At 39.4% G+C, this 144,179-nt stretch overlaps 1 protein-coding gene, 1 non-coding gene and 1 pseudogene across 4 annotated transcripts; 1 reads left to right on the top strand and 2 right to left on the bottom strand.

Annotated features, from left to right (window-relative positions):
* Window positions 1–34,334: 34,334 nt before the first annotated feature.
* LOC131273236 (RNA-binding protein with multiple splicing pseudogene) lies at window positions 34,335–35,143 on the top strand (annotated as a pseudogene).
* A 3,554-nt stretch (window positions 35,144–38,697) lies between these two features.
* Window positions 38,698–38,828, bottom strand: LOC111760059 (small nucleolar RNA SNORA31). The gene has a single exon (XR_002793857.1). It is a non-coding gene; the product is annotated as a small nucleolar RNA SNORA31 (small nucleolar RNA).
* Window positions 38,829–74,673: 35,845 nt separating this feature from the next.
* On the bottom strand, window positions 74,674–128,745 carry LOC101416136 (zinc finger protein 596-like). Of its 3 annotated transcripts, none has more exons than XM_004476693.3 (6): window positions 128,415–128,745; window positions 81,615–81,691; window positions 79,697–79,823; window positions 78,856–78,951; window positions 78,328–78,410; window positions 74,674–77,869 (listed from the first exon to the last, which is right to left on the bottom strand). In XM_004476693.3, exons 2-6 carry the CDS (start codon window positions 81,615–81,617, stop codon window positions 77,009–77,011), a joined length of 1,170 nt encoding a protein of 389 aa, XP_004476750.2. In that variant the 5' UTR covers window positions 81,618–81,691; window positions 128,415–128,745; the 3' UTR covers window positions 74,674–77,008. The 3 variants fall into 3 exon arrangements, with proteins under 3 accessions (XP_004476750.2, XP_023439899.2, XP_071063909.1); XM_023584131.2 differs by lacking the exon at window positions 128,415–128,745 and adding an exon at window positions 100,414–100,496; XM_071207808.1 differs by lacking the exon at window positions 128,415–128,745 and adding an exon at window positions 84,529–84,800.
* Between the last annotated feature and the right edge of the window lie 15,434 nt (window positions 128,746–144,179).

Here is a 144,179-nt window from a genome sequence, read left to right as displayed (position 1 = left end):
GCGTCTGCATTTCCATTCTGGCAGTCTGCATCTTTTAATTGGGGAGTTTAATCCATTAACATTCAATGTTATTACTGTAAAGGCAGTTCTTATTTCATCCATTTTGATCTTCGTGTTTTGTCTGTCATTTTATATTTGACACTTTTATTTACTGTTATTAATACAGTTGTCATTTCTAGACTCTCTTCCAGGTCTCTCTCTCCTGTCTTTTCTTTTCAGGCTGTAACACTCCCTTTAGTATTTCTTGCAAAGCTGGTCTTTTTGTTATAAATTTTTAGTTTCTGTTTATCTGTAAATATTCTAATCTCACCCTCATTTTTAAAAGATAATCTTGCAGGGTATAAAATCCTTGGCTGGCAGTTTTTCTCTTGCATATATCTCTTTTCTCTTAAATATATCATACCACTTCTTTGTTGCCTCCATGGTTTCTGATAAGAAATCAGCACTTAATCTTATTGGATATCCCTTATATGTTATGCATTCTTTTCTCTTTCTCTCCTCAGAATTCTTTCTTTGTCTCTGGCATTTGATATTTTGATGAGTATGTGTCTTGGAGTTGATCTATTCAGATTTTTTTCATATGGGAGTACATTTTGCTTCTTGGACATGGATATCTATGTCCTTCAATAGGGTTGGGAAATTTTCCACCATTAATTCTTCAAAAATTCTTTCTGCCCCTTTTCCATTCTATTCTTCTGGGACACCCGTGACATGTGTGTTTGCAAATCTCTTGCTGTCATTTAGTTCCCTGAGATCTGGTTCAATTTTTTTCCATTCTTTTCTTCATCAGTTCTTTTCTTTGTACACTTTTGGAGGCCATGTCTTTGAGCTAGCTGATCCTTTCTTCTGCTTCCTCAAATCTGCTGTTAAATGCCTCCAGTGTATTTTTAATGTCATTTATTTCACCTTTCATTCCCATAAAGTCTATTTTTCTATGTATGCTTTCAAATTCTTCTTTGTGCTCCATGCAATGTCTTCTCTTTTCTTTTTAGTCACAAATACTATTTATTGGAAGGCTATATATATGTGTGTGTGTGTGTATAATGTATATTTAAAGATTTATTTTATTTATTTCTCTCCCCTTCTCCCTCATTGTCTGTTCTCTGTGTCCATTTGCTGTGTGTTCTTCTGCATCTGCTTGCATTATCTGGTGGCACTGGGAAACTGCATCTCTTTTTTTGTTGTTGCATCATCTTGCTGTGTCAGCTCTCCATGTGCATGGCACCACTCCTGGGTGGGCTGAGCTTTTTTCACATGAGGCGGCTCTCCTTGTGGGGCACACACCTTGCACATGGGGCACCCCTACACATGGGCACCCCTGCTGGCATGGCACTCCTTGCATGTGGCAGCATTGCACATGGGCCAGCTCACCACACAGGCCAGTAGGCCCTGGGGATCAAATCCTGGACCCTCCATATGGTAGATGGATGCTCTATCAGTTGAACCATGTCTGCTTCCCCCAATGTCTTCTTAATATCCGTAATATCTTTAGCCATCTCATTGAATTTATTAAGGAGATTTGTTTGAGCATCTAAGATTAGTTGTCTCAACTCCTTTATGTCATCTGCAGGCTTATCTTGTTCCTTTAATTGAGCCATCTCTTCCTGTCTCTTGGTATGGATTGTAATTTTTTGTTAGTGTTTCTGCATTTGGCTTGCTAGATGTATTTATTTTGGGTGCAGTTTCTCCCTTTAATTTAGGGATTTCTTATCTTTCCTCTCTTACTGGTTGTGTAGTAGGAGCCAAGGATGTACTTGGTGCTGTAAGCTATGGAGCCTGAAGCTGCCCATATTGCTCCAGGAAGAGATGAAGCTTCTCTCACCTTTCTCCTCTGTCAGGAGTAGGGACAGAGCTGCAGCAGTCTATAATAATCCAAGTTGGGAACAAACAGGCTGTCTGTATCACCCAGACCACACTGATGAAGTTTCACACCTCTTCCTCCCCTACCTTAGGCAGGGATGGAGCTATAGTTTTGGTAAACAATCTATGCTTTGTGGGTCCAAAATGACCACAGTTGCTCAGGTAAACTGATGTAGCACCAGACCTTCTCCCTACCAGGGGTGGGAATGGACCCTCTGGAGTGCACAACAATCTAATCTCTGTGGGCCAAATATGCCTGCAGTTGCCCTGAGAGGCTGAGGGAGTACTGTCCCTTTTGTGCTTCAGAGGGTGGGAACAGAACCACAAATGCTCAATACTTCTGTCTTATAGGCTGAAAGTACCCACCATTGCCCAGAGAGGCTGAGGAAGCACCAGCCCCTTCCTATCCTATTGAGTGGTAGGGATGGGTTTTTTTTTTAAAGATTTATTTATTTTTCATTTATTTCTCTCCCTCCCCCCATAGCGGTGGTTCTATGGGCACTCAACAGTTCAGTCCCCTTAGGCCAAGAATACCTGCCATTGCCTGGAGAGGATGAGGAATCACCACCCCCCTTTTATCCTCTTTAGACATGGGATTGGATCTGCAGGCACCTGGCAGTTCAGTCCCTATTGGCCAAAGTACCTACTGTTGTCCAGAGAGGCTGTGGAGATACCAGACCCCTCCTATCCTATTGGGAGTGGGGGTGGATTCATATGCATCTAATAGTCCAGTCCATTCAGGCCAATGGTCTGCCATTGCCCAAAAAGGCTGTCAAAAGACAGTCCCCTTCTTTCCTATTGGGGCATGAGGGTGGGTCCACAAGTACCCACCAGACCAGGCTGTGTGGGACAAAAGCACCTGCAGTTACCCAGAAAGGCTGGGCAAACACAGTCCATCTCTTGTCCTATTGGGGATGGAGGTGCTCAACAGTCAGACATGTGCAACCCTAAACTGTCTGAATTTGTCCTGAGAGACTGAGGTAAAACCATCCCCCTGTGAGGGGACAGAGGTGGAGATGGGCTCAAAGACACTCAACAAATTTGTTTTGTGTGGGCTGAAAACTCCTGCCATTGCCCAGAGAGGCTGAGGCAGCTCCTCTCCTATTCTCTTTGGGTGTGGGGATGCAGCCCCAGGTGTCTGACTATTCATCCTATGCCAATGGAGAGCACTTGCAGTTGCCTGAGAACCTGGTGCAGGCCCCACCAACTACCTCTCTGTTGGAGGTGAGGCTGGAGCCTAGGCTAGGACTCCAGTCCAATCTTGGTGGAAAGAAGCCTGTCCCTAACTTTGCTTGTTTTCAGTCAGCCAGACCTCCTCTCATGCTGGGGGGCAGAGTCAAAATGGTGGCTACCAGCCTCTTTCCTGTTTGGACATGTTCAGACTCTAGCTGTCTCTGAGATTATACTTTAGCCAGCAGATTCCACTAATCAGTAGCTGAGGTCAGTGGACATCTGTCTTTTCTTTCCACTGTTTATGGGCAATGGAGCTTCCAACTCCAGCCACAGAATAGCTCCTGAGGTGGCTTGCACTTCTAAAGTAGGATGGGCACCAGCCTCTGCAGTGTGGCTTGCAACTTCTCAGAGAGGTGGCCCAGGTCCCCCCAGCTTCCTCCCTGCTGGAGGTGGGACTGGGGTTTAGGCTAGACCTACAATCCAGCCTGGGTGGAAAGAAGCCAGTCCTTACAAGCACTATGATTTTCAGTCAGCACCATTTCCCCTCATGCCTGGGGTAGAGTCAAAATGGTGGCCACTGACTTCCTTCTGACCTGGACAAGCTCAAAGTTTAGTTGTTCCAAGGATTCTACTTCAGCCTGCCAAATCCACTAACCAGTAGCTGAAGTCAGTGCCATACTGTGTTTTCCTCCTTTTTATTGGGGGAGGTGAGCTTCCAACTCCAACCACGGAATAGCTCCTGAGACAGTTTGCACACCATGGACACCAACCTCTGTGGTGTGGAGTGCTCTATTCATGATTCCTCTGTGCAGATGGGTAGTTTCCTCCTTCCACATTCTCAAGGATGTTGCAGGATACTCCTTTGGATTCCTGGGTCCTCCAAACATGTCCTTTATGTAACTCTGGGTGACCACCAAACATCCTGTTTCATGAGCCGACTCCAGGAACTCCTTACTCTGTTGCCATCTTCCACAGTCTAGGCTTCATTTGTGAGGAATTTTTGGGCCACAGAGGGGTTCAACTATGGCAGGGGAGGAACACTGGTGTGGGGTGTTATTGATAGGGGACACATGGTTGGGAGGGAGTTCGCCAGGGCATGTATATAGGGTATATAAAAATGTTCAAATATTCATTGGGTATTTTTATAGTAGTTACAGTTACAAACAACTGAGGGAATGCTGAGTTCCAAACCAGGGGAACTCTGTCACATTCCCCAATGGAACAGCAACAATCCCCCAAGTACAAGGGCAATGATCAGTGAAGAAGGATGGTCCAATGATGAGCCCTTGATACTGATAACTGCTTATTAGCCTGTGTGCCTGAAATTTCAACTAGGCCTAGAGCTCAGGGTGTCTAAGAGTTACCTCCTGAGGGCCTCCATGTTGCTCAAATGTGATCTCTCTCTAAGTCAAACTCAGAATGTAAATGCATTACCTTTCCCCCTGCATGGGACATGACTCCTAGGAATGAGCCTGCCTGGCACCAAGGGATTACTACCGGTCACTAACTGGTGATGCAACTAGAAAAAGACCTTGAATAAAAGGGGGAAATGTAAAGAAAAATGAGTTTATAAGGCTAAGAGTCTTCAAAAAAGAGTTGGGAGGTAATCAGAAGGGTAATGCTTCTGCACACCTCAGCAGGATCCCAGAGACAGCAAAAGTAGATATAACCCCAAGTACTGGTACTCCTTGTGGAGACACACAAGTTCTATGGTCATGGCAGATGGCTCTGGAGTTCAGTGCCTTGTCAGTGGGCCCTACTTTGGAATTTGTGTTCCTGAATGTGATGGAGTTGAACTCAGATGTGACATTTCTACACATACCTGTTCTGTTACTTTTACTGAACTTTGGTTGGCACTGGGGTTGGTGCATATTCAGGGGACTTGAATATCTGGACTGTCCATGTGCCAGCTGGACCCTGAGCCTCAGCAGAGTTGCAACTCCTACTCTCTGCTTTGTTGTTCTTACCCAGACCAGCTAACAGGGAGGTGAAGATGGTCAACCACCACACCAGGGAACTGAGAGTGCCTCCAACTACAAGCAGGAGAATCACATCCATCAACCATGTGGGATCTAAGCCCTCTCTCAGTATAGAGGTGGGGTGGGCATCACCATCCCAGGGTCCACAGGATAGAGGAATAAAATACGGTATTCTACTATAGAATTACTGTTACTAGTATTGGAAGAAATTGTAGTATTGATGTGGAGAAAGTGGCCATGGTAGTTGCTGAGGACAGGGAGAGGGAAGAAGAGATGTGATGTGGGGGCATTTTTGGGACTTGGAGTTGTCCTAAGTGATATTGCATGGACGGATGATGGACATTATATATCCTGCCATAACCCACTGAACGTACTGGGGAAGAGTGTAAACTACATTGTAAACTATTTTCCATGCAGTGCAGCAGTGCTCCGAAATGTATTCACTAAATGCAATGAATGTGCCACAATGATGAAAGATGTTGTTGATGTGGGAGGAGTGGGGTGCGGTGGGGTATGGGATATATGGGAGCCTCTTAAATATATTTTAATGTAACATTTTTTGTGATCTATATATCTCCAAAAAATACAACTAAAATAAATTTTTAAAATATATATTGTACAATAGTATCGTACTACTTCTCAACAAAACAAAAGTGGTGACTTTAGTCTTTGGTGTCTTTAGGACGGATGAGTGCTCCACTAGGGTCTCCATTCTGATCTCCCAAAGAGCCACCAGAAAGCTGGTATTCTACATCCTCATTGTTGCTGTATTATATAAAAGCATTATTGCTGTGCAGAAGCAGACTTGTCACTGCCCAGTTCTTCCTGGTCTGTGTGGACATATCTGCTTAGTGCTGTGGTTAAATATTAGATACCTCTTTGTTTCCACACACCAAAATCATATCCCCAACATCTCTGTCAAATAAATATTTGGTATCTGATATCCATTCACCTGCCATTTGTCTTTCTTTTATTCAGTAAAGCAGTGGTTTTAAGATATGCTATTTTGTGGGTCCTCTCAAATTCAAGCACCAGTAATGGGCTAGGCACTAGTCCAGGTATTGCAGACATAAATGGATGGTTGAACAATAAGAAATATTCTTGCCTGTTTGTCTCTTACATTCTAGCAATACACATAATGAAAAGCAAAGAATCATAGAAAACAAAATAGCTTCAATATGAACAAAGTATTAACTCAAACTATAAATCTTAAGCCTGCCCTCTCATATTGGATATTGCATATATATGTGTATTAGTCAGCCAAAGAGGTGTTGATGTAAAATAACAGAAATTGGTTGGTTTTTATAAAGGGTATTTATTTGGAATAGAAGCATAAGTTACTTTCTTCACCAAAATCTTTTGCCATATGTTGGAGCAAGATGGCTGCTGACATTGCCAGGGTTCAGGCTTCCTGGGTTCCTGTCTTCCCAGGGCTTGCTTTTCTCTAGGCTTGTGGTTCCTGTCTTCCCAGGACTTGTTTCTCTTTGAGCTCAGGGTTCCTCTCTTCCCAGGGCTTGCTTCTCTCCAGACTCAGCTCCTGTACTTACTCTACAATGCCAAATGTAGACTATCAGGCAAATGGCTCTGTTTCTCTCCCCAGGGCTTCTGCCATGTGTAAGGAAACCATCTATATTCCTCTGTGTTCTTCTCCTCGGCCCCCCTCCTAACTCCAGTGTCAAAAAACTCCAACTCTGTCCTTTGCCATGCCTTTTATCTGGCACACCCTACCGATGTGGCCCAATCAAAGCCCTAATCATGCCCAGGAAAAGACTAGTTTACAAACATAATCCAATAACTATCTTTGCAATTCATATCTATATCAAACTGTTACAATATGGAATTTTAAAAAGTGGACTTTTGTGTCTGGCTTCTTAGTATGGTTCTGATTTGTCCATTGTTTCAGGAAACACCATTACTTAATTCCTACTTCTCAATGAATCGTATTCCATTGTATGGATACAACACACTTTCATTATCCCGTCTCTTCTACTTTTTTGAAAACTTGAGAAATATTGGTACTAATGCTCCTTTAAGTATTTTAAATCTTTCAATAGTGAAGCCATCTTGTCTTGACATTTTATTATAAGGTTTTTAAATTTGTTTCAAACTCTTTGCTTATTATAGTTATTTTAAAATAATCTATTTCTTTTTGTTCCAGCTTTTGTAATTTGTGTATTTCTAGGAATTTATCTCATCTATGTTATTCAATTTATTGGTTTACAATTGATCATGATATCCTCTTGCACTCCTTTTTATTTCTCTAAAGTCCTTAGTAATATCCTTACTTTATCTTATTTTAGTTATTGGTCTTTTCTCTTTTTTCTTTATATCAGTCTAGCTAAAGGTTTGGCAATTTTATTGATATTTTCAAATAACCAAGTTTTGGTTTTGTTGACTTTTGTCAATTGTTTTTCTCTTCTATACTCTGCCTTTGCCCACTCTCTTGATTAATTAATTAATTTTTAAAAGATTTATTTTATTTATTTTTCCCCTTAACCACCCCCCCCAGGTGTCTGTTTGCTGCATGTTCTTTGTTCACTTCTGTTGCTGTCAGTGGCACAGGAATCTATGTTTCTTTTTGTTGCATCATCTTGTGTCAGCTCTCTCTGTGTGCGGTGCCACTCCTGGGCAGGCTGCACTTTCTTTAGCACTGGGCGGCTCTCCTTACTGGGCACACTCCTTGCGCATTGGGCTCCCCTATGCAGGGACACCCCTGCGTGGCAGGGCACTCCTTGCATGCATCAGCACTGCACATGGGCCAGCTCCACAGGGTCAAGAAGGCCCGGGGTTTGAATCGCAGACCTCCCATGTGGTAAGAGGATGCCCTATCCACTGGGCCAAGTCCGCTTCCCTATCTTTAATTAATTGTTTCTCATTAATTTTTTATTGGGTTTGCTCTTCTTTTTATAGTTCTGTAAGATGTTATATTAGGTTTCAGACTTATGATTATTCTTTGTTATGTTAGGTGTTTAAAAGTATAAATTTGCTTGAACAATGCTGTCCTTTCAGCTCACAAATTTTGATATATTGTATTATAATTTTCATTCATCTCAAAGTATTTTCTAATTTCCTTTGTGTTTCATTTTTTGACCCACTTGTTGTTTAAGTGGGTGTTGTTTAATTTACACGTTTGTGAATTTTCTAGTTTTCCTTATATTACTGAATTTTTGCTTTCATCAATTATGGTTGGAGAAGAATCTTTTTGTGATTTTAACAAAATACAGACTTGTTTGTGATGAAACATATGGTCTACCCTTGATAATAAAAATTACATGAGGCTGTTCCATGTGCACTTTGCTTTTGTGTGAGAAGTGTTCTATATGTAGCTGCTAGGGCGAGGTAGTTGATAACATTAAGTCCTCTATTTACTTACTGAACATCTGCCTAGCTGTTCTATCCATAATTGGAAATGATGTGTTGAAATGTCCAATTATCATATAAATATGCATTTCAGCCTTCATTTTTGCTTCATATATTTTGAAGCTTTGTTAGGATGCGTACACTTGTAATTTTTGTTTTTTTTAAATGAATTATTTTTTATCAATATATAATATCCTTAGTCTAATAATTCTTTTACTTAATGTCTACTTTATCTGATGTTAGTCTCTAACCAGCTTTCTTTTGGTTAGTTTGCAAGGATTATCATATTCCATCCTTTTGATTTAAACCTGTTTTTTTTCCTTTGTTTTTTTACTGGATTGAAAGTGCGTCTCCTGTAGAGACTGGGTCATTTAAAAAAACTCATTCTGCCAATCTCTGCTTTTTGATTAAGCCCTTAATACTTTTGCATGTAAAATAATTACTAATAAGGGAGGGGATATTTCTGTCGTATCTCTTTGTTTTATATAAATATATCTAATATATCTCTTTTGTTTCTCTTTTGTAGCAGTTTGATATTGTTTATGAATTCTAAAAAATAGATGTTAGATTATGTTTGTAAACTAATTTATTCTTCTGGGCATATTAGATTATACTGGATTCAGAGGTTTCACTTTTACTTGATTAAATAATCATTGGGGGTTGATTAGTCCATGTCAGTAGGATGTTGAGTCCCTGCCCACAAAGGGGAAGGGACTCACAGAGAAACTGCACCTTCGAGAAGGGAGGTTGGAGTTTTGAGCTGGAACCCAGGAAGTAAATACACAGGAGAACACAGAGGATTAGGGACAGCTCCACAGTCATGGGAGAGGCCCTGGGAATAGAGAAAACTCATTAGTCTGACAGTTTAGAGCTGGCCTTGTGGAGAGAGTAGAGCAGCTGAGTCTGGAGAGGAATGAGTCCCAGGAGAGATATGAGATTTATCCCAGACTACACCTGATATTGTAAAAGCCTGGACCATAGAGCTTTAAGGGAAAGAGGAAGCCTGAACCCTTGCAGACATTGGCAGCCATCTTGCTCCAACACATGACAGCAGACTTTGGTGAGGGAAGTAACTTACACTTTATGGCCTGGTAACTGTAAGCTTCTACCCCAAATAAATACCCTTTTACAAAAACCAACAGATTTCTGGTATTTTGCATCAGCACCTGTAGGGGGAGATAGAACCAATAGTTAAATGGCCAAAGCATCCTAGATACTTCTTGGCCATATCTGAGAAACAATGCCACAGAATAACTGCACTCAGCTTCCAGGGGATGGGCTTGATCCTGAATGACACATATGCCAGCTAATCTGTATATGTAATTTAATAGGTATGCCACTGTAAGAACCAGTCATATATTCTGATAATAGTGACATATAACTAGCTCCCATGTAAACACAAGAGCAGAGCAGGAGCAGGAAAGAGCAGAGATAACAAAGAAAGCTTAAACGAGCATGGAATAAACTCAATATGCATAAGCTCCCCATGGCTCCATGTGCCCTTTTCTTTGCCAATGGCTCTGACTACCCTACTCTGACTGAGGAGATCGGACCTGACATTTGGCATAGTCTGCAGGATCCTCCAAGCATGGTAAATGCATCTTCAGCTGCAGTGGATGCTACAGTGCATGATGGGGGTGGGATGTGGTCCTTTTGGAGTCTTTGGTATCTGGTGGCAGTGATTCTCCTGTAATGGGCCCCTCTGGAGAGCTGGGATATAGTTCATCCCACTACAGAGTTTATTGCAAAGGCACTGAAATCTTTGGGAGCTGCATTACCCCCTTTCCCAGAAGGAATGGGCTGGGAAAGTGCCCCTGGTTGTTTCTGACTGTGCTTCGGAAACAGTACAAGGAAATTGTAGATGCACAAACCTGTGTTCAAAGACTTACAGGGTGGCAGGAGGGATTGGAGGCCTGCCTGAGTGTGTTGGAGGAAGAGATGGCTCTCAGGGAGACCAATGGTACTGTGAGTACCCACGATGAGCCCCAGTCTGGGTCTCCACACCATCCCCAGGACTCTGTGTCAGGTGATATGGCACAATGCTGGGGAGCTCTGATAGACTGTTAGTAAATGGGCCACTTATATGAATCTGGCTCAGATTGTGTGTGAGATGAGAATGGGCAAATGATGTTCTAGGCAAATTATATTGGCCTGGACAATGAACTCTTTTCCACCTGTATGAAGGACATGATTCTGGCTACAGCTCCACCAGGTAATTTTGGTTCCTTAGCAGCCTTCTTAGCCCCATACATGGAAAAAGCAGGACCATGGAGTCCAAAAGCTCCCTCCCCCTTCCAGAGCAGCATGAGGAAAGGACTGCACAGGGGGCAAAGGACAAGTCCAAGGAAGGCCCATGGGAGCAAGTCCCTGAGGCCACTGAAAGTGTCTCAACCTCAAATGTGGATAGACTTCATTGCTGCCAGTGTGAATCTGGATACGATAAATCAGCAACCTAATGAAGCACTACTAGTTCTCTGGAAGGAGCTGATGTCAGAACAGCAGTACATAAAGTTGCAGGAAAAAGGCCCACTAATGGGACATCCTGTCCATTTACAAGATGTTTTATGGGCAGAACCAGAGAACAACGTCCATGATAGTTGACAAATGGGCCGAGGAACCCAATTAGGGAGGTCAGAGGACTGCAGGCCATACATAGCACTTTCAGATTCCTTCTGTGGCCTGTCCAGAAGCCTGACAGAATGTGGTGCATGACCGTAGATTAAGAAGAACTGAATAAAGTGGCTCCATCTTTACAAGCAGCAGTCCCCTCAGTGACTGAGATCGTGGATCAGCTATCATATGTGTTAGGACAATATCATTATGTGGCTGATTTGGCTAATGCTTTTTTATCTGTAGATATTGCAGCAGAGAGTCAAGAACAATTTGCCTTTATGTGGGAAGGATGCCAATGGACCTTGTTGGCGCCTCCTCAAGGATATATTCGTAGCCTAAACATCTGTCATGGTTTGATTGCACAGGATCTCTCTATTTGGATGGATAAACCTTCTGTTCATCTATTCCATTATATTGATGATGTTATGCTAACCTCTGATTCTCTTTCAGATTTAGAAGAAGCAGCCAATGACCTACAAGATAGACCGACAACATGGGGTTGGGCAGCCAACAAAGCAAAGGTCCAAGGAACTAGAGTATCTGTCACTTTCCTGGGAGTTGTTTGGTTGGGGGCATTCAACCACAAACGTATCCATGCTGCCACAGGGAGGTAGGTTCCTACAGGACTCATTATGGTCCTATAAGCACTTCACATGCCTGAAGGGCAGCATATACTCCTGCTAACTAGTGTTCAGTGAGAGAATAGTGGAGTTCTGCCCATTTCCATGGTTGGGACCAGAATCCTATGGGCACTCTGCATTTCCCATGTGTTTGCCAGAGGCCCCAGCCATACACTGCATCATGACAAGTGGCATCAAGTTGGAAAGGCAGGGAATGATCAATAACTTGCAAGGCCTGAGCCTGACCAATCACCTGCTTGGCAGCTTGAAAAGATGTTTGTGGGTATCAGTCCAATCCCAAACATTTCCCTTCTTCTGGAGGACATACAAGGGGCAGAGTATCTGTGCAAAATGAGGTATAAACACCCTCCAATATCCTAAAAGGCCAGTAAATGTCTGTAGCTGTTTTACAGTAGTAGGTCAAGGGTACACTTGTACCTTATCTATTACTGCCTCATTCATGGTTGAATGCCCCCAGGCCTGGGGAGGTTCAGATGCCCACATTGGTCAAATGGGGCATGTATCTGGAACAGTGGGCAATGTTGAGTACTAGCCCCTTGTCTGCACAGTTGCAGGAAGTGTTAGTACCAGTAGAGTTTCAAGTTGATCCCTGGCCAGAGAGCTTCCTGATCCCCAGGCTTTAGAGTCAAGCCCACACAAGGATGGAACAGGCACTATAACAGCTGATGCCTGGTATATAGATGGGTCCAGCTTAGGCATAGTGATGTCTCAGACCACTGTAGGTATCCAAGTGGATACAGAAGATATTTGGTTTGTAACTGGATTTGCTCAAAGCAGCCAGTGGGCTGAACTGAGAGCTGTTTGGCTAGTTATAATGCATGAACCTGGCCCCTTTACCATGTGTACAGATAGTTGGGCCGTGTGCAAGTGAATAACTTTATGGCTGCTCCAGTGGAAGCAGCAAGAATGGATAATTAATAAAAGACTTCTCTGGGGACAAAAATTGTGGAAGGACTTGTGGTCCAAAGGACAAGAAGGCAGCATAACTGTTTATCCTGTTGCAGAACATCAACCTCTCATAAGCCTAGGAGATGACACTACACAGTCTAGCACAAGTAAGAGCTTTATACCATGTGACAGACAGATGTGCCACCTGATTGAATAGGCACATAGCACATGGGGCCTTGAACTCTCCTAAAGATAGCCAGGTGATATCGCATCCCATTAACAACTGCAGATGCAAAGAACACAGAACAGCCTGTGAGCTATGTGCTAAACAACACCTATGTAGATGTAGGGTGCCCATGAAAAAGGGGTTGTAAAGCAAGGAGATAGACACCCACAGGTATGGTAGGTAGATTATAGTGAACTCCTGCCCTCTGATAAGAGATATAAGTTTATATTCACAGCAGTGGATACTTACAGGTTTAGTTTTTGCCCTTTCATTCCAAATAGCCACCCAAGAGAGTACCATTGTGGCACTGAATATTTTAAGTGCCCAGTATGGGCATCCCCTTGAAGTGTGGAGTTACAGAGGCACCCATTCACAGGTTCCAAAATGCAAACCTGGACAAAAAATGAAGACATTGATTGGCATTTACATGTTCCATGTCGACCAGTCTGCATGCATGATTGAATGGTATAATGGTTTATTAAAGGACAAATTATGCATGATGTCTCCAAAGAAGCCAACCTTGCAGGGGTGGCCTACCCCCCTGCTGATGGCAATATTCCTTCTAAATGAGCAGTCATGTCAAATGGGGCAATCGCCCTTAGACTTAGTTGTATGAGACATGCTTTACTCTTACATATAATAATGAATACCTCAGACTCTCTTGCATTTCCTAAAGTTTTAGATGTAACTTTGGTATTTCCTTCCCTCACTGTCTTGCGGTCAGGACAAACAGAAGCATGGACATGACCATGGACTGTTATAACTGAAGTCCCCACTTGAAGAACTGTCCTGTTACCATATGGAGATGGCGTGAAGAGGGGATTGACCACGACATCATGGGTTTGTAAATGACCGTCTGAGGTATGAGTTGCACTCTCTGAAAACTCAGGGGGGACCTATCTGAAGGGAACGTTTGTCTTACAAATGTGGCCCATACCATTGCTCCCAGTGGAGCTATACCCTTTGCAGTTGACTTTAGTGCAGGGAGACATAGTATGGTATTCCAGATGAGGGCAGCCACCAGTGCCTGCCACCATTCTGTCCCAAGATGAACAGGTCACATGTGTATTGCCCGAGGGATGTGATGTATGTTTCATGATATCTTTATCCCTACTTTCTTTCTGCTTAGGTTGATAGCAGCCAGTACTGTACAGTCATGGCTAATACCTATGTCCCTGTTCACAACATAGTCCAGTGCTGGGTATGCACTGACCTGCCAGCAGAGGGGGCAGAAGGCCTTCTGTGGACCATTGCCCTGGTGACCAAGGCTAATTGGACATGGCTTCAGACAACCATCCAGTCCACGCCAGAATAGGAAACAATATTAAGACAAGTAGAAGCACTACCCCACATAGATATGGACAATATTCACCCCTCAGTGGGTTATGCTTCTATATTGGGTAGGAGTAGCTTCCAGCTGAACATGTAACATTAAGAGAAATAGTACCCCAGTGTATTGAACAACATGCCAATGATTCCTGGAGAATAGCAGGATGGACAACCCCCCCTCCCGGCCCAGTTTCTTTGTAATTGTACTGTAGTCAATAGTCGAATTGGGTATTGGTGAATTGGTGTCAAATAGATGGGAACCAAACCTATGAATTGGTTTCCCTATGGATATTTATGGCTTGTGTTAATTGGCATTGGTTTCATAACTTTCTTAGTTATGTTTTGTTGTGCCTTATATTGTTGTTGTGGCCTTTGGGTTCAGGGTGTGGGCCTTTGACAGCGAGCCCTTAAGATGTTGGCTACTTAAGGGATGGAATGTAGGGGGAGCTAGAGCCCAAAAGTTAAATGGCTGAAGCATCCTGAATACTTCTTGGCCATATCTGAGAAACAATGACACAGCATAACTGCACTCAGCTTCTGGGGGATGGGCTTGATCCTGACCGACACATATGCCAGCTAAACATGATAAGTATACCACTGTAAGATCCAATTATATATTCTGATAGTAGTGACATAAAAGCAGCTCCCATGTAAACAGAGGAGTGGAGCAGTAGCGAGCAGAGAGAACAAAGGAAGCTTAAAAGGGTATAGAAAAAACTCAATGTGCATAAACTCCCCATGGCTCCACATGCCCTTTTCTTTGCCAATGGCCCTAACTCCCCAACTTTGGCTGAGTAGCTTGGATCCAGCAATACCCCTTTTGCTGACTAATATACATATCCTCCATTACTCTTTTGCTGTTAAATTGATTTTTTGTAGTATGCAACTTTTTTTCATTTCATTTTCTGGGATATTTTTATTTTCTTAGTGATTACCCTAGAAATTACATTTAACTTAACAACATTGTTAAAATCTTAATTGACCTATTGGTAACAAAGGAGAATAGTATAAATAATGTCTACCTTATACAGCACTATCAATCTCTTATTTTGTTTATATGTATTAAAATGAGAGATAATTTTACTCTAGTCAGGCTTTTGGTTTGTCTATTATTTACTTCACCTGTCATCGTTTCCCCAGGCATCAATGCTTGCTCATTTGTATTTCAAAGTTTTCAAGGATCATCCTCCTCTTTACCACTCTTTTGCCCTGAGATAGTTCCAACTTAGTAAATGAAAGGCAAGCACCTTGCACCAGTATTTGAGGGACTTTCCAGAGAGGTCAAAAGATACAAGCCCAGTTCCTTGAGATAAAGATCTGTTCTGCTCCATGTGGAATCAGGGCACACCTGTGAACATGGGTTCTAGCCTTCAAGACTATCACACTTGAGAGATGGGGGTGTAGGGCTAAGTTAAAATGTTTCAAAGCTCTTCTTAATTTAAGTCACCTTTTTCTTGATTCAGCCTTTGCATCATTCCTGTAATTCTTTGACCATATCCCAGCATTATGACAAATATGCTTTAGACAGTTTTTACTCTTCTATGCTTTGTTTCTGAGGAGGGATGAACTATAGGAGCTTCTTACACCAATGTTTTTGCTGATACCATCATATGAACATCCTTAAAGGTAAGAATCTTCCATATTGCATCACAACCTCAAAGTCAATGGATTTTCTACACTTCAAAATTATCTCTCATTTTAATACATATATATAGGAAGATTCATCAAGAGATTCTGATTTAATTTTTCTTGCTTGTTATCTTGATATGCAGAATTTAAAAGATCCCAAGATAACTGAATACACATCAGAGTTTGAAAAACACTTTTGTAAAGAAGCAGAGACACAAAATAGGGCCTTGCTACTGGTAGTGTGAGGTACATGTAACCCTGGTATCAGCATGTCCCAAGAGCTTGGTAGAAATGCAGAATAAAGGGACCTACCTTGGAACTACTGAAATAGATTGTGAATTTCACAAGATCACAGATATTCATATGGATGTTAAAAAATGAACAGCATTAGTTCTCAACTGTCTTCAATTTCCCACACCACTGTGCTTAAATTCTATGCAGAAAAAGGAGGATACTGCCACTGAATCACTCTTTTCAAACCCAAAAGCATCTCTGCTTAAAAGAGAAAATACAGTTGACTGCCAATAAAAGTTATCACTGTTAGTAAACTTTTGCTGCCCCAACTGTTTCCCGTATCTTGGGTATTGTATCAAAACGAAACATTCTTAGATTAAGATACTGAATAATAGAGTAGGGATCCAGATCACAGACAATTCATCAGGGAGACAGACAGATTGTGATTGGGCAGGAAGGTGGCAGAAAGAGTCAAACTTTGGGGAGCATTTTCAATCCAGAAACCACCCATGAGCCCATACAGTTACTGAGTCTGGGTCACACGTGTTTTCCTCCTAGGTAAGTTTTCAGTGAGGGTGATCTTGAGTTCTCCCTTTACCTGGAATGGTGGTCTGTAGAGGCAAGCCTCAGGAATGGTGATATTGGCGGGCATACTTTTTCCTCAGGTAATTTTTATGCATGTGCTTTCAGCAGAAGCTGAGGCATGAATATTGTCACTTTTTCTGTGGGTGGGCATAGGTTATACTGCATTAGTGACATGTTCATGCAACTACCTATTCCTGGAACACCTTACAACAACATCCAGCATGGCTTTCTTTTAGATACTGGCCTAGGAATCAACAATTTACAAATTCAAGTCCAACACTGGTATATATCCAGAGCTCTCCAAAATTTCTGTGTTCCTATCAAAGTATTTATGACTAATAATACATATTTTGGACTGTTTCCTCCCCAAGACAACTCCAGAAGGGTAGGTATTAGGTCTATTTGCCTCAGTTTTGTTTACCGTATTGTGGCTTATGGAAAGTCTCAGAAACTGTATTGACAAAACGACTGGCACTCTGACTGGGGACTCGTTCTTAAAGCCCAGGTTCTGGGAGCAGTGTTAAATTAAAGGAAATCACCAGTAACGGTGTGAAGCTAGACGGCCCCAGAAAATAATGCTCTTAAAGTTAATCCATTCCTGTGGGTGGGACCTTTTGAATAGATGATTTCAGGTAAGGGCTTTGTGATTAGGGTTCCTCAGTAGGGCATAATCAGGGTGGGTCTTAATTCTCTTACTGGAGTCCTTTATAAATGGGATGAATATGGAGAGACAGACAGAAAAAGCCACAGAGGGAGAAAGAGGGAGCCAGCATTTAAAAACAGCTAGACATGGAAGAGAAGGGAGAGACCAGCAATGTCACCATGTGCCTTGTGTGAGAGAGGAGTCCAGGATGGTTGACAGCCAGTCTTTAGGGAGAAAGCATTGCCTTATAATGCCTTGATTTTGACATTTTTCTCAGTCTTGAAACTGTAAGCTTGCAACCTAATATAACCCCACTGTAAAAAGCCAACCTATTTCCACTATATTGCATTCTGTAGCCTAGCAGACTAGAACACTACCTGGGAAGTAAGTATTTGGAGTGCTCTGAAAAGGACAGTGAGCAGTGAAGAAATTCTGGGGAATATTTGGGCAATGTATGGGAGCTTCCTGAGGCAGTTTCAAGGGTGAAATAAAAGCCATCAATATTCACTCACTCAGACACTTTCAGTGAACACCTGAATTGGGACTGCTAAGGATGAGACAAAAAAAGGGAGACAGGTTTGATCTCAGCAGTTTAATTTTTTTAGGACTTTGATTCTCTAGTTTCAGGTTTAAAAAACTTATAAAAAATAATTTAAACCATAGTAATGGTAGTGAATTTTCATAAATAGACAAAAATACAAAGCATATTTTCATCCCATGCTCTTTGGGGGCCCATTGCATGATTTCAAAGATTTCCCTTTTCCATTTTATTAAAATTATTTCCATGTTTCATATCTAATTAATGAAGAATATGTGTTGTTTTACTTAGTTTCAATTATGACATCTATTACTGTATCCTTTTTAGCTATTTTAATAATCAACTCAGATTTTCTGATATTATAAATGGAAATTTATCAGTGTAGTATTGCCATTTTCTCACTTCATCCTGTGAGGATTTGGATTCTGTTAGAATTGATCCTTCCAGGAATAAGTTCGATTTAGAGATAATTGACTCTTTTTAGAAAATTTGAAAAATTGTGAACAATTTTCTCCTTCCTCTTTAAGGATTAATTTATTGTCTATGATCAGGAATTTCACATTTCCTATAAATCTGTTCAATCTGAAAACAATTATATCTAATTTGATATAATATTTTAGATTCACTCTTCATACTTCTCATAGGGAGAGGATGAATAGTTACTTCCTAGGCTTATAAAAGGCATCTGGGCACAACAAAATAATAATATATTGCTAATATTACAAAAATGCATTGTAATTGAACACTCTTGGTTAAACTTATTTAAAAGCACTCATCATGTAATAATTTATTTTATCAAGAATGAAAAGTTAGTTAATACACCACCCACATTTTATGGATGAAGAAATTAAGACAGAGAATGGGAGAGGTGGCAAGATGGTGTTAGTTTAAGAGGGCACTCACCATCTATCTTGCAAAAATGGCTGAGAGGGGGCAAGATCCTGCCTGAGTGAGCTGTTTTGGGAAACCACAGAGCAGGAGGCTTCAAGGTATCAATATGGAGAGCTGGACAAAGAGATAAATTGCTCAAGGCAAAGCACTGAGTTTCTTGACCCTGAGGCTGGAAACTGGGGGATGGCCCCAGCCTCAAGGCAAAAAGCTGCTCTGAGCCCCTATTCCCACTGGCCTCCCAGAGGGAGGGAGCATTCTCCAAGAGTGGGAGGGTTCTGGAAAAGGGTGGAGAGTGATTTCCTTTCTGTGGATTTGGTTGCCTGGACCTCCTTTGAGCATTGAGAAGCATACCAGCTGGCTCAAGGTGGCACCAGGAAGAGAGGAGATGGGCATCTGCCGAAGCAGCCTGATTTACCTAACTGTGTTGGGATAGAGAAACTTGGCTGGGAGAGGGTGTAGTCAGGCAATTGACTAGTCAGTCCCATGATGAAAATATTCAAAATTTCAACTCCCCTAAGGGAGGTGGACAGTAGAAAGTGCTTAATAAGCTTCCAAGAGCCTATTTAGAGTCCCCTGGGAGTAGAGAGTGGTCTGGAAGGGAGTTGAGTGTCATTTTTCTGTGATGAGTTCAGTCACCAGGGTCTCATTTAAATTTCAAAAGGGAACTCAACCTGACTTGGAGAGGTGAGGGGAGATCCCCTCACATAGGCTGTTGCATCCTGCTGCCCTGGGAAACAAAGCAATAAGAATAGAAAGGGGGTGGGGATAGACTCCTAAGCAGAAGGAATTGATCCAAATGCAAAGAGTCAAATCTGCCTGAGGGAAAGTGACTGGGTAGTTTTCTGAAGAGCTGACTGACCCAAGGAGAAAGTTTAGCTCAGTGGAGGAGTTTCTACCTTGAATACAAGAGGTCCCTAGTTTCATTCCTGACTCCTCTTAGGGTAGTGATCCACCAGGATACCAAACATTCAGCTGATACTTTAGGACAGGGAAATCATAGACATTATTTTTGTATTAGCTTCTCTTGGGTCTCTTATTTTTCAAAAAAAAAAAAAAAAGGTTACTATTTTTAAAAATTCAACTTAGTTTCCTGGCTAAAATCTGCTTCAAAACCTGCAGAGGGAAGGCTTCAGGGTAATTGCTTGATGAACACGAGCAGCCTGAGAAGCGCCAGAGGGGCCTAAGAGGGGAGGCTGTTCTTCCTCAGTTGTTTTTTTTTTAAGATTTATTTTTATTTATTTCTCTCCCCTTACCCCCCCCCCCCAGTTGTCTGCTCTCTGTGTCCATTTGCTGTGTGTTCCTCTGTGACTGCTTCTATCCTCATCAGCGGCACTGGAATCTGTGTCTCTTTTTGTTGTGTCATCTTGTTGTGACAGCTCTCCGTGTGTGCAGCGCCATTCCTGGGCAGGCTGCACTTTCTTTTTTTTTTTTTTTTGTTATTTATTTATTTATTTATTTTTATTGACTTTGTAATAATATTACATTAAAAATATATATGTGAGGTCCCATTCAACCCCACCCCCCCACCCCCCCTCTCCCCCCCCAACAACACTCGTTCCCATCATCATGACACATCCATTGGATTTGGTAAGTACATCTTTGGGCACCTCTGCACCTCATATACAATGGTCCACATCATGGCCCATACTCTCCTCCATTCCATCCAGTGGGCCCTGTGAGGATCCACGATGTCCGGTGATTACCCCCGAGGCGCCATCCAGGGCAGCTCCACGTCCCAAATACGCCCCCACCTCTCATCTCTTCCTGCCCTTCCCCATACCCATCGTCCACCATGTCCACTTTTCCCAATCCAATGCCACCTCTTCTATGTGGACATTGGATTGGTTGTGTCCATTGCACCTCTATGTCAAGAGGAGGCTCAGATTCCACATGGATGCTGGCTGCCATCCTCCCATTTTCAGTTGTAATCACTCTAGGCTCCATGGTGTGGTGATTGTCCTTCTTCAACTCCATCTTAGCTGAGTGTGGTAAGTCCAATGAATCAGATTGTAGGTGCTGGAGTCTGTTGAGGCTCAGGACCTGGCTATCACATTATCAGTCCAGAGATTCAAATCCCCTAACTATATCTTAAACCCCAACGTTAACTGCACCTCCAGCAGATTAGTATGAAAGTCTTATGAAGGGAGATCCCATCTGAGTCCAGATTCATCACACATAAACACCATTTCCAGAGAGGGGCCATCTGCCCTGGTAGTAAACCCCATCGGCCATGACCATAACTCTCATGGGTCTCTTTAGCCTTCATAGGAACCAATATCTGGGGGTTGTATCTGCTTTATCTGTCTCTCTGACTCTGCTCAGTTGGGCTGCACTTTCTTTTGTGCTGGGCGGCTCTCCTTACGGGGTGCACTTCTTGTGCGTGGGGTTCCCCAACGTGGGGGACACCCCTGTGTGGCACAGCACTCCTTGTGCACATCAGCACTGTGCATGGGCCAGCTGCACACGGGTCAAGGAAGCCCAGGGTTTGAACTGTGGACCTCCCATGTGGTAGACAGATGCCCTGACCACTGGGCCAAGTCCACTTCCCTGCATCATCATCTTGCTGCATGACTCACTTGCATGGGCACTGGCTCACTGTGTGGGCACTTGGTTCACTGTGCAGGCACTCAGCTCACCACACAGGCACTCAGCTCACCACTCAGGCACTGGCTCACCATATGGGTACTTGTGCAGGCATCTGGCTCACCACACAGGCACTCATGTGGGCACTTGGCACACTGCATGGGCACTGGCCCGCCATGCAGACACACTTTTTTTAAATCAGGAGGCCCCAGGGTTCAGACTGGGTCCCCCCCCTTATGGTAGGTGGAAGCCCAATCACTTGAGCCACATCTGCTTTCTCTTCATTTTCTTAATGCTTTCTTCCATGGAGTAGAAAATGTTGATGTTATTGAAGTATTTCATCATTTTTTCCCATGGATCATGGATAAGAAGTCACCAAATATAAGACCACATATATTATCTATGTTTTCTTCAATACTTTTTAATAGCTTGCATTGTATATTTAAATCTGTGAGCTCTTTTGAGTGAATTTTCATGTCAGCTATAAAGTTTGTGTCTATGCTTATTTTGTTTCCAATGTTCCTTCATTTGTTGGAAATACAATTCTATTTCCATCAAAATTCCCTTTGCTCATTTGACAAAGACCAGTTAACATTTACAATGTCTATTGTTTAAGTTATTTATTCTGTTCTATTTATTCATGTGTCAATACTGTCACCAATATCATGCTGTCTTGAGTAATTCCGCTTTATTACAAGTCTCTGAATCACAAGTGTTTATTCTTCAATTTGCTTTTCTTCAGTCATGTATAGGGTATTTGAGGTTAGAAAGAACTTGTCCATATCTTCAAAATTTTTTGCTTATATTTATGTTGAAATTTAATTTAGTCCATTGGTCAAGACACTATTGAGGGAAACGGACTTGGCACAATGGTTAGGGCGTCCATCTACCACGTGGGAGGTCCGCGGTTCAAACCCCGGGCCTCCTTGACTGGTGTGGAGCTGGCCCATACGCAGTGCTGATGCGCGCAAGGAGTGCCGTGCCACGCAGGGGTGTCCCCCGCGTAGGGGAGCCCCACGCACAAGGAGTGTGCCCCATAAGGAGAGCCATCCAGGGTGAAAGAAAGTGCAGCCTGCCCAGGAATGGCGCCGCTCACACTTCCCGTGCCGCTGACGACAACAGAAGCGGACAAAGAAACAAGGAGCAGCAAAAAGACACATAACAGACAACCGGGGGAGGGGGGGGAATTAAATAAATAAATCTTTAAAAAAAAAAAAGACACTATTGAGACTTGCAATCATGAACAAAGAACAAAGGTAAATACTTGATGGGTATTTTCAAGTGTTTCATAGCCTTTTACTTACATATATGCACATATTTTATTTTATTTTCATCTAAGGAGTTTCATATTTGGCTTCTACTGTACATAATATTTTTTTAACTTTTTAAGATTAAAATATTTCTTTGTTGACACAAGAAATTTACTTTTGTATATTGATCTTGTACTTTGCTTCTTATTTTGTCTGTTCAACCCAATCAAGGCATGAGTTAGAGTACTCTATTTGTTTTTGAATTCTCAATATAATGGCATTGAATTACCTGAACACTGAATCATATGATTATGCTGAATGATTGGGAGGTGACTAAGGGGTAGGGCTTTTTGTGTATGGGTTTTTTTTTTTTATTAATGAAAATATTCTAATATTGATTGAAGTAATGAATGCACAACTCAGTGATAACACCAAATACCAGTGATTGCACACTTTAGGTGAATTGTATGGTTCATGAATATGTTTCAATAAAATTTTTAAAAAATCAGTTGGCCTTTGCAGCAAGATGTATTTCTGAACCTTCAATTTTAGTCCATTGGGCAATGTATTTATCCTTATATATGCACAGGGTTCTATCACTGCTGTCTACAGTTAGAAGTGACAGCAATCTGGGCCACTTCCTCTGAGTAATCCCTAAGCTGTGTGGGACCAAGGAAGGCACAGGGCATGGGTTGCTGGTCTCAGATGGGAGTTACCTACCTGATATTTTATATTTTCCTTTTTCTTAAATTCAGAATTTGAGGAGTCTTTCTCTAGTCTCAACTATCCTCCTCGATTCTAAGCAAGTGGAATTTCTTTTATTTGGTGAGTCTCTGGGGAGGGCTTTTCAGGGGATGACTTACATCACCATGCTGGTGATGTCACTCTTCATTGGTTTTTGTCCTTTTGTGTATATGTGTTCTCGTTCCAGTTGATCACTAAGGGCCCAGCATGAATGCTATTCTTTGGCCATTTTCAGAGCAGCAACTTCTGGCTTTGCACCAGCAACCACAGAGAACTAAGGGACAGTGAATTTTTTCTGTTGGCTTTCTTTATTTTGTGGATGAGTTAGAGTACTCTATTTAGAGTTCCTTGTTCTGGTAGATTTCTGAGGGTCTAGCACAGATGCTAGCCTAATTGCAACAATATTGACAGCATTGAAAAATGAATTCATACCAGCATCTACCAGGATGCATATAAGGACCCAGTGCACATTTTATTTATTTTTTCTTTTCTATCATTTTTAGTTTTGTTGTTGTTGTTTTTTGGTCTGGCAGGTCCTTGCCAGAGCAGTGTAGATACTGATCTACTTTTCAGTCTTGACAGCAACAGATTTGTGTCTTAACACATCTACAGAGAGACTTAGGCATTGCACCTTTCCCCCTCCTTTTTAAACTTTTTTTGAATTATGTACTTCATCTGTTGGCAAGTATTTTCTTTCTTTTTTTTTTCCTCTCTATTTTCTTTTATTCTTTCTTTTCCATTTTCTCTCTCTTAGTTTCTTTTTCTTGGTGTTGTGAACTGAGGTTTAGGGGGAAAAGATTTTCAGAGTAACTACAACATTAAGACTGTGAAAGTCCAGTTTCCACCAAAGCAAAATAAAAACAAAGGGACAAGAAAATACAATCAGTTACAAGAAAAAAGGAATTAAATAGAAACTATTCTGGAGAAGCTCAGTCTCTGGAACTACTAATCGAAGATCTTAGATGAACTCTCTTAAATAGGAACAATGACCTAAAGGAAAACATGGACAAAGAACTAAATGAAATCAGGAAAAGAATATATGAACAAAACAGGAATTTCACTAATGAGATAGAAATAATAAAGAACCAAATGGGAATTCTGGAGCTGAAAATGTCAGTAACTGAAATGAAAAATCCAAAAGAGAGTTCAAAAGCAGATTGAAGGAGGAAGGGTAGAGGATTAACAAAATTGAAGATAATTGAAAATTTTCAGTTTGAGGGGTAGAAAAGTAAAAAAAAAAAAAAAAAGGAATAGTGTCTGAGGAACCTGTAGGCACCATCAAGCACACCAATATATACATCATAGGAGTTCCAAAGGAAGAGAGAGAGAGAGAAAGAGAATAAAGGGGCAGAAAAAATTTTGAAAAACATCCCAAGTCTGATGAAAGATACAAAGAATGAACCCAAAGAGCCTTTACACTGAGATATATTATAATAATACTATTGAATGCTGAAGATAAAGACAGAATTTTTAAAACAAGAGAGAAGTGATGCTTTACATGAGACATTTAATAAGATTAACACCCAATTTCTCTCATACCAGAGTTCAGAAGCAGTGGGAAGACACATTTAAATTGTTGAAACAAAATGTAAACATTGCTATCCAAGAATAAAACACTTGGCAAAGAGATCCTTCAAATGGGAGAGTAATTAAGACATTTCCAGACAGACAAAAGCTGAGGGAGTTCATTATCATTAGACCTGCCTTAAAGGAAATGCTAAAAGGAGTCCTTCATATTGAAATGAAAGGACACTAGATAGTAACTCAAAGTTGCACGAACACTCTCAATGTAGATAATTATATGTGAGCATTATTTAATTTTTCATCTGTAATGCTGTTTTTACTTTTTATATGGCTTAAAATTCAAATGTACAAAAACCATGCATAAACCTTTATTACTAGGCACACAATAGATAAAGATGCAATTTGTGACAAGAACAACATAAAATGGAGGGATGGAAGGATATAGGAAGAAAATATGTGTAGGCTATTCAAGTCAAATTGGTATCAACACAAAGTAAATTGTAATAGATTTAGGGTGTTAAATTTAATCCTCTTTGTATCCATAAAGAAAATACCTGAAAAAGCTACCCCAAAGCAAATAAGTAGTGATTCATAATGGACTTTTATAAAAGATTATCTCAACAAAAAGTAATTCTTGCCTTATTAGTAATTATCTGAAATGTTGATAGATTAACCTCTCCAATAAAAAGACAGACATTTGCAGACTAGACAAAAATATGACCCAAAAAAGTGATTTTTTTTTTCTGAGAGACCTATTTAGAATCAAAGATACAAACAGGTTGAAAGTGAAAGGGTGGGAAAATATTTCATGCCAAGGGTAACCAAAAAATGTGGGATGCTATGTTAATATAAAAAATAGACTTTAACTCAAAAACTGTTACAAGATACAAAGAAGGATATTACATATTGACAAAAGGGTCAATTTAACAAGATTTTTAAATTGTAAACATACATGCACTTAAGTAAAGTGCCCCAAAATATTTGAAGCAAACCTTGACAGAATTGAAGGGAGAAATAGGTCTACAATAATAGTTGGAAATTTCAATACATCATTTTCAAAACCAGATAGAATAGCCAAACAGAAGATCAACTAGGAAATAGAAGGCCTGAGCAACATATTAAACCAATTAGACCTAACAAATATAGAGCACTTCACCCCAAAACAGAATATACATGCTTTTCAGTCACAAGCAGATCATACTCCAGGAGAGAACATATATTAAGTCACAATAAACATTTCAATGCATTTTAAAATATTGAAATCATATAATGTAACTTCTTTGACTCACAAAGAAATGAAGGTAGAAAACAAGTAACAGAAGGAAAATTGGAAAATTTGCAATAGGTGGAAAACAAACAACAGATGCTTAAATAACCAATGAAATTGCAAGTGGAATTAAAAAAATATTTAGGGGAATGGATGTAGCTCAGGCAGTTGAATGCCTGCGTCCCACATGGAAGGTCCTAGGTTTGGTTTCCAGTGCCTCCTCCAAAACAAACAAACAAAAACCAAACAACAAGCAAACAAATGAAGAAAAAAAGGGGACCTGATGTGGCTCAGTGGTTGAGCATTGGCTTCCCACATATAAGGTCCCGGGTTCAATCCTGAGCCCTGCTACCTCAAAAACCTAACAAAAATCCAAACAAACAAACTTAGAGATGAAGGAAAAGGGGATACAACATACCAAAACTTATGTGATGCAATGAGGACAGTGCTCAAAGGGAAATTTATAACTATGAATGCCTATATTTTAAAAAGAAGAAATATCTCAAGTTAATAACTTCACATCTTGAAAAAGAAAAAGAAGAGCAAAGTAAACCCAAAATTAGCAGGAGAAATAAATAATTAATATTAACATGGAGATATATGAAGTAGACAACAGGAAACAATTCAGAGAATCAACAAAGCAAAAAGTTGTTTCTTTGGGAAAAAAATCAATAAAATTAACAGAACTTTAATCAGATTAACAAAGAAAAAAGATGTAAATAAAATGAAATATCACCATTGGCTTCACAGAAATACAAAGGATTATAAGGAAACACTATGAATGATTTTACACAAAAAATTAGTCTAGATGAAAATGAAAAATCCCTAGAAACACACAATTTGCCTAAACTGACTAAAGAGAAATTGAAAAAAATCTCAACAAACCTATAACAAGTACAGAGATTGCATAAATAGTAAAAAATATTCCACCAAAGAAAATTCCAGGACCATATGGTTTCACTGGTGAATTCTACCAAATATATAAAAAGACTTAACACCAGTACTTTTCAAACTCTTCCATATAATTCAAAATAAGGGCACACTTCCTAATTGACTCTATGAAGCCAGCATTACCCTGATACTAATGCCTGGTAAAGACATCACAAGAAAAGAAAATTACAGACTAATTTCCCCTATGAATATTCATGAAAAAAAATCCTTGACATAATACTGGCAAACTAAAACCAAAAGCATATAAAAATGATTATCCATCATGACTAAGTGGGAATTCTCTAAGTAATGCAAAAGTGGTTCAACATACACATATCAATTAATGTAAGAGATTACATAAATAGAATGAAGGGGGGAAACTACATGATTATCTAAATAGATTCAAGAGAGGAGGCCCTGGAAAGTCCATATTGCCCTGTCCTTGCATGGGCCATCCTAGACCATCAGAAAGGCAAATGGACTACTAAGCAGTCCCTCATGAAGCAAGACTCCAGAGTCCCTGTCTCCTATGTAAAATGGTTCCACTCCAAGCTTGACACAGTGACAATTCACACCAATATACCCCTACATTTTCTAAGGAAGCCTCAGGTTTTAACCCCTCACACCATGTCTCTGTTTATGTCAGTGACATCCAGAAGTCTGAGCCTCAAGCATTCATTATCACACAAACTCAATGCCACCTAATCTGACCCAACTCCCATCCCACCTGCCTCCTGAACCTTCCACTCAGCCTTCTTGAGTTCTCTACAAGCCATTACTGAGGCCTTTCTGTCTTATAGACATGATGAATATTGTCATTTTCCTTTTGGGTGTTAGCAAATCTATATAATTCAGGGATTAAAAAAAAAGTTTAGGAAAGCTTAGGAATAAAGAGCAAGAGGGAGAAGACTTTCCAGACCTAAAAGTCCTGGGGTAGGTTTTCCCTTTTATTTATTTATTTATTTTTAAAGATTTATATTATTTATTCCCCCCTTGTTGTTTGCACTTGCTATCTGCTGTCTATGTCCATTCACTGTCTGCTCTCTGTGTCTGCTTGTCTTCTCTTTAGGAAGCACCAGGAACTGAACCTGGGACCTCCCATGTGGAAGACAGGTGTTCAATTGTTTGAGTCAATTCAGCTCCCTGGTTGTATCTCTTGTTGTCTTTCTCTTTGTGTATCTTTGTTGCATCATTTTATTGCATTATCTCACCACACCTCCTGTCACACCAGCTTGCCTTTTCCAGGAGGCCCCAGGAACCAAACCCAGGACCCCCCAAATGGTAAGTAGGTGCTCAATTGCTTGAGCCACATCTGCTTTCCAGTTTTCCCTTTTAAAAGGAAAAGCCTTATAAGCAAGCAGGAAAGGGGATCATGAGTTTGGAATTGGAGGAGTGTGAGGTCCTGACAAAGGCATCTTCATCAGATGCCTCACTGACTCCACTTCTTTCTGAACATACTTCTGTTCCCAAACCCTGACACCATGTCCTTGCCCCTCTATGTGTCTTTTAAGATGTTGTCTAAAAATCAGAAATTTCAGCAAAATGTGTGATCAGAAGTGCAGTGGTGGATATTCAGGCTAGTACAGAACCTGTTTTCAAAGACAAGGCCCAGCTGAAGTGAAGATCAGCGTCTGCCTATTAAGTTTGCTGAAGAAGACCTAAACACAGTTGTCTTATTTGGGCCACTTTCCCTGCATTTAACCAACTGTAATGGGAGATAATGAAAGCCTCCTCAACCCCAACTGCAGGGACAGTTGGAAGTGATGTTACCTAATATACAATAGAATAATGAAAGTGGAATTTTGCAACATGATCCTAAAGCTGGGAAAATAGAATTATGTATCTGTACAGCCATATTTTCTCCCCACATCTGCCCAAGATGGACATAACCATTTGTGCCAGACTTTTAGGAGAGCACTTTTGTGAACAAAGATTCTATATCATCATGTTTTGTAGTTTAAATCCCCTATCAGCATCAGTGGTATCTCAGAGCATTCTGGTCATTATGACTAGAAGCACTTCATGGAGATTTCCTAAAAATGAAATATTTCTATTTCTCTCTGATGATAGGTAGCTTTCCTGATTATATTCTTCTCCAGTCACAGCATTGCGGTCACCCCTCGGGCTGAACTGTGGTTTGCTGGCCTGGCGGGGGAGCAGCCGCGGCAGGCCAAGCCGCTGCCCCCATAATAGGGTGGCTGGTCGGACTCACCGCCACCTCTGAAGGAAGCTCGGCATGGGCGCAGAGTGCCCTCGGGTCTCCTCTTCTCGGCAGCCATGCTTCCGCGGCCGCCCCTCCTCCCGGATAGCGCCACACGATGCCTTGTAGGGCGGCACCCTTCTTCTTTCTCCCTGCGCAGGCGCCGGGCGGAAGATTCCAGTCTGCCCTTTTCCCTTCCCCCGACAGCAGCAACAGCCAGGCGTGGGCGGAAAAATCCAGTCTGCCCTTTTCCCCTCCCCCCACAGCAGCAACAGCCAGGCGTGGGCGGGAAACTCAAGTCTGCCCTCCACCCCAGCAACAGCCGCCACCAATCCCTAAACCCTGCCCCTTCCCCCAGCAACAGCGACAGCCAATCCCTAACCACCACCCCTCCCCCGTCCAGTACCGCCCACTGACCTTTTGCCAGCAACCAATCAGAACAGGGCGTGGCTTCGACCAATCAGCCTTCCCCAGCCCCTATAAAACTGTTGCCTCTCCCTCAGTAAAGTGGACTTGCGTGTTTACCTTGTCTCCGCGGTAGTTCTTCTGCCCTGCGCCCTCCAGTCCTGAGAGCCCCCGACAAGGGCCTGGCCTCCCTTGTCCCCAGTTCGTCGCCTGCTTCTCCGGGCGACCCCTTCGTCGCCGGCTTTGCCGGGCGACCCCGTCAGCCGAACCGCGCAACCCCTTGTGAGACCGATCCCTCGTCTGCTGCCGGACTGACCCCTCGTCCCAAGCGGGACTGACCCCTCGTCCAGAGCTGGACCGACCCCTCGTCCGCAGCCAGACCCCACCTCTACTGACCGAGCAAGCCGCCGCACAGCATGTTATCTTAGTTTTATTTGTCTCATTATATATTTATTATTATTATTATTTTTTAAAGATTTATTTATTTAATTAATTCCCCCCCCCCCCCCGTTGTCTGTTCTCTGTGTCCATTTGCTGTGTCTTGTTTCTTTGTCCGCTTCTGTTGTCGTCAGCGGCACGGGAAGTGTGGGCGGCGCCATTCCTGGGCAGGCTGCACTTTCTTTCACGCTGGGCAGCTCTCCTTACGGGGCGCACTCCTTGCACGTGGGGCTCCCCTACGCGGGGACACCCCTGTGTGGCACGGCACTCCTTGCGCGCATCAGCACTGCGCATGGGCCAGCTCCACACGGGTCAAGGAGGCTCAGGGTTTGAACCGCGGACCTCCCATGTGGTAGACGGATGCCCTAACCACTGGGCCAAGTCCGTTTCCCAATAATTATTGAGCCATATTTTGTTCCTTAGCTTGTAAGTAGGTATAGGAATCATATTTAACTTGGCTATGATAGTCATATTATATATTTATATTTTCCCATCTATTTTTAATATTTTTCAGTTCATGAAGCAAACTGAATACTGTAATAACTAAATGGAAATTTATAAATGTTCTGTTCATTTTTATTGAGGAATATTTATAGAAGTATTTTTACTTAGCATGGATTATTTACAGCATGAAAGAATAGTTGTTCCTGGCCTTTGGGGAGGAAAGAGCATTCTCCAGGGAGAAGAGGGAGCAGATGGGAGTGGGGAGGGCAAAACGAAGTGGAAGGGTCATTCAGGAAAGAATGCAGAGCATCTACTTTCCCAAGGCTAGAGTTTATTTTTCTAAGGAGTCCCTTTAACTCCAAAGATATGATATTGCCATTGTTATATACTTTTCTAACTTAGCTTGATCTCTGATGCACAGGTGGATCAGAATGGTTTCACTCTTCAAGTCACTATTACTAATTATAATAAATTATATTCACAATTTTTAAAATTTCATTTTGTCTCCATTCATGGTAGCAAATTTAACAAAAGATAGCTATCTCTTTTTTATATATAGTAATTTATTTATTTTTAATTTCTCTCCCCTTCCCCCCTCTCCACCCCAGTTGTCTGTTCTCTGTGTCCATTTTGCTGCATGTTGTTCTTTTTGTTTGTTTCTGTTGTTGTCAGCAGCACGGGAATCTGTGTTTCTTTTTGTTGCATCATCTTGCTGCATCAGCTCTCTGTGTGTGTGGCACCATTCCTGGGCAGGCTGCATTTTCTTTCACACTGGGTGGCTCTCCTTACTAGTCACACTCCTTGCACATGGGGCTCCCCTACGCGGGGACACCTCTCCGTGGCACAGCACTCCCTTGTGCACATCAGCATTGTGCATGGGCCAGCTCCACATGGGTCAAGGAGGCCCAGGGTTTGAACCGTGGACCTCCCATGTGGTAGAAAGATGCTCTAACCACTGGGCCAAGTCCGCTTCCCAGCTATCTCTTAGTTAAATTTCCTTTTTCTATATATTTCTCTTTCATAAAATATATTATATAGTATTTTATCTTTTATTTTTTGAAATATCCTGTTTCAAAAATAATAGTTGAAATTAAACAAATGAAATTTTAAAATTGCTATTCAATACATAAATCCGATAAGGGCAGAGGCTCTGAATGGAGGCAGGAATAAGCACTGGATTCACAGTAGCCATGGCTGCCCCTAAGTCATTTACCCTCTGGAGACTAATCTTTGATGCCCACTAGGATCAGGGGTTCTTAACCTGTTTTGTTCCATGGAACCCTTTGCCAGTCAGGTGAAAACTACAGACCCCTTCTCAGAATGTAGCGGCAGATAGTTTTATGACACTGAACATTGGCATGTTTTTAAATTAAATTTTAGAACTATTTAAAATTAATTCAAGCTCTTGGACCCCCTGAAATCTTTCCATGGACCCCCGGTTTAGAACCCATGTACTAGATTTTCTCTCTGAGACCATGTTTTGCCATTTTTCAAACCATGAATTTATGTAGGCACAGTAATTATAAATAAAGCACATAAAAAACCACATTTATTCCTCCTATTTTACTTAAAATCATCCTACCTTGATCTAATATTAGTAGATGCATGCTTAATAAATCAGGCAAAAAAACAAACAAACAAACAAACCTGTCTAGCTTGGTTTTTGGAAATTTTCTCTTTAAAAAAAATTTTATTCTACCTGGTGCTCTTAATTCTAGCTTCTTGTCATTAAATGTTTAGGTAACTGAGATACATTTACACTAGGCCTAAATGGTGTATTCTAGCCTTCTGGATAATAAAATGTCCATTTTCAAGAATTCATGTATCCTGTCTTGTCCCTAAAGGTCACTCCATATTTAGAATGGTATTTTAAAATAAAACAATACATTTTAAAACTACACTTTTCTGTCGTGGTCCCTCGGGGAGCAGCGGCACTCCCCCAGGTGCAACGGTAAGGACAGGAAGGAATGAGGGTCCAACAGTGAGCCCCTGATACTAATGACTATGCTTGTGAGCCTATATGCCTGAAATAAGAACAAGGCCTAGAGCAGCACTGTGCCTAAGAGTTCCCTCCTGACAGCCTCCATGTTACTCAAATGTGGCCAGTCTCGAAGCCAAACTCAGCATGTAAATGCACTGCCTTCCCCCCAGCGTGGGACATGACACCCAGGGATGAGCCTCCCTGGCACCGAGGGATCACTACCAAGTACCAGCTGATGACGTAACTAGAAAATGACCTTAAATTAAAGGTTCAACGTGGACCAGCAGAATATCCCTCTCTACATATAATAACAGGAGTTTAAAATGCTGTTTGACCTAAAGTAAGGGGGAAATGGAAAAGACAAATGAGTTCATATGGCTATGAGTTTCTAAAAAAGAGTCTGGAGGTTGTCAGAAGGATTGCCCTTATTCACACCTGAGCAGAGTCTCAGAGACAGATAAAGTAGATACAACCCCAGATATTGGTTCTTTTGAGGGCTAAAGAGACCCACAGGTTCTATGGTCATGGCAGATGGGGTTCACTGCCATGCCGGTTGGCCCTTCTTTGGAGCTGGTGTTTCTGCATGATGGAGCTGGACTCAAATGGGATCTCTTTTCACAAGACTTTCATGCTACTTTACTGGAATTGTAGTTGGTGCTGGGGCTCAAGATATATCTAGGGGATTTGAATCTCTGGACTGACAATATGATAGCCAGGCCCTAAGCCTCAACAGACTTCAGCTCCTACACTCTGATTTATTGGACTTACTCCACTCAGCTAACATGGAGTTGAATAATGTCAACCACCACACCATGGAGCCTAGAGTGCCTACAACTGAAAGCAGGAGGATTGCATCCAATATCCACGTGGAATCTAAACCCCCTCTTGACATAGATGTGGAATGGACACAACCAAGCCAAGGTCCACAGGAAGGAGGAATACAGTAAGGATCAGAGTGGACTTAATGATATTCTATTCATGAACTACTGTGGTTAATAATCGGGAAAATGTGGCATTGATGTGGAAAAAGTGGCCATGGTGTCTGCTGGGTGTGGGGAATGGGAAGAAGAGAAGAGATGTGGAGGCATTCTCGGGACTTGGAGTTGTCCTGGGTGGTGCCCCAGGGACAATTGCCGGATGTAGTATGTTCTCCCATGGCCCACTGGATGGAACGTGGGAAAGTGTGGGCTATGGTGTGGAACACGGGACATGGGGTGCAGCGATGCTCGGAGATGTACTCACCAGACGCAATGGATGTGACATGATGATGGGGGAGAGTGTTACTGTGGGGGGAGTGGTGGGGTGGGGGCGGTGGGGGCGAATGGGGACCTCATATTTTTTTAATGTAATATCTTTTTAAAAAATGAATAAATTGAATAGAATTTGGAAAAAATAAAAATAAAAGTAAAAAAAATAAAACTATGCTTTGATTTTGAACATTCCATTTTATTCAAAGTAGTAACAGAAATGTTTTTGTTTCTGTAAGGTCCTCATAAATTGGAAGAGAACCCGCGTCGCGTCCCTCCGGGCCGAGGCTGCAGCCCACGTCCAGGGAGGGCGGAGGGAGGAGGAGGGCGGAGGGGAGGAGGAGGAGGAAGGCCGGAGAGAGGCAGCGCCGGGCGCCGGTCCGCCCAGAGCCGGCCCGCCGCGCGCCCTCCGCGCCCTCCCGCTCCCGCGCCCCGCACCGCCTCGGCCCCGCGCGCCCCGCCGCCCCGCCCGGGCCGCGGGGCGCCCCTGCCCCTGCCCCGATCGGCGCGCTGCGCCCGGGCCGCGCGCTCGCCCCAGCCTGCCTTCCTGCCGCCGTCCCCCGCGCCCGGGCCGCCCGCGTCGCCGTCCCCCTCCTCGGCGTGCGGCGCCCGCGCCCTGCCCGCGCCGCCCGCGCCCCAGCCCCGCCGCCCGCGGCGCCCCGCGCCTGGGAGCCCCCGGCGCCCGCGGACAGCCCGAGCGGGCGAGCGCGCCCTCGCCGGCCCGCGCCCCAGCCCTGTCCCGCGCGCCACCACCGCCACCATGAACAACGGCGCCAAAGCCGAGAAGGACAGCGCGGCGAGCGAGGCCAGCCTGCAGGAGGAAGAGGTCCGGACCCTGTTTGTCAGTGGTCTCCCTCTGGATATCAAACCTCGGGAGCTCTATCTGCTTTTCAGACCATTTAAGGGCTATGAGGGTTCTCTCATAAAGCTCACATCTAAGCAGCCCGTAGGTTTTGTCAGTTTTGACAGTCGCTCAGAAGCAGAAGCTGCAAAGAATGCTTTGAATGGCATCCGCTTCGATCCTGAAATTCCGCAAACACTACGACTAGAGTTTGCTAAGGCAAACACGAAGATGGCCAAGAACAAACTAGTAGGGACTCCAAACCCCAGTACTCCTCTGCCCAACACTGTACCTCAGTTCATTGCCAGAGAGCCATATGAGCTCACAGTGCCTGCACTTTACCCCAGTAGCCCTGAAGTGTGGGCCCCGTACCCTCTGTACCCGGCGGAGTTAGCGCCTGCTCTACCTCCTCCTGCTTTCACCTACCCCGCTTCACTGCATGCCCAGTGTTTCTCTCCTGAGGCAAAGCCCACCACACCTGTCTTTTGTCCACTTCTCCAGCAAATTAGATTTGTCTCTGGGAATGTGTTTGTAACGTACCAACCTCCTGCCGACCAGCAGAGGGAGCTCCCATGTTGAATTTGCTTTTTAGCTCTTTTTCTCCCCCTTTGGCGAAAACTATTTCTTGGCAACCTTTGAGAGATTTCAATAAAAATTTTAATCAGAGTTAAAATGAAAAAAAAAATAAAATAAAATAAATTGGAAGAGAAAGGAAGAAGTGCATTGAAGTTAAAAATTAGATATTTATATAAATTTTTAATAGATTTTTCCATTTTAATAATTTTCTTCACATAGGATTTTAAAACATGCTAACAATATTTGATAATTCATAGTAATCATGGATTATCAAATTAAAATCCAGCGATATGCAAGCAAATAAATTTAAAAATTATTTTCACTCTTTCTTGTTATGTATATGGGTGCCACCAGTTTCTATTTGTTTAATCCTTGCAGGCAATCACTTAGTCCCAAAATGTCTCACCAATAAAGTGGACAGTAAGATAATTTGACTGACTCATATAAGGAATTGTTATGTAGAGATTTGCAGAGACCTTACAGTCTTAGGGAAGAATTTCTTGGTTAAAGAGATGATGTGGAAGAGTAAGAGATCAGAGAACTAAAAAAAAGTGTGGAATGTAGAAATCTAGGAGTGGGGAGGCCACATGAACCCATCCATAGAGTGTGTCTGGGACTTCAGATTCTTCGAGTCTATAATTTAACAGAGAACTTACTAGAAGGGTTCAGTAATATTTTTTAATTCAAGGTCAAATGGGCATAAAACAAGGAAGACATAATAAACAACAATAAAAAGTGTAACAAAATAAAAATATTATAGTAATTAGTGAAGTGGTTTAATAATGAATTTTGGCACACATTATATCACTTCTCTTAACTCTACTTTCCAAAGGAGTGGAATTTTATTCAATAAGAACTACCACTTCAAAATGAAAGCAGCCAGAAAAGAACTTGGAATTCCTCCAGAGTCCAATGTTGGGGGGGAAAAATCATGGGTGAATTTTCTTCAGTGCTTGCATTTTTGTGGCCTACTCAATTTGCTCCACTAGATGTGAATACCATTGAGATGCTGTGGCCTGTTGTGTGGGCTTCTTGGTGATGAGACAGTGTTGTTGTCATCACAGTGCACAGTAGAGTGACTTTGGTTTATAGTCAGCGACACTGTCTTCAATCACCTTTCACTACTGAATTTTTTTAAGGTAATACATACATACATATATATATATATATATATATATATATATATATATATATATATATATATATAAAACTCCCACTTTAACCATTTTAAAATGCATTACTACAATGCAGAGGTATTGATTACATTTGCAATATTGTGCTACCATCACCACCATACATTACCAAAATTTTTCATTGCCCCAAACAGAAATTCTACACTCAATTAGCAATAAAATCTCCATTTCCTCCTCCACCCAACTCCTGATAACTTCCAATCCATTTCTACCTTGATGAACTTTCTTATACTAGATATTTCATATAAGGGGAACCATACAATATGTGTCCTTTTGCATCTGGCTTATTTCATTCAGTGTGATGTTTTCAGGGTTCATCCATGTAGCAGAAATTCCTTCCTTTTTATTGTTGAATGATATTCCATTTTATGGATATACCACTTTTTGTTTATCCATTCATCTATTGATGGACATTTGGGTTGCTTCCACTTCTTGTTTGCCATGGAGAATGGTGCTTTGGGTATTCATGTAAAATATCTGTTTGAGTTCCTGCTTTCAAATTTTGAGATATACATAGAAGTGGAATTGCTGGTAATATGGTAATTCTGTGTTTAACTTTTTGAGGAACCACCAAACTGTTTTCTAAAATGGCTATATTTTATATTCTTACTTAAAACATATAAGGCTTCCAATTTATCCTATTTTTTTTTTTTAATGATAGCCATACTAGCAGATGCCAAGTGGTATTTCATTGTGGTTTTGATTTACATATCCCTTATGACTACTGATGTTGAACATCTTTTCATGGGCTTATTGGCCATTTGTGTATCTTCTTTGGAGCAATGTCTATTCAAATGCTTTGCACATATTTTTTTGCATTGTTTTTGCCCTTGAGGTAAAGGGGTTCTTTATATATTTTGGAAAGGGTCAACTCGGACCAGCAGAATATCTCAGTCTACATATAATACCAGGAGTTAAAAATGCTTTTTGACCTGAATAAAAGGGGGAAATGGAAAGGACAAATGAGTTTATATGGCTATGAGTCTCCAAAAAGAGCCGGGAGGTTATCAGAGGGGTTGCCCTTATGCACACCTCAGCAGAGTCCCAGAGACAGATAAAGTAGATACAACCTCAGGTATTGGTTCTTCTGAGGGCTACAGAGACCCACAGGGTCTATGATCATGGCAGATGGAGTTCATTGCCATGTCAGTTGGCCCCACTTTGGAGTTTGTGTTTCTGTGTGATGGAGCTGGACTCAGATGTGATCTTTGTCCACAAGTCTCTCCTGTTACTTTTACCTGAACTGTAGCTGGTGCTGGGGTTAATGTATACTCAGGGGACCTGAATCTCTGGACAGACCATGTGATAGCCAGGCCCTAAGCCTCAACAGACTTGCAACTCCTACACTCTGGTTTATTGGACTTACCCCACACAGCTAACATGGAGGTGAAGAATGTCAACCACCATAACAGGGAGCCAAGACTGCCTACAACTGAAAGCAGGAGAATTGCATCCAGCACCCCTGGGGAATCTAAGCCCCCACTTGATATAGATGTAGAGTGGACACAACCATTCTAAGGTCCACAGGATGGAGGAATAGAGTATGGATTAGAGTGGACTTACTGATATTCTATTCATGAACTATTGTGATTAGTAATCGAAGAAAATGTGGCATTGGTGTGGAGAAAGTGGCCATGGTGGCTGCTGGGGGTAGGGAGTGGGAGGAAGAGATGTGATGTCGGGGCGTTTTCGGGACTTGGAGTTGTCCTGGGTGGTACTGCAGGGACAGTTAACAGACATTGTATGTCCTCCCATGGCCCACTGGGTGGACTGTGGGAGAGTGTGGGCTATGATGTGGACTATTGACCATGAGGTGCAATGGTGCTCAGAGATGTATTCACCAAATGCAATCAAAGTCTCATGATGATGGAGGAGGTTGTTATGGGGGGAGGAGTGGGGTGAGGGAGGTGGGGAGTATATGGGGACCTCATATATTTTTAATATAACATTAAAAAAATAAATAAAGACAAAAAAATAAAACTGTTCTCAGAAGTATGATTTCAAAATATTTTCTCCCATTCTGGAAGTTGCGCCCTTAGATGCAGCCAAGTCTTTAATTTTGATGGTGTCCAATTTTTTGTTTTATTGTTCATACTCCTGTCATTATATCCAAGAATCCATCATCAAATCCTAGGTTATGCAGATTTTTTCCTATATTATCTTCCATGAGTTTTACAGTTTTAGCTCATACATTCAGGTCCTTAATCCATTTCAAGTTATATATATGTGTGTATATATACATATATATGTATATATATGCATATATGTTGAGGTAGGGGGTCCACCTTCATTTTTTGCACGTGGACTCTCAAATTATATCCCATCAATTTTTATGTCCATCCTTATGCAACTACTACAGTTTTGATTACGATTTCTTCATAGGTTTTTAATTAAAAAAATTTTTTTTTGGAGTAAAAAGGCTATTTGCTGTTTTTAAGTTCATTTGAGCTGCAAAGATTATTTCCCCTTCCCTGTTTTTAGGATTTTCTGTATTCCCCCATTCAATCTTGGCTGCCAAACCAGACAGACAGAAAGCGCGAGGACTTCTTTTTCTTGCATCTGTAGTGGAAACCTTAGCAGCAGACAGGAACTGCTCCAGGGCTGTCAGAGGTGCATTAAAAAAGAATTTTTTTGAGGTACCGGGGCTGGGGATTGAACTCGGGACCTCATATGTGGGAAGCTGGTGCTCAACCACTGAGCCACATCAGCTCCCCTGAGTTGGTTTCTTCATTCATTTGCTTGTGGTTTTTTAAGGAGACACTGGGAACCAAACCCAGGACCTCCCATATGGGAAGAAGGTGCTCAAGTGCTTGAGCCACATCCACTCCTCCATAGGAGTAAGTTTTGAAATTGGGAAATGTGGGACCTCCAATTTGTACTTTTTCAGTATCATTTTGGTTATTCAGGGACCCTTGTGATTCCATATGAATTTGAGGATTGGCTTTTCTATTTCTGCAAAAACGGCTACTGGAAGTTTTGATAAGGGTTGTGTTGAGTCTGTAAATTTTTTTGAGTAGTATTAACATCTTAACAATTATTCAAATCTCTCCATTTATTCAGGCCTCATTTCATTTCTTTCAGAAGTGTTTTGTAATTTTTTGTGTACATCTCCTTTATATCATTCATTAATATCACTTTATGACATTTCTGGATATATTATTCTATTTACTGCTATTATAAATGGAGTTTTCTTGATTTACATTTTGGATTGCTCATTGTAGGTGTATAAGAACACAATTTTGGGATGTTAATCTTGTACCCTGTAACTTTGCTGAAATCATTTATTAGCTCTAATAGTTTTCTTGTGGATTTTTTCAGGTTTCTCTAGAGAAGATCACATAATATGTGAATAGACATAGTTTTACTTCTTTCTTTCTAATTTTGATGCTTTTATTCTTTTTTCTTATTTAACTGCTCTGACTAGAACTTCCAGTACAATGTTGAATATCAGTGGTGAAAGCAGGCATCCTTGTCCCATTCCTGATTTTAGGGGGAAATCTTTCAGTCTTTCACCACTGAGTATGATGTTTTCAAAATGTCCTTAATCATTTTGAGAAAGTTCCCTTCTATTTTACTGTTTTTACCATGAAAACATGTTGAATTTTGTCAAATTACTTTTTCTGCATCAAGATGACCATGTTTTTTTTTTCCTTTATTAATGTTGTATATTACAATGATTGATTTCCTTATGTTGCACCACCTTGAGATAAATCCAAATGATGGTCATAGGTACAATCCTCTTAATATATGATTGGAGCCCATGTGCTATTTTGATTAGGATTTTTGACGGGGGTTTTTAAAAGTATCTGAAAATGTGTTCCCTTTTTTTCAAAAATTTGTATTGAAATGAAATACAGAAACATTCGATAAATTTCACCAACTGAAACCATTGCAACTGGCACCCTGATTAGGAAACAGGCATTATGAGCACCTCCCAAGTCATCCTTGTGCTCCCTTTCAGATATATCACCCCAAAGACAACTATTCTCAAACTTTTGACAGCATAGATTAAATAATTTAAATTTTGAATATGCAGAGTACATGTCATTTTGTTTCTGGTTTCTTTTACTTCACATTATGTCTGTGAAATTCATTCCACTTATTTGTGGATTTGTAGCTCATTCACAATTCTGTTTAATACTCCAATATGTGACCCATTCTTTTGTTTGGGGCATAGGTATATATTACAGGTTTTAATTGTTATAAATGCTGCTACTATGAGTGTACATGCTTTCTGGAGAATATATGGATAAATTTCTGTGGGATGTGACCCAGGAGTGTGAACGCTATAAACTGCTAAAATATTTAAACAGCCATTTTCCCAATGCACACATACCCAGTAGCATACAAGAGTTTCAATACTAAAGTCAAACCCTGAGTTACAGAATTTAAAGGTTTTCTGTTCCTCATATTAACAGCATATAGAATACATCCCTCATGGTTATTAACCATGGAGAAGATGGTTATAAACTATAATCTTAGTTCTGTTATGTCAGATCTACTATAATGGGGCATCTGACCATAGCCATGTTTCTCAGTGTGCTAATTCTCCTTTGTCCTACACAGTCAATAGGTATCCTCAATTCATTTATGCCCTCAACTTGTAGACTGCACTTTTCTTTCTAGAACCATTTTTGGTCATACCTCATTGATGGTCATCATCATGTGAAAAGTTAAATCCAGTCTTTTTGTATCAAGAGTAAAAATAATGAGTAGTTTTAAAGGAGAGCAGCTTCTCAGAGTTGCTATATCACCTTAAATAATTTATAAAAGCACTTGCTCACAAAATAGCAATAGGACAAAAAGACTCTCAGTGCCTATCACTCTGAACCTTTATGAGATACCGTTGTTCAAGGTTTAACGGCATGTTACTGTAGAAACCTCTGATTGTAATTTTCCACATGGCAAGGGGAATCCACCCTTACTGGTGTTGCTGTACATCATCCCAATCTAAAACATCACTACAGAATGTGGTTAATTGGACAACAAAAGGGCCAATCAGATTGAATAGGATCAGGATTGCCCCTGAGGTCCCCAATTGAGAGATACTTATCTCCTCTTTCCAGTACCAAACTCTGTCTTCCCTTAGCATCACAGTGAATAGGTTAATTTATTAAGAACCAAATGACAATATTATTTTTAAATCAGAGATACTGTACATGTGATGCCTGATTAGGTAGACTATTCATTTTATATAACTCTTAATTGTTAGAATATTTAGGAAACTTTAGGTTTCAAAATGACAAACTTCGCCTTTGTGAGAAAAATAACAGAAGAATAGTGATTATAAAGTTATTTTAGTATTCTATAAAAATCTATTGTAGTTTAAATATTTGATTTAAGGAAATATTTACCTTCCCATTTAAAATGTAACTCAGACTTTCTTAAATCAAGGCTGCATTAAATTGAAGACACTGCTCTGCACATCCTGCCACCTGCTGGCAGAATCCATTACCCTCGAACACCTTTGGGAGAAGGATTAAAAAATAAATACTTTAAATATTCATCCTTTATTGTGTTTTATTCATTAAGTTTTAATAAACTTTCATAATTTCATTTAATTTACTTTCCATAACTTTTTTTTTATGTTAGTATTATTGGTAAAGTATATCTTCTCTGTCTATCTCTATCTATATTATCTTCTAGTATACTATGCCCTATGGTATATGAAGTAAGAACTACATCAGATTATTTCTCAGAATTGGATGTTAATTCTGAGGTAGAGGTGACCGATATGGTGGATGCCAGAGAGTAGAGGAAAGAGGATATCTGAGAATCATTATGTTGGCACTGGCTAAGTATGTTAAGTTTTCTAGGTTTTTAACCAAAAGTAATATTCACCTGAGGCTTCATAAAGTCCCCAGTTCCTTAGTACATCATGCATGATGGTTTAATAGGACTGTTGATAGATCTTACTAGAGATTCATAAACACATGCATACAGAAGTTAAGAAAGCAACCCCTAGATCGAATATGAAGAAATATACACATGTACCATATTCCATTGTATTTAATTAAGTGCATATTACTAGAGATTTTGTTTTTTAACTTCCTTTAATTAAAATTATAGAAACAAAGTATAACAGAGGTGGAAACCAAGTTAGTTTTCATCCTACACCACCTAGCTAGCAATAGCCCTCAGCCTCAGAGTTTAAAAAAGCAGGATTCAGTAATAGGACAATTTTGATCATTTCTTGACCTTAAAAGAAAAAGCAACAAGAAGTTCTTGATAGACATGAACAATGCTAAAGCATCTAATATTAAAATAAAAAGGTAATTTTAATGATAATATGATTACAATACAAATGATAGAATAATTTATGAAACATTAACTGAATTATAACGGAATAGTCTAATGGTAAACTATAACTTTCAATTTTATTAAACATTATATCATACTAGCTTGTATCACTGATACTAAGCCATAAAATATTTATTAAAATAGAATATTATTACTTTATTAACAAATTTTAAGATGAACATATTGATGAATAAAAATTTAAGTTTGAAAAAGGCAATTTTTTCCTACATTGGAGTTAATATTAAATTTAAATTACCATTCAATGGAATATTTTCTAAGTTTCTTAATAATATTTACAAAGAAATTGAGTGAAGCATCCTTTGGTCAACAAAGTGTTGTTATTTTCTGATTAAGCGGATATCTGCAGGAGAATGGATTATTTCAAGTTATGTTTAATGTCCTTTAATTTTCTACATAATAAAATCATTTATCACTACATTTAGGAATAACTCCCCACATTGGTTAATATCTCATTTGAAATTTTAAATAAGTCCCACAATGACATAGTATTTGCTTATAAAGAGTACTGTATTTGAACAAATTATTAACAAATAGAATATTTTAATATAAACCTGTGGACTGTGGTATCTTTAAAAAAAATTTAAAAATGAAAGAAATCTGTCAAGTGTTACAAACTACTGATTTTAAATTGCATAATTGGTTACATTTCAATGGACACATTTCATTGTATATAAATTTGCAATTTTAATAGTATTGGAAAAATTTAGTTCTGTGATATGTGAATGGGCACCGCAAGAAATATCATTGGATCACAGTTCCTGAGATGGAGTGTACAGTTTATATGATTTTAAGTTTATATTCTTGGGATGTGGGAATCCATGAATTATCACATGAATCAACAATCTACACTATAAATAATTTAAGAAATTTTCTAATTTCCTGGTTCTCTACAAAACAGGCTGTACTGGATTTCTAAAATCACCCTTTCATATAACATTTAGGACAATATATTTTGGATATAACAGCCATAATAACTAAAGAGCACCATGCCCAATACTATGCTACAGAGACCATCCACTAGCATTTAGTAATTATCTTTTCTTGTTATTCTTCTCCTTATTCAAATTAAAGACCTAGAGAAGAAAACCTGTGAAATAGTAGATACATCCTCCTGGAGAAAAAAATGTCCTCAGTTCCCAGAAAGTAGGAGCAAAAGTTGTTTGATGAAAATAAACTGGAAACCACTGAGATGGTTTTTCTCATGGAGCATCACCAATCCCTGCACTCAGGTGAGAGATTCACACAGTCATCCTGGCACCCACATTGTGTGAAATGACTGTGCCCACATATACACTCACACACACATTCTCCTGTGAGATCCAGGGTGCAGACTACCATCCTACTGTTACATCACACATGCTTTAAACACTTATTTGTAGAGTAAAACCCACGTTGTTTTTATTTCAACTACTTTTTCAGTGCCTTGAATGTTTTCCTGGTAGAAATTTACATTTCATATCAGGTTCACTTCCTCTTGTAATGCTCTCATTCCACAGGCAGACATGGTGGCCCATGAATGTGGGGTCGCTGCTCAGTCCTTCCTTATTTCTTGCCCTCTCCAAGTTGGTACCTAGTAGTGAGGGAGGCTTAAGACTATCCAGCTCTAAGTGCTGGGGGCTGACATTTAAGCAGTTTCTGGGACTGAGTTGTTTGGTGTGGGAATGGGAGTGGTTGGCAGTGGGTAAATGAGACGAGAGGGGAAGGAAGTAACATCAGTTCCTGAGACAGGGGTGGGTCAGGGTCAGATATCAGGAGGGACTAGGAAGTGGGCAGCCTTGATGGCTCAGGACCCTTGGATGCCTTCTGGATGCCACTAGTCCAGACTCCTCTCCTCTTCCAGTCAAGCTCGCTATGGCTCCATTATTTTATTTCTGACAGGTTTTCATTTCCCTTATTATTTTTAAACAAATAAATTTTATTGATACATATTAATAAAGTATACAGTTCATCCAAAGTATATAATCAATGATAGTTGGCATAATCACAGTTGTGCATTCATCACTTCAATCATTATTAGAGCACTTTCATTATTTCAATAAGCAAAAGCCAAACAAACAAGAAAATTCCTCATCCCTCAATCTCTGTAGGCTTCCCCCACTGTACATAGTTGGTATTTCTGCCTATTCGACCCAAAATGTATAATCAATGGCTTTTAATATAACTACAATATTGTACATTCATCATCTTAAAAATTTTACAATTTCATTACTCCAAAAGGAAAGACTTCATACCCCCTACCATTCCTTCTTCAGTTCTGCAAAACCACTAATCTCATTTCATCTTTATAAATTGATTTATATTAACATTTCATATATTTGGAATCATACAATATGTAGTACTCTGTGCCTGGTCTCCTTCACTTAGTATAATGTTTGTTTTTTTTTTTGGTCTGATATTAACATTTTGTAGTATTAACTTACATTTGTACGGCTTCAAAGAAAAACAATTTTATATATGCAATTCTGCCTATATTCATATTTGACATAATATATTTATATTTTCATATAATATATTTAGTTCATAAGAGGGCGATCATACAGTATTTGCCCTTTTGTGTCTGGCTTGCTTCACTCAAAATAATGTCCTCCAGATTCACCCATGTTGTCTTATGTTTCACGACTTCATTTCTTACCACTGCATAATATTCCATCGTGTGTATACCCCACAATTTGTTTATCTGTTCATCAGCTGATGGACATCTGGGTTATTTCCAACTTTTGGCTATCAGGCATAACACTGCTATAAATGTCAGTGTGCAGATATCCATTTGTGTCACTGATCCCAGTTCTTCTGGGTAAATATCTAGCAATGGTGTTGCTGGGTCCCATGCAAGTGTATATTCAACTCCCTTAGGAACTGCCAAAGAGTCCTCCACAGTGGCAGCGCAATTCTACATTCCCACCAACAGTGAATAAGCTTTCCTTTCTCTCCACGTCCTCTTCAACATTCACAATTTTCCAGCTTTTTAATAGCTCCCAATCTATTAGGTGTGAAATGATGCCTCATTGTAGTTTTGATTTGCATTTCCCTAATCGCTAGTGATGTTGAGCATTTTTTCATGTGTTTTTTCAACTATTTGTATTTCTTCTTTGGATAGCTGTCCTTTCAAGTCTTTTGCCCATTTTTTAAATTGGGTACTTTGTCTTTTTATTGTTGAGTTGTATTATCTTCTTATATATCATGGATAATAAACCCTTATCAGATATGTGATTGCCAAATATTTTCTGCTATTGAGTTGGCTGCCTTTTAACCCTTTTGACGAAGTCCTTTGAAACTGCTCAGTTTTGAGGAGGTCCCAATTATCTATTTTTTCTTTTGTTGCTTTTGCTCGGGGTGTAAGGTTTAAGAAACTACTGCCTACACCAAGATCTTGAAGATGTTTCCCTACATTTTCTTCAAGGAGTTTTATGGTTGTTGTTTTTATATTTAAGTCCTTGATCCATTTTGAGTTAATTTTTATATAAGGTGTAAGATAGGGGTTGTTCTTCCTTTTGGATATGGCTATCCAATTCCCCAGCACCACTTGTTGAATAGATTGTTCTGGCCCAGCTATGTGGGCTTAACAACCTTGTCAAAAATCACTTGACTGTAGATACGAGGGTCAATTTTTGAGTTCTCAATTCAGTTCCATTAGTCAATATGTTGGTTTTTATGGCAGTACCATGCTGTTTTTACCACTCTAGCTAAGTAATATCCTTTTTAAAAAAATCATTCTTGAAAAGTTTATTTTTTTAAAGGAAATTTTAAATTACATAAATGTTACATTAAAAATACAGGGGATTCTCATATGCCCCACTCCTCTCCCACAAGCAATGTCCCCCAAATACCCTCACATTATACCTATTTTTCCCTCTGCCTCCCCTCAGAACCTCAGGTGGCCAATACCTCCATATCAATGACAAAAGCTTTGTGAAACTCTCTTATGTAATGAAGAAATTAAATTCAACTAATCAATGTAACTTTCCATTTAGAAATCCCTAATCATGACTGTAAGCCATTATATTCCACTCACCATTTTTTAAGACTTATTCTGACATATCCTGGTTTGAGATTTCCCTTCTGGAGTAGTTTTCTTTCAATAAAACTGTGGCCTTGATAATACTGACTTTGCTTCTTTTGATACTTTTGGCACTACATGTTGGAATCTGAGAAGAGCACAGATCATTCCTGTGGCTGGGAATGACAAGTGTGGCATTGTGTTTGCTGCTCTAACACCTGCAGTGGAAAGCATGGGGCCAAGTTTCTTCTGTATCCAGATCTGAGCTCTTCTCTTTTGCATTTTGTGTTTGTAGAATTGCTGTACAATGAGTCATGGGAACACCAGCTCAGGCATGAGAGAGATTCTCATTAAATAACCACCTTATTACTTACAAAGCACAAAGCATTTAAAAGATCTGGGAAGAGGTCCCCAACTGAATGGATCCCCATGGAGGCCAACTGTTCAGGTTAAGTGTGTGGGAGGTGACACCATACATCCTGCTTTGCATCTTAGATGGGGGACACTGTGCTTCTCCAGGATGGGGGTAGTTATACATACCAGGGTGAAGGGGGCCTGGCGCAGAGACAAAATGCATTCATCAAACAAACTTTGTGCAGAGTGTGAAGCAAGTGGGGCTGTTTAGAGTCATCCAACTTTGCTCTTCTTTTTTAAGACTTTTTTTTTTTGGTTATTCAGGTCCTTTACCCTACCAAATAAATTTGATTATTGATTTTTCAATATCTGCAAAAAAGGGTGTTGGGATTTTTATTGGATTGCATTGAATCTGTAAATCAATTTGGGTAGAACTGACATCTTAACAATATTTAGTCTTCTAATCCATGGACATGGAATGTCCTTCCATTTATTTAAGTCTTCCTTGGTTTCTTTTAGCAATGCTTTGTAGTTTTCTGAATACAGGACATTTATGTCCTTGGTTAAGTTTATCCCTAAATACCTGACTGTTTTAGTGGCTATTATAAATGGAATTTTTTTTCAATTTCCTCCTCATATTGCAGATCAATATATACAAATGCTGTATACAAATGCTATTAATTTTTGCATGTTAACCTTGTATCTCACCACTTTGCTGAGCTCATCTATTAATTCTAGTAGCTTTGTTGTTGACTTTTCAGGACTTTCTAGATAAAGGATCGTGTCATCAGTGAATAGTGAAACTTTTGCTTTTTCCTTTCCTATTTTGGGTGCCTTTTATTTCTTTGTTTAACCTAATTGCTCTAGTTAGAACTTCTTTCTAGTACAACATGATGACAGTGGGCATACTTGTGTTGTTCCTGATCTCAGCAGGAAAGCTTTCAGAGTTTCACCATTGAGTACAGTGCTGACTGTATGTTTTTCATATATGCACTTTACCATATTGAGGAAGCTTCCATCTATTTCTATCGTTTGGAGTGTTTTTATCAAGAAAAGGTGCTGTATTTTGTTAAATGCCTTTTCTGCATCAATTGAGAGGATCATGTGCTTTTTCTTCTTCAGTTTATCAATGTGGTTTATTATATAACTGATTTTCTTTTGGTGAACCACCCTTGCATACCTGGGACAAAACCCACTTGATTGTGGTATATAATTCTTTTAATGTGCTTTTGGATTCTGTTTGCAAGAATTTTGTTGAGAATTTTTGCATCTATATTCATTAGAGATATAAAAATAAAAACTATATTTTTATAGTATCTTTCCCTGGTTTTGGTATTAGGGTGATATTGACTTCATAGAATGAGTTTGGTAGCATTCTTTCCTGTTCAATTTTTTGGAAGAGTTTGAGCCAGATCAGTATTAGTTCATCTTTGAATGATTTGTAGAATTCACCTGTGAAGCCATCTGTTTCTGAGCTTTTCAATGTTGGGAAATTTTTGATGACTGTTTCAATCTTTTCACTTGTGATAGGTTTGTCGAGGTCTTCTATTTCTTCTGAAGTCAGTGTAGGGGGTTCATGTGTTTCCAGGAATTTGTCTGTTTCATCTACATTTTCTAGTTTTTTGTCATACAGTTGTTCATAGTATCATCTTATGATTTCCTTATTTCTGTAGGGTCAGTGGTAATATCACCCCTCTCATTTTGATTTTATTTGTGTCTTCTCTTTCTTTTTGTTAGGTTAGCTAAGTGTTTGTTGATCTTCTCAAAGAACAAAATTTTGGTTTTGTTGATTCTATTGTTTTTTTTCATTGATTTCTATTCTAATTTTTACTATTTCTTTACTTTAGCTTGGCTTAGAATTAGTTTGCTGTTCTTTTTCTAGTTCTTCCAGGTGTGTAGTTAGAGCATCACTTTTAGCTCTTTCTTCTTTTTTAATATAAGCATCAAGGGCTACAAATTTCCCTCTCAGCAGTGTCCCATAGGTTTTGATATGTTGTGTTCTCATTTTCATTCGTCTCAAGGTATTTGCTCAATTCTCTTGCAATTTCTTCTTTGACCCACTGATTGTTTAAGAGTGTATTGTTTAATCTCCACATATATATGAATTTTCCCTTGTTCCATCCATTATTATTTCCAGCATTTTCCCATCAAGATCAGAGAAAGCATTTTATATAATTTAAATCTTTTTAAATTTATTGAGACTTATCTTGTGACCCAACATATGGTCTATCTTGGAGAAGGATCCATGAGCACTTGAAAAGAATGTGTATCCTGCTACTTTGAGGTAAAATGGTCTATAGATGTCTGTTGGGTCTTGTCATTTATACTATTCCAGCCATTTCTTTATCCTTTTTCCAGATGTTCTATCCAATACTAGAGTGGTGTATTGAAGTCTCCAACTATTATTGTAGAGACATCTATTTCTCCCTTCAGCTTTGCCAATGTGTGCCACATGTATCTTTGGGCATTGAGATAAGTGCATAAATATTTAGAATAGTTATTTCTTCTTGGTGAATTGTCCCTTTTATTAATGTATAATGACCTTCTTCATCCCTTATAATAGTTTCGTATTTAAAATCTATTGTGTCCAATATTAGTATCACTATTCTAGCTCTTTTTTGGTTACTGTTTGTGCAGAATATCTTTTTCCAACCTTTCACCTTTAACCTGGTTGTGTCCTTACATCTGAGGTGAGTCTCTTGTAGACAAAATATACATAACTTATTTTTTTAATCCATTCTATCAGTCTCTGTCTTTTGATTGGGAATTCAAGCCATTAACAGTCAATGTTATAACTGTAAAGGCATTACTTACTTCATGTCATCCATTTTGACCTTTGGTTTTCTGTTGTCATATCATACTACAGTCTATCTTTTTTACCTTTCTAATAATCTTCATTTCTACACTCTTCTTCAAATCTCTCACCCTTACTTTTTCCTTTCAGGTTGTAGCACTCCCTTTAGTATCTCTTGTGGTTGTGGTCTTTTGTTAACATATTCCATCAGTTTTTGTTTATTTTTGAAGACTTTTGAACTCACCCACCCCCCCTTTTTCAGGCAGGACTTATATTTATTATGTCTGCAGACAGGAACCAAGATCAGTTTAAAGTGACTCAGATTTGATTTCACATGTTGTGGTTTTATTTTTAAGTACTTGTTATTATTTAGCATTTGCTTTGATTATGCATTAGCTTTTTAAAATTAAAGTTATTTATTTTTTTAATTTATTTTAAAAATTCTTTTATTTTTAATTTATCCCCTATCCCTCTCCCAGATAGTTCTCTTCTCTGCTCATTGTTTGCTTGCCAGGAAGCACCAAGAACCAAACATGGGACCTTCCACATGGGAGGCAAATGCCTAACAGCCTGAGCCACATCTGATGCCCATGGGTTGCAGCATCTGCTGGCTTTGTGGCATCTGTGTGTATAGGTGTCTGCTTATTGTAGCAGAGTGTGGGTGTCTAACATTGTGGTGAGGTACAGGCATCTAGCTTTCATTGTGGCAGGGTGCAGTCATCTCTTATTGTGGTGAGGGCAGCATCTGCCTGTCCTCCCCAGGAGGCACTGGGATGTGAACCTGGGACCTCTCATGTGGTAGGTGGGAGTTCAATTGCTTGAGCCATATCTGCTTACTGCATTAGCTTTTATGCACATGACTAAACATACATAGCTATATAATTGTATAATGAGTATGTTCAGGAAATCATGCTTGTACGTACATTGCATAATCAAAAAAGGGGTGAAGAATGCCACTTCTGGGTGGGAATTTTACTATGTTAATTAAGCAAGGTGAAGGGCAGACATCAAAGGAGTTTTTCTACAGAGTTCTAGCCAAACAGTTGAAGCTAGTTTTCATACATCATTGCTTCAACATGATGTTCTTGACCATCAAAAGCAGAATTTTGCACCAAGAGGGTTGTATCTTATTATCTTCTAAATTTGCATATAATCCATTCCTTTTTATCTCATTTTTTTTCCTGTGTCTCCTACTAGGATGGCAATTCCTTCAGGGCAGGGGCTGGATCTGAGCTAGAATTCTAGGGCCTTGAGTGCCACATACTGCATACTGACGAATATATGGTTCTGACTCACTCCTTCTCTAGCAGTTACCTGTCATTCCTGCCCTGGCATCATCCCTTGGAGAAACCAATGTCTTCTCTAATCAAGTCAGAGCACAAAAGTCACTTTGGATCAGCATGTCCTGGACTTGGGCATGTGGAGAGGAAGAGCAGATGAGTATAGTGAACTGTGGCCAAGATGCCAGAGCAGCAGCATGGCGTGGGGGTGGGCAGCAGAGATGCCTGGCACCAGGCACTGCCAAGCACCAAAGCGGCCTCCCCTTCATTTTTGAAAGGCAGAATTGTTGGCTACAGAATTCTTGGCTGGCAGTTTTTCTCTTTCAATAACTTAAATACATACCACTTTCTTCTCTCCTCCATAGTTTCTGATTAGGGGTAAGCAATTTTCTGATGAGAAGTCTGCACTTACTCTTATCAAGTTTCCCTTGTATGTAATGCTTTGCTTTTCTCTTGGTGCTTTCAAAATCTCCTTATCTCTGATATTTGTCATTCTGAATAGTAGGTGCCTCAGGGTATGTCTCATTGTGTTTATTCTGTTTCATGTGTGCTGTACATCTTGGATATTGATATTTATGTCTTTCATTAAGGGTAGGGAAGTTTTCAATCATTATTTCCTCAAATATTCTTTCTGCCCCTTTTCCATTTTCTTCTCCTTCTGGGAAACCAATAATGTGTATGTTTTCATGTTTCACGTTGTCATTCAATTCAGAGACCCTGTTCCATTTTTTCCATTCTCTTCTGTCTTTTCCAGTTCAGATGTTCTGTCTTCAAAATCACTAATTCTTTTATAGAGCAATTCAAATCTACTCTTACGTGCCTCTAATGTATTTTAAATGTCATCCATTGTGATTTTTGTTCCCATAAGGTCTGTTACTTTTCTTTTTTTTTTTTTTTTTTTAAATTTTTTTTTTTAATTTTTTTTTTTTTTTTTTATTTAATTCCCCCCACCCCCACCCCGGTTGTCTGTTCTCTGTGTCTGTTTGCTGCGTCTTGTTTCTTTGTCCGCTTCTGTTGTCGTCAGCGGCACGGGAAGTGTGGGCGGCGCCATTCCTGGGCAGGCTGCACTGTCTTTTCGCGCTGGGCAGCTCTCCTTATGGGTGCACTCCTTGCGCGTGGGGCTCCCCTACGCGGGGGACACCCCTGCGTGGCATGGCACTTCTTGCGCGCATCAGCACTGTGCATGGGCCAGCTCCACACGGGTCAAGGAGGCCCGGGGTTTGAACCGTGGACCTCCCATGTGGTAGACGGATGCCCTAACCTCTGGGCCAAGTCCGTTTCCCCTGTTACTTTTCTTTGTAGACTTTCAAATTGTTCTTTATGCTCACCCAGTGTCTTCTTTTTTTTAAAAAAGATTTATTTTTTATTTATTTCTCTTCCCTCCAGCCCTCCCCCCCCCCAAGTTGTCTGCTCTCTGTGTCCATTTGCTGTGTGTTCTTCTGTGTCCGCTTCTATCCTTATCAGCGGCACCGGGAATGTGTTCCTTTTTGTTGCGTCATCTTGTTGTGTCAGCAATTCGTGTGTGCGGCACCATTCTTGGGCAGGCTGCACATTCTTTCACGCTGGGTGGTTCTTACCAGGCACATGCCTTCTGCATGGGTTCCCTATGTGGGGGACACCCCTGCCTGGCACGGCACTCCTTGCATGCATCAGCGCTGCACATGGGCCAGCTCCACACTGCTCAAGGAGGCCTGGAGTTTGAACCATGAACCTCCCATGTGGTAGGCAGATGCCCTATCCATTGGGCTAAGTCCGCTTCCCCCCGTGTCTTCTTAATATCCTATTATCTCTTTAGTCATATTTTAATTCTTTAAATTGATTTAGGAGAGTTGTGTCATTATCTTGATTGTTTTAAATCCTGACTTTCTTCTGGATATTTGTTTTGTTCCTTCGGTTGGGCATCTCATCCTGTTTCCTAGTATGGCTTGTAATTTTTTGCTGATTTCTAGGCATCTGATATGTTGGTGAGTTTACTCTGATGGCCAATTTCTCTCTCTTGCCCATTGTTATTTTTTCACAGCTCTTCCTTGATATTTGGTTCAACTTGGCAAGTCTTTAACTTGCCCAGCTTATCAAAATTGTGCCAGGGACTCACTAATGGAGCAAAAACTTTCTCCTGTGAGTGGGGTAAAGAGAGCTATAAAAGTAGTTTTGTCCATGTAATTTTAAGACTGGCCAGAAGATGGCACTCATTGGCACACCTTTCAACAGAGGTGTAACTCTCTCAGTTTTCCTTTTTGGTCTGGCCAGAGCGGAGATTCAAAGTAGGTTCTGTTGGCCAAATGGACTGAAGAAAAGTCCCACAACTCCCCCTCCCTTTGCCTTTGTAACAACTGGCAGGGAGGAAGACATCTACTCTCCTTTCAGTCAGATGGAATGAGCCAGGAGTTTTACTTGCCCCCTCCCCCACTCAGGGGTGGGGGAGGGAGCCCTTCCTGGCAGCTGGGAGGTTTCGTGACACACTGTGTTGTTTTGGCTTCTTCATCTCTGTTGCTCATTCTCCTGGGAGTTGTGAAGCAATGTCCTGCTCTGCTGAACCCCAAAGCTGGTCTCTCAGGCAGCTTTTGGCTCTTTCTCCACTGTTTTTGTAAGTGATCTGCTTAATCTGGTGCCATCTTCCCACCTCCCTTATTATTTTTTCTTCCTTATTATTTTAATTTAGACCAAGTGTCCAGAGCAGACATCATGAAAACTGCAGCAGACTTCAATTATCCACCTAACCTTACACTGCCTCCACTTCTCATGAACTGGGATGAAGAAAAACAGCCCTTCTCATCAAGGAGTGATCTGGTACCCTCACCAGCGTCATGGTTTTCTCTTGGTGAAAATGAAAAATTTTAGAGAATATTGACATCATACAAGGACACTAAATGACAATGAAGGGCCAAGATATAAACAAGTCCACCCCATAATCAGGTTTTAACACAAACAAAAACATTATTCAAACCACCAAATACTAACCATAACCCTCTCCCAGCATATTAAACAGACTGTTGCTGCTTTACCAGGCACAGGTGTTGTACTGCTCTGGTCTGACCTCCCTAGAAATAATATTTAGTAAGCTTCCAGCCATAGACCATTTCCACTTTCTGAGAGCACTCCATCTTGAGCAAACCAATGATTCTTTCACCCACCTCTAAAGAAAAAAATGATGGATTTTTATAATTGTACTACTAAAGTAAATGGTTTAACCTTACAGTTAGTTCACACTTTGTGTGGTGTAGTTCCATAGATTAAAAAAAAAAAAAATTTATTGTTACCATGTATACAACTTAACATTTCCCCTTTTAATCATATACAGGTATATATATTAATATTTCCATACTATTAACTGTATCCACAAAATTGTACTACCACCACAACCATCCATTGCCAAAATATCTTCATCAGTCCAAAGTGGAACCATGTACATAGCAAGCATTAATTTTCAATTTCCTATTCACATCCCATCCATGGTATTAATCTATATTCTAGATTCTGACACTAGGAGTTTGCTTGTTTCAAAACAAGAGTTGAAACAATTTGTCCTTTTGTGTCTGACTTATTTCAATCAACATAATGAATTTAAGGTACATCCATGTTGTCGAATTCCTCTTTATGGTTGAATAATATTCCATTGCTACATATATCACATTTTATTTATCCATTCCTCACTTGATTAACAAGTGAGTCTATCTTTCAGCAGTGTGAATAATGCTACATCGATGTGCAAATATCTGTTTGAGTCCCTCCTTTCAATTCTGTTGGGTATATACCTAGTAATGGAATTCTGGATCTAAAGGTAGTTCTATACTTAGCTTTCTGAAGAAGTGCCAAGCTGTCTTCCACAATGGCTGTACCATTTTACATTCCCAATAGCAATGAATGAGCACTCATGTTTCTCCAAATCCCATCCAACACTTGTTATTTTCTGTTTTATTTTTTGTTTTGTTTTTTTAAATAACAACCATTCTAATGGGTGTGAAATGGTATCCCACTATGGTTTTGATTTGAATTTCCCTAAAAGGTAATGATGTTGACCATCTTTTCTTGTGCTGTCTGGCCATTTGTATATCTTCTTAGGACAGATGCCTATTCAAGCCTTTTGCCCATTTTTAAGTTGGGTCATTTGTCTTTGTGTTGTTTTGTTGAAGGATTTCATTTTATATACTGGATATTAATCTTCTATTAGATATGCGGTTTTGGACTATTTTTTCCTATTGTGTAGGTTGTCTTTTTACTTTAAAAATAAAGTCATTTGAGGAATAAAATTTTTATTTTGATAAGGTATGATTTATCTATTTTTCTTTTGTTGCTCATGCTTTTTGTGTAAAGTCTAAGAAACCACTGCCTAACACAAAGTTCTGAATATGCTTCCCTACATTTGTTTTAGGAGTTTGGTAATTCTATCTCTTAGATGTATGCCTTTGCTCCATTTTGAGTTGGTTTTTGTATATGGTGTGAGGTAGGGGTCCGCTGTTTGTTTTTTGCTAATGGAGATCCAGTTTTCCCACCAACATTTGTTGAAGAGACTATTTTTTCCCAACTGAGTGATCTTTGCCACCTTGTCAAAAATCAGTTGGCCATAAGTGTGGGGTTTGATTTCTGAGCTCTCAATTTGATTCCATTGGTCTATATGTCTGTCCTTGTGCCAGTAACATGCTGTTTTAATGATGGTGGCTTTGTAATAAGTTTTAAGATCAGGAAGTATGAGTCTCCAACTTTACTCTCCTTTTTCAAGATGGCTTTAGCTATTCAGGGCCCCTTACCCTTCCAAATAAATTTGATGATTGAGTTTTCCATTTTTGCAAGGGAGGTTGTTACAATTTTGACTGGGGTTGCACTGATTTCACAAATTGTTTTGGGTAGTATAGACATCTTAATGATATTTAGTCTTCCAATCCATGAACATGGAATATCTTTCCATTTTTTAGGTCTTTAATTCTTTTAGCAATGTTTTGTATTTTCTTTGCACAAGTCCCTTACATTCTTGGTTAGATTTTTTCCTACAGATTTGGTTCTCTTAGTAGCTAATGTAAATGGAATTTTTTTAAAAATTTCTTCTTCCTATTGTTCATTGCTGTGTACACAAACACTACTGATTTCTAGAGTTGATTGTGGACCCTGCCACTTTGCTCAATTCATTTGTTAGCTTGAGGAGTTGTTGTGGGCTTTTCAGGAGTCCTTGATTATACAGCCATATCATCTGCAAATAGGGAATATTTTGCTTCTTCCTTTCCAATTTGGATGTCTTTTATTTTAATTGCTTAATTGCTCTGGTAACAACTTCCAGTATGATGATGAATAACAATAGTGATGGTAGACATCCTTGTCTTGTTCCTGATCTTAGAGGAAAGCTTTCAATTTTTCACCATTAAGTAGGATGTTAACTGTGGGATTTTCACAGATGTCCTTTATCATGTTGAGGATGTTTCCTTCTGCTCCTAGTATTTTAAGTGTTTTTATCAAGAAAGAGTGCTGTAATTGTCAAATGCCTTTTCTGCATCAATTGAGATAATCATTTGGATTTTCTTCTTCTTTATTGATATGGTGTATTACACTAATTGAATTTCTTATGCTGACCTAACCATTCATACCAGGCATAATTTCCATTTAATAATGGTGTATATCATTCTTTTCATTTGTTGTTGGATTCAATTTGCTAGTATTTTGTTGAGCAATTTTGCATCTGTATTTTTAAGAGTTATTGATCTGTAGATTTCTAGTCTTTGATATCTGGGTGATGCTAGCCTTGCAAAATGAGTTATGGAATGTTTGCTCCTATTCAATTGTTTAGAAGTGTTTGAGCAGAATTGCATCTTCTTGGAATTTTTGGTAGAATTCTGCTCTAAAGTCATCTGGTGCTGGACTTTCCATTGTTGGAAGGTTTATGATGACTGCTTCAATCTCTTTACTAGTAATTTGTTTACTGAGATCTTCTATTTCTTCCTGATTCAATGTAGGTAGTGTGTGTGTTTCTAAAAATTGTCCATTTCATCTAGGTTATCTAATTTACTGGCATACGTTGTTCATAGTATCCACTTAAACTCCTTTTTATTTTGGCAGAGTTGGTAGAAATGTTCCCATTTTGCTTTCTGATTTTTGTTATTTGTATTCTCTCTTTATTGTGCCTGTCTAGCTAAAGGTGTAATGATTTTGTTGAGCTTTTCAAAGAAATAACTTTTGACTGCTGATTCTCTATTTTTTCTTTGTGTGTTTTTAATTTCATTTATCTCTGTTGTAATCTTTATTTTCTTCATTATGCTTCCTTTTGGTTTAGTTTGCTCTTCATTTTCTATTTCTTCCAGCTTTGAAGTTAGGTCTCTGATTAGAAGTCTTTCTTCTTTTTTAATGAAAACATTTACAGCTATAAATTTCCCTCCCAGCACTGACTTCATTGCATTCCCTAAGTTTTGGTATGTTGTATTTTCATTCTCATTCAGCTCAAGGTATTTCCTAATTTCTCTTCTGATTTTGTATTTAACACATTAGTTGTTTAAAGTATGTAGTTTAATTTCCACATATTTGAGTATTTTCCATTTCTCCCTTTGTTATTTTTAGCTTCATTCCATTCTGGCTGGAAAATATACATTGTATGGATTCAATATTTTAAAATTTATTAGACTCTTTTGTGACCTAATATATGATCTATCACAGAGAATTATCCACGTGCACTCAAGAAGAATGTGTATTCTGTTTTCATTGACTGCAGTGTTTTATATATGTCTGTTAGGTCTAGTTGGTTTCATGTATCATTAATGTCCTGTACTTCCTTATAGATCTTCTGACTAGACATTCTGTTCATTATTGAGAGTGGTACATTAAAAGTCTCCTACTATGAATGCAGAACTGCCAATTTCTCCCTTCAAATCTGTCAGTATTTTGTCTATATATTTTGTGGCTCTGCTCTTAGATGCAATTATTACATATTCCTGTTGTATTGCTCCCTGTATGTAATGATGATCTTTGTCCCTCATAACTGTTTTTGTCCTAAAGTCAACTTAATCCAAGATTAGAATAGCCACCTCAGTTCTCCTTTAGTTACTACCTGCATGGTGTATTTATTTTCATCCTTTCAACATCAACCTACTTGTATCTTTGACTTTAAGGTGAGTCTCTTATGGACATCATATAGTTGGGTTGTGGTAGTTTGGAGGCTTTATGGAACCAAGAAAATTATTTTCTAAACTTAATCTATTACAGTGGATGAGAATGTATTGGAGGTGTAACTTTTTGATTAGGTTACTCCAATTGGAGTGTGGCTTAGGGTGGTCTTAATCATCTTAGTGGAGTCCTTAAGAAATGGGATGAATATGGAAAGAGAAAGCCACAGTGACAGAGAGAAAAAACATAGAATCTGAGAGAGAAAACCATGGAATATTGGTATATTGTGATGGAATGAGGAAGTTGAAGACAATGAAACTTGGAAGAGAATGGAGGGGTAGTAGATGCCATCATATGCCTGGCAATGAGACAGAGCAGTCTAGGATTGCTGGCATTCAGTCTTTGGGAGAAAGTATTGCCTGATGATACCTTGATTTGGACATTTTCTCAGTCTCAGAACTGTAAGTGTGCAAGTTAATAATTTCCCATTGCAAAACCAAATGCATTTCTGGTATATTACTTATCTCAGGCTAACAAACTAAAACCAATTTTGTTATCAGGAGTAGGGTGCTGCTATTGCAAATACCAAAAAATGTGGAAATGGCTTATTAATGGAATATACATGAAGAATTGTGAGGTGCTCAACAGAAAGGTCTAGATTGCTTTAAAGACATTGTTGGTAAAAATATGGCTGCTAAAGGTACTTCTGATGAGGCCTTAGACAGATATGATGAATATATCACTGCAAACTAGAAGGCTACCCTTGTTTTAAAAGTGGCAAAGAATTTGGTAAAATTATCTTCTGATGTCAGACAGAAGGCAGAATTTGAAAGCGGTGTGCTTGTATATAAAACCAAGATTTCTAAACTAAATGGGGAACACACAGGATTCACCTTACAGCTTATAGTAAAATGCAAAAGAACAGGGAAAAGCTGAGCAGTGAACTCATGGATACAAAGAAACCAGAAATTAATGGTTTGGAAAATTCTGATGAACTTTCAGAAAATAAGAAGCCAGAGGATAGCATTCCACATGAGGTTTTAACCAAACTTGGAACCAGTCAGCCATTTTAGTGCAAGTAAATTATCCAGAAAGGTTTATGGAAGGTCCTACTGGCTGCTTTCTGGGATCCCTGTACATTGCATGCAAAATCAACAAGTTTTATTTTTGGGGGGTGAGATCTGTATGAAAAAAACCCACTGCGAACCTAGACTAAATCAGAATGAAAAGCAAGAGTGACAGAAAAATTACTTCAAAGGCAGAGTCATGGTATCTGAGGTCCAGACTGTAGACATCTTCTCAGGTCAAGAAAGCAAGCCCACCCATGTATGTGGAAAGGGTGAGTACAACCCAAAGCTTGAAGAGGGCAGGACTTCAGCCCCCTTGTGCAGGAAGAGTTCCCACCCCAGTCTTCAGAGAGAGTGAAGCACATTCCCTGGGAATTGGGAAGTCAGTCCCACACTCCAGTGTTCTCCCAGGGTGGAGCTTAAAGTTCAGCTATCAAACAGATGCTTGACAAGAGTGGAGCCAAAAAGGTTGGAGTTGCCACACTATTAGGCTCCAAGGAAAAAATATTGTTCTATAGATACTCTATAGATGGCTCTCAGGCCTTGAAATCTAATGGAGTATGCCCTGCAGGCTTTCACAACAGTTTGGGACCAATGACCTGTTTTCCTTCAAGATCCTCAATATGTCAATGGGAATATGTATCCTATGAATGGCCCTCCTTTGTGTATTGGAAGCAAATAATTTGTCCTAAGTTACACAAGCCCACAGCTGGAAGGGAATTTTACCCCAGGACATGCTTAATTTATAACTGAATTTGATGAGATTTTGTACTTAATGTTACTAAAATTATTTAAGCCTTTTGGTATATTGTGATGGAATGAATATACATTGCATATGGAAAGAACATGTCTTTTGGGATCCAGAGGGTGGAGTGTGGTAGTTGGAGGCTTTATGGACCCTGGAAAATTACGTTCTAAAAGTTAGACCTTTCCTATGGGTGTGAACCTGTAGAAGGTGTGACATTTTGATTAAACATTTGATTAAGATAATTCTCTTATTGGAGTCCTTTATAAATGAATGAATATGGAGGGAGAAAGCTACAGAGACAGAGAGAAAAAGACAAAAGCTGAGAGAACACCACAGAACTAGGAAGCTGAAAGCAACAAAACTCAAGGGAAGGGAGAGATCAGCACATGCGATCTGTGCCTTGCCATGAGATAGAGGAGTCCAGGATTGCCAGCTGCTCATATTCAGGGAGAAGGTATTACCTGATGATACCCTGATTTGGACATTTTCACAGTCTCAGAACTGTAAGCTTGTGAGGTAATAAATCTAAAAATGTAAAAGATAATGCATTTCAGGTATATTTATTCTGGCAGCCTAACAAACCAAAATATGTGTCATGGCTACGTTATCCATTCTACCAGTCTCTGCCTTTTGACAGAGTTTAAACCATTTACATTTAAAGTCATTATTGATAACACAGATCTTTTTTCTGCCATTTTGCAATCTAGCCTTTTTATCTCAGACTTTTTTGTCCTTCACTTTCTTTGAAATCTACCTTTATATTTCATTGCTTTCCTGTGTTATACCATATTGAATTCCTTCTCATTTCTATATGTATATATATATTTCATCTGCTATTTTTGTGGTTACCATAGGGTTAAAGTTTAACACCCCAAATACATAAAAAGTATATTTGGTTTGATACCAACATAACTTCAATAGCATGCACATATACATTTCCAATACTCTTCCATCCCTTCACAAATTTTTTGTACTTGTTACCAGTGACATCTTTGTCTACATTATGCCCATAAAACCTAAATTTATCCTTCCCTTTCATGCATTTGCCTTTTAGCACCTGTAGGAAGTAAGAAGTGGAGTTACATACCCAAAAAATGCAATACAAAAATACTGACATTTAGAATTACCCAAATGGTTACCTAGACTGTGGTCTTTATTTCTTTATGCTGCTTTGAAACACTGTCTAGTGTCCTTTCCTTTTAGACTGAAGATTTCTCTTTAGCATTGCTTGTAGGACAGGTCTAGCATTGGTATATTCCCTCAGCTCATTTATCTGAGCATGGTCTAATCTCTCCCTCATTTTTCAAAGAGTCTCACCAGATGTAAAATTCTTACTTGGTAGCTATTTTCCTTCTGCACTTGAGGTATTTCAACCCACTGCTTTCTTGCCTCTATTGTTAATGATGTGAAATCAGCACTCAGTCTAATTGAGGCTCCCTTGTATGTAACAGATTTCTCTTGCAGCTTTCAGAACTCTCTCCTTGACCTTGCATTTGATAGTATTATCTATATATGATAGGGTCTATTATTTTTCATATTTACCCTGTTTGGTGTTCTCTGAGCTTCTTGGAAATGCACATTCCTGTCTTCTGCTATATTTGGGAAGTTCTCTGTCATTATTTCTTTGACTATTCTTTCTGCCCCTTTTTCTGTCTATTCTCCTATTGAGATGCCCATAACATGTATATTGGTGCTCTTGATGGTGTCCCATAGCTATCTCAGGCTATTTTCACTTTTAATATTGTTTCTTTCTGCTCTTCAGCCTGACTTTTCAAGCAGCTTGTCTTCTTTAGTTCATTGGTTCTTTCTTTGGCCAGCTCCAATCTGCTCTTGAAAACCCTTCTGCACATTTTTCCATTTCAGTTACATGGTTTTCAACTCCAGTAGTTCTGTTTGCTTCCTTTTAAAAATAACCCTCTACATTGAGTTTTATACCATTGTCTTCCTGATATCCTGTAGTTCTTTCTCTGAACTTTCTTTAATCTACTTAAGCATTTTTAAGATCATTTTAAAAAGGCTTTATTCAGTATGTCCATATTCTTGCCTTCTTCATTGGTGTTTTCTGTATTTTTATCCTCTTTCTTTAATGGACCATCATTTCCTATTTTGTTTTGCACTCTTTTGCCGCACAGTGTACATTTTAATATGTGGTAACTCTGGGATTTATTCCCCAAGATATTGGTTTCTTGGTGATAAGACAGCAATTTTGAGCTTCAGTCTTTCTATCAGGAAGGTCTGCCCCAGGGTAATGTACTATGCAGGGTTTTCCCAGTCTTACCGGGTCTCTGCCATGTCTTGTGCTTTTGCTTGTTGTTTTGGAATTTCCTTGTTTATGGAATTTGGTTGTCCCCTATGTTTTCCAGGGAACAAGCCTCCCTCTCCTGGGTAACTGAAGCTGGCAGGCCTTTGTCCCAGATGTCTACCTCTATGATTCTTTTACTCTCCTTTCTTTGTCTCAATCTGCTTTTGTCTGGAGGGTAAATTAGGGGGGAGGCTCACCCTAGGTAGGACTTTCCCAATGTGGTCTTTCCCAGCCAAAACAAGGTCAGGACCCCATGAACAGGTGCAGATTGGCTCCAAATTCACCTGTGTAGTGAGTCAAAAACTTCTGACAGCTCCACAAAGCAAAGCTTTTCTGGCCTGCCCAGAAAATGCAACCCTTCAGCTAACTGTCCCCCACAGCACTGAGGAAGTCCTCTGTCTTTAATTTCTACAGCCTCTGCCCCTGTTCAGGGAGGGCTGAAACAATGGCTACTGTAACCTTTGTCCAGGGTGGGGATGGAACAATAATTTCCCTCAGAGTGGGAACTGAGTGATCCAAATGCATTAATCAAAAGTTGTGATCAGGGGTCAGCTGTGCCTACCTATTCTTGGGAAAGAGGATTTCCATGTCCCTTTTTGTCACAAGTGAGCTAGCCAGGCACCAGGTCCCAAGATGGCCTACCATGAAAATGGGAGATGAGCACTGGTAGCTGTTCTCTCCCATAATTTATCAGTCACTTTCTTCTGCTCTTCCCTGAAAGCTGTACAATCTTTTGGCCTGTGGTGATCAAGATAGCTTTTTCAGACATTTTCTGCCTGTTTAGTAAGTTGTTTTGGAGGTAGAACTAAGAGTCCTTGAGCTCCTCACTTTGCCATCTTCCCTGGAAGTTCTTGTACCTTAATCCCATGTTTGACTTATTTTTTTTGGAAATGTTTTTAATTTTTAAAGAAGCATTAGATTATATAAATGCTGCATCAAAAATACAGGTTATTCCCACATACCCCCACATACCTTCCCACATTAACAACATCTTTCGTTAGTGTGGTACATTTGTCAAAACTGATGAACACATATTAAATCACTGTCCTAACCAAGGACTGTAATTTACATTATACTTTACGCTTTGCATTGTACAATTTTATATGTTTTGACAAAATGTATAATGGCCTGTATCCATCATTGCACTGTCATGTAGGACAATTCCAATATCCCTAAAATGTCCCCATGTTGCACCTATTCTTCCCTCTCCCTTCCCTCAGAATTCTGGTGGCTACTGCCTTTATATCAATAATACAAATTCATGTTTGACTTTTTGATGGGCCTACCAAATGACTTTTCCCAGCTAGCTGCAGAATTTACATTCCTACCAACAGTGTAATAGGATTCCAATTTCTTCGTATCATTCACTCTTGCTAATATACATCTTTGTAATTATGTGTGAACCAATGTCACAATGAGGTTTTGAATTGCATTTCCTTATGATCTGGAACACTTTTTTAAGTCCTTACAATCCATTTTTAATTTTTTTTGAGAAATGTCCTTCAAAATTTTCCCATTATATAACTGGGATGCTTGTCTTTTTTTTTTTCTTGAATTTTAAATGCTCTTTATATATTCTGAATACTAGAATATTATAAGATAAATGCATTGTAATTATTTTCTCATAGTGTTGATTTTTAAGTTTTTGATAGAATCCACTGAAACATTTTTCTTTTTTTTTATTATTCATTTTTAAAAAACATTACCTTCAAAAAATATAAAGTCCCGTTCAACCCCACCCCCCACTCTCTCCCCAGCAACACTCTCTCCCATCATCATGACACATCCATTGCATTTGGTAAGTACATCTCTGGGCATTGTTGCACCTCATGGTCAATGGTCTACATCATAGCCCATACTCTCCCACGGTCCATCCAGTGGGCCCTGGGGGGATCTACAATGTCCCGTAATTGTCCATGAAGCACCACCCAGGACAACTCCAAGTCCCGAAAACGCCTCCACATCTCATCTCTTCTTCCCATTCCCCGCACCTAGCAGCCACCATGGCCACTTTTCCCATACCCGTGCTACATTTTCTCTGTGGACCTTGGATTGGTTGTGTCCATTGCACATCTATGTCAAAAGGGGGCTTAGATTCCACATGGATACTGGATGCAATCCTCCTGCTTTCAGTTGTAGGCACTCTAGGCTCCATGGTGTGGTAGTTGACATTCTTCAAATCCATGTTAGCTGAGTGGGGTAAGTCCAATAAATCAGAGTGCAGGAGCTGAAGTCTGTTGAGGCTCAGGGTGTGGCTATCATATTGTCAGTCCAGAGATTCAAATCCCCTAGATATATCCTAAACCCCAGCACCAACTACAATTCCAGTAAAGTAGCATGAAAGTCTTGTGAAAAGAGATCCCATCTGAGTCCAGTTCCATCACGCAGAAACACCAGCTCCAAAAAAGGGACAACTTACATGACAGTGAACCCCATCTGCCATGACCATAGAACCCATGGGTCTCTTTAGCCCTCAAAAGAACCAATACCTGGGGTTGTATCTACTTTATCTGTCTCTGAGACTGCTCAGGTGTGCATAAGGGCAATCCTTCTGACAACCTCCAGACTCTTTTTTAGAGACTCATAGCCATATAAACTCATTTGTCCTTTCCATTTCTCCCTTATATTAGGTCAAACAGCATTTTAAACTCCTGTTATTATATGTAGACAGGGATATTCTGCTGGTCCGCATTGAACCTTTAATTCAAGGTCATTTTCTAGTTGCATCATCAGCTGGTATTTGGTAGTGATCCCTCGGTGCCAGGGAGGCTCATCCCCGGGTGTCATGTCCCACGTTGGGGGGATGCATTGCATTTACATGCTGAGTTTGGCTTCGAGACTGGCCACATTTGAGTAACATGAAGGCTGTCAGGAGGAAACTCCCAGGCACAGTGCTGCTCTAGGCCTTTGAAACATTTTTCATTTCGGTAAAATCCACTTTGTGTGTTTTCTCAGTTGCTGTTGTTGTTGGGTATGCTTCTGTTGCCATGCCTAGGAAACCATTACCTAATCCAGGGACATGAAGATTTATATCTGTTTGGTTTTTTTCCCCCCATAAAATTAGCTCTTATAAATGTCTTAAGTGCATTTCAGTTCATTTTTGTATATGATGTGTTAGAGTTCCAAATTCATTCTTTGTCATGTGGCTATCAAGTTAACTCAACATTTGTTGAAAAAAAACTATTTCCCCATTTAATCATCTTGGCACTCTTGTCAAAAATTAAGTGACCATAAATATAAGGATTTATTCATGAACTCTCTACTCTGTTATCTTTTATGTCTGTTCTTATAACAGTATTATACAGTCTTTATTACTATAGCTTTGTATTAATAATTGAAGTCTGGAAGAAGTCTTCCAACACTATTTTTCTACTCAAGTTTGTTTATTCTAGGTCCCTGCATTTCTATATGAATATTAGGAACATTTGGCCAATCTCTGCAAAATGCCTGCCAGCATTCTGATAAGAATTGCATTGAATCTGAGTAATAATTTGATAGTATTGCCATCTTAATAAGTTTTCCAGTACATAAATATGGGATGTGTTTCTATTTATTTTGGTCTTATTTAATCTTCTTCAACTTTATATTTTGGTGCCAAATGTCCCAACCTTTACACCTCTTTTATAAATATATATTTCTAAGTAGTTTATTGTTTTTGTTGCTATTATCAATACGACTATTTCTAATTCTCCAGGATCAAATGAAGGATCATTCATTGCTTTTAGTTATATTCCTCAAGTCAGCCATTACAGAACCTGGAGCCTGATTTTTTCAGCTTGGAGAGGATTCTACTGGTCAAATCAGAGAAAGTTTGAGCACCAAAACAATGTGAAGAGATAATAATACTTTAAATAAAATAAAGTTTCATGAATGATCCATATTGATGTAATAAACAGGGGAGTAAAACAAGTCCTTCCTTACGGTAGAAAGCTGAAAAAAACAAATATAGGAACAATCATGGAAATGGCACAATTTGGTAACCAGAAAAGGGCCTGAGGTGGTCACAGGTTGGAATTTTGCCCTCTCCTTGCTCAGCAGCAATGATCAAGGACCTGTCCATGTGACCAATGTTTCAGGCTACTCCCCAACGACACTGCTTATGGGCCCTGCCTCTCCCACAGACAAGTGCATGACAACTCCATTAGACTACCGCCTAGAGTGTCAAAATGAGTTGGGTAAGATTTGGTTTTCTGGGGGAGACACTACTGTCCTTGGGGAACTGGGATTGGTGAAAGGGAGATGGAAGGAGCTGTTTTGAGCTGGAAGGGATGGTGTGAGAATGATTCAAGGGTCAAGGGTCAGTGTTCCAGGGAGCTACAATGCTCCCAGCACATGGGTCTATGCAGTACAGTGTGAGAATGAACTCTACCTGATCAAGCAGAGTGACTTGGAGACAGGGTCTCAAGTGGGCAGAGTGGAGGATGATGGCCATGAAAGAAGGTAGTGCTGTGCAAAGTGGAGATCAGCTGGCTGGCTGGAACAGAGGGTGGGTAAACCAGGAGGCCTGTGAAGGTTAGGAGGGGCAGTGGGACCAGGTGTGGAGTGCTACCAGCTCTGGGAGAAGGGATGGTCAGGTAAACAGAGGTGAGGTATGAGAATCTGGAGAGGGAAACACTGTGAATACCTATGACTAAGGATGGGGGCTAAGATCACCATGACAAAAGAAAGGGGGCAGAGAGAAGAGGAAAGTGCATGCTAGTGTAGGATAACCATGCTGTGGAGAGAAAATAGGGCAGGAGGGTGGAGGACAGTGAAGGGAGCAGCGCTGGATAGAACAGAGAGCAGTAGAAAGAAGAGAGATGAGATCCCCCAAGCTGGGAGCAACAGAAGAGAGGTCTAAGACAGGCTAATCTGGATTAAGGTAGGGAATGAAAGGAGAGCATGCACACAGAGGAGGGAACTTTGGGGTGAGTACCAGGAACTGAGTGAATGGAAAGGGCAATGACATATGTGGGGAGTGGGAAGGTGCTGAGGAGGCATGGGAACACTCTCATAGACTATGGGGAAAACACAAGGATGGGGGTACACAAGACACAACATGATGGAGTCCTGAGGTGAGGCCTGGGTAGCATAAATGGGAAGGCAGAGGAAGAAGAGAGTCAGGGCTAAATATGCCAGCAAGCAAGCCAGGGTGTAGCATCTAGGTTAGGGGACCTCAGTGGAGGGGCCCATCCTTAGTGAGGTGAACTTGTAAGTGGGGTGACCTGGGGTGACTTGGGGCTAATTTTGGGGAGGTGAAAAAGGCAGGAGATGTGAGCCTAGATAGGTTAAGGGAATCTCTGTTTTGCCAGGGTGGGGCAGAGGAACAGAGGCCCACAGTGGTGCAAAGGAGGGCAGGGGCTTAAAGGGCAGTGAGAGCAGAATGGGGAGAGAGGTCTGTGAGGACAAGGCAACAATGGGGCAATGCTGGAATGGTTTCATAAATGGGTAAGGGGTATATTTTAGAAGAATTATAAAATGCTTGATGGAAGAGGACTAGATCACTTTGACGAGACTGTTGATAGCAATATGGATGCTAAAAAGACTTTCTATGATGCCTTAGAAATAAATGATGAAACTATTACTGGAAGCTGAAGGAAAGGTGATCTGTATTTTAAAGTTTCTCAGAGAACTGATCAAAATTAACTCCTGGTGTTTTATGGAAGGCAGAATTTGAAAATGGCAAGCCTGGGCATTTAGCTGAAGAAATTTCCAAAGTAAATCCAGAGAATAAGGCTTGGCTTCTGCTTGAAGCTTACAGCAAAATGCTAGATGAGAGAGTTATGCTGAGAACTGAACTGTAGGGCACAAAGAGAACAGAAGGTGGTTTTGGAAATTCCAAGCCTCTGGAAATCCAGCTTCCAGATGAAAATGCCCCACTAGAGGACTTAACTAAACTTGGAACTTGTAAAACAAGTTTGAAGATGCAGTTATGTTGGAAAGACTTGTGGAAACTCTTACTGTCAGATGGCTTGGACCCCTGCTTCTTGCACACTAAACCAACAAGGTTTTTGAAAAGAGGTGTATGGAACCACTGCCAGCTTGGAATAAAAGGGACATGGAAAAGAGAGATTGAAGTAGAAACAGTTTAAGAGGAAAACCCTGGAAACTGAGATGTGGAATTAAGATATCACTTTGGGCCAAGAGAGGAACCCCACCCATTTGTAAAGAGAGGGTGAGTTTGCCCCAGCAGTAGAATAGGGTGGATGTTCCTCTCCGATTTTCTGGAAAAGTTTTGCTGCCCCAGGTGACAGAGAGGGTGGAGCAATTCCCCCAGGATTAGGGCAGTTAAGGTCAGCACCCCACAGGTCTGAGAGGGGTGAACATGTTCTTGAAAGGTTAGGGAAGGCCGGATGGTCAACTCTGCTCTGAGAGGGTTGAGCCTGTATGCCAAATGTTAGGGAAGGCCAGGTGGTTAACTCATTGCTCTGAGAGGGTTGAGCCTGTATGCCAAAGTTTAGGGGGAATGTCGTCTTCACATCAGTGCACTAGGGGGGGTGTTAAGACTCTAACCCAAAGATTGGGTGAGGTGTGGCAGTCACCCCAACACTCTTGGAAGAAGAAGTCTAGAGCTTGATTGACACCCAGATGCTTGAGAGTGGCACCAAGAAAATGGCCATTGGGCAAGACTACGGAAAGGATAGGTCCCCATATGGCCCTAAGGAGAAGAAACCGTCATCTTAAGAATGACCCTCAGATTGAAATCGAATGGAGGATGCCCTGCAGGTTTACTGAACTATAGAGGACCCATGACTCATGTTTCCCTCCCAATTTCACCTTATTGTAATGAAAATGTTTATCCTATGTCTGTCTACTTGTATTGGAAGCAGATGAATTGTTCTGTAAGTTTCAGAGACAGGGCTTTGCCCCAAGACAAACTGTATTTCTTTAAATTGATTATGATATGATTTAGTACTTGCATTGTGAGTGATTTAAGACTTTTTTGAATATTGGAATGACTTTTTGGAATTCAGAGAGTGGAGTGTAGCAGTTTGACATAATTGATGAATTCCAAAAAGACATATTGGGTTTTGTTTGTAATCTGATCTGTACCTGGGCATGATTGAGTTATAATTAGGGCATTGCATCCCCCTCCTCTTAGAGGGTGGGGACTCACAGATAAAAGGCATAGTGAAGAACAGAGTTGGGGATTTCTGATGTTAGAGTTTGATGCTGAAGACCCAGGAAATCAGCACCCAGAGGAAAGAGAAGCCAGCCCCAGGAAGGAAGGAATGAACCTTGAACCCAGAGGAAAGCAAGCCCCAGGAACGTAGGAACCCAGGAAGCCTGAAACCTTGCAGATGCCAGCAGCCATCTTGCTCCAAAGATACCTTGGTGAGGGAAGTAACTTATGATTTATGGCCTCTGAAACAAAACAATGAAAAAAATTTAAAACAAGAGAGATACATATCACCTCACATTTCTTGGGATTGTTGTCTAGATATGGCTTTGGTCCTTCCTATGTGCAGAACGGAGTAGCCCAAGTCACTGCTGTCCTGGAAGCCACCCCCTTCTTGTTTTATTTCTTCTTGACACTTATCTATGCTTGTCACACATTGGGTAATTTACATGGAGATCTATCCCTCTGGGATATGGGCTCTGAGCTCCTTCCAGCAAGGAGCATATACTTAGTTCCTGGGGAGTCCCAGCATGACAGCAGGCCCCACTTCCAGGAGGTGCCTGACCTGCCTCTCACCTTCAGAGACTGTAGGCCTGAGGGGATAGTTACTGGGGCATCTCTAAGTCAACTGCAGGCTGGTGGTTATAGTCAAAATCAATGAAACAAGAGGGGAAATTACATACTATCTTATTAAACTACTAATAAATGTTGTAGGCTGAAAGCATTTCACATAGATCATGAAATGTTTCGATGTACAAAGAGTGTTGTAACCCAACTCTCAAAGCACTTCACAAAATATTACAGATCTTTACTTCCAAACACTCTTGAAATACCTGCTACCTACCAAAGCCTGACATATGCCATCAAGGTCATTAATACTCATACAGATTCTAAAATAATGGTACTAACTGTATGTCTACTTCAGAACTGAGGATACTGAGGCACAGAAAGGTCCAGTAACAAAGTCACATATGGAATAAGTGGGGATTAGAACTCACTGGGTCTGTCACCAGAGTCTGGCCCCTAATCATTGGCTTGTTCTCGTTATCCACTGTTGACACCATATGAACCCCTGCCTGGTTATAGTCCCTGCCTCTCCCTTAAGGGTATGAAGATGATAAATTCATTTTTCATGATCCTCACACATGACTTGCCATCCTTCCACCCTGACTTCAGGAATTCTCTCTGGACATTCTTAAAAACAATATCTCAGCCCCATCCAGAAATGTGTTCATTTAATTGGCATGTGGTAGTCCTGTGGCTTTAGGATTCTGTCAGTTTGGGGAGTGCACAAGTCAACCCAGTTGATCTGGGAACATTTTCCCTTGAGGTTTAGTTTCAGTGGATGAACATTAGGAAGTAGGAGACAGGAGTCTGGTGAAGACCAATACTTTGTCCAATCCCAGAGAAAAAACAGAGGATGTTCCTTTTGTGGGAACTTTCTTTTGGTTTCGGAACACTGCACAAAATAAATAATTAGAATGGTTTATCTGATGATGGAAAAGTTAGGGGGCTTTATCTTGATGGACATTTGTCTTGTGAGCTGCTGTGCTGGGAGCCCTGCCTGGTGAGACTGGTGGGTGCCTAAGTCAGGACTGGCCTGGAGTAGACTGGGAAGTGGTCTCAGGATGAACTGCTGCCCTCTCCTGGCCTATTTCAGAAGATTTGGGAAAACAGTCAAGTAACATTATATAGCTATGAGGACATAGCTGCCTGTCTCTGGCCCCAGGTGTCTGCCCAGGGAGAGAGCCAAGGCCTGGGATCCACCCAAAGGCTCAGGCTGTATGTTTGGATGCTGTCCCCTATGAACCTGCTATACCAGGGATCTAGTCCTCTGACAAACCTGGTAGGTAGGGCTGAAGTTATTTGTAGTATCACCTCCAGGGCATGGAAGGAGACAGCTAGTATTGGTGAGATGAAATGAAGGGAGCTCAGCTATATGGAAGAAGACTGAAATCTGTAGAGAAGAGATGGAGAATGGGGTGACTCTGCCTACAAGCTAGGACAATAGAGTCTGAGGAGAGTAGCTACTATAGGGCTGGGTACAACTACAGGGCTGGCAAAAGGGAGGCAGGCCCCCGGGACAGGGAACTGGGGCCTGGTGGCGGGAGACCAAAGAGGGTGGAGGTCAAGAAGGTCAGAGTGAGCTGTGGTGCAGAGACGGGCAGGTAGCAACACATGGATAGGAAGTGGGGAGCTGAGCTGACCTGACCTGAGCAAGGAAACTGAGGAGGGTAAGGAAAGTACATGGAGGAAGGGAGATGTAGGAGAAGGAAAAAAGGAGATGGAAGGAAGGAGGCAGGAGGGAAAGGGAGGAGAAATGTGACCTGAGAGGAGAAAACAGAGGAGGAGAAGGAAGGAAGAAGGAAAGTAATCAGAGAGGGAGATTAGAAAGAAAAACTGAAAGATCAGATGAGAGCAGTGGAAGGAAAACAGGTAAAAATAGGGAAGAAGGGAACTGAGGGAAGAAAAGGCCATGGCTCACTCTTCTTAGTCTTCCTGTTCATCTTGAGTTAGATTCCTTCTTCACAGGGGGAATTATAAAAATTTTTATTTAGCACATCCTAAAACTGAAAACTACCCATTTTGAAAATTGGACACTCCCCACATGCTCAATATGTCCTTGCTTGTTGTGATCTCTATATTGACAATAGTCCCTTTGCAACAAAGTTCTAGTATATGGATGATACACTGATATATTATAGATGCCGGGATATTTTGACATCAAGGAACCCATAATTTTCCAGGGCTGACAAATTTTCTGTTCTTTTACTTTTATTTTTTCATTTTTAATTCCTCTCTAATTTTGAAGGCTATATTAAATGGCATTTTTAGAGAATTTATGAACCATCAGGTTATACTTCTAAAGTGCTTATTTATCAATGTTTGTATTCATCCTTGCCATGCACTTGTATATTATAAGACAAAGATAATAGTTAAGACACAAGTTTCTATTGTAAATGTTTTGAGTTTACATCCAAATTTATTTTCTGACTCATCCAAATATTTGTGTCCAGAGCCACATAAATGAATATTGGGAAAGCTGGTAGAATAGGAAGCTCCAAGACTCAGACTTTCCACCAGAACAAATAGTTAAAGGAAGAAACTGCCTGTAAGACCCTCCAGAAGCCAGAAGTACACCACACAGCATCCAGGGAAAAGCAGGAAGAAAAAGCTGATGAATTATGCTAAAGAACAGTAAATTGCTCTCTCCATGCAGTGGCTACCTACTGCCCATTGTTCACTCATGAGACAGGGCACCATGGGGTCTAGCCCCTGGCTAGCTCACTGGTGACAGAAAGGGACATAAAAATCCTCTTCCCCAAGATCACCGGTGAACATGGCTTTTGAATAGCAACCTCAGATCTGTAGGGACCCAGCTCTGAGAAGCTATAGTTTCAACCTGTCCCAGAAAAAGGCAGTGGTGAGGGATATTTAAATATACAAGGCTTCCTTAGGACTGTGGGAACAGTTGGTTGAAGGGCTGAATTTGCAGGGCAGGCCAAGAAAGCTAAGTCTGTGGAGCCGTGGAAGAAGGTCTTCGTGCTTTTCTTGATATACTTCCCAGGGCACTTTGGAGCCAGTCTGTACCTCCTTCATTGGTCTCTGGCCCTGTTTTGCCTGGCAAAGTTCTTTCCAGCATGCCCCTCTTACTAGAATTTGCCCTCCAGGTCAAAACAGCTTGAGACAAGAGGAGTAAAAGAAACTATAAAGGCAGACAATCTGGGGCAAAATCTTGCTGGCTTCAAACACCTATGAGAGAGAAGCCTGTATCCTGGGAAAGAGGGGACAACCAAATTCTTGTAAACAGGAGACCTCCACAACAAGTAACAAGCAAAATCCCAAAACAACATACAGGCTCAGAAAGACAGGGAAATCCCTCCACAAAGCACTGGGCAGACCTTCCTAATAAGAAAGCCGAAGCTCAAGAAATTCTCTGTCTTATCATCAGCTGGTTATAAAATCAACAGACACCTCAGGGAATAAATCAGAGTTAAATTTTAAAACATTAAAATGTACAGTGTCGGCGGTGGACTTGGCCCAGTGGTTAGGACGTCCGTCTACCACATGGGAGGTCTGCGGTTCAAACCCCAGGCCTCCTTGACCCGTGTACAGCTGGCCCATGCGCAGTGCTGATGTGCGCAAGGAGTGTCCCCCGTGTAGGGGAGCCCCACGCACAAGGAGTATGCCCCATAAGGAGAGCCGCCCAGCGTGAAAGAAAGTGTAGCCTGCGCAGGAATGGTGCCCCATACACGGAGAGCTGACACAACAAGATGACGCAACAAAAAGAGACACAGATTCCTGTGCCGCTGACAACAACAGAAGCCGACAAAGATGAAGATACAGCAAACAGACACAGAACAGACAACCGGGGTGGGGGGAAGGGGAGAGAAATAAGTAAATCTTAAAAAAAAAAAAAAAAAGAGGTTTTATATTAAAAAAAAAAAAAAGTACAGTGTGTAACAAGGGTACAAGACAAAGGAATTCCTTCCCAAAGGAAGAAGCTAAAATTCCAGAAAATACCAATGAAGATCAGAATGAGGACAAACAAAACCTTTAAAAGTATGATCTTAAAAACACTCAAGGAGATGAAAGAAAATACATAGAAAGAACTAAAGGATATTAAGAAAACAATAAATACGAGAATTTTTAGAAATTTTAAAAATTAACCAAACAGAACTTCTGGAGTTAAAGATCACAATAACTGAAATGAAAATTCCCAGGAGGATTTCAGTAGAAGATTGGAGGTGGCAAAAAAAAAAAAAAAAAAAAAAAAAATCGGTGAACTCAAAGACAAGACACTTGAAATGAGTGAGGCTGAGGAACTGAAAGAACAAAGAATTATGAAAAGAATAGCTAAGACATCTCTGGGACACCAGCAATCACACCAGAAGAAAGAGAGAAAAGGGCAGAAGGAATATTCAAAGAAATAATGACAGAGAACTTCCCAAACTTAGGAAAGGACCTGAATATGCATATCTAAGTAGCTCAGAGAATATCAAACAAGATAAATGTGAAGGAAAATTCACCCTGTCATATACTGATTATAAAGAACAAGGAGAGAGTTCTGAAAGCTGCAAGAGAAAAGAAATATATTATATACAAAGGAGTCCCATTTAGATTGGGTGCAGATTTCTCACCAGAAACCATGGAGGCAAGAAGGCAGTGGGCTGAAATACTTAATACTTAAAATGCTGAAAGAAACAACTGCCAACCAAGAATTTTATATCCAGTGAGACTTTCTTTCAAAATGAGGGAAAGATTAGACATTCCCAGATCAACAAAAGCTGAGAAAGTTCATCACCACTAGACCTGTCCAAAAAGCAATGCTAAATGGAGTTCTTCAGACTGAAAAGAAAGAACACTAGACAGTGGCTAAAAGTGGAATAAAGAAATAAAGACCAGCAGTAAAGGATTTTTCTTTTGACATTTTTATTAGGGATCTCCAGGAAAGTAGACCCAACAGGATAAATATTATCAGATTTATTATGCAAATTGACTCATGCAACCATAGGGATTGGCAAATCTGAATTCCTTATGGAAGGTTCCAAGCTGGGAACTCCAATGAAGGTTTCAATGAATTCCCCAGAAATTCTTCTTTCCCACAGCTGAAGTCATCAGCTCTCCTTTTCAGGTCTTCAAATGATTGGGGAAGATTTCTGTCATTGCTGAAGGCAATTATCTTTGTTGATTGTAGAGATGTAATCAGCTATAGGTACTATCATCTGTATAATGATTTAAGACTACAACACACCCTCACAGAAATAATCAGCCAGTACTTGACAACATAACTGGAAACCACAACCTAGCCAAGTTAACACGTGAACTAAACCATCACATCATTGTATTTGGACATTAATTGCCAAGCACACTTTCATGGAGGTTTTCTCCTATGTTCCAGATACATTAAATTTTGCATTTAGGTCTTTGATGTTCTTTGAAAATATTAAGGGCTGATGCCAATGTTCAACTTTAAAAAAAATGCATATGGACAACCAAAGTTCTCAGCACTATTTGTTAAAAAGAGAGTAATTTTTTGTACCATTGTAAAATCTAACTTGACAATATTGATTTGGATCTGTTTAAAATGTTCCTAGGATTTCTATTCTATTCTTCTCATATAATTTTATATCTTTTACCAATATGACACTGCTCAGTCAGAGGTATTATCATTAGCCTTAACTTGTTTAATGTAAATCCACTTTTTTTTCCCCCAAAATGATTTGGGCTCTTCTAGTCCCATTGCCTTTACACCTAAATTTTATAATCACCTTACTGATCATACAGAAGAGTTTGTAGGATATGCACCAAGAAATTTTATAAATCTATAGATCTAATTTGGGAGATTTCGCATCTTAACTAATCCATGAGCACAGAACATATATTCATTTATGTAAATATTTTTACCTCTTTCATTAGGGTTTTGTAGTTTTCAGCAGATAGTTCCCGCACACGTTAGATTTAGAGGTCCCATTCATTTTTATTGTGCTATTGTAAATATCACTTATACTGTATTTGAAATACAACTTTGCTATGATATATGAATATGTTTGAATTTTGTGCCTTAACTCTATCTTGTAACCTTATTAAATTCACTTATAAACTTTCATGCTTTTTTCTTTTTGTAAATTCTTTGAAATTTTCTGTCTAGGCAATCACGTCAGCTGCAAATAGTTTTATTTTTTCCTTACAAAGAAAAAAAGATTATGGCCAACAGATTGTTGCTCATTAGCAAATTTTGTTGCCTACATATATGCAAGTACAAATCAAGTTGAATCTCATATTTTTTTCTTACAAAACTCTTCATTCAGCATTTGCAAGCTGCTTCACAATATTAGGCTAATATCTCACATATTTTCATTAGCAAGTTGTATTCAAAATTCTGGATTCTATGCTGAATTATGGGCTCAAGGGTTCTTGTAAAATATTTTCTAGTCTGAGTTTTCTGGTGTGAAATCCACATGATTTCCCATTTTGAGTTTAGGGTTGTTCTCTTCTCAGAGAATATTAATTTTTATTAAGGAATAAGTGATCAGTGAAGACCTTCCTTCATTCACTACCCTAAGGGTGTTTAACACAGTGTGAATCTTCACATGCCCTATAATTACTGATGTATGAACACATTTCTCATGATTTTCATTGAATAACATCTCTTGCATAAATTATGTGGTACTTTTTCAAGGAGTTTCTTCCTACTGGGTAAAGGTTTTTCTCTCCAATTTTCTGTTTTAGTGGTTATTGGTACAATGAATTTTCTTTTGCACACCAAGACTGGTGCTTGACTAAATGATATTGTATAGTGATTATGGACTATTTCTTTCTCTCTCATGGAGTTCACTAATTATATTTAAAGGATATATTACAAATTAGGCATTACCACATTGATTACAAACAGAATTTCTCTCACATATGATTTCTCTGGTTTATGAGTTAAGAGAGGTGGATGAAGATGCTTCCACTTTCATCACATTTATATTGTGAATTCTCTCAGGCCTTATATCAGACTTTGCTAGATAGACGACATTCACACATTTATCTTTCAGTATGAATTCACTTAGACTAAAGTAGTCAAAACTTCATACTCACTGATTATAAATAGTGTTTCTTTAGTGTGAGATCACTTGTGTGTTAAAGGTTAATTCTATGGCTGAAATTTCTTCTACATTCAAAACATTTAAAGTGTGAGTTTTCTCAAATCATTATGTTGTCTAAGAACAGTGACTGAAGGCTTGTCAACATCTATGACATTGTTAAGAAACAGTGTGAGTTCTTTCATGCCTTCTAAGGGCAGAATGATAAGTAAAGGCTTTCCCACATTGATGACATAGATATGGTTTCCCTTCATTGTGAATTCTCTCATGTTGTCTAAGGGTAGAACAATGAGAGAAGCCTTTCCCACATACATGGCATTTATAGAGTTTCTCTCCAGTGTGAGTCCTCTCATGTTTCCGAAGTCCAGAACTATGAGTGAAAGCTTTCCCACATCGATGACATTCATAGGGTTTTTCTCCAGTGTGAGTTATCTCATGTCGCCTAAGGGAAGAACGATGAGTGAAGGCTTTCCCACATCGATTACAATCATAGGGTCTCTCCCCAGTGTGAGTCCTCTCGTGTTTTCTAAGGTGAGAATTACAAGTGAAAGCTTTCCCACATTGATGACATTCATAGGGTTTCTCTCCAGTGTGAGTTCTCTCATGTGTTTGAAGGACAGAAAAAGAACTGAAGGCTTTCTCACACTGATGACATTTATAGGGTTTCTCTCCAGTGTGAATGAACTCATGTTGCCTAAGGGAATAACGACGAGTGAAGGTTTTCCCACATCGATGACATTCATAGGGTTTCTCTCCAATATCAGTTCCACTGTATTCTCTGAGGTCAGAGGTTTGACAAAAGTTTTTACGACTTAGATGATAGTCAGATGATCTACTTCTAGCGTGAAATTGCTTATGGTGAATAAAAGATGACTGGTTACTGAGGGCTTTTCCAAATAGTCTTTTGAAATAGGGTTTCCTTTTCATGTGAATTAGTACATCTTGAGTGACAGTGGATCTTTGAGTGACATCTTTTCGCAAATCATTATATTTAAAGAGATTCTTTCGAATGTGATATCTCTGCATGTGGGAATTAAATAAGAGATTTAAAATATTTGCCCATATACATTCATTTATGCATTTCTCTACATATGAATCCTAATCATTTAGTGAGTAGCCAATTAAAATCTTCCTCGTGTTAGTTGTATGCACATTATTCTGCATGTGCAGAGAATTTCTCTATTGTTCCTAACCCTACTACAGAGCTTTCTGTTCAATTTAAAGACTTCATGATGATTCAAAGATTAGGTATATAAGCTTTGTGTATGCAATTGTCATTTTATAAAAACTAAGAATATGGTTTTGGGGTTAAGTAAAAAAATATTTTTTCCTGGATTAGCACTTAAACCAATGAAGTACTAAACCAGAAAAACTTTCAGTAAGTTTTACTCACAGTTAGGAGATTGTACTGAATTCTTAATTTATTCTATTCCTAGGTATCTATCTGGGAGACAAGGGTTCATACCCAGTAAGCTTACCAAACACATATTGGTAGATGTGTCTTTCCTGTAGATACGTTGCATGGATGCCATTTCTTGTTTTCTACAACTACTGTCCCTGCCTGAAATAAATAAAAAAGAAAATGCTCAGGTAACATTAGAGAAATGAAATGTTGAAAAAACCCAAATACTACTCTGTCTATGTTTTAAATATTGATCCTTAGCTGGGAAAGCACATCAAATTAGGGAATACTCTAGGTCACCAACAATTACAAAAATATTTGCAATTGAAATATGAGAAAAATAAAAGAATACAGGATATTAGAGAGGAAAAATTTAACTCCAACTGAATATGAATATCCCATTTCCTAAAGCCAAAGACAGCTGAATAGAGATCAATAAGTGAATGGAATAATGCCCACAATTGAGGAAAATTTCCCCAATATGCTCCCCTACATTTCTGAAAATATAACTCACTTAAGGCAATTTGAAGGTGATAGTTCCAAGAACCTTATGCTCACTGACTATCCTCCTCCTTGTATAGAAGCACAAGTACCTAGTGCTCACCTGAAGTCTGACTTTGGAGAAATATTATTCCTTCTTCCCAAAGTTCCTCTCTTTGCTCCAAGTGAGAAAATACATCCGATTTGCAGACCTCATATCCTGTTTGTGAGAAAAAGATAAATGGACTTTTAGTTCTGTGCAGGTAAGTACATTTTCATCAAGTTCAGGGTAGGCTACTAAAGAAGAGTAAGGTAAACTTATAGGTCAACCAAGGGAATAGCACCTCATTGAACACAGATCACTGACAATTCTTTACCATCAAAGGGATTAGTCTTTACCTTGTGCCCAAATACAGTGAAGAGCTCTGGTTGATGATGCCCAGAAAGACTGAAAATTCTCTTTATTTTCTATCAGGGAGAAATTCCGTGTATGAACAGCAGTTGAATATTATTTTCTAAAATAATCCAATAAACATACACTCCACCAGAACAATCTATGCTCTTTTTGAAAAAGAATATGCTTTTTTTTTTTTTTTTTTTTTACTGTATTCTGAAGCACAGTCCTCAGAATAGTATAATTATTTAGGAAATATTTAATCCATTTCTTTAGCCTTATAGAAAATAGCCATAGAGTTCCTTGCACTGTTCTGAGTGCTAGAGATTGAGTAGGAAGAAAGACACAAAAGTGTGCTTAAAAAGATGACATTCTAATTGGGAGAAAAACTAGATATATATAATAATTAAAGAAACAAATTTCTTTTAGGTAACTGTTCATGTTATAAAATATCATAAAATACATTAAGTATAAAAATATAAAAAGGAATATAAAATAGAGAAAAACTGTTCTAGATTTTTACTGAATAAATAAGAGATTAGATGATAGATAAAAATTTTGAGACACTCACCCACTTGGACGAGATGATTGATATTCTCCAGCATCACATCTCTGAACAGCCTTCTCTGAGATGTATCCAGGAGAGCCCACTCTTCTTGAGAAAAGTCTATAGCAACATCTTTGAAGGTCACTGATGCCTAAAACATGGACATTTGGGTTCAGAGTGGGCCATAACTATTAACAATGTCCAAAGTAGGATGACTGAGATGACAGCACCTAACAGGGATTGTGTAGAGAAATCTCAAACTGTCTTTGGGATTGCAATCTGATCATTCATAGTGATTAACTCCATCTAAATTTCATGTACACTTAGACACATATGCAAAATGAACACTTAAAACTTCTTTATAAAGGAATAGGAATATCACATGACATGGTGTGATATGAGCTGGAAATTCCCCAATAAACTGGAAATAATGACCTACAGATACTGACTATACAATTTGCCCTTGAGCATTCATAACTAAGACACTCTTCTCTACCAATTTCATATAAATTTACAGACTCATCATCAGGAAAGAAAAATTAATGATAAGCCTGTTGTAAACCATGAATACAATTATTCTCCAAGATGACTTCAAATTCCCCTCATCTATAAAGTCACTTAACAAATTGTTAGTAGTTTTGAGCAATCAAATGAGTAGTGTGTAAAGTACTTCCTATCTAAACACAAGTTATTTGTATATTATTCATTAAAATGGCAAAGAATCTTGCAGCAAAGGTAAGCATGCTGCAGAACTAAACAGATTTCATTTAAAAACTTGAGATTGGTGGGTGCTACCTCATGCAACTCTACATAATTCAGGTGCTCATCATAATATATACATACAATGGGTCACCAGCACACACAATTGATCCCTAGATTGCTATACCAAAGGGTGGTCCTAGCCTGCCCATTCTAGTGGTATAAGATCTCCCATTCTCAACTTTCCCTGGGACTCAAAACACAAGTTTTCATAGTCTCTCTTATATTTTTATCATATGTTCAAGAGTCAAAGAAGACTCAATCACTTCTGGTCTCTCATATTCTTAAAAGGTCTACAGGGTCATAAATTTCCCCCTACCCACTATACTACTCCTCCTGAATGAACAGCTAAAATTAAAGAAACTAAACCCCCAATTCATTGCTTCCATTTATAAAATTTGAATAAAGGTTATTGACAAAAATGGAAATTGGGCAATTAGGGACAAGTGTGAAGAGAAGAATTTTGGTTATCATTTTTAAAGCTTTCAAAATGTGCTACTACATTCTGTCAAAGCATTTACATTTTTAATATTGGAAAAAATTAATTAATCTTCATTTCCTTCAATTAACTAGTTCTCTCTTTTATTCATCTCAACAATGAACAGCCCTCCCACCTAGTACCTGTCTGTAATAATCGACTGACAAAACTCATCTGCTGGGGAGCAGGTATAGTGAAGTGGTGAGCTCCTACTTCCCATGCATAAGGTCCCAGTTTCAATCCCCCGTACCTCCTAAAAAATAATAATAATAAATAATAAAAATAAAAACTCATTTGCTGAAACATCAGCTCCCTACTGGGCGGTAAACTTTTGCTCTTTTTATGTCTATTACCCAAGTTCACCACACGCCAAAGCCAACTGGAAGCATTAATATAAACAGTGAGTGCATATTTGTTCGATAAAACCACAGGCTAGAAGAGAAAAAGAAAACCTCTCTCATCTCCACAGTGAATGTACAGCCTTAAATAGAGGCTGCAACAAATCAGTATAAAGTTGGAAAGGGAATTACTTATTGATGTACTCTTAACCTACCACAATCATCCCAGACATCTAGATAAACTTAACTAGAGCTCAGAACCTTGAATATTTCCTGAGTGTGCTAAGGACATCCATGACAACAGAAGGAACCCACTCTCTACTTGAAACAGGTGTAATTTCAGTTGAAAAAAGAATTCCCTACTCACCATTGTCAACAGCTCAGCTGACAACTGTCTTCCTCTAGGTTTTCACACATAATCAGAAAAGCAGTAGGGATTCAAAGCTGAGAATGGAGAAAGACGCCATGAGATTCCAGATTTGTCCACAATTTCCTGACCCACTTGTCACAATTGCCTGACCCAAACCTTTACCTGGGAATAACCCCAGCACTATAATGGAAATGTGAACTGTGATCCAAGAGAAATACTAATCAGGTTAATGAAGAAGATATGAATACTTTCATTGTAGAGATAAGGACATGAAAAATATTTAATTTTCACTTTTTAAATTAGAGCAGTTTTAAGTTTAAGAAAAATGATGCAGAAAGTACAGCATTCCCATAATCTTCTTTGCCTTAGTGTTAACTTTTGATATAATTGGTGAAACAATATTATAATTATATACTATTAAGTAGTCCTTAGTTTACATTAGGATTCACTGTCTTGTACAGGTCTATGGTTTATTAAGAGTTTTATTCTGGGAACATATAGATACCTGAAATTTCCCACTTTAATCACTTTCAAATATACAATTTACTACTATTCATTACCAAAATTTTTCCATCAGTCCAAATAGAAATTCTGTACTAAATATTAACTCACCACCCCAGTGCTTGGTAAACTGTATTCTAATTTCTGACTTGATGGGTTTGTATATTCTGATTATTTCTTATATGTAAAATCATAATATTTTGCCTTATGTGTCATTCCAAGAAAAATTAACACCAGTTCTGCTCGACCTCTTGCAAAACAAATTGAAAAGGAGGCAACATTGACTGACTGATTCTATGAGGCCAACACTGACCTAACAACAAAGGCAGATAATGATACCACTGGAAATGAAAATTGCAAATCAGTATCCTTAATGAATATAGCTGCAAAAAAATCCTCAACAAAATCCTAGCAAACTTGATCCAGCAGCACATTAAAAGAATTATATGCCATGATCCAGTAGGATATGTCCCAGATATGCAAGGGTGGTTTAAAAATAAGGAAACCAATTAATATAATAAACCACGTTAATGAAGGAGAGGAAAATGCATGATCATCCCAATTGATACAGAAAAGACATCTGACAAAATCCAGAACTCCTTGTTGCTAAAAACACTCAGAAGACTAGGAAGAGAAGGAATGTGACGGTCTGAAGTTTCTGAATTCCAGTAAAGATCATGTCCTTTGAATTAATCAATTCCTGTGGGCGTGGTACAATTTGACTGCATTAGATTCAGTTAAGGGACCTTTTGATTGGAACACATCAGTGAGGTATAACCCAGGTTGGGCCTCCACCCTCTTGCTATAGTCTTATATAAACCAAGAACTGAAAACAAAGAAACAGAGAAAGGGAGCTCTGCCATTCTGACCCTGCCATGTGAGGGAGAGGACTCCAGGTTCGCCTACAGCTGCAGAAAGACAGAGAAGCCCCAAGAAGCTCAAGGAGACAAGGCCAGCGAGAGATGCCTGGCCATCTACAGCAGAGCTCTGGATGAAAGGAGAGAGAAACTGGCAGACCCACCATCTTGCCTTGCCATGTAGCAGGACTCCAGGATCTTCTAGCAGCCAACCCTTGCTGAGGAAGCATCTCTAATGGTGCCTTGATTTGGACATTTCATGGCCTTGGAACTGTAAGCTTTTATCCTAAATAAAATTCCCACTACCCTTTTGGTATATTGCATTGGCAGCCTTTGGCAAACTAAGACAAAGGAACCACCCTCAACAGGATAAAGGCAAATATGTAACACCCACAGCTAACACCATACTCAGTGGCAAAAGACTGAAAGCTTTCCCCTAAGATCAGGAACAAAATAAGAATGCCCATTGTCATCACTGTCATTCATTGTAGTGATAGTTCTACCAAGAGTAATTATGCAAGAAAAATAAATAAATAAAAGGCATTAAATTGGAAAAGAAGTAAAACTTTCCTATGTGCAGATAACATGATCATAATTACTCAGTTTTATATATTAAGTAGCTCACAGTATTCAGAGATTTTCAATTCCTCCCTGATTCAGAAACAGGAATTCTTGACTCATGTCACATCTGGAATTGGGTCTCTACCTCCAGATACATTCCTCTTGAATTTCTCAGGTATAATTATTATTGAACCAGTACTAACTGGTTCTTCAAAATCCAATTCACTCCTCTGGACTTTCACTCTCTTCTTGCTCTACCCTGTAGCTACCATTCTAGGTACACTTGCCCTAAGTCATCTTGGTTCTTCCACTTGGGATGTCTACAACTATGACTCCCTTAACACTAAGTTCAAGCTCTCCCTTGAATAATCTTGAATACTAACCAGCTTAAGAATATATGTTATTATAAGGCCGATCAATTAAAAAACTTGCTTCACTTGGAAGGACCAATGACTTCCACCCTACAAATTTAACCCTGAAAGCCCTCTGAAATAGAAAATAGCAGAAGAGCATATGTCCATATGTTATTATCATGTCCCAAAATTCCTATAGGATTAGAAGGCCCTGAAGATAGAGAATGAAGGGATTTGGGGGAAAATCTACTTGTTTGATCTCATATTATAGGAAAGTAGTAGCTGAAATCTTGTTTTAGTAGCTTAGGCTCCTCAAGGAAATACCATGAAGGGTCAACTGAAAACAATGAGAATATTTTAGTTTATGATTTTGAAGCTAAAAGAAATGCCAAATCAAGGCCTTAAAGTGATACTTTCCCTCCACAGACTTGTATTCTGGGACTGGCTGCCAGCAGTCCTTGGCTCCTCTGCCACATGGTAAAGCATGTGATAGTGTATCTCCAGGTCCCTCCCTTCTCTTCTGGGTTCCATCAAATTTTAGCTTCTTGCTTCCAAGGCTTTCTCTCCCTCTGTCTGTAATTCATGTTCTTAAAAAGGACTCCAGGGGAGTGGACGTAACTCAAGCAGTTGAGCACTTACCTCCCACATGGGAGGACCAAGGTTCAGTTCCCAGTACCTCCTAAAGACGACAAAACAAAACAATGAGCAGACAACGAGCAGGCATAAAACAGAAACAACAAGCAGACAATGACAAAAACAACAATGAGCAGATGAGTAAAAACAAGCAGACAACGAGCAAAAAACAATGAGCAGACAAGAAGCAAAAACAAATGAGCAGGGAGAGGATGTGAATCAAGCAGTTGAGTGCCTGCCTCCCACACAGGATGTCCTGGGTTTGGTCTTGGGTACTCCTACAGAAATACAAACAGACAATGAGCAGACATCAAGTGCAAAACAATGAGCAAACAATGAACAAAAATAACAAGCAAATAGATGAGGGAGCTATCTCAGGGGGGGAAAAAAGGACTCCAGTAATAGGATTAAGACCCATCTTAAGTGAGATGAGACACACCTTAACTAAAGTAACCTCATCCAATGGTCCTACTTACAATGGAGTCAAACCTACAGAAATGGATTAGATTTAATAACACGTTTTTCTGAGCTACATCCAGTTTCAAACCACTATACTTGTATTATATTAATCATCAGTAGCAGTAACATCCCTGGAAATCTTAATTAGTACATGCAGAAGAATTTCTATATTGTAAAATGTACCCTAAACCATTTTTAATAATTTCACACAATTCCAGGTTAAATAAAAATGCATCAAAAATAGAAGATTAACTTGCTCTTTTGAAAAAAAAATTGTATTTAAATGTGCTTTGAGACTTACATATTTATTTAATCTTCATACTAACTGGAAAGTCAATTTACCATTTTAATAAATGGTATGGTTTTAATAAATGGTATGGTACAAACAAAGGTTCAGAATGATTAATATATGAAAATATATGGATTAAAAAACATATGGTTATAGTTGGAATTTTCTTTGCCTATCTCCCGTGTTCAAGCTCCTTAAGAGTTTTACATGTCACACTTATGTTTTACCAGGAATGTCTCCTCTCATTTCAATAAGAGTTCCCATGTTCTAGAATTCCTGTTACTATAGTCTGTTCATACATTACTTCCCATGCCTTGGGTAGGTAGGAGAAGTCCCTAGCACTGCACTGAATCCACTTTCCAAATACCAGCTTCACCATACCTAAGGTTCACTGCCCATTGTAATCCACACTTACTCATTTCAACATATACTTACTGAGGGAACTTCCAGGAAGATGGGTGGGGAGCTTTAGGACTCACTCCTCCAAAACAGGCAGGAACTATCTAAAATTACTCTTCTGGGGTCCCAGAAGTCAGGAGAACATTGCACAGCATCCAGAAGGAAGTGGAAGGAAGAGGCTGAGAAAACTGTGGTAAAGAACTATGAGTGGGAAGTGGATGTGGCTCAAGTGATAGGGCTTCCACATACCATATGGCAGCACCCAGGTTCGATCCCTGGGGCCTCCTGGTAAAAAAGAAAAAAGAGAAAGGGTGCCTGTGTGGTGAGCCGAGTGCCCGTGTGGTGAGCTGAATGCCTGTGTGGTCAGCCAGTGTCCACAAAAGTGAGTTACACAGCAAGATGATGATGCAACAGAGGAGAGACGAGGGGGAGAGTCAAGGTGAAACGCAGCAGAAACCAGGAACTGAGGAGGTGCAGGTGACAGGGAACCTCTCTCCACATCAGAGATCCCCAGGATCAAATCCTGGTGAATCCCAGAGGAGAAAAAAAAAAAAAGAACTATGGGTAGCTTATGCTACATGGAAGCCAGTGCCCATCCCCTACTTTTGAGGCAGCCATTAAGGGGTTTGGTCCCAGGTGGGCTGCTGCAGATGCAAAGGTAAGTGAAGGCTCTGTTCCCCAAGAACAGGGAGGGCAATGATCAGGGCTTTTGATCAGCAAATTAGAATTGCTGGGTGAACTGGGCACAGAGCTGCTCTTTCAGCCTGCCCAGACAGAGATGGCAGCAGTCACTGTTTAAACCCCTCTACCCAACAGGGACAGACCGTGGAGTCTTAAAGACACAGAGAACAGTTTGCTGAACAGCACCACCAGCTGGGCAGGCCAAGAAAACACAGTTTCAGGGAGTCATCATAAAGGACTCAAACATCTTTCCTGAAATAGATGGCCCTACAATAATAGTTGGAGACGTGAATGCACTACTCTAATCAATAGATAAAGAGAGGATCAATAAGTAAACATAGAACTTGAATAATCTGATAAATGAACTCGGCCTAATAGACATATACAGAAAACTGTACTCCCACACAGCAGTATACATAATGTTCTCAAGAGCTCATGTATCATTCTCCACAACAGACCACATATTGGGTAACAAAACAAGTCCCAATAAATTTTAAATGATTGAAATTATAGAAAGGGACATCTTTGACTGTAATGGAATGAGGCTAGAAGTCAACGAGAGGCAGAAAACTGAAAAATTCACAAATATATGGGAGTTAAGCCATATACTTTTAAACAAACAGTAGGTTGAAGAAGAAATTGCAAGAGATTTGGAAAATATCTCAAAATGAATGAAAGCACATCTCAAAAATTATGCGGTGCAGCAAAGCCAGTGCTAAGAGGAAAATCCATAGCCCTAAACACCTACATTAAAAAAGAAGAGATAGTACACAAGGATGGATATAAAACATGTAATATTACATCAAAAACATATAGGGGACGACAGACTAATAATGTAAATCATAATGTAAAACATAGGATAACTAAAAATTTAGAAAACTGTATAGTCTAAAGTATAAACCACAATGTAAACACAAATGTTACCTTGTTTGAAAGCTATTGTCTCAATATCTGTACATCAGTTTCAGTAAATATGATATGAATAAGTTAAAAGATTATCGCTGTGGAAGGGAAAAGGTTTTATATTGGATATGTGGGAGTACTGTATATTGTATATTTGAATTACTGTGATCTATGCTCTTGTGAAGAGAAGCTCAATAATTAGGAAAAAAGAAAAGAAAAAGATAGGATGTAGAATTTTTCCAAATCGATATGTATTCTATATCTAACCTTTAAACTTATCGCTATATTCCATTTTACTATTAAGGGAACCTGGCATTATATTGGGCTTGACTTTTCAGGAAGTTTTAGATCACAGAGTGGTTCAACAATGACAGTGGAGGAATACTGGTATGGGATGTTATTGACAGGGGACATATGGTTGACAGGGAGTTATACAGGGCATGTGTCCAGGGTGCAAGGAAATGTTTGGATATACTCATAGTGGAAACAATTAAAAACAACAGCTGGGGGGGTACTGGGTTCCTGGCCGGGGGTGGGGGGGGCTCTGTCATGGTCCCTAGGGGAGTAGCAGCAGTCCCCTGGGTGCAACGGCAAGGACCAGGAAGGAATGAGGGTCCAACAGTGAGCCCCTGATACTAATGACTATGCTTGTGAGCCTATATACCTGAAATAAGAACGAGGCTAGAGCAGCACTGTGCCTAAGAGTTCCCTCCTGACAGCCTCCATGTTACTCAAATGTGGTCAGTCTCGAAGCCAAACTCAGCATGTAAATGCGCTGCCTTCCCCCCAGTGTGGGACATGACACCCAGGGATGAGCCTCCCTGGCACCGAGGGATCACTACCAAGTACCAGCTGATGACGTAACTAGAAAATGACCTTAAATTAAAGGTTCAAAACGGACCAGCGGAATATCCCTGTCTACATATAATAACAGGAGTTAAAAATGCTGTTTGACCTAAAGTAAGGGGGAAATAGAAAGGACAAATGAGTTTATATGGCTATGACTCTCTAAAAAAGAGTCTGGAGGTTGTCAGAATGATTGCCCTTATGCACACCTGAGCAGAGTCTCAGAGACAGATAAAGTAGATACTACCCCAGGTATTGGTTCTTTTGAGGGCTAAAGAGACCCAGAGGTTCTATGGTCATGGCAGATGGAGTTCACTGCCATGTCAGTTGGCCCCTCTTTGGAGTTGGTGTTTCTGCGTGATGGAGCTGGACTCAGATATGATCTCTTTTCACAAGCCTTTCCTGCTACTTTACTGGAATTGTAGTTGGTGCTGGGGTTTAAGATATATCTAGGGGATCTGAATCTCTGGACTGACAATATGATAGCCAGGCCCTGAGCCTGCCCTCAGCTCCTACACTCTGATTTATTGGACTTACCCCACTCAGCTAACATAGAGTTGAAGAAGGTCAACCACCACACCATGGAGCCTAGAGTGCCTACAACTGAAAGCAGGAGGATTGCATCCAGTATCCATGTGGAATCTAAGCCCCCTCTTGACATAGATGTGGAATGGACACAACCAAGCCAAGGTCCACAGGAAGGAGGAATACAGTAAGGATTAGACTGGACTTAATGATATTCTATTCATCAACTATTGTGGTTAATAATTGAGAAAATGTGGCATTGGTGTGGAAAAAGTGGCCATGATGGCTGATGGGTGTAGGGAATGGGAGGAGGAGACGAGATGTGGAGGCATTTTCGGGACTTGGAGTTGCCCTGGGTGGTGCTGCAGGGACAATTACCGGACATTGTATGTCCTCCCATGGCCCACTGGATGAAACGTGGGAGAGTGTGGGCTATGGTATGCACCATTGGCCATGGGGTGCAGCGATGCCCAGAGATGTACTCACCAAATGCAATGGATGTGTTATGATGATGGGGGAGAGTGTTACTGTGGGGACGTGGTGGGGTAGGGGTGGTGGGGGTGAATGGGGACCTCATATTTTTTTAATGTAATGTTTTTTTAAAAAATGAATAAATAAAATAAAATAAAAAAAAGAAGAGATAAAGCCAAATCCCACACCTGAAAGAACTAGAAAAAGAACAGCAATCTAATGCCAAAGCAAGAAGAAGAAAGAGCAAAGAATAAAACAGAAATAAATGAATTTAAGAAACAAAAAACAATAGACAATTTAAAAAAATCAAAAGTTGGTTCTCAGAGAAGATCAATAGAATTGACAGACTCTTGGGGAACAGGTGTGGCTCAAGTGGTTGAGAGCCCGTCTCCCAAACGGGAGGTCCTGGGTTTAGCTCCTGGTACCTCCTGAGGAAACAAAAAAACAAAATAACAAGTAAGACAGATGAAAAAGCCAACTCAGGGAAGCCAATGTGGCTCAGTGTTTGAGTGCCAGCTTCCCACATACAAGGTCCCAGGTTCAATCCCCAGTTCACAGTGCCGCAAAAGAAAAGAAAAAATAAAGACAAACCCTTAGCTACAATAACAAAGGAAAAAAATGGATTACGCAAATAAATAAGAAACGAGAGTGGCCACTACTGACCTCTCAGAAATAAAAAGGATCATAAGGTTCTATGAACAACAAAGCAGAAAACCAGATGAAATGGGCAAATTCTTAGACATACACAAACAACCTACACTGATCTTAGAAGAAAGAGAAGACCTCATGAGATAAATTACAAGTAAAGAAATTGAATCTGTCATCAAAACCTCCCGAAAAAGAAATGCACAGGACCAGTTGGCTTCAGAGGTAAATTCTACCAATCATTATGAGATTTAATACCAATCCTGCTCAAACTCTTCTAAAAATTGAGGAGAAAGGAATACTACCTACCTCATTCTATGAAGCCAACATCACACTAAGACCATTGCCAGATAAATATACTATAAAGAAATTACAGATAAACTTCTCTAACAAATATAGATGCAAAAATGCTCAACAAAATACTTGTAAATCAAATCCAACAGCACATTAAAAGAATTATACACCATGATCAAGTAGGTTTTATCCCAGGGATGCAAGGGTGGTTCAACACAAGAACAACTATAAATGCAATACACCTCATTAACAAATCAAAAGGGAAAAACCTCTATGATCATATCAATTGACAAAGAAAAGTCATTTGACAAAATCGAGCATCCCTTCTTGATAAATACACTTCAAAGGACAGGAATAGAAAGGAAGCAACTTGATAAAGGGTGTATATGAAAAACTCACAGCTAACATCATAAACTGGTGAAAGACTGAAAGCTTTCCTTCTAAGTTCAGGAATAAGACAAGGATACCCACTGTCATCACTGTTGTTCAACATTGTGCTATAAATTCTACCTTGAGCAGTCAGGTAAGAAAAAGAAAAGGCATCCAAATTGTAAAGGAAGAAATAAAACTTTCTCTAACTGCAAGTTACATGATCCTATATATAGAAAGTCATGAAAAATCTACAACAAAGCTATAGAACTAATAAACAAGTTCACCAAAGTGGCAGGCTACAAGATCAATATGCAAAAATCAGCAGTTTCTATACACTATAATGAGCAATGTCAGGAAGAAATCAAGAAAAAATTTCAAGTCACAGTATCAATTAAAAGACCAAATATCAGGAATTAACTTAACCAATGATGGATTTTTATGCAAAAACTAAAAAACACTGCTAAAAGAAATCCAAGAAGACCCAAATGAATGATCATGGATTTGAAGACTACATATCATTAAGATGTCAATCTTCCCCAAACTCATTTACAGATTCACTACAATCTCAATCAAAATTTAAACAGGGAGCATATGTAGCTCAAGTGGTTGAGTGCCTACTTCCCATGTATGGGTTCCTGGGTTTGACCTTCACTACCTCCCAAAAATAAGCAAACAAAAAGGCCAACTCTCATTGGGGAGTGGATGTGGATCAGTGGTTGAGTGCCTGCTTCCCCATGTGCAAGGTCCTGGGTTCACTCCCTGGTACCTCCTGAAAAAAAAAAAAGAATTAAAAAAAATAATGCAAAGTAGTTGCAGAAATGGAAAAGCAAACTGTCAAATTTACTTGTAGGAGTAAGGGGCACTGTATAGCTAGAAACCTTCAAAAAGAAGAACAAAGTTGGAGGAATCACACTTCCTGATTTTCAAAGCATATTACAAAGCTACAGTGGTCAAAAGAGCATGATACTGGCAGAAAGATAGATATACTGACCAAAGCAATTGAACTGAGATTTCAGAAACAGACAGCCAGATCTATGGCCAATTGATATTTGACAAGGCTGCTAAAAGAATGAAAGAGGACCCCTCGATCTCACACCTTATATAAAAATTAACTCAAAGTGGATCAGAGACCTATAGAAAAGAACTAGGACAATAAAACTCCTACATGACAATGTAGGGAGTCATCTTCAAGATTTTGTGGTAGGCTAATGGTTTCTTAGACTTTACACCCAAAGCACAAGCAATGAAAGAAAAAAAAAAAGATAAATGGGACCTTCTCGAAATTAAAAACTTTTGTGCTTTCAAAGGACTTTGTCAAGGAACTGAAAAGGCAACTTATTTAATGGGAGAAAATATTTGGAAATCACATACTCAGTATATATCCAGGATACATAACAAATTCTTTCAACTCAACAATAAAAAGACAAATAATCAAATTTTAAAATGGACAAGAGACTTGAACAAATATTTTTACAAAAAGGAAATACATACAGCTAAATAGCACATGAAAGGATGCTCAACATCACCAGCTATTAGGGAAATGCCAAACAAAACCACCATGAGATGTCATTTCACACCCAATAGAATGGCCACTATTGAAAAAACAGAAAACTACACATCTTGGAGAGGATCTGGAGAAACAGGAACATTCATTCACTCCTGATGGGATATAAAATGGTTCAGCCACTGTGAAAGACAGTTTGGCCATTCCTTAGGAAGTTAAGCATAGAATTGCCATACAATCCTGCAATCCTGTTACTAGGTACATACCTAGAAGAACAGAAAGCAGGGAATTGAAGACATTTGCACACTGATGTTCACAGCGGCAATATTTACAAATGCCAAAAGATGGAGGCTATGCAAGTTTCTATCAATGGATGAATGGATAAACAAAATGTAGGTATAGTCATACAGTGGAGTATTATTCATTTGTAGGACAAAATTATGCATATGATAACATAAGTAAACATTAAGGAATGACATTGAATGAAATAAGCCAGATACAAAGGGACAAATATTATACTATCTCACTGATATGAACTAATTAGAATAAGCAAAATCATTGAGTTATTCTATAACCTATAGAATATAGGTTACCAGGTGACAGAATGTGGGTAGAGAATGGGGAGCTGATGCTTAACATGTACAGAATTTCTAATTAGGTTGTTTGTAAATATTTGGAAATAATGGTGATGGTAGCACATTATTGGAAGTGTACTTAACAGTGCTGAGTAATATTTGTAAGTTTGGTTGAAAGGGGAAGTTTTGGGTCATGCATGTTACCAGAAGGAAAGTTAGACAACAAAACATGGAACTGTGTAACATAGTGAATCCTATTGTGAACAATGGACTGTGGTTAATAATACAAATATAAGAATGTTCTTTCGTGAATTATAACAAATGTATGACACTATAACAAAGTGTTAACAATGGAGTGGTGATATATGAAGGAAAATAGACCTAATGTAAACATGGACCATAGTTAACAGTAATATTTTAATATTTTCACCGACTATAATAACGGTACTACACTAATGCAAAGTGTCAACAATAGAAGGGGATATGGGAACATTGTATTTTTTTGCATGACTTTTCTGTAAACCTATAACTTCTCTAATTAAAAAAGAAATGAAGAAGCAACTGAGTGGATTCATTAAAATAGAGGTAACCAGTCTCTCAAGGGTAGTGGATTGAACTGGAAACAGTTTAAACCGTATCAGAAAAACCGTATCAGAGTGCATGGAGAAAAAAAATGAGAAAATTTAAAATTTAAGTACCTAACAGAGTGTACAAATAACTTTACTGTCTTCTCAATAAGAACTGAAATTTATATTTGAGTGGAATTCAAGTTCATTTCATATTAATAAATTCCTTGTCTTTAGTGAAATATTTTCACCTAAATACAATTGCAATTAATAGAAAAATGTTTGATAAATGCTCATCTATGCTAATATACAAGAAGTTAGTTTTCTTTTTATTAAAAATACATGCAATGTTTGTGTTTATGACTATTTATATATTTCAGTGTAGGAATTTTCCATACAGCAACACATATTCTAGGAAAATGGCTCTCAAATGCCTCTGTGCAGTTTTTTTAAAAGATTTATTTTTTATTTATTTCTCTCCCCTTCCCTACCTCCCCGCCGCAGCTGTCTGCTCTGTGTCCATTTGCTGTGTGTTCTTCTGTGTCCGCTTATATTCTTGTCAGCGGCACCCGGAATCTGTGTCTCTTTTTGTTGCGTCATCTTGCTGCGTCAGCTCTCCGTGTATGCGGCGCCACCCTGGGCAGGCTGCACTTTTTGTGCACTGGGCGGCTCTCCTTACGGGGTATACTCCTTGCGCGTGGGCTCCCCTATGTGGGGGACACCCCTGTGTGGCACAGCACTCCTTGCGCGCATCAGCACTGCACGTGGCCAGCTCATCACATGGGTCAGGAGGCCCTGGCTTTGAACCTTTGACCTCCCAACTGGTAAGCGGACACCCTATCCATTGGGCCAAATCCGCTTCCCATGCCTCTGTGCATTGAAATTAGGTTGGAGCTTAAAGGATATTCTAATGCCTGGGTCTCAACATGAGCTTAAAATTTAATTGTTAGTGGATGTAGCTTGGGTATTCACAGTTTGAAAAGTCCTCAGATGATTTCAACAGCCATCAAAGTTTGAGGACCACTTCTCCAAGGAGAACAGAATCCAAACAGGGCCTTGGTACTTGTACAAATACAAAAATTGTTTCTTAATGTCACAAAATGTACACACAAAATGAACCATTAAACTCCTGGAAGAAAACGGGGAAAACTTCATAACTGTGGATTTGATAGTGATTTCTTAGATAGAACAAAACCACAAGCAGCAAAAGAAAAAAATAGATAAAATTGACACTGTCCAAATTTTAAATTTTGTACATCAAGGAACAGTATCAAGAAGGTAAAAAGAAAACTAAGAAAATGGAAGGAAATAATCTCAAACCACATATCTGATAAGGGTTTACTATCCAGATTATATAAATTATATAACTCAACAAGAAAGAGACCAATAACCCAATTTAAAAAATGGTCAAATGAGTTGAATACACATTTTTCTAAAGAAGATAATAAGTGTGCCAAAAAAGCAAATCAAAAGATGCTCTGTGTCATTGCTCAACAGGGAAATGCAAATCAAAGCAACAAGATACCACATCCCATGCACTATAAAGCTATTTTTTTTTTAAAAAAAGCAGAAAATAATAATTGTAGGCAAGTATGCAGAAAAAGAGGAACACTTATATATTGTTGGTAGCACTGTGGAACAGTATAACTGCTGTGGAAATCAGGATGGCAGTTTGTCGGAATATTTAAAATAAAATTGCCATATGACCCGGCAATACAACTTCTTGGTATATACCTAAAAGAACTGAAGGCAAAAATTTGAGCATATAGTTGTACACCAATACGATTTACAATAGCACTATTCAAAATAGCCAAAAGGTGGAAGCAAACCAAGTGTTCATCAATAGAGGAAAGGATAAATAAAATGTGATATATACCTATGTGATAGACTGAGGCTTTCACAAACCCCTGAAAAACCATGTCCTCAGGGCTAGACCATTTCTGGAGCATGAACCTATTGTGGGGAGGACTTTTTGAATCAGTTACTTCAATTAAGGAATGGCCAGGGTGAGTCTTAATCCTCTTACTGGAGTCCTTTAAAAATGGGATGAATACACAGAGAGAAATCCTCAGAAAGTCAAAGAGAACACCACAGAACCAAGAAGCTGAAAGCGGGAAATGGACTTGGCCCAGTGGTTAGGGCGTCCGTCTACCACATGGGAGGTCCGTGGGTCAAACCCCGGGCCTCCTTGACCGGTGTAGAGCTGGCCCATGCGCAGTGCTGATGCGTGCAAGGAGTGCCCTGCCACACAGGGGTGTCCCCCGCATAGGGGAGCCCCACGCGCAAGGAGTGCGCCCCGCAAGGAGAGCCGCCCAGTGCGAAAGAAAGTGCAGCCTGCCGAGGAATGGCGCCGCCCACACTTCCCCTGCCACTGACCACAACAGAAGAGGACAAAGAAACAAGATGCAGCAAATAGACACAGAGAACAGACAACCGGGGGAGGGGGGGAATTAAATAAAATAAATAAATAAATCTTTAAAAAAAAAAAGCTGAAAGCAACAAAACCCAGGAGAAAAGGTGGAGACCAACAGACAGATGCCACCATGTGACAGTGGAGCTCATGATTGCCAACAGCCAGTCTTTGGGGAGAAAATATCACTTGACACTTTGATGTGGACATTCTGATGACCTGAAAACTGTGAGTTAATAAGTGCCACTGTAAAATCCAACAGATTTCTGGGATATGCTTTTGGCAGCTTAGTAAACTAAAACAAATTTCAGTTACTGGAAAGGGGAGTGCTGTGATTACAAATGCCAAAAATGTAGGTAACGTTTCATAAATGGGTAAGGCGTAGATTTTGGAAGAACTGTGAGGTGATTGATAGAAAAGGCTTAGTTTGCTTTGAAAACATTGTTGGTAGAAATATGGATGCTAAAAGTATTTCTGATAAAGCTTTAGAAATGATGAATGTGTCACTGCAAACTAGAAGAAAGGCAACCCTTGTTTTAAAGTGACAGAGAACTTGGCACAATTGTGTTCTGATATGAAGTGGAAGGCAGAACTTGCAAATGATGAGCTTGGCTATTTACCTGAGGAGATTTCCAAACTAAATGTGGAAAGTGTGGCCTGATTTCTCCTTGCAGTTTATAGTAAAATGCAAGAGGCAAGAGATAAGCTGAAAACTTAACTCTTGGGTACAAAGGAAATCAGAAATTGATGGTTTCAAAAATTCTGAGCTTCCAGAAAACAAGTCCCCAGAGAATAGTGCCCTGTGTGATGATTTAACTGAACATAGAAGCAAGAGGCTCTTTCCTTGCAAGTCAAGACTGGACATGCAGTTATCCAGAAAGGATTTGTGGAAGGTCTTACAGTCTGACAGTTGAGAACCCTCATGTGTTACATGAGGAACTTACAAATTTGTGATATCTGTTTGAACAGAACCACTGCTAGCCTGGACTAAAGGGATAGGAAAGGGAAGACTGAAGGAAAAATGACCAAGGTAGCTGAGGTCTTGACTGAAGACATCTTCTCTGGCCAAGACAGCTAGCCCACACAAATGTGTGGAAAAGGTAAATATGCCCTAACAGGTGACAAGGGTGGGCCTTTCATCCCATTGTTCAGGAAGAGTGCTGCCACCCCAGTCTTTGAAGAGGCAGAGCACATTCCCCAGGGATTAGGGAGAGTCTGGCCACCATCCCACTATTGTGAGAGTCTTGACTCTGTTCCAGGGACTGCAGAGAGTCTGGCCATCAACCCAGTGCCTTCAGAGGTTGTACCTAGAGTTCAGCTACCACACCAATGCTGCTTGATGAGGGTGCAGCTGAGAGCACAGCTGCTAGACAAGCAACTTGCAAAGTGTAGGGCTGCTGCTCCATCAGGCTCAGAGGAGAATTCCATAGATAACTCCCAAACCTTCAAATCTAATGGAATATGCCCTGCAGTTTTTCAGAACTGTTTGGGACCCATGACCCCTGTTTTCCTTCCAATTTCTCCCTATAGTAATGGGAGTATTTATTCTATGACTGTTCTTCCTTTGTATACTGGAAACACATAACTTGTCCTAAGTTTAACACAGTCACAGCCAAAGGCGAATTCTGACCCAGGACAGACCAAAACCATAAATGATTTTGATGAGACTTTGTACTTTTTTTTACTGAAATGATTTGAAATTTTAAAATATTATGAAGGAATGAAAATATTTGCATGTGGAAAGAACAGGTCTGTTTGGGGTCCAGAGGGTAGAGTGTGGTAATTTGAGGTTTATATGGACCCCAGAAAAATTATGTCCTTAGGGCTAGTCCATTTCTGGAGTATGAACCTATTGTAGGTAGGACCTTTTGATTAGGTTACTTCAACTTCAGAATAGTCAGCGTGGGTATTAATCCTCTTACTGAAGTCCTTTAAAAGTGGGATGAATACACAGAGAAAAACTCACAGATGCTGAGAGAGAAAGTCACAGGACCAAGAAGCGGAAGGCAACAAAACCCATGAAAGGAGGTTAAGACTGGCAGATGCTGCCATGTGACAGAAGAATTCAGAATCATGAGCAGTTGGTCTTAGGGGAGAAGGCATGGCCTGATGATACCTTGATTTGGACATTTTCATGGCCTCAGAATTGTAAGCTTGTGAGTTAATAAACCCCCGTTTTAAAAACAAAACCATTTCTTGTCTATTGCCTTCAGGAACTTAGCAAACTAAAAGAAAATAAAATACCATTCAACTGAAATTCTGATGCATGCTGCAATGTGGAAAAACCTTGAAGACACCAGGCTGAATGAAATAAACAAGAAGCAGAAAGACAAATATTGTTTGATTTTGTTTATATGAAATACTTAGAAGAACCAAACTTCATGGAGATGGATGGTAGTTTTAGATTACCAAAGACAGGGGTGGGTGGGAAGAAGGAATTATAGTTTAGTGGTAAGCAGTTTGTTTGAGGAGATGAAAAATAAGGAGTAATGGCAGTGACGGTAGCAGAACACTGTGAATATAATACAATGTTACTGCAATTAAAAGTTTTTAAAAACAGATGCAAGTGGAATTATGAATGAACTAATGGACATGAAGATGCCCCACACAGATCCCCCTTAAAAGAAGAATTTCTTGCCCGTATCTTCAGTGTGCCATCCTCTAGCTGTTGGGATATGTGGGGATTGCCTTACCTGCAGATATCCACATGACACATGTCACAGTCTTATTTGACCATAAAAATTATTTTTAGTTCATCTATGAGTTAGCACTTACATACAGTAATTCTCTTAGTCTGTCTCTGGCTGTGATATTTGAGGAAGAAATTACTTATTTATAATAAGGGGCATAAATGGTTTCCATGAAGATTTTGTAGGCATTCTCCAATATCTAATCCACTGGAATGAATTTATCCCCTTCTGTGGCTTCAGTTTTTTTTTGTTTTTGTTTTAGGATTGGCTTTAGGGCTTTAAAATATATATATACTTTCCTATTTTTATTTTTTAAGATACTTAGGTTACATAATTATTACATAAAAAGTATAGGGGATTCCTATATGCCCCGCTCCATTCCCTTTCCCACTCACATTTTCCCACATTAACAACATCCTTCATTAGTGTGGTACATTTGTTACAATTGATGAACACATTTTGGAACACTGCCACTAATTGTGAATTATAGTGTACATTGTACTTTACACCCTCTCCTGCATAATTTTTTAAGTTATGACAAGATATATAATAGCTTGTATCTGTCATTGCAATGTTATTCAGGCAATTCTCAAGGCCCAAAATATCTCCATATTCCACCTGTTCTTCCCTCTCTTCCCTCAGAACCTGCAGTGGCCACTGTCTACACATCAATGATATAATTTCTTCCATTGCTAGGATCACAATAAGTCTACTTATTAGAATATCAGTAAGTCTACTCTAGTCCATCATTCATTCCCCAATCATGAGGATTCTGAGATGGTGATGCCTACTCCACCTCTAATTGAGAGGGGACTTAGATCCCATAGGGCAGATGGATAGGACTATCTTGTTTGCAGTTGCAGACTCTCTCTGTTCCTTGCGATGGTTGCTGTCCATTATCGACTAAAAGTCACAGAAGAGATGTGAAATGAAACCACGAGGCAAAAGAGAAATTGATCAAAGAGCAAAATTAGGTTATCTGGAGATAAAAGAAGGGCTGAGAAGGAATACCGATGCTTAATATATGTAGAAGTTTTAACTAACTTGACTGTAAAATTGTGAAAAAGGATAGTTGATGGTAACACATTATAGTAAGTAGCAGCTGGTTTATAAATAGGATTATGGCTGAAAAGGGTAGTTTAGGGATGTAAATGTCAACTGTAAGAAAGCTAGAGAATAATCTAGGGGCTGAATAACACAGTGAACCCAGAGGTGGATGAGAACTGTGGTTGATGGTACAGATACAAAAGTGTCCTTCTATGAGCTAGAGTGGAGATACAGCACTATTGCAGGGTGGTGGGAATGTGGAGAAGCATGGAAAAAATGAAACTGGTATGACTTACAGACCTTGGTTACAGGAATACTGTAATATTCTTGCATCAACGCCAAAGATGTACTGTGTTGATAATGAGGGGGTATGGAAAAAGTACATGCTATGGACCATGGCTGGTATTAATAATCTGATGATATCATCTCATAACCTGTAACAAATATTACACCATGGTGTGGTGTGTTGGTGAAGGGGTATTATAAGGGAATTCTACACATATGGATGATTGTTAAGGTCAAAATCTCTGTAACAAAAATATATTTTTAAAAAATAGGTTGGGGGAAAATAGACCAAATGTAAGCTATGAACTATAGTTAGTAGTAATATTTTGATAATGCTCTTGCATAGTTTGTAAGAAATGTTCACAACAGTGCAATGTGTTGGTGATGGGGTGATAAATGGGACCCCTGTATGAGGGCATGCATGTTTATTTTATAAGTTCACAACTTTTACTATATATTTATTGTTTATGTATATTCATGTATGAATGATACACTTCAATAAAATAAAAAGCAAAAAAAAATACATTAGAGGCATATAACAGCAGATTTAAAATGCTAAATAATGATTAAGTGGATTTGAAGATAGGGCATTTGAAATTGAAAAGAAAGAAGAGGAGACAGAGGGAAAAAATGCAAAAAATTGAACAGGGTCTCAGGGAAATGAATGATAACATAAAACACACAAACATGCTCATTATAGGTGTCCAAGAAAGAGAAAAGAATGGAAAAGGGGTAGAAAGAATGTTTGAGGAAATACTGAAAATTTTCCAATCCTTATGAAGACATGAATATCAATATTCAGGAAAGACAATGTATACCAAGCAAAACAAATCCTAATAAACCAACTCCAAGACATCTACTATTCAGACTGTCAAAGGCCAAAGATAGAGGATTTTGAAAGCAGCAAGAGAAAAGCAAAATGTTACTTACCAAGGAGACAATAAGGATAAGTGCTAATCACTCTTCAGAAACCATGGTGGCAAGAGAGCAGTGGTACTATATATTTAAGGTACTGAAAGAGAAAAATTGCCAGTCAAGAATTCTTTGTCCAGCAAAACTATCCTTCAGAAATGAAGGCCAGTTTAAAATCTTTACAGAAAAACAAAAACGGAGAAAGTATGTTACCAGGACACAGAATATATAAGTGATATTAACAGTATGTTACAGCCTGATAGGAAAAGACAAGGGAGAGAGCACCAGACAAAGTGTAGAAATGAAGAACATAAGTAAGAGAAATTGAAGGGTTAAAAGACAGACAACAGAAAGACAAGGGATAAAATGGAAAAAGTAACACCTTTACAGTAGTAACACTGAATGTTAATGGATTGAACTGCCCAATTAAAAGATATGAAGATTGGATAAAAAACATGAGCCATATTATTTTTTGTCTACAAGATAATCTCTCTAGGTGCAAGAACACAATCAGGCTGAAAGTGAAAGGTTAGACCAATTAAAAAATAGCAGGTATAGTGATACTATTATTGGATAAAATAGATTTTAATTGCAAAACTGTTTTAAGAGATGAAGTAGGTTACTATATATTAACAAAAGGGACAATTTACCAAGAAAAAGTAACTATAATAAATATTTACACACCTAACACAGGTACCCCAAAGTACATGAGACACACACTGGCAAAACTAAAGGGAGAAACAGACATCTCTACAATAATAGCTGGAGACTTCAACACTCCTCTCTCAGCATTAGATAGAACATCAGGACAAAGATTTTGACTAAGGAAACTGAGAGCTTGAATAAAATGATTAATGAACTAGATCCAGTAGACATTTATAAAGCATTGCATCCAAAACAGCAGGATATATATTCTTCTCAAGTGCTCACGGATCTGTATCCAAGATAGACCCTATATGAGACATAAATCAGATCTCAATAAATTTAAAGACAATGAAATTATACAAAACACTTTAATCATAATGGAATTAAATTGGAAATAACAGGTAGAAAAGGGAAAAATCCATAAATATGAGGTTAAACAATACACTCTTGAACATTCAGTGAGTTAAATAAGAAATTAAAAGAGAAATCAGTAAATAGCTCAAGACAAATGAAAACAAGAACACAATACACCAAAAACATATCGGATGCATCAAAGGAATTACTAAGAAGGAAATTTGGAGCCATTAAGTGCTTATATTAAAAAAGAAGAAAGAGCTAAAATCAAAGACCTATTTGCACACCTGAAGGGTTTAGGAAAAGCACAGCAAGTCAATCCTAAACCAAGCAGGAAAAAAAAAAGATTAGAGTAGAAATAAATGAAATGGCGAAAACAACAGAAGAAATCAACAGAACTAAAAGTTGATTAAGAAGATGAACGCTTAGCGAGATTATATGTCAGTTCCTCAGGAAACTAAATATAGAACTGCCATATAATCTGGCAATCCTGCTACTAGGAATATATTCAGAAGGGAAACCAAGGACATGAACATATATTTGCACACAATGTTCATAACAGCATTATTCACAATCGCTAAAAAAAGGAAACAACCTAAATGTCCATCAACCAATGAATGGATAAAGAAGATGTGGTACATTTATATGATGGAATATTTCTCAGCTGTCAGAAGAAATTAGTTGTGGAAGCACATGACAACATGGAAGAAACCTGAGGATATTATTTTGAATGAAATAAACCAGACACGACAGGATGAATATTGTACAGTCTCACTGGTATGAACTCATTACAATGGAGTATACTTACAGAGTTGGACTATGAAGTGGAGGTTGGTGGGAGATAGAATGTGGAATGAGAAGATAGAGAAGATGCTAGATGTATGTACAATGTTTAATAAATTCAAATGTAAATATGTGGTGAAGACTGAACCTGATGATAACAGATTCTAATGGATGTAACAAATACTGTTGATGGATTGATGTGATTGTGGCTGAAACGAGTTGTCTAGAAAGATTAATGTTAGTTGGATGACAGCTGAAGGATAATATTCAGAATGTCTAACAATGAATTTGGAAGTCAATGAGGATTGTGATTAATAATATAAATATAGAAATGTTCTACTACAGGGTGCTAAGAATGTGATGACACACGAACTAATACAATTTATGGACCACAATTAACAACAACATTGCAATGTTCTTATAGCAAAAGTAAATGTGGTACTACATTAACTTTAAAGGCTAAAAAAACATACATGGGCTGCTCTGGTTTGATGAGATATGAATATGGTTAGGCATTTTTTACTCTTCTTTTTTTTTTCATTAATCAGGAGAACTTGACTGTGTCATTTAATCTGTGTTTATCTGTGTATCTACCTTAACAGAAAAGGAAGAATTGAGCTAGTAGTTAGAATTAGATGAGATAAAAGTGCCTGAAAAAGAACTTTTTATGAGTAACATTTCCATAACTTGTTGAGCTGCCATTTTCTGTTCTGTTCTTTTTGCGAATTTGAAATAAAGTTGTTAAAAAAACTATACGCATGCACACACACGGGCCTTATAACAGCTGATATGAACAGGCAGAAGAGAATCCGTGAACTAGAAGACAGAATAATCAAATCATATAGTTGGAAGGACACAGAGAGAAAATAGAAAAAAATGATCAGGGTCCAAAGGACCTATGTGAAAGCATGAACTACACTAACAAATGTGTCATGGGAGTCCTAGAAGGAGAAAAGAAGGGAAAGGGGCAGAAAAAATACGAGGACATAAAAGCATAAAATTTCCCAATTCTTAAAAAAACCTTAAATATCCATGTCCAAGAAATGCAACATACTTCAAATAGGATAAAACCTAATACACCTATTCCAAGATACACACTAACCAAATGTCAAATGCAAAAGTTTTATGAAAAAATTCTGAAAGCAACAAAGGAAAAGCAATTTGTCACAAAGGAAGGAAGAATCCTCAATAAGACAAAGTGCCAATTTCTCATTAGAAACCACAGAGGCTAAAAGGCAGTGGAATGATATTTAAGGTACTGGAAAAAAACCAAACCAAAACAAAACATAACGACCAGCCAAACATTCTTTATCTGTCAAAACTTTCCCTCAAAAATGAGACAGAGTTTAAGACAAACACAGACAAATAAGAACTGAGAGTTCATCATCTTACCCTACAAGAAATGCTAAAGAGAGATCTTCAGGTTAAAAGGACAGGACAGGATGGCTTCACAGTATATGAAGAAACGAAATTCTTGATTAAAGGTAACTTAAAAGGGTAAAGACAAAACCCAGGGAAGCGGACTTGGCCCAGTGGTTAGGGCGTCCGTTTACCACATGGGAGGCCCGCGGTTAAAACCCCAGGTGTCCTTGACCCATGTGGAGCTGGCCCATGTGCAGTGCTGATGCACGCAAGAAGTGCCATGCCACACAGGGGTGTCCCCACGCAGGGGAGCCCCTCACGCAAGGAGTGCACCTCGTAAGGAGAGCCGCCCAGCACGAAAGAAAGTGCAGCCTGCCCAGGAATGGCGCCGCACACATGGAGAGCTGACACAACAAGATGACGCAACAAAAAGAAACAGAGATTCCTGTGCTGCTGACAACAACAGAAGCGGACAAAAGAACACGCAGCAAACAGACACAGAGAACAGACAACTGGAGTGGGGGGGAAGGGGAGAGAAAAAAATAAATAAATCTTTAAAAAAAAAAAAGACAAAACCCAGTAGTACTGTAACATCAGTATATAACTCTTTTCTTTTTTCCTATAAGAATTAGAATACGAATGACAAGGAAATAATCCTATTTCTTCATAAAAGACAAAAAAAGTATAAATCAGGTAATACATGACAAAAAAACAACATAAAGAGGGGAACAGAAGGTATATGGAAGTAGAAAATGGGTATGCTACCGAAGTTAAGTTGGTACCTTTTCAAATTAGTAGGTTACAAACGTAGGTTGTAGAATACAAACACCATGGTAACCACAAAGGAAGTATTTTAAAAATATACAGAAACGGAAATGAGAAAGGAATAATTAGGTTACATTATAAATGATCAACAATACAGAAAATGAGGCAACAATAAAGGAAAAGAGAGACTAAAAATATAAGACCTATAAACAAAAACAAAGTACAAAAGACACATTGGCAGAATGGATAAAAAAGCATGATTCAACTGTGTTATTTACAACAGAATCCTCTTAGACCAAAAGATACATATAGGTTTAAAGTGAAAGGATAAAAAAAGATATTCCATGCAAGAAACAAGCAAAAGAGAGCTGGTGTAGCTATACCATTATTGGACAAGCAGACTATAAGTCAACAACTATTATAAGCAATAAAGAAAGATACTACATAAAATATTAATGTAAGTTAACCCACTAGGAGGAAATAACAATTATAAACATTATCTCCCTAAAAAAAGGGCCCCAAAATACATGAAGCAAACACTGGTAGAACTGAAGGAAAAAAGAGACAACTCTACAAAATGGTTGGAAACTTTAATCTTAATACACCACTTTTATCAATGGATAGGACATCCAGACAGAAGATCAGTAAGAAAACAGAGAACATATATAGTATCACAACTGCACTAGACCTAACAGTCACATACAGAACACACGTGTCTCATATACACAAAGATCACACTCAAGAATAGACCACATACTTGGACATAAAGCAAGTTTCAATAAATTAAAAAACACTGAAATTATACAAAGCAAATTCTCTGACTAAAATGGAATGAAGTTAGAGATAATATATGAAAAAGAGTCATGAGCCAAAACCACTAGGCAACAGAGAAAAAGACATTTTTCCAAAGAGGAAATGCAAGCCAAAAAGCATATGAAAAAATGTTCAGTATCATTAGTTATTAAAGAAATGCAGATCAAAACTACACTGAGATATCATCACATCTTAGCTGGAAAACTAGAAAATACACAAAGAAGGAAGTGGATGTGGCTCAAGTGATAGAGCTTCTGCCTACCATATGGGAGGACCTGGGTTTGATCCCTGGGGTCTCCCTGTGAAAAAGAAGAGAAAGCATGCCCACACGGCAAGTCAGTGCCTGCGCAAGTGCCCGCATGGTAAGCCAGCGCCTGTGTGGCAAGCCACTGCCCACACAGTGAGTTGAGTGCCTGTGTGGTGAGCTGAGTGCCCACATGACTGCCCGCATGGTGAGCCAGTGCCCGTGCAGCAAGCCAATGCCCAAATGGCAAGCTGTGCGGTGAGCCAGCCCACACGAGTGAGACATGCAGCAAGATGATGACACAAGGAAAGAGAGACAAAGCGGAGCGTCAAGGTGAAGGGCAGTGGAGTCCAGGAACTGAAGTGGCGCAATGACAGGGAACCTCTCTCCACATCAGAGGTCCCCAGGATCAAATCCCAGTAAATCCTAGAGAAGAAAGACGAGAAGAGAAGACAAAATGAGAAATAGATATGCATGGACACAGCAAAAACAGCAGGGGAGGGGCGGGGGAGGGGAAGAAAGAAAAAAAAAAAAACCCAAACAACTGAGGAGGGACAAAAAGTTGGCCTAGGGAGCTGCTTTGGGGATCTGTACAACAGGAGAGTGTTGAGTGCCCTTTAAGAGGGTGAAGGACAGAGAGACAAGCCAAAACAAAAACCATGAATTACTAACTCCTGTGGCAGGGACCAGAATCTATCCCCTACCCTCAAAATGAACAGCTTGTATAATACTCATAGCTCACTGCAGCCAACTGAGAGGGGAACAGACATCTTCCTCCCTGGGAAGAGGGGGTGTGGTGGGGGCAGACAGCGGTTTCCCTTCAGTAAATTCAACCAGCAAGGCTCAACTGAATCTCTGCTCTGGTCAAAAAGAATCATAAGCAAGTGGGGGTTGAAAGAGACACCTCTGTGGAAAGAGTCACTGATGAGCACTATCTGCAGGGCAGCTGGAAAATTGCAAGGAGAAAATCCATATTTAGGAGTCTTTAATCCCAGATCACTTAGAGTAGATCTGCACCCCATTAGTGAATCCCAGGCCCCATTTTGCTAACTCAAGCTGGGTAAATTTAAAGTCTTAGAATAAGGTGAAAAATCCAAGTAGAGTCATGAACCAAAACCACTAGGCAAGAGAGAAAAAAAGACATTTTTCCAAAAAGAAAATTCAAATTGCCAAAAAGCACATGAAAAAATGTTCATTACTAGCTGTTACAGAAATGCAGATCAGAACTACAATGAGATATTTTGCACCTTACAGAATGGCCTTTAATTATAACACAGAAAACTACAAGTGCTGGAGAGGGTATGGAGTAACAGGAAGACTCCTTCACTGTTGGTGGGAATGAAGAATGGTGCAGCCTCTGTGGAAGACAGTTTGGTGGTACCTCAAGAAGGTGAATACAGAACTGCCATATGATCGAGCAATAACCATTACTAAGAATATATTCAGAAGAGCTGAAAGCAAGGAGCAAAATGACATTTGCACACTGATGTTCACAGCAGCATTATTCACAATTGCTAAAACATGTAAACGACCCAAATGTCCATCAACTGATGAATGAATAAACAAAATGTAGTATATACATACAATGGAATACTATTCAACTGTAAGAAAAAATGCATATGACAAAATGGAAGAAACTTGAGGACATTATATTGAGTGAAATAAGCCAGACATGAAAGGATTGTATGCTGTCCCTAATATGAATTAAATACAATGAGTAGACCCACAGAGGGAAACTCTAGAGTATAGGTTACTGGAAAATAGAATGCAGGTTGAGAATGGGAGCTGATGCTTAAAATACATATAATTTTTAATAATACTTATAAAAAGTGTGGACATGAATACAGTTGATGGTAACACACTATAGTGAGTATAACTGTGTTAATTTATACAAGAAATGTGATTGTGGCTGAAAGAGGTAGTCTGTGGATGTAAATGTCAATCGAAAGGAAGCTAGAGAATAATACAGGGAATGTATAACACTGATTTCAGTGGTGGATAAAGACTGTGGTTAATAGTATAAATATAAGCATGTTCTTTTACAAAGTGTTAAGAATGTGGTAATGCACAAAAAATTACAACTAATTTAACTTATGGATAATAGTTAACAGTTAATACTGTGATATTTTTGCAGCAATGGCAAAGAAGGTATATTAGTTCTAAGGTACAATAGGGGCCTATAAGGGAGTATGGGATTTTTCCTTTTGAAGTAAGGAAAATGTTCTAAAATTGACAGAGGTGATGACAGCACAACTCTGATGAGAAGGAGAATCACTGAGTGTAAACTTTGAATGGACTGTACAAAGCATGGGACTATATAACACAGTAAATCCTGTGGTGGAAGATGGACTATGGGTAACAGAACAAATACAAGAACATTCTCACATGAACTATAAAAACATAATATGAATACAGGGTGTTAATAATCAGATGTAAGAGACACCAAATGTAAGATATGGGCTATTTTTAGTAGTAATACTTTGATGATGTTCTTACATAGTTTGTAACAAATGTTTCACAACAATGCAATGTGTGTTAGTGGTGAGGTGATATATAAGAGTCCTGTATGATGATATGCATGTTTGTTTTATAACTTCACAGCTTCTGTTATATACTTATTGTTTAAGTATGTTCATGTATGAATGATATACTTCAATAAAATTTTATTTTAAAAAAAGACTTCATATCAGAGACCTAACCACATACCTCAAAGAAATAGAGTAGCACAATAAACACAATGACGGCAGAACGAAGGAACAACAAAAGGAAAAATAAATGGCACTTCATCAAAGTTAAAATCTTAAAAATTAAAGAGGAACACTCTACAGAATAGGAGAAAATATTTGGAAAGCACATATAAGGGATTAATATCCAGAAGTTATAAAGAAATTTACCACTAAACAAAAAAAAGACAAAACACTCAATCAAAAAATGGACTACCAAGACTTGACAAGATATTTCTCCAAAAAATATGCAAATGGTCAAAAAGAACATGAAAAAATGCTTATCATTAGCATTAGGGAACTGCAAATCAAAACCACAAGGAGATATCACTTCACACCCATTATAATGGATACTGTTTTTTAAAAACTAACAATGTTGGAGAAGTGGAGAAATAGGAACACATATTAATTGTTGATAGGAATCTAAACTGGTGTAATCACTGTGGAAAACAGTTTGGAAGTTCCTCAGAAAGTTAAATGTAGAATTAACATATTATCTAGTCATCCCACTTCTTAGTATGTATCTAAAAGAATTTTTTTTGTTTTTAAAGATTTTTTTATTTATTCCCCACTCCCCATTGTCTGCTCTCTGTGTCCACTGGCTGTGTGTTCTTCTGTGTCTGCCTGTATTCTAAATAGGCAGCTCCAGAAACCGATTCTGGGACCTTCCTGAGTGGGAGAGAGGCAATCATTCTTTTGCGCCACCTCAGCAACCTATTATGCTACGTCTCATTGTCTCTCCTCTGTGTCTCTTTTTGTTGTGTCATTTTGCTCTGCCAGCTCTCTGCGTGGGCCGGCACTCCTGCGCAGGGTGGCACTCCTACGCTGATCGGCACTCCTGTGCAGGTCAGCACTCCAGCGTGGGCCACCTCACTGTGCAGGCCAGCTTGGCTTCACCAGGAGGTCCTGGTTATCAAACACTGGACCTCATATATGGTAGATGGGAGCCCAACTGCTTGAGCCACATCCTTTTCCCTATACCCAAAAGAATTGAATGCAGGGACTCAAAAAGAGATTTGTATGCCAATTTTATAGTGACATTATTCACAATTGCCAAAATATAGAAGCAACCCAAGTGCCCATGAAGAAAAGAATGAATAAGCAAAATGTGGTATATACATACGATGGAATATTATGCAGCCATGAAAGGGTAAGAAATTCTGAGACATGCGACATGGGTGAACCTTGAGGACATCAAGAGAGCCTGACATAACAGGTATGACCTCAGTGATATGAAATAATTAGAATAAGCAAATTCTAAGAGTCATAAACTAGAAACAAGGGGCCAGGAAGGGGAAAAGGAATGGGGAGTTAAGGCTTAATTGGTACAGATTTTCTGATTGGGTTGATGGAAAGGATTTGGTGGTGGATGATAGTAGCACATTATTACCAATAATAAATTATATATCTGAATGTGGTTTAAAGGGGGTATTTTAGGTTCTGACTGTTACTGAAAAATGTTTTAGGAAAGACAAAAAAAACCACTATGATTACTGAAGTCAGTATAATGCTTACCTTTGGGGGGGGAGAGGGAAGGTAATAAATAGACAATGGCAGGAAGCTTCTTGTGTTTTCGTAATGTTTTATTTTTAATCTGGATTCTGCTTATACAAGTTTATTCACTTTCTGAGGATTCATTAATTTTATGGTTATGATAGTGCCCTTGTTGGCTGTGTATTAGACTTCAAAATAAAAATAATTTTTATAATATAGATTTAAGAAAAAGAAATGATGAGGAGCCGTACAATGTCATTGCAGAATCAGGATGACAGGATCTGCTGAAATGAGAACTGGCAGTGGTAAATGCCATGTAAGTTCCAAATGTTAAAGGTCCAAGTGTCTGGTATTGACCCTCAAAGTCTTCTTATTACAAACTTGTAGGAGGGCAGTCTGCTAAAAAGTAATGCTGATTTTATTCTTTATGCCTAAGTTTTTCATCTATCAATGAAAATAACTATACTGATGAATTTCTCTTAAAATGTTTTGTAAATAAAAATGAGTTAGTCCATTCAAGATACAAAGAACTGACCTCCAGGAAAACAGTGTCAAAGTAAGTAGGCAGAATTTAACTTCTTCACAAAAAAGAATAGCTTCCTATCCAAGGAAGCTGCTTTTGGAGATACACAGAACAGTGAAGTGCTATCCATCACCCAGGAGGGAACTAGACAGATAAAAGAAGCCAAAGGAAAACTGTGAGTTACTCACCTTTATGGCTGGAAATGGTACATATACCCCACTCTGAAGGTAAATAGCCTAGGTAAAGCCCCTGACTCATTGCAATCAATGCGTGGGATGGAGCGTTCCTCAGGAGGAAGAGAGGTCTGGCAGAGGGTAGAGAGTGGTTTCTTTTGGGTGACTTTGGCCCGAGCCCCCTTTGAATCTTGGAGTGTCTCCAACCAACTGGCACTGAGGCAGCCACGGGTAGAGGAGAGGAGAGATCCAATCAGGCAGGCTATCACTCCCAGGCGAACTGGGAGAGAGGGGAACTAAGGTAGAGAGGGGGCAGAGACAGCCACATAAACAGTCCAGGCTGGCAAACAGTCAGAAGCTTAAACAGCTGGAGGGAAGGGGTGTGGATAAAGCCAGATGAGCTTTCTGAAGTCTACTAAAGCTGTGGAGCCAGTGTAGCTCAGTGGAGGAACTCTGCCTTGCATATACAAGGTCCCTGGTTTGATTCCTGGGTCTCCTTAGAGAAGCGATCGAGAGAGGGATACATCAGGTTATCTGATACCCAGCTAGTATCTTATGACAGGGAACATACAGACAACTTTTTTCTTACTTTAGGTTTTCTTAGATGCTATCTTTTTTATTCTTTTATTTTTCATTGGTTCCTTTTTTCTTTTTTTCCTTTATTTTATTCACTGAAACCATGTATATCACCTGCAGAGGGTATGCTGAAAGGTGACTGATTGGTGAGCAAGCCTGAGAAGCACCTTAAAGGCTTAAGAGGAAAGGCTGTTTTTCCTGGGTTGTTTTGTTTTGGGTATTGTCGCTTTGTTTCTTTTTGTTGTCTTTTCCCTTTCTTTTTCTTTTATTTTTTCTACTTAATTTCTTTTCTTTCCTTCACTTTTCTACCTACTGCTTTCTTTTGTTTTTCTTTCATTCTACCTCTTTTTGTTTGGCCTTTTATTTTTTCTTTCCTTTTTCTTCTCTTCTCCTTAATCACTCAAGCATTTTAGTTCACTCTATTTTTCCTCTATTTTGTTCTTGCTTCATTTTTTTCTATTCCACTTTTTTCCCTATTCCTTTGAACTCTTTGATTTTTTACACATACTACTTATATATTTTCCTAGCTGTTGCACAGTTCCTTTTTGACCTTTTATTATTATTATTATCATTCTCTTCTTATCACTTTCCTTTTCTATGGTACTAATATTTTTTTCCAAGGGAACACAGACAAAGGCAAGGATACAGAATAAGAGGAACTAAGAGTGAAAAAGAAACCTTACCAGAAATGAAATAAACAAACAAACCAAAATAAGAGTAGAAAGAGAAACTAACCAACCAAATAAGCACATCAAGATAAACATATACCTAGACAACACACACACACACACACACACACAAAATTACAAACCATACTAAGAAACAGGAAGACATGGCCCAGTCTAATGAACAAACTGAAAAACAGGAAGAGATGCAGAGTGTGGAAAAACTAATAAGGGATGTCCAAACAAACATCATGAATCAACTCAATGAAGGGAAGCAAGAGATAAAGAATATTAAGACACTGATGGGAACACACTGAAGAAATTGTAAACATACATAAAAAGATAACTGAAATGATGGTTATAAATGGCACAATACAAGACATCAAAACATGTATTTGAAGTTGATAACAGCAAATGAAAACAGACAGAGGGAGTAATTAGTGAAGTCGAAGACAGTATATCTGAAATCAAACAGCAGAATAAATAAAAAGATAGAAAAATATCCAACAGGGACTTAGGGATTTGAATGACAATACAAAATACACAAATATAGGCATTATAGGCATTCCAGAGGGAGAGGAGAAAGGAAAGGGAGCATAAGGAGTGTTGGAAGAAATAATGGGTGAAAACTTCCCAACTCTTTTGAGGGACACAGACTTCCATGTCAAGGAGGTGCAGTGTACCCCAAACAGTATAAATGCTACCCCAAGACACACACTTGTCAAACTGTATAAGGCTCAAGACAAGGAGAAAATACTGGAAGGAGCAAGAGAAAAGAGATCCAACATAGACAGGGGACGCTTGATAAAATTAATGGCCGATTTCTCATCTGAAACCATGGAGACAAGAATGCAGTGGCATGACATAGTTAAGGTGCTAAAAGAAAAAATATCCAGCCAAGAATCCTCTATCAAGCAAAGCTGGTATTAAAAAATGAGAGTCCAAAATATTCACAGACAAACAGAAATAGAGTTTGTCAACAAGAAATTTGCCCTTCAATAAATGCTAAAGTTCTGCAGGTTGAAAGGAAAAAATAGAAAAGACAGTAGGAGGAGAGTTTAGGAAAGATTATTGGTAAGAATAGTCAAAAGATAAAAAGAGAAATAAAAACATGACATACATGAACCTAAAGAAAATATGGCTAATTTAATTAATTCCTTGACAGTAACAACATTGAATGCTAATGGATTAAACTCTCAAATCAAGAGACACAGATTGGCAGAATGGATAATATGACCCATATATATGTTGTCTACAGGAAATTCACCTTAGAACCAGGGATGCAAGGAGGCTGAAAGTAAATGGTTGGGAAACAATTTTACATGCAACAATAACCAAAAAAGGGCAGGAATAGTTATACTAGTTTCAGACAAATGGTCTTTAAATACAAAACGACTGAAAAAGACAAAGAAGGACACTATATATTAATGAAAGGGGTAATCTATTAAGAACAATCATAAACATTTATGCAACTAACAAGGGCACCTCAAAATATATGAGAAAAACATTAGAAAAACTGAGAAACAGATGCCTCTACAATTATAGTGGAGGACTTTAATAAACCATTACCACCATTAGACAAAACATCTCGACACAAGTTCAGTAAAGAAACAGAGACCTTGAATAATACATTGGAGGATCTAGACATACACCCCAATACAGCAGGATATACATTCTTCTGGAAAGCACATGGATCATTCTCTAGGACAGACCGTATGTAAAGTCACAAAACAACTCTCAATGAATTCAGAAAGTCTGAAATCATAAAAAAGTAATTTCTCTGACCACAATGGAATGAAGCCAGAAATCAGAAAGGGGCAAAGAAGGCGATTAGGCACAAAAATATGGAAGTTAAACAACATACTCTTAGACAATCAGTGGGTCATGAGGAAAATTGCAAAAGAAATCAGAACTACCTTGAAACGAATGAAAATGACAACACAATGTATCAAAACCTACGGGATGGAGCAAAAACAATGCTGACGGGGAACCTTATAGCCATAACTGCTTAGATTTAAAAAAGAAGGGCTAACATCAATGACTGAACTGCCCACCTGGAGGAATCAGAAAAAGAACAAACTAATGAGGGAAGGGGATATCACTACTGACCTCACAGAAGTAGAGTATCATAAGAGGATACTTTGAAAAATTGTATGCCAACAAGATGGATACATCAGATGAAATGGACAAATTCCTAGAAACACATAATCAACTTACAATGACAAAAGAAGAAACTGATGATCTCAACAAAGCAGTCACAAGTAATGAGATTGAATTAGTCACCAAAACCTTCCCACCTCAGAAGAACCAGATGGCTTCACAGATAAATTCTACCAAACATTCCAGAAAGAACTAACACCAATCCTGCATAAACTCTGAAAAAAATTGAAGTGGAGGGAACATTGTCTAATTCATTCTTTGATGCCAACATTACCCTAACACCAAAGTCACACAAAGGGGCCACAAGAAAGGAAAACTATAGACCAATGTCTCTAATGAAACTAGATGCTAAAATCCTCAAGAAAATACTTGCTAATCATATTCAACAACACATCAAATGAATTATACACCATGACCAAGAGTGTTTCATCCCTGGTATGCAAGGATGATTCAATATAAGAAAATCAATGTAATACACCACATTAACTACAAAAGATTGAAAGAAAAAAAAAATCACACGTTCATCTCCGTTGATGCAGAAAAAGCATTTGACAAAATATAGCAAAACCTTTCCGGATATAAACACTTCAAATGATAGGAATAGAAGGAAACTTCCTCAACATGATAAAGGGTATATAAGAAAAACCCACAGCTAACATCATATTCAATGGTGAAATTCTAAAAGCTTTCCCTCTAAGATCTGGAACAAGACTAGGATGCGCACTGTCACTGCTCTTATCTAACTTTGTGGTTAGAAATACTTGATTGAGCACTTAGGCAAGAAAAAGATATAAAAGGCATCTAAATTGGAAAGGAAGAAGTAAAAATTTCACTATTTGCAGATGACATGATCCTATATATAGAAAGCCCTGAAAAAAACCTACAACAAAGTTTCTAGAGCTAATAAGTAAATTCAGTAATATGGCACGATATAAGATCAATGTGGAAAAATCAGTAGCATTTCTGTACTGCAATAATGAGCAATCTGAGGGAAAATCAAGAAAAAAAATCCATTTATGAGAGCAACTAAAATAATCAAATACCTAGGAATAAATGTTACTAAAGATGTAAAGGGCTTGTACACAGAAAACTACGTAACATTATTACAGGAAATCTCAAAGAATACCTAAATAAATGGAAGAATAGCCCTTCTCATATAGGAAGACTAAATATCATTAAGATGTCTAGCCTACCCAAACTGACATACAGAAATGGTAAATACAAATGAGTTCTTATAGCTAAGATATTTTAAAGTGAGTCGGGCGGTCATCCCAAAGGTTACACTTAAACACACCTCAGCAGAATCTCATTGACTGCCACAGTAAATACTGCATCAAATAGTGGGGCTTCTTAGAGACATCCAGACACTATAGGCAGGACAGACAGCTCAAGAGTTTGGCACCCTACCAGTGGGCCTTATCATGGCTCTTATATTCCCCAATGTGACAGAGCTGGACTCATTTGTGGTTTCCCTAAACATGGCTCTTCTGCCCCTTCTATCTGAACCATAGGTAGTACTAGAATTGATAGGTGTATGTCCAAGAGACTTAAACCTGTGGGCTGCCCATGTACCAGCTGCTAGCTGGGCCCTGAATCTCAAGAGAGTTGCAACACCTACTATCCAGTTCATTGGACTCACCCAAGACAACAAGGAAATGATGATGGACAACAACAATCCCAAGTGCAGCAGTTTGACATGGTTATGAATTCCAAAAATAGATACTGGATTATGTTTGTAATCTGGTCTGTACCTGGACATGATTAAGTTATGATAAGGGCTTTGATTGCACCATGTCCTTAGTCCCCAAGGGGTGGGGACTCACAGATAAAAGGCATGGCAAAGGACAGAATTTGAGGGTTCTGATGTTGGAGTTTTAATGTTGGAGTTTGATGCTGAAATCTTAAGCTGGAGCCCCAAAAAGTCAGCATGCAGAGAAAAGAGAAGCAAGCCCTGGGAAGAGAGGACCTGAGACAGGAGAAGAACAGAGAGGAATAGAGACAGCTCCTTAGACATGGCAGAAACCCCAGCGAGAGAGACAGAGCTGTTCACCTGATAGTCTACAACTGACTTTGTGGTTTGTGGAGAAAACAGAAGTACTGAGCCCAGAAGAACCCAGGAAGCCTGAACTTTCATAGACATCGCAGCCATCTTGCTCCAACACGTGGAAATAGACCTTGGTGAGGGAAGTAACTTATGCTTTATGGCCTAGTATCTGTAAACTCCTACCCCAAATAATACCCTTTATAAAAGCCAACACACTTCTAGTATTTTGCATCAGCACCCCTTTGGCTGACTAATACACCAAGGAACAGAGGGAGTGTACAACTGCAAGCAAGAAAGTCCCATCCATCAGGCCCATGGGATCTAAGCCCCCTCTCAATTAGAGGCAGCGTGGGTATCACCATCCTAGTATCTTCAGGCTTGGAGTATGAAAGATGGAATAGAGTAGACTTACGGTTACTCTACTTTAGACTTACTATTATTCTAACAATGGAAGAACTTGTATCATTGATGTGGAGGCAGTGGCCACCAGAGGTTCTGAGGGGAGGGAGAGCAAAAAATAGGTGTAATATGTGGGCATTTGGGGAACACTGGAATTGTCCTGCATGACACTGCAATGATACAGGTGATCATATAATTGTAATAACTTACGAAATTGTGTGGGACAGAGTGTAAGCTATAATGTAAAATACAATCCAGTTAGTGGCAATGCTTCAATATGTGTTCATCAGTTGTAACAAATGAACACACCAGTGAAGGATGTTAATTTGGGAAAGTGTGGGAGGGGAAAAGAAGGGGGCATATGGGAATCCCTTATATTTTTCAAGTAACATTTATGTAACATAAAGTTCTTTAAAATATATATATATATATATATATATATAAATATATATATAAAAGACACAAAGAACTTTTCCTGGTATGCATTTATGCTTAAAACATGATTTATGATGATTTGATAACCTCTCCATAGTTTCATGTAAAGATTAACCTCCCATCAAGAAATTTTATCAAAGTAGAAAAAAACATGCAAATTTATAAGAACTATAAAAAAGACTGGGGTAGCAATCCAATAGCACAATACAAGTACCTTCAACTACTGGAATATGCAAGAGGGGATGCTACAATTTTCTTAATACAAAGAAGCTTTTTGAAATCAATTATCAATATAAGAACATCTCAAGGAGTGATATCATCAACATTGTGACCTAAGACATTTCCTGAAAAAGCCTCCCCTGAAATTTAGTGAATTAAAGGACAAATCCCACTTGCTTAGAATTCTGGAGGGTAGTAGAGACTGTAGAAGTACTCCACAAAGTCTGAATTGATGAAAGAGACAAATTATCAGGTAGGAAAATTCAGTCCTGGACTGCTAGTTGGTTTCAGTTCCTATCCCCCTTACTGAGTCCCATGCAGTTTGGAATTTGCAGAGAGGCAGCATGGCCTGGGTCCCTCCCACTGGAGAAGAAAAATACAGAGCAACTCACAGCTGCAAGTTAGAATTCCACACAAATCCAGGCACAGGTATGTAAGTCCACAGAGACCTGGGGCAGAACAAAAGACACTGAGAGTGCTGTGGGGGCTGGGGGCAGAGAGACTGCTATAGGACTGCTGGAAGAAATACTGTGCCCTCATTCAACCCAATTACTGTTGGCTGGACCATCTAATTGCAAAACAGACTTTTCTGAAGTGAGCCACATTTTTTAATAGACCGTATCTGGCTCCCACTGCAGGATGTCCTGAAAAGGAAGAAACCAGAGGCAGAAAAGAGAAAAAAAGGTAAAAAAGAGAAGAATAAAACTGAACTGCTGTAGAACAGGAGGATCCCAGAACAGAAAAGTATAAGGAAAACAAGGCCTGAGTAAGGGAGAGTTTCAACAAATCATATGAGCTAGGGAGAAAATTCTACACAAAAACAAATAGAACACATCAGTATTAATGGAGAAGGAAAGGAGGAAAGGAAGTGTTACCTTGTAGGAGGTAGAAGAAACAATTCACAAAAAAATGCAACCCTTAAAAATTACACAGCATATCCAAGGTAAGAAACAGATGAAGAACAGCTGAGAAATTATGAACACTTAAACATATGCTATTCTAAAAATCTAGGTTATGTCTGACCAAATGGCATAGAAGAGCCTTAACACACACACACAAAAAACCAATAAAACCCTAGATAAGGTGAAGAACTGGACTTTCAGAGTAAACTCATCAAGATAATTAGATATCTGATCATTAGAAAAAATTAAAAGCCATACTAAGAAACAGAAATATATGGCTCAGTCAAGGGAACAACTGCAACTTCAGAGGAGACTCAGAAGTTTGAACAACTAATCAAAGATGTTCAAACAAACCTCCTAAATCAATTCAAGAAAATTAAAAGAAAATATGCATAAAGAGCAAAAAGATATTAAGATATTGTGTGAACACAAAAGGGATTTGTTACTAAAAAAAGAAACATACACAGAACAGCACTGCACAATGAGAACCCTAAGTTAAACTATAGATTTTAAATAATAGTACAGTTATAAAAATGTGCTCTCATCAATTGTAACACATGGTCCACAACAATGTGAGGTATTCATGGTTTGTTGGTATAGGGGGATCCTGTATTTTATGCATGATATTTCTAGAAACCCACAATTTCTCTAATAAAGGGAGAAAAAAAAGAAACATAACAGAAATTATGGGGATTAAAGGCACAATAGCAGACATTAAAAATTCACTAGAGGCAATACACAATAGAAAACATCAGTGCACTAGAAGACAGAATATCTGAAATTAAACAGATCTAAGAACAGATCAAGAAAAGAATGGAAAGAATTGAGTGGGGTCTCAGGAAATTGAATGACAGCATGAAGGGCACAGAAAGAGAAGAGAAAGGAAAAGGGGCAGAAGAAATGTTTGAGGAAATAATGCCTAAAAATTTCCCAACTCTTTTGGAAGACATAAATATACATGCCCAAGAAGCACAAACAGAATAAATTCTAATAGACCTATGATGAGACACACTAATCAGAATATCAATTGCCAAAGAATTACAAAAGGGAATTCTGCAGGTTAAAAGGAAAAGACAGCAAGTGTGGCATGGAGTAGTGTGAAGAAATAAAGATTACCAATAAGAGTAAATAAAAGGGCAAATGCAAAACCCAATAGTACTGTATCCTCAATATGCAACTCCACTTTTTAATACCTATAAGAGTCAGAATACAACTTAACAAGAAAAAGGCATATATCCTGACAATGGACATGAAAAATATAAAGTGTTAAACTTAAACAACAACACGAGGGGAAACAAGAGATAGGGGAGCAGGGAATGGGTATGTTATTGAAGCTACATTGGTATTTTTTCAAATTAGTAAGTTAGGAATGTAGGTTGTGTAATATAAACCCAGGGTAACGACAAAGAAATTATTTTAAAAATACATAGGAACAGATAAAAGTATTAGACACATCACAAAAGATTTACTACATAGAAAAGGAGGTTGCAATAAAGGAAAAGAGAAGCAAATAAAGACGGGACACATAAAAACCAAAGGACAAAATGGCTGAAGTACTGCCTGTACAGTAATAACACTTAACGTTAATGGATTAAACTCCCCAATTAAAAGACACGGATTGGGAGAATAGATAAAAAGCCATTATATGTTGTTTATGAGAGACACTCCTTAGAACCAAAGAAACAAATACATTGAAAGTGAAAGGTAAGAAAAAGATATCCCATGTAAACAGTAATCACAAAAGAGCTGGGTGAGTTATACTAAAATTGGATAAAGAGATCTTAAGTCAAATGCTGTTAGAAATGACAAAGAAGGCCACTATAAATTAATGAAAGGGGAAATTCCCCAAGAAGAAATAATAATCATAAATATCTATGCACCTAACCACGCTGCCTCAAAATACATGAGACAAACACTGCCAAAACTGAAGGAAGAAATAGATACCTTAAAAAAAAATAGTTGGAGACTTAATACACCACACTCATCAATATATACAATATTAAGACAGAAGACAGCAGGAAAGTGAGTACTTGAATACCATGATAAATAAACTAGAGCTAAGAGATATATATGGAACACTGCACCCCAACACAACAGGATATGCATTCCTATCAAGAGCACATAGATCATTCCCAAAACAGGTCACTTATTGGGTCAAAAAACAAGTCTACATAAATTTAGAAAAATTGAAATTATACAAACCACCTTCTCTGGCCGCAGAGAAATGAAGGTGGAAATCAATTACAGGCAGAGACATGGAAAATCCTAAATATATGACCACTAAGTAATTCTCTTGAACATTCAGTGGCTCAAAAAAGAAATCACAAGTGAAATCAATGAACATCTTAAGACGAACGAAAATGAGAATAAAATGTTTCAAAACTTACAGTACAGAGTGAACGCAGTGCTGTGTGGGAAGTTTATAGCCCTAAATGCTTACATTAAAAAAGAAGCAATAAAATCAATGTTGAGGGTAGCAGATGTGGCTCAAGTGATAAGGCCTCCACTCATTATATGGGAGAACCCAAATGGTGAAAAAGAAGAAAAGAAAGCATGCCTGTGTGGAGAGCTGAGTGCCCATGCAGCAAGCCAAGTGCCTGCATGGTGAGCCAGCCTGTGACAGTGAGTCACGTAAGATAATGACACAACGAAAGAGAGACAAAGCAGAGGGTCAAGGTGAAGGGCAGCAGAGACCAGGAACTGAGGTGGTACAATTGACAGGGAACCTCTCTCCACATCAGAGGTCCCTAGAATTGAAACCCAGTGAATCCTAGAGGAGAAAGATGAGAAGACAAAAAGAGAAGTAGATATACAAAATCACACAGCAAATGGACACGGAGAGCAAAAACAGCAGGGCAGGGGATGGGGATGGGGATAAAAAAAAATTTTTTAATCACTAAAAAAAAAAAAAATCAGTGTTGATACAACTAGAGAACAGCAGCAAAGTAATCCCAGAGCAAGCAGAAGGAAAGAAATAACAAAGATTAGAGAAGAAATAAATGAATTTGAAGAAAAAAACTAATAGAGTAAAATAGAACAAAAGCTGGTTCTTTGAGATAAATATAATTGACACTTAGATTGACAAAGAAAAAAGAGAGATCCCACAGAAATAAAAATGATCATAAACAGGATACTATGAAAAACTGAATGGCAACAAATTAGACAACCTAGATGAAATGGACAAATTCCTAGAAACATGAAAAATCTACACTGATTCGAGAAAAAAAGAAAAATCTCAAAAGATGAGTCACAAGTACAGAGACTGAATTAGGCATCAAAAACTTCCCAACCAAGAAAAGCCCAAGACCAGATGGCTTCACAGGTGAATTCTACCAATCACTGCAAGAAGAATTAATATCAATCCTGCTCAAAGTGGTTCAAAAATTGAAAAAAGGAAGGGAACACTGCCTAACTCATTCTATGAGGCCAGCAATACTCTAAAACCAAAGCCAGATTAAAAATACTGCAACAACAAAAAAAAAATTACTGACCAATTTCTCTTATAAATATACATGCCCAAATCCTCAACAAAATACTTGCAAATCATTTCCAACATCACATGAAAAGAACTATACACCATTATCAAGTGGGTTTTATTTCTAGTATGCAAGCATGGCTTAACATAAAAAAATCAATTAATATAATACACCACATTAACACAACATAGGGAAAATCATCTCAATTGACACAGAAAAGGCATCTGAGAAAATTGAGCATCCTTTCTGGATTAAAAAATTGGAAAAATAGGAATAGAAAGAATCTTCCTTGACATTTTAAACGGCATATTTGAAAAACACACAATTTAACATCATTACTCAATGATGAAAGCCTGGATGTTTTCCCTCTAAAATCTAGAACAAGGTGAGGATGCCTACCATCACCACTGTTATTCAACACTATACTGGAAGTTCTAGCCAGAAAAATTAAGAAAGAAAAATAAATAAAAACGTCCAAACTGGAAAGCAGGAAGTAAAACTTTTCCTATTACAGATGGCATGATCTATAAATAGAAAGTCCCAGAAAGTGTACAAAAGCTACTAGGGCTAATAAACAAATTCTACAATGTGGAAGGGTACCAGATCAACATGCAAAAATCAATGCTGTTTCTATATACTAATAATGAGCAATGTGAGTAGAAAATCAAGGGGGGGGGGGATTAATTACAATAGCAACTAAAAGAATCAAATATCTAAGAATAAATTTAGCCAAGGATGCAAAAGATGTGTACACAGAAAACTACAAAACACTGCTAAAAGAAATTAAAGAAGATCTAAATAAATGGAAGAATAGTCCATGTTCATGGATTGGAAGACTAAATATTGTTAAGATATAAATTTACCCAAAATAATTTACAGACTCAATGCAATTCCAATCAATATTCTATCGGCCTACTTTGCAGAAATGGAAAAGCCAATCATAAAATTTATTTGGAAGGGTAAGAGGCCCCAAATAGCCAAAGATAACTTGAAAAAGAAAAATGAAGTTAGAGGACTCACTTTCTGAATTTAAAATTACAAAGCTACATTGGTCAAATCAACATGGTACTGACACAAGGATATATAGAGAGATGAATGGAATCAAATTGCAAGTTCAGAAATACATCCTCACATTTACAACCAATTGATTTTTGACAATGCTGCCAAGTCCATTCAATTGGGAAAGAAGAGTCTCTTCAACAAACAGTGATCGGAGAAAAGGATATCCAGATGAAAAAGAATGAAGGAATACCATCTGTACAGCACACCATATACAACAATTAATCCTACAACAACAGGAAGACAAATAACCGAATTTAAAAATGGGCAAAAGGGCGGCGGACTTGGCCCAGTGGTTATGGCATCCGTCTACCACATGGGAGGTCTGCGGTTCAAACCCCGGGCCTCCTTGGCCCCTGTGGAGCTGGCCCATGCGCAGTGCTGATGCGCCCAAGGAGTGCCGCGCCACGAAGGGGTGTCCCCCGTGTAGGGGAGCCCTACACGCAAGGAGTGCGCCCTGCAAGGAGTGCTCCATGCAAGACGAGCCACCCAGTGCAAAAGGAAGTGCAGCCTGCTCAGGAATGGTGCCGCACACACAGAGAGCTGACACAACAACATGATGCAACAAAAAGAAACACAGATTCCCGTGCCGCTGTCAACAACAGAAGTGGACAAAGAAGACACAGCAAATGGACACAGAGAACAGACAACTGGGGTAGGGGGGGAAGGGGAGAGAAATAAATAAATAAATAAATAAATAAATAAATAAATCCTTAAAAAAAAAAGGGGGGGCAAAAGACGTGAATTTCTCCAAGAGGGTATACAAATAACTTTTAAAAATCACATGAAAAGATGCTCAACATCACTAGTTATCAGGGAAATGCAAATAAAAACTACAATGAAATACCAATTCACAACCATTAGAATGGTTACTATTAAAAAAACAACAACAGAAAATTACAAGCATTGGAGAGGATATGGAGAAATAGGGACACTTATTCATTGCTGGTAGGAATGAAAAATGGTACAGCCGTTGTGGAAAACAGTGTGGGAGTTCTTCAGAAATGTTGGTATAGAATCACTGTATGACCCAGAAATCCCTCTATTAGGTATATACCCAAAAGAATTGGAAGCAGGGACTCAAAGAGATATGTGCATACTGATGTTCATAGTGGCATTATTCACAATTGCCAAAAGATAGAAGCAACCCAAGTGTCCACCAACTGATCAGCAGATATACAAAATGTGGTATATACACACAATGGAATATTATTCACCTGTAAACAGGAATCAAGGCCTGATACATGTGACAACACATATGAACCATTATGCTGAGTGAAATATGACACAAAAAGACAAATATTGCATGATCTCACTGATATGAAGCAATTAGAAAAAGAAAACTCAAGAGTTAGAATCTAGAATATATGTTACCAAGGGCTGACTGGGGGTTAAGAGAATGGGGAGTTAATGCTTAATTTGTTCAGCAATGCTATTTAGGTTGATTGTAAAGGTTTGGTGGTGACAGAAGCCCAATATTTGTGGTGCAATTAATTCCACTGAAAAATACATATGAATGCAGCTAAAAAGGGACATTTTTATTCTAGCAATGTATATATATGCCCTAAAAATTTCCCTCGTTGTCCATTACTCTGCTGGGATTCAGGCATTTGAACAGTCCGAATATTTAAGTCTTTGAAAAATGTACTTAAAAGGTATGTTAAAAATTATAGGTTCAAATAAAAGAAGTAGAAGAATCGTGATTAGGGAAATTTTAAATGAGTATAACTATGTGATACTGGGAGAGAGATTATCATATATTCCCAGATAGGGCCTACTCAAAAGGTATTGATTTCTTGATGCTGTGTGCCTTGCGTCTTTTGTTGAGATGTCCTTAGAACCCTTGAGAGAACTCTTGTTTGAAGCTTTATTTACTGTGGCAGTTAGTGAAATCTGTCTGAGATCTGCATAAGTATAACCTCCAGAATGACCAGCTCGCTTTGAAATCTCATAGCCATTAAACATCTTTTTTATTTAATGTTTCCCCATTTGGGTCAAGATCTCTTTCCAAATGCATTGCTGAGTAATGCTTGGTAATAATCCCTTGATGCCAAGGAAGCTCATCCCTGGAAGCCACTGCCCTATGTGCTCTGGGCATAGAAGCAGATTCCACACAGTTTCATCAGTGTAAGAAACAATCAAATCAAAAGGGCCAAGGCAAAGGATTACAATAGGGAACCCAGAAGAGAGGGAAAGTCTTTTCTTAGTGAGGATAGCACATTCAGGTCCCGAAAATTCCTAAGTCTTGGAGCACATGTCCAGGACAAAAAACAAACTCAGAAAAGCCTGGAGATACCCTGTGCTCTTGCCTCAGGTTGATCTTCCTGGTTAAGAGGGCTATGCTCTGAAGGAGTGAATGAACTAACACAGAGCCAATTTGCAAAGACTGTGATAGATATTCTTGGCATGAATTCCTTTTTTGATTAGCTCTTGGCATGCAAGGAAATCTCTATCATTAGCTGGATAGAATCTTAAGGAACAAACAGCTCTTAGACTAAATTTCAGAGTTACATTAATATATTAAAATGCACAGTGTGTTAAAAAAAAATATATCAAAACAAGCGAGAATCGATGGCCTACTCAAAGGAAGAAACACCACACACAATTATGAAGAAAACCAGACTTTGAACATATCAGAGACTTTAAGAAAATGACCTTAAATATGCTCAAAAAAAAAAAAAAAAAAAACCTAGAGAAAGAACTAAGGATAGCAGAAAAATGATATATGAATAAAATAAGAATATTAAAGAAAAATTATCCAAAGTAAGCAAACAGAGCTGATAACCATGATAACTGAAATTTAAGATTCCCTAGAGGTGTTCTATACCAGGTTGGAGCTGGTAGAAGAATCAGTGAACTGGAAGACAAGAAAATGAAATGACTCACGCTGAGGACAAAATGAAGAAAAATGAATTAAAAGTGAAAAAAACCTAAGAAATCAGTGGGATACCCTCGAGTATGCCAATATAGACTTCATAGGAGTCCCAGGGATAGATGAATAAATAATGGTAGAAAACTTCCCAAATTTAATGATATGAATATACAGATTCAAGGAATACTACAAAACACAAAAAGGATAAACTAAAAAAGATCCACATACAAATACATAGTAATCAAACTGTCAAATGCTAAAGACAAAGAGAGAATCCTGAAAGTTGCAAGAAAGAAGCTACATGTCATATACAAGCAAGTCCCAATAATATTAAGTGCTGATTTACCATCACAAACCTTGGAGGCAAGACGGCAGTGGGAAGAAATATTTACAGTGCTTAAAGGAAATAATTACCAAACAAGAATTTTATATCAGGTGTTATTTCTACTACTACTACAATTTTTGAATGTTTGATATTATTGCAAAATAAATTACTTCTTAAAATGCCCATTAAAGCACTCAAAAGACCAAATTGAAACAAATGTGGTTCAATCAAAGTTGTGAAAGTAATCACCCTGATAAGAGTATAGATGGTTTTAAGGAGGAAATGTATGAATATTATACTAAATGCAGTAAGTATTTGCTGTCCTGAATGATTTGGGGTATTTAAGCAACAGGCAGTTACCTGCATTTAAGTTTTTCACAGGAATGCCTCTCCCTGTGCATGCTCTGAAGACTGACTGCCCTTTGCCCCAGGCTAAAAACATTTACAGTACTTCCATAATTCCCTACTCCAAGCCAGGGGTATGCAACTACAGAATTTCTAATTGAGCTCACTCTCTAGGATCTCATATCTCAGTTCAGATTTCCTGTACTTGGCTGTCTTTCGTCAATCTGTGCATGCATGGTTAGGGTGTCATGAACAGAGAAGATTACCCAAAATGTGGGGTCTTTTCGCTGTCATTTTTTCCTCCAGGAGTCTTTAGATCTTATTGCCTATAGGGACACTAAATAATGACTTAGTTTTGACAGGAATGTCCAAGATGAAGTACTTGGAGGTTATAAGATGCTGGAATTTACCTTTATGTCCCAAGCTGGGAAGGGCCCAAATATAAACAGGATATATTACACCCAAATGAACAAATTACCAAATGTATATTTAATAGCAGGGATATGTAAAGTATATATAAAATCAGATGAAGAAAAACACAATGCTGAAATCAAAAGCAAATAGATTACAATTATTTATGCAACCTGTCAGTGTGGGATGATATATTGAACCAAGAGAAAAGAGTTAATAATTAAGCCCAACAAACATTCCTGACAATACATAAAGGTGGATGATTTCTAGAAGGCCTTTCCCCATGTCTACCACAAATGAGAGAAAGTAACTTTCAAAGTATATTTGATGAATGTAAAATTTAATAAGACATATGAATGTATTTTCAGATTTGAAAGTAGAGAGAAAAGAAAAGAATTTGAAAATGGTTCATCACCAGATGAAAGTATTGATTGTTATGGGAAAGAAGCCTATAAAATGAGAATATAGATGTCTTAATTTCACCTTTCATACAGAGATATACAAAATTTAAATCAAGCACTTACAGATTTTGAATTTTCAACAGAAGAAATTTACTTTCAATGAATACATCTGATTTGTGAAACCCAGTCAGTGACTTGGCTCTTAAATATACTAATAATTTATGTCCTGGAGAAATTTCATTTTAAATATTTTGAGTAGTGTGCAACATTAGGTATAAAAAAATCACCCTCATATTTTGATCTTCAAAAACCAATTTCTCTTAATGAACAAAATCAATTAGTGGAAATTTATCCTAATTTGAAAGTGACAGGAAAAATCCACTTAATATAGAATCGATCACTTTTAAAGTATATAATTCAGTGGTATTTAGTATATTCTCATGCTGCGTAAATATGTCCACCTACTAATCTACTACCTATATATTTTTAAACACTATCAGTCACAGTGAAACATGTCAGTAAGCTGAACTTCATTTACACTTAAAATAATGTTGGGAGTTGCAATACCCATAGTTGTAAACTTTTCAACATTTTTTCAGCTATGTTAGGGACGCAAGAAAAATTGCCCATTAAAAAGTTGAGGCTTCACCCATGTGGAATCTAAGCACCCTCTTGATATAGATGTGGTGTGGACACAACCATTCTAAGGTCCACAGGATGGAGTAAAAGAGTATGGATTAGAGTGGACTTACTGATATTCTATTCATAAACTATTGTGATTAGTAATCAAAGAAAACGTAGCATTGATTTGGAGAAAGTGGCCATGGTAGCTGCTGAGGGTAGGGAGGAGGAAGAGAGATGTGATGTGGGGGCATTTTCAGGACTTGGAGCTGTCCTGGGTAGTACTGCAGGGACAGTTATCGGACATTGTATGTCCTCCCATGGCCCACTGGGTGGACTGGGGGAGAGTGTAAACTATAATGTGGACCACTGACCATGTGATGCAGCAGTGCTCAGAGATGTATTCACCAAATGCAATGAATGTTCCATGATGATGGAGGAGGTTGTTGTTATGGTACGAGTGGGGTGAGGGGGAGGGGGGTATATGGGGACCTCATATTTTTTTAATGTAACATTAAAGAAATAAAAAAATAAATTTTTAAAAAAAAGTTGAGGCAGCACTAATGTAAGATGTGAGTAATAGGGAAAACTATATAGGTGGGTGGGGGTAATATGGGAATCCCCCACACTTTTTTTTTTTTTAAAGATACAGGGGATTGAACCCGGTACTTCATACTGTGGAAAGCAAAGCTCAACCACTGAGCTACAACCGCTCACCTGCCCTACACTTTTGATGTAACTTTTCTGCAATATAAAACTTCTCTAAAAATAAAGTTTATAATGCATTAAAAACGAAGGAACAAACAAAAAACCTCGAGGCATGTACATTTATTTTCCCTTTCCCTTCAGGCTCCGATATGGTCCAGCCAGGGCCGGCCAGTTCCCTAGCTTATCAGACTGAAAAGTTTCCAAGACTTTGCAAATTCCTTTCATTAGTTCTCTGAATCCGCATCACGACTGCGTCCAGGAACAATCCTGAATCTATTTTTTTTTTTTAATCTTTCACGATGTCCTAATTTCCAGAAGACAAACCCTCTGGGAACGGGATACTTTGGTAAGGTAAGTTTTGCCAGTCAACCGCGTGGGATCAACGCCGATAAATGAAGGTTGTGCGCTCGCTAGTGAAAAACAGTTCTCGGAGAAGCAGCGACAGTGAAAAATATATCCTGCGTTTTAACTAGGAATTCTAGGATACTCTCCTCTATATTAAGCAGGAAGACTTGTACTCACTGTGGACGTGGCACCGAAAGCCCCAGCCTACAGCCCCTTCTTCGCCGGCTATCGGAGGACCCGGCTCCACTCCTCACTGAGGAGACGGCGCCCCCTCCCCGGGTTGAACAGGGAGGCGTTTCCGGGAGGTTCTGTCAGAACAGGCAGCCTCGTGCGCCCCCTGCCGGCCGGCGGTGCACAGCGCAGCGCAGGAAATGTCGGACCCTTCCTGCGGGTGACAGGGAGACCCCTCCGGGCCTCAGGCGGAATCACTGGGATTGTGTTCAGATGACTGAATACCAGCGACTGAGCAGGGTGAAGTGGACTCCTCAACAGAGTCAACATTGAACGCATCGAGAAGGAAGATCCTGGAGAAAGAGCAGCAGTGGGGGAGCCTCCTCTCGGCCCCCAGTCTCTCCACGTCCAGGCTTGGGACCCGGGCTTTTATCCCCGCCCTCATCTCTCCTGACCATCTCTGGGTAAAACACCTGGCACGTCATAATGGGTGTCCCTGACGATGTCCCACGTGACTCCCCGTGAAGACCCTGCCTGCCGGGCGTCCACCTTTCCTTCATCCCGCTCATCCTCAGCCCTGTCCCCTCAGAGTTGTCCATATTCAGCTCGATGGTGCCTGTACTGAGGCTCAAGTAGGGTGGCATGTCCCCCCTCCACAGACTGTTCCTTGGGACCTGCTCCTGGGAATCCCAACCAGGTTCTCTCACTGTGGGAGTTTTTGCTATGTAGGTAAGGAAACTTTTGTTTTTTATTCTTCTGAATTTCTCCTGTTAGCCCTACTGTGTTAATTGAATATTGTCCCTTTGAAGGGAAAAATTAACAAATTAAGATTGCAAAGCTTGCTTTACACTGAAAAACTGAACCATGTTCCTGCAAAGTCTTTCCATCATTGGATCTGATCTGTCCCCCAGCTCCTTGGAATACATAGTGTCCACAATAAAGTAAATTCAAGTATCTTAGAAGCTGGACTGCTGAATATTGAATTTTGCCTGTCACTGTGTCAGCAGTGTGTCTTAAGCTCTCTCTGCCTCTGTGTCACCATCTATAAAGAGGAGTAAACAGTTCAGAGTAAAGAGTTCAGCATAATACCTGTGCTTTATGTTAGCTCTTTTAAAGTTTATTCTGACTTTTAAAAAATCTTGTGAGCAAGTCTTAAAGTCATAATGTGCCGGATGAGAGCTCCCACTCAATTCATTTTGCCACAGTTCTTCATTTGTGGGGCTCATTCATGTTTGTCATCTTACTCTTTGTAGTAGTGAAAAGGCAAATAAAATCACTTCTGCTACTAAAGGTGTGTGAAATTACACTGAAGATTTCCAGTGGGAATCAGCTGGGAGTCTAAGATTGAATTATTCAACCAGAAGATGAATTATAAAAGTCTGCACATATAGCAGAGTGTTGGCAATATGAGTATGCTGAACCCATAACCCGTGGCTGAAGGATCAAAACCATATTCTGCTAGTGTAACCAGATTCCTCTAGGTCCTTGGCTATGTTATATAAAATAATTTGAGAGCATGCCAGCTCAGTTAGGCCAAGAGTTTATTAAGGAAATGAGAGAAAACAACAGATTACAGGTACCCAGGTGTACTTTCCCGCTGGTGGAGGCAGAAAAAAGGGACTACTTAGTCTCTGAGCTTTTTTTTTAAACCGTTAATTACTCCTTCCTTTGTTAATGTCTGGGGGAGGGATCCCTACTGTTTGCTGTTTTGATTGGTTATCCCACCCATCAGTTCCCCCAGGCAGAGCCCAATGGCAAGTCCCCTTGAGAATATCTGGGACTTTTCCTTGATCCTGGATGTGATCTCATTCTAAATGGAGGATTCTTCTGAGATTCTTCCAGTAGCCTTTTGGTGAGGGGTCTATCCCTCATGGGGAGTTTCCAGGTGGAATTCCATAGCCATGTGTTTCACAGCCATGTTTTTCTGCCAGGTTTTAGATTCATCTGAGGAGCTTATAAAAATAGGTATGTAGTGTGAAAATATCCTGTTTTTCTCCTTTTCTACAGCTGGGTGGGCATGGTAAGCACATTCCCATGTGTCAGTGGGTACTTGTTGCCGGTGTGGTTTCGGCAGCTGATGGGTGAGAGCTGCAAGCTGCTTTCCTATCGTGTCAGCAAACAACAACTCTCTACCGATAACCTACCTACATGAGTCCAGCAGGATGCTGATTTAGTTTTTTCTACTAAGAGGTGTTTGTGAGGAAATTTATTAGGTTTTCTGCCCTCCTCCTTAGGTCCCTATTCTGTCACTCTTTAGGAGGAGGGAGGTTCTCAATCCCTGTTGCAAGGTGGGAGCACACAGGACCTCCACCCAGAATGTGCTTATAGAGACCTATTAAAGGCTGAAAACATTTCAGGACCAAAATTCACTTGATGTTTCAGGCAACGTGGACACAGCGGTAAGATATTTGGGAATGAAATTCATCCTGTGAAAGCCTTCCCATATACTCCTACATATGGATCTTTCCCCTCTGACTTTGAGAAAAGTGCAGGGGAGGCTGAGGGAGGTAGGAGCGTGAGAGGTGGGGGAATGCAGAGCCTCCATTATCTGGACCCTTGGAGGCTACAATGCTGTAGCCAAGATGTTAGGAGTCAACAAATAATTAAACTGAATCATCACATAGATGGCTTTTTCTTTCTAGTATATTGTAGAATAGCCAAAGGGAAATACCTGAAATTACTTAAATCCATAAAACTCTAAGCCAGATACCCTGATTTGTTGTAATTGTAAAAAAAAAATGTAATGAGCTAAAGCGGGTTCTTTTCTCCTGTCTTGTTTGTTTGTTTTGAGGTACCAGGGGCAGGGATTGAACCCAGGATTCTGTATGTGGGAAGCTGGCACTCAACCACTGAATCACATTGGCTTCCCTGAGTTGGTTGTTTCATCTATTTACATGTTGTTTGTTTTGTGTGTGTTTAGAAGGCACCAGGACCTAACCTGGGAAGTGCCACTGGGCAGCAGGCACTTAACCACTTGAGCTACATCCACTCCCTAATGTGTCTTTAAAGTCAATTCCTGAGACACCAGGGTTTCAAAGAGAAAAAATTTACTTGGTTGTGCAAGCAAAGGAGATCAGTCACCTTAGATGGCCCAAAAACACAGACAAAAATTTAAAAACAAAGAAGGGCAGATTATTCCAAAGATCCTTGTATTTTCCACACAGAATCAGTTGCATGTAATATAATGTAGAGGGTGCACTGAATGTACAATATGGATGGACTTTCAAGAGCCCAGTGCTGTTCTCAGAGCTGGGCAACTTAGACAGGAAGCCAGTCATGAGGGGAAGCATTTTGCCCTAGAACTCAGAGCCCAGCTCTGTGCTTCTCCTCCTGGTATGATGTCTCAGAACTGTTTTTGATAATTGCACTTTATAGTTCATTTTATATGTATATATATATATATACATATATATATAATTATATGTATGTCTGTATATATGTGTATGTGTATTGTATGTATAAATAGATGAATAAATGAATACTAAGGAGAGTATTTATAATAAGAGTGTTTACCTCTTTAAGATGAGGAGTATAAAAAAGATCAATTCCACTGATGTAATGGAGGGGGTTGAAAATTTTCACTCTCCCCCAAACCTAATTGAGGATAGCTAACCACCTAAGTCATGGCTGGAGCCTTAATAGGGGGATGGGGAGGGGAGAGAAATAAATAAATAAAATCTTAAAAAAAGAAAAAAGAGTCTTCTTGACCTGGCAATAAAGAAAAAGATGGGAAGGTGCCTCCTATCACAGTTTAAGCACTCAGTACCTACACTTGCATTACCTAGATTTCAGTCTGGTTCTTAGACATGGCTACCTATTTTTCTTTTCATTGTTGTATGTTGTTTCTTGCATATATTTTTTTTTTTTCAAAATATTTTTATTATACAAATATAACTGCCATACAGCCTATTATACCATGATGTATTTTTAGGAGTTAACAAAGGGTGACAAACTAGAATTTTTAGGAATACATATAATTTATTATAGAATTTGGAACTTTACAGATAAATATATGTAGCAGAGCGTGGGGGTTTCGTCCTCGCTCAGGCCCAAGAGTCGGGGGGGCTTGCTCCTGCCGATCAGCCGGCGGGGGGTGCCCCAAGAGGGAGCACCGGTTCTCCAGGCGTGGGGGACGCGCGGTTGGGGAAAAACCACGGAGACCGCTTGAGCGCAAGAACAGGTCTGCTTTATTACGGAAGTACACTTAGCTATATAGGGTTGGGTAGAGGGAGGGGCGTGATGAAGGGAGGGTTGGCTAAGGGGCGGCTGTGGACAGGCTGAAGCTGATGGATAGACCTGAGGTAAGCAGTTACTGGGGAAGAGGGCAGATTGTGGGTTGGCAATATGGGCGGGACTGGCGGGAAGGACGGCGGGAGCTGGAAGGGGAGGAGGGGTGGAGAAAGGCGGCAACAAATATACATGCAAAAATACATGAAAAAGCTAAAAAGTAGAATATTAACATCAATAGGCTATTCTTTGTGTGATATTGCTATTTTCCTTGCAATTTTCTGTATGTTTAAATCAGTCAAAGGAAAAAATAATATACATGCAGAATACATCATAATATGTTTAATCTTTCTCTTATTCCTGGATATTGAGGTAGTTTCCAGTTCCCAATTCCAACCCTCACACTAGGGAAAAACTCATTTTTATGAACACTTACTGTGGCAGTTTGAAATTAGTTTATGAATCCAAAAAGAAAAAGATTATGTTCTTGGACTGTATATTCCTGTGGGTGCAGGACCCTTTTGATTGGACTATGTAAGTGAGGCGTGACTCAAGTTGGGTCTCTGACCTTTAACTGGAGCTTTATAATAACAGAGACACAAAGAAAGACACACAGAAAAAGGGAATTGTCATATTGATCCTGCCATGTGAATAAGAGTACTACAGGAAATTAGAGAAGCCCTGAGAGGCAGACAGAGCTTCTGGAGAATGGAATCAGCAGATTTTGTGGTGAATAATGCACAACATTGTGATTATACTAAAAACCATTGATTATACACTTTGGATAGATCATATGGTATATGAGTATATCTCAATAAAACTGCTTAAAAAATAAATGCTATAATAGCCAGAAATAGCAGCTATGTACAACAGGGGAAGCATAGAGAGACTGAAAGGGATGAATTTTTATGTTTTATTATTATTATTATCAAATTAATGAAAATGCTCTAATAATGATTGAAGTGATGAATCCACAACTGTGTGATTATACCAAATACCATTGATTGTACTGTTTGGATGAATTGTATGCTATATTAATATAATTTCAAGAAAATTGATTTTTTTAAAAAGCCAACTCATTTCTAAGACACATCAATCAGGAAATATAGCATGCCTTCATTTTCCACACATCAACATCATTTCCAGTTTGACTTTCCTCCTTGCCAGAAGGGAGGGTGAGCCGGTAGACCTTTTCTCCTACCATGAGCTCATTTACAGTTTGTGGATTGCCCAGATTGCTGAGGAAGTGATGATTGCAGGGAGGCAGTCATATGTGTCATGAAATCGCTTTCGTTTATCAAGCTTTCAGCAACCATGTTCACTGCCTAGTATAAATAGTGTCTCCAGAGGTAGGGTGCAGCTTCCAAACAAGCATTTACTCATGAAGTAAATAACAAAGGTAAGCACTGCTTACAGCAGCGTAACAGTCTGCATTTGGGTTTACAAGTGGTTTTTCCTTCTTTGTGTGTTAGCCTTGCTCCAGAGCATGGTGTCTTCCATGTTCATCATCCTTTAAATTCCACTGATTCTGCACCAAAAGAAAGGAGACTAGGACCATGGTGGTAAGAATGAAATTTTCCTCCTCCTGAAGCTGAGACCCTGGTGAGATTCACTGCATGTAGAGAAGAAACTGAAAATCTTCTTTGCTGAGGGGTGGTTTGGGTAGTAGAGAGCCCTGCTTCTATGGATCTAGATTCAGAAACGGTTGTGCCTTTTACTGTATATCTGTGGTTGGCAGGTGTTGATTTAAAGGCTTGATGTTTCTGGATATTGCAAGTGCCATTGGTAAAGAGATGGCTCTTTAGCTGACTATGCCAGATGCCACTGCATGTCTCTCAGTAGGTTGTGGATGTGCAAATGTCCCTTCAGGAGGTTCCCATTTTGCAATCAGAGTTTGACACCACTCATCGCACCATATATAAAGCTATGCCTTGTTGACCTAGGTCCTTCAATTGTTTTTTTATTATCAGGTTTACACTGCAAATAGTTCTTTGCCTATAGTATACCCAGGCCAGTGTGTTTATTGTGATTCTGGCATTTTCCTTGATATTGGGGCCAGAAAGAAGTCTGAGTATCTAAGAACGCTGTCCTGGAATCAGTACTTTTGGCATGTGATTCATTAGTGTCAGAGGCGAGTGAGCATTCTCTCCTGCCTGTACAGTCTGGCTGGGCTGGACCACAATGGGCTGGACCTAACTTGCACAATCCCCAAAAGGATCCTAAGGAATAAACGATGTGAGGAATAAAGGATGAGAATTTTGCTTGATGCTGAAAGAATTGGAGGGAGGAAGATTATGGTACCTGCTTAAGACAGTAAATGGTCATTTTGGTGCTGCTGAATAGTCAGCTCTTTCCTCAGATTTGCACCATCTGCCAAGGAATTCACAGGTTTCCTGCTGCTCTCCTTTGGTGCCAAGATCTTTGGTTCTGAAACCATATCTGGATTCTTGATTCTGGAATGCCTGGTTCTTTAGCCAGTTCTTCCCTGTAGCAATACCAGGGAATCAGTTCTTCTCAAAGGCTTGAACTAGGATGTGGATTTGAGAACATGTCATGTGTATTTGGTTTCTTCTGCGTCCTGATCCTAAATATTCTTGAGTCCTAAGCAAAGGCTGATCTTGAACATGGGTTTGATCTTCCAAGGGGCATCCAGACTTCAGTCACTGTGCCTTTCGAAACCAAATCTGAATTCTAGACTCTGGAATATCAATTTCTTTGTCTAGCCATTCTCTGGTAGATATACCAGGGTAAGTGTTCCCCTTAAACCATGCTTAAAGGGTATCCTTTTGACTCTGGATCAAAACAGTCCTCCTTTGTGGGGTTTCTTTACCCTTCTTTGTAGGGTATCTTTAAAACTTTCATTAGACAAAGCATTTATGGGACTCATGGCTGCTATCTTAATTTTAAACTTCAGGTATGGTATTTTCTTCTTGCATATATTTTTTATACTGCTCCCAAAATCAGCATCCTAGGGTGACCAGTACTAGAAGACTTTCGGGACTGCTAATTTTTGTGGCATTGGTGATCTGTGACTGACTAGTGTGGTTTGTGGAGGCAAGTGTTTGGAGGGTTTCTGCATCTAAGTAAAAATCTTTTGCAATTTTGATCCAACCCAAGTTTAGGAAATATTGTCAAGGATGGGACTAAGGTTATATTGTGATAGGGGAAGTTATTTAAATACCTTACAAGCCCACTTGGCTCTCTGTGCTGGCTGTATTCTCTGTGTGCCTAAGTTAAGTTAGGGTGATATTGTGCAATTCCAGGTGGTGTTCAAGGGAGACTGTAAAGTTGTAGTCAAGCGAGCTTGCATATCACCTGTCTTGAATTTGGAATCTGAGTCAACTGTCTCAGCCCACCAATTGCCTAAAAGCCTTAGTCTTGTTCCTTGAAGTTAACCTGCTGAGAGGTTCATTCTAATAATGATACTCTCGGGGAAAACAACCAGAACAGAAATACCTTTTAGGGAAACGGACTTTGGCCCAGTGGTTAGGGCGTCCGTCTACCATATGGGAGGTCCGCGGTTCAAGCCCCGGGCCTCCTTGACCCGTGTGGAGCTGGCCATGCGCAGTGCTGATGCGCGCAAGGAGTGCCGTGCCACGCAAGGGTGTCCCCGGCGTGAGAGCCCCACGCGCAAGGAGTGCGCCCGTGAGGAAAGCCGCCCAGCGTGAAAAGAAAGAGCAGCCTGCCCAGGAATGGCGCCGCCCACACTTCCTGTGCCGCTGACGACAACAGAAGCGGACAAAGAAACAAGACGCAGCAAACCGACACCAAGAACAGACAACCAGGGGAGGGGGGGAAATTAAATAAAATAAATAAATCTTTAAAAAAAAAAAAAAAAAAAAAAAGAAATACCTTTTAGCAAAACTGGGTCAGTTTTAATAGTTACAGGGACAATTGTTTCATTAGTCCTTCCCCCCAAACCCTTCACCTCTTGTGGAATCTCTTCAAAGATGGGTTCTTCCTGGGATTAAGGAGATTTGGGCATGTATATCCAATAAAGTCAGCAAGTGTTATTTAGTTTTGGAGATCAAACTACAGTTAATGTGGTAAAAAGGCAATTGTCTGCCAGAAGGGGCCCATTTCCATGACCACCAAATCCCTATGAGGGAATGGACCCCCTGCTTCTGACAAAGATTAGGGGAAATGCAGAAATTAAGACTGACTCTGAAGGGAAAGGCTGCCACAGATTTTAATCAGACTAGTAAGGATTATAATTGCTCCACTGATTTACCAGAGATCATTCAATTTATGACTCCCTTGTGCCTTAGTGTCCTATAGAACCTCTTTTGATCATTTTGGCTTTCACTCTTAAGTGGGGCCTGGTTGTAGGTGTTTTTTTGTTTGTTTGTTTGTTTGTTTTTGGCCTAGGAGGGGAACCTTACTGTTGATAAGAATTTTGGTTTGGGCCAGGTCAAATATTTGTGGAATTAACAGATAACACTTGTTTTTGATTTTGTATTATGTGAGTTTCTCTTAAATCCACAAATCTATAGCCTCTTAAATTGTTTTAGCCTTAGCCATCATTGCCAGTAAGGAGGACTGATATTTGTCAGGAGCCTCCTGAGAAACAACTGTTTGGACTCAGGGCTCCATTCAGCATCCTCCAGACTTGCTAGTTCATTGTGCTGTATATCATCTGTTGCTTGATTATCCAACTCCAACATCCCCAGTTAGTGGAGATGTTTGGCCTCAGCCAGTGTTTTCCATTGGAAGTCTATCCAAGATGCTAGGTGGCCTAATGTGGGGTGGTTACCTTCCAAGCAGCAAAAATCCACACAATATTATATATGCGAATGGGGTCCAAAACTGCCTTTGAGGGTCATTCCCAACTTCTGCAATAATTGTGTGGGATCTGTTAGTAGGTATACCATTTCTCCATTCCATACTTTGACATGAAATTGTTTATTTTCAGCCCCTAATAGGTTGAGATTCCTCTCAGCAAGATATATTTTAAATAATCAAGCAGCCTCTTTTACTTTTTCTATCCTTATTTTTTAAAATATTTTTAAACCTTTATTTATATTTTCATTCTTTATTTTTATTTTTTTAAGATTTATTTTTTTAATTTCTCTCCCTTTCCCCAACCTTCCCCGGCCAGTTGTCTGCTCTCTGTATCCATTCATTGTGTGTTCTTCTGTGACCGCTTCTATCATTATTAGTGGCATCGGGAATCTGTTTCTTTTTGTTGCGTCACCTTGTTGTGTCAGCTCTCCGTGTGTGTGGTGCCATTCCTGGGCAGGCTGCACTTTCTTTCATGCTGGGCAGCTCTCCTTACGGGGTGCACTCCTTGCACGCGGGACTCCCCTATGTGGGGGACACCCCTGCGTGGCACGGCACTCCCTGAGTGGCAGGTACTCCCTGTGCACATCAGCACTGCGCGTGGGCCAGCTCCACATGGGTCAAGGAGGCCTGGGGTTGGACCGCGGACCTCCCACGTGGTAAGCGAATGCCCTATCCATTGGGCCAAGTCCACTTCTCCTCTTTTACTTTTTAATTCCTGGACTAGGTCTTTAAGATGAGACTTGTGCTCAAAGCAAGAAGCTTCTCAAAGCAGTTTTCCTTCTCTAAAGGAAGACTGTCCCCTCCTTCTTTGTCCTTTCTTTTTACCTCTTCTATCTTTATTACTTTGCAGATTATTATCAGCAAAGTAGTAGGTAAGCTGTCCTCATCACTGTCATAGTAGTTTCATGCTACCTCCTCTTAATCTACCACCCAGGTTCCTTCTTTCTATGCTGTCTCTCCTGACAGTTTAAGTTTCTACTTCCTCTTCTGGTGGCATCATTATGAGAAGATCTCATGAGCAAAGCCCAACAAGTATCTCATGATTTGGAGCATCCCCTTTGCAGGCACAAACTTCCTTCCCAGAGGCCTGGGACATGCAAGATATAAACTTTCTTGTCTTTAGTCAAGGTTGACATCTCGACATTCCTCTGGGGAGGGACAAAATGGCAACATCCACCACATCCTCTCCAAGGCCCTCTCTCCACTCTCCCTTCCTTATTGGCCTCTTCTCTCTTCTCCTACCTCCATCCCCTTTTGGTTCCCCAGCACGGCCAATCCTATGGTCAACACAGACTGCTTCCTTCTATTTCCACCATCCTCCTACCTCAGTTTCCCTCCACAGAAAGTCTTTGATGTGCCTGGTTTGGCATAGTTCATCTGGTCTTGTCAATCTCTTTCTACCTTCCTACCCTCTCCCCTCTTGCACAATAATATATACATGTGTGTACATATATATGTATTATAACATATATATATTCAGTTTAAGAATAGTTCTTCTGCATTTTTTCTTATGCTTATTAGGTTTTAGAGGTAGGCGCAGAAAGGCAAATATACACATCCCATTATTATATTTTGTCCCATTATTTTTAATTACCATATAATATTCCACATAACAATGCCTGTAATTTAGTCAAGTGTTTCTGGCTGATGGGCATGCAAATGTTTCTTCTACTTTTGATAATACAAGCCATTTAGTATTGAGTAACTTGATATGCTTCTTTTTAGATATGCCCTAATTTTTCTCCAGGACAGGTACATGAATACATAATAAAATTGTTGGTTCTAATGGAAAGGAATTTTATATATTTCATGTATATAATCATCATATATGCAGTGTTGATGCAGTCATATTGTTCCAAATTATGTCTTTATAAGTTTGCTCTCCAACTAACAAAGTGAGAGTGCCTGACCCCTTGTCAAGGTTTCTAGTCCTAAGCACACAACCAAAAGCCCCCACCATGGGAATGAGGATGGCGTTGATTGCTCTGACAAGGAATACAGATGCATCTCTTCATTGAAGATTTTCTGGTGTCTAATTGTATCTCTGGCAGTAATTAAAACTTTGGTTACAACTCTCTAAACCAAACTCAGCATATAAATGCATTACCTTCCCCTTGGAGTGGGACATGACTTCTGGGGATGAGCCTCCCTGGTGCCAACTAGAAAAACAACCTTGAATGAAAGGGGGAAATGGTAAAGACAAATGAGTTTGTATGACTAAGAGACTTCAAAATGAGCCAGGAGATCATCAGAAGGGTCATGCTTATGCACATCTGAGCAGGATCTCAGAGACAGCCAAAGTAGATACAACCCCAGGTAGTGGTGTTCCTGAGGGCTACACAGACACCCAGGTCCTGTGGTCATGGCAGATGGCTTCAGAGTTTGGTGCCTTGCCAGTGGGCCCTACTTTGGAATTTGTGCTCCTGAGTGTGATGGAGTAGGACTCAGATGTGACTTCTCTACACATGCCTCTTCTGTCCCTTTTATTGAACCTGTGGTTGGTGCTGGGGTTGTTGTATGACCAGGAGACTTGGCTGTCTGGGCTGTCCATGTGCCAACTGGGCCCTGAGCCTCCGCAGTGTTGTAGCACATACTCTCCAGTTCGTTGGACTTACCCAGGTCAGCTGACAAGGACGTGAGGATGGACAACCACCACACCAAGGAACTGAGAGAGTCTCCATCTGTGGGCATGAGAGCCTCATCCACCAGCTGTGTGAGATCAAAGCCCCCTCTCAATTGAGAGGTGAAGTGGGCATCGCCATCCCAGGGTCCTCAGGATGGAGGAATAAAATATGGATTAGAGGGGATTTACTGTATTTTTTTCTTCCCCTCCCTGCCCTGCTATTTTGCAGTCTGTGTCCATTCACTGTCATCTTCTGTACTATTTCTCTTTTTGTCTTCTCTTCTTGGAATCCTGGGGATTCAATCCTGGGGACCTCTATTGTGGAGAAAGGTTCCCTGTCAATTGCGCCACCTCAGTTTCTGGTCTCTGCTATGCTTGACTCTCCCCTTCATCTCTCTTTTGTTGTGTCATCATCTTGCAGCATGACTCATTTGTGTGGGCCCTGGCTCACCACACAGGCATTCGGACCTCTGTGCAGGCACTTGGCTTGCCATGCAGGCACTGGCTCACCACACAGGCACTGGCTTGCCATGCAGGCACTTGCTCAAGGCACTTGGCTTGCCCTATGGGCACTCAGCTCACTTTGTGGGCACACGGCTAACTGCATGGGCACTTGGTTCGCCATGCAGGCATTTGCATGGGTACTTGGCTTGCTGCACAGGCACTCAACTCATCACATGGGCACTCAGCTTGCTAAGCAGGTCCTCATATGGGCACTCGGTTCACTGTGTGGGCACTGGCTGGCTGTGCAGGCATGCTTTCTCTTCTTTTTCACCAGGAAGCCCCAAGGATCAAACCCAGGTCCTCCCATATGGTAGGTGGAGGCCCTATCACTTAAGCCATAATCGTTTCCCTTTCTGTAGTCTACAATTATTATGACTCTAGCAATGGAAGAAATTATTTCATTGATGAGACAGTGGCCACAGGAGTTGCTGAAGTCAGGGAGAGGGAAGAAGAGATGTGATGTGGGGGCATTTTTGGGACTTGGAGTTGTTCTGAATGACATGGCAGGGACCGATGCAGGACATTATATATCCTGCCATAACCCACTGAGTGGACTGGGAGAGAGTGTAAACTATAATCCATGCTGTGTAGCAGTGCCCCAGAATGTATTCATTAATTGCAATGAATGTACCATGCTAATGAAATAAGTTGATGTGGGAAAAGTGGGGGATGTAAGGAGTGGGGCATATGGGAACCTCCTATATTTTTTAATGTAATATTTTGTGTGATCTATGTATCTTTTAAAAATATATTAGAAAAAAACCTTGGTTACAAATTTTCTCTTGGATAAAATATACTTCTTTCAACCTGGTAAATACCCTTTTCTCAGGAAATGATGGGAGTAAAGAAGGTGAGAAGAGAATACCACCTCAACCAAGATTGAAAGTACAAGCCCTTCTTTCTCTAATATTCTTTACGTTTCATCCATTCAGGGAAAAGAAATTGCGGTCTCCTCATACCTAAGCCTTGTCTTTTCACGTGTGTTTTTTTCCCTCATAGCGAATTACCTTGCAAATAGAGCTCAGAAGTTTCTCAAAGAAGCCCAGCTTTCCTCAAATCTTTATCCCTGTGAAGAAACTCCAGTGCCCTGGGAACTGATACAAATACTTCATGCCTCTATTGTCTGTACCACCATGTCACCCACCCACAACTATCAGGCTGCCCATGCCCCATCCTGAAAGTCTTCACACTCTTCCCCATGGGATTTACACTCAGTGCCACCTTGAAGCTCACACTTGTGGCTTCTACTTCCTAGAATGTCTCACCTGCTTCCTTATCCTCGCCAGCCTTTCCTAATCATGTTCAAACATTTCCCCAAAGCCAGGTGGTTGTTTGAAAATGGCATTGCATTTTGAACTACCGAGAAATTAATTTAAGGTCTGGAATTAAAGTTTTCAATGGTATGATCATGGTCAATTTGCTAAATCTTTTCAAGAATAATTTTCTCACATATAATAGGATGACAATGCATATCTCAAAAGCTGTTGCAAGGTTTAAGTGACACATTGAAATGCATTGAGACCTGTGCATTATATGTATTGAGACCTGTGTCCCAACTGAAGACATTTGTCCTGGAAGCTTCTGGCCTCCTACTTAGTCTACATTTTTTCTAGTCCCGCTACTGAGCTTTATCCTGGGACTGTCTCTTTTTCTTTCCTCTTTGCTGAGAGTTGCTGTTTCCTGGAATTTCATTTATGTGAGAATTTTAAAGGTATTTCTCTACTTTCCTGTGGTTTTAGTGTTGTTAGTGAGAGGTTAACAAATCTGGGAAATGGACTTGGCCCAGTGGTTAGGGCGTCCATCTACCACATGGGAGGTCCGCAGTTCAAACCCCGGGCCTCCTTGACCCGTGTGGAGCTGGCCCATGCGCAGTGCTGATGCACGAAAGGAGTGCCCTGCCACACAGGGGTGTCCCCCGCGTAGGAGAGCCCCACGCGCAAGGAGTGCGCCCTCCTTGCGCCCGTAAGGAGAGCCGCCCAGCGGGAAAGAAAGTGCAGCCTGCCCAGGAATGGCGCCGCCCACACTTCCTGTGCCACTGATGACAACAGAAGCGGACAAAGAAACAAGACGCAGCAAACAGACACAGAGAACAGACAACCGGGGGAGGGCGGGGGGGAATTAAATAAATAAATAAATAAAATCTTAAAAAAAAACAAAAATAAATCTGTCACTACTCTTATCATGATCTGTTTGGTTTTTGTTTTTTGAGGTACCAGTGATGGGGATTGAACCTGGGACCTCGTATGTGGGAAGCTGGTGTTCGACCATTGAGCTACTTTGGCTTCCCTGAGTTAGTTTTCCATTTCTTTTGCTGTTTGTTTTGTTTTTAGGCAGTATGAGAATTGAATCTCATATGTAGGAAGTAGGCACTCAAACACTTAACCTACATCTGCTCCCTGATAATGATCTTTTTTTAAAGATTTATTTATTTCTCTCCCCTCCCTCCATTGTCTTCTCTCTGTGTCCATTCACTGTGTTTTCTGTGTCTGCTTGTATTCTCATTAGGCAGCTGGGAACCAATCCTGGGACCTTCTGGATTGGGAGAGAGGTGACCATTCTCTTGCACCACCTCAGCTCCCTTCTTCTGCTACGACTCTTGTCTCTCCTGTATGTCTCTTGTGGCATCATCTTGCTGCACTGCCTGACACTCCTGTGCAGGGCATCACTCCTGAGCAGGGTCACTCCCGCATGGGGCGACATTCCCTAATGCGGCAACACTCTGCATGGGCCAGCTTGCTGCGTGGGCCAGCTTGCCTTCACCAGGAGGCCCGGGCCATCAAACCATGGACCTCCTATGTCATAAATGGGAGCCCAACTGCTTGAAACACATCTGTTTCCCTGGTAATGATCTTTTAATGTGATACAACCTAGTTTTATCTTTTTAAAAAATTCTTCATGTTATGAAATTCCACAATTATTTGGGTTGATGTGCGAGTTCTTTCATTCACTTTATTATTAACCTGGAATCTTCTGTATCTGATATCTGGTGGCTTTTCTTGAATTGGTATTTTTATAATAGCTTCTCCTTTTTACTCTCTCTTTCTAGAACTATTAGAATTTGGTCAGTGAATTTTACTATAAGTAATAGTGAATCTTAAAAAATCCTAGTCTTAAACAAAATGGACATTAATTTGTCATCTTGTCACATGTGTCTTCTTCCCTCATAGATAATTACCTTGCAAGTAAAGTCCAGAAATATCTCAAAGAAGCCCAGTCATGAGGTAATCGTTTAGAAAGCTTAATTTAGGTAGTCGTGATTGATAAGAGAGGAAGCTTAATTTATAATGAACACCAGAATAAAGGGCTGGTGACAGACTTCAGTTTTTGACGCTCTTCCTCTTTCTGCCTGCCATATGCTATGCCCTAACATAAGAAAATGAATTCTTGAAAAAGATTAAAGGCAAAAATGCTAGAATATGGAAAGGATGGTAAAGTAGTAAAATCTTGATTAAGCACAATTTTAAAAACAAAAGAAATCCCCACCAAGGTTTCACTTCATAGGACATCTGTGTTTTATTTCAGGGAAATTAGCATTAGAAAATGCAAAAAAGATATTTCTTCTAACTTCTATTTATCCCCTAAATTCAAATCCTGGAGTCTGAATCTCCCATACCATTGAGAATTTGTTTTTCAAC

The sequence above is a fragment of the Dasypus novemcinctus genome, chromosome 14, assembly GCF_030445035.2.
Source record: "Dasypus novemcinctus isolate mDasNov1 chromosome 14, mDasNov1.1.hap2, whole genome shotgun sequence".
Lineage (NCBI taxonomy): Eukaryota > Metazoa > Chordata > Mammalia > Cingulata > Dasypodidae > Dasypus > Dasypus novemcinctus.
This window is presented reverse-complemented; position numbering and strand designations above follow the sequence as displayed.

Bases quoted from the DNA above. Each gene is read 5' to 3' on its own strand.
- LOC101416136 (XM_004476693.3), bottom strand. The intron at 78,952-79,696 runs GTGAGTGTCTCA...TCTCACAAACAG, and splicing joins CAATCATCTCGTCCAAGTGG to GATATGAGGTCTGCAAATCG. The intron at 78,411-78,855 runs GTGAGCACTAGG...TATTTATTTCAG, and splicing joins TCTCCAAAGTCAGACTTCAG to GCAGGGACAGTAGTTGTAGA.